Source organism: Sceloporus occidentalis, unplaced genomic scaffold (assembly GCF_023333645.1).
Source record: "Sceloporus occidentalis isolate IW3139 unplaced genomic scaffold, rSceOcc1.0.p SCAF_23, whole genome shotgun sequence".
NCBI lineage: Eukaryota > Metazoa > Chordata > Lepidosauria > Squamata > Phrynosomatidae > Sceloporus > Sceloporus occidentalis.
Window position 1 is genome coordinate 10,796,971 of NW_028317003.1, and position 144,179 is coordinate 10,941,149.

Here is a 144,179-nt window from a genome sequence, read left to right on the forward strand (position 1 = left end):
AATACTTCTACTAAAATCTAGATAAAAAATATCTCCATATTTAAAACCAAGTATTTCACTATTGTTCTGATTCTAACAGGTATATTTTTTTGTGCACAACTAACTTTACAATCTGCATTCTGCACACCGTCCTTCATGTTCTGTATGTTCACGCAGCTTAGCAGACCTATGCTGGAGCTTCTCCACAAATGTGCTAAAAGCAAATCACACCCAAAACAGCTTTTTCTTCCTTCTTTAAGTGGAAGTGGAGAACTTGTGCAGTTACGTTGGTCCTAGATCTATATATCAATAGCCCAAATATATGGTCTGTCGGTGAATTCAGTCTCCAGTTTCATCCCCTGCTTTTTCTGGGATGGCCTCCAAGCTACGTCTTGGTTTGGTTACATCTTGATTTCCAGTGCCTGATTTGCTGAGTCCACAAGAAAGGGCAGCATAATGAATCTGCTTTAGGTTGTCCAAGGTCTCCGTTTTAGCGTATTTCAGTAGATCAGCCTGTCCCTGAGGGGGGAAAAAAATAAAAATACAATTTAGATTTGGTGCCTAAAATGATGCTTCGAGGACAACACAAAATATTTGATAATGACTACATCATAAACCGCTCCTTCCTGTGTGTGCCAGCTCCACATTACGGGGTTTATTCACTAAAGGAAGAGTTGGCAGGAGAGTTATGGTTTAAAAGACCAGATATTCATTATGAACACCCAACACTGGCATGTTGTTCCAGTAAGATGGGCTGAGCTGGCTGTGTATGATGGTTCAATGCGTACGGAGACTTCGAAAAGCCAGCCAAGCTCTTCCTGCAGTAGAAGCTCCTTGAGATCGGCTCTTCATAATGTATAGTGACGTCAAGGACCTGAAAAACTCTCCTGCAAACTCTTGTTTTAGTGAATAAACATGATTATCTGATTAATATACATTAAATATGTGAAACTCTAGTTAAGGCAGAGATGGTTTTAAATGATTGCTCACCCTAGAATTCATCATAGATAACGCAATATGTTATATCCTTTATTTTTGCCCAACTGGTGGCCTCAGTCAGTATGGAAATTTTTAAAAAGTCCAAAGTAGAAAAAATGCAAATTAGCTCTAAAAATGTATTTTAAAAAAATGACCTCCTAACTGTAAAATGGCAAGATAATATAAAAATATTATGAAAAAAAAAACCACAAAACTACAACCCTCCAACATGTTACACAAGTAAACCTTTACATGTCTGACATTCTATTACTTCCTCTTAAGATTAATAGCATAAAAAACAGGATAATTAAGCATTCCCTAGAAACATTCTGAATAAGACATTTTTACATGATTAAAGAATCATTTCTAGAAAGGGTTTGGCACTCAGCAGCGTTAGGAATGAGGTTTCTAGTGCTGCATTTAATTATCAAAGTGTTGAATTGAGTAGAAATGGGACGACACCTAACAGTACTCAGAGGAAGATCAATCATACTTTACAATCAATACCGAACTCCCCAACTTCTACCCCCAGCAAATATTCCATTAATGTTTCGATTCCATGTTGACCAACATCTGACGGCAGTTGGGCAATCTCGGTGTGGCATGAGCTGAGCTGGATCACCATATCTGCACGTCAGCCAAGACAGGCCGACCACATTCCATATATTCAACACCCCACAGCCCCTGGCTTGCACTCTTCCAATCCCAATGAACTGGGACAGGCATTGTGATGGAGTCTAGATCTGCTCCCTCCTAACCCCTACCAATAAAACACACCGGATTCCCTTTCAGAGCTACAGTTCTCAAGACACCACTGCGAATAACAATTTCGACACGTTTCAAAGCCGTAAAAAGTATCATATATATATATATATATATATATATATATATATATATATACACACACACAAACAAATACACACATACATATACACACACACAATTAAAACGGGCAATGAACCCGCTCAGGATTGCCACCCACATCTAGTAATGCTGCTGCAGGCTGCCTTTTTCCCCACTAATGACTATATTCATTCTGCGATCTGAGCAAAAGTAGTAAGGTGGAATTATGTGTCATTATTATTGTGTATTCATACAGATCTCAAATAACATGATGCCTCTTTAAAATAGTACTGAGAAGTGACTAAAGATAGTTCTTGGATTATACAAACCCTGCATGATTCCATTTTGCATAAAAGAAACCCAAACAGCAGATTCTCGTCTTCCTTTAGGAAATTATTACACTGACATATGTGTATTATTATTATCCCTGAGTTTGCTTATTTAAGTAAGACTGGCAGTCGTGGCTGCAGGCGGTGGTGATTCAGTTCTAGGATATCTCTGGAATGCTATGGAGCAAGGTGTAACAATGTACAATGCCTTGGATCTCGCAATATGTTTACAGGGTTAACAATCTCACACAGTATAACAGATGTATTACATTTTCCATACAGAGCATTCCTGATGCCTTTTAATAGCACAAACAGGGTTCTGCCACAAACTATTACCTATAATGGAAACGAGGAAAGCATAACATACAGTTGCCATTTATATTTGAAGCATATTTTGACCATAACGTATTTATGGAGTCTGTTTCTTGGATTCTTAATTCAAAAAAACATGTAATTAGGTTTGAGGCACGTTTTAAAAATCATAAGCTTTAACATGTCGAAACGCACACAGTAAATAAGAAAACTAACCATTAATGTAGAATTTGTGGCATCATTTGCAAATGTTTTAAGTGCGATTTGTTGAGATTTGGACACACAGAACACTTCATGCTGCTATACTATAATGTGTATAGTATCTAAAATAAATAGGTACCCCATTTATTTCCAAAAATACTTTGGGGTGGCACCCATTGCAGCACAAGCCCAGCAAGAATGCCACATTGTTAATTACTCTCCCAATAACAAACCTAGAACACAAAATCATTGTACTCTGGCTCATCCTATCCAAAGTGCACAATGATTCAGGGGTATAAAAAGGTATCCAACCTCTAGAACAGGCTATTTTAGAATACTCCGGTGGGATCCTGATGGTGCCAGGGGCAGTTCTTCATGCAGAACACAGCAGAGGGCAGACACCGGGCTTGTTGAAACAGTCATCACACTGCTCTGTTTAACATTTTGACACTTTCTTGTTGAGACAAGTCGTTGAGACTGTGTTACACACGTGATGGTTACCACTGTTTCTGTCCTTGAACTGTTTTTAATCCAAATATCCCATGATACATAGCCAAGATTGACATGACAAGCGCAAATACACTAACCTCATTTAGCGTTTGTATACCTTTTTAGCACACAACACAAAGACATTAGGCGCTCAAAACTAAAACACAAAGATGTTTTTGGAACCAATATGTCTAAGTAAGTACTTAATATCTTCCCAAACTAGCTTACTATTGAAGCCATTTTAATTACTGTATATAAGTAGGGAGTGGATTCTAAAAGACAAGACATAACTCGCTCTTTTATTAACAGAGCATTCTTAGTGGTTATGCCTATAGGCACAAATATTTTACCTTTATGCAATAATGTTAACAATCTGCATAGCATATGTTAAGTTATCACGCATACACAGGGCAAAGTCAGGTGCTGGTTTGTTGGCTTGCACCTTTTCTACGTTGTATTTATAAGAGACAAACACAAGAAACGTGTGTATGGATAATGACGTAGTTTCATCCAAATTAGCCACTGGTTTCAGCTGTCATAGGGTGACAGATTCAAATGTTGTGGCTTTGTCACAGAGGTTGAGTCCTAAAGAAATAGAGCTACGTGAAGTGCTTGGGTGCCGGGGGGGGATTGTAAAATGATGAAATTAAAATTATGCACCCCCCATGGTGATGGACACCCATGGTGAAGTGCACATGGGGGCAACAAGATGCAGGGATTTGTTAACTGAAACTGTGGACTATTAAATCATAACTAATTCTGATCTAATCCACTGCAGAGTTTCAATGAGTATATTTACATTTAACACACGTAAGCAGCTTTTACTAAGTACTGTGCACAATAATAAAAGAAAGATAAAAGACATAATAATAATAGAAAAATTGTTGTGTTTCCCAATATTTCCCACAGCCGTGTGAATCCCTATCATCTAATAGTATTATGTAAATCATGCTTTGAGATACGGGAGCCGAGTATACACTGCAGGAAACAAAAACACTGGTGCCGAAGGAGGCAGACACCACGCGTGACGGCTGATATCAGCACATGGATCAGTATGCCGTGAGACCGGCCTCTGCTGTATCCAGTTGGTCGGGGGTTATGTGTGCTGTAAAAGGCTGAAAGGATTGGACATTAGGAAGAAAGAGTGAAAGCCGTAGGGAAAACAACCGTGGATTATCAGTAAACAAAATTTGTAGGGGTCACTTTTGAACCAGTCCAGTTGCCAACTTTTAAATTTGAGAAAAGGGAGTGTCTGATACCTCTGCATTATGTTTAGTTTTACTATATATAGGAGTAGCAGTATTCTGACCTCAATGATATCATATTGAACTAGATCACTATTTTGTTTGCCTACTTTTTAAACAGTATTCATAATTTCTCTGCAAATAATGAAAAACAATATTAAAGAACAAAAATGTGCAGTTCATTATAAAATCTAGTGATGTGGGAAAGCCATAATTAAGACAAAAAGCAGACTGAAAAGAGACTTTGTATAACTACAAAATAAACAAAAGTTGTTTTAAAAGCCAAATATGAAATTTCAACAGTTAGTATTTCTAGAAATCAAGACTGCAATGACATTCATAGGCCCTTGCACAATTAAGGATGGGAAATTAATATACCTGTGTGTATACATATATATAAATATATATATATATAAAATATATTGACCTGCCCTTCTATTTCTTTTGACACTGTCAAAAGTTGGACATTGCATATAAAATAATACTTGTGGACAGTGTATAGAATAAAGGTATTTGTACTAATATCATTCAACACAAAAAACAAATTCATTTGTAGCAAATGAACTAATAGGAAATATGTTTTCCACTATATATTTTAATTTATGTTTAATAAAATATATTATACCACCTAAAAAAACATATTAACAGTGTACCCCAGCACAATAAGCAGATTTATATCCATTGTTCCTTCAAACTAAAACTAATTAAACTTATGTTAACAAAACAGGAACTTCAAACACAAAAGTCCTGACAACAAAGAATTCCAACCTATCAGTACCCTGCATTGTGTTACATAATTGCAGGCTACATATTTGTAGTCCTGGAGAAAAATATGAATGGGACAAGAATTCATTAGTTACAGCGTCATGTTCAGCATAATTCTACTGACCACTGCTATTTTTGCATAAAAAGGAATATAACATAATCGGAGAGTTATTTCAGAATATTTAAAGAATAAATTACAAGGCTTGTATTTTTGTGTTCCTAAAGTGACGTTCTTCTATTTCAGCCTAGGATACTGTTGGCTTTTTTTTTCATTATACGATAGGGATGAGACGGACCAGGAGGAAACGGAACACAGCAGTAATTTGATGATGAACAGTTCGAGGACATATGGTTGGCTTGTGATGAAATGAGCAGAGAACACAAAAAAAAGGGAAAAAACGATAACTGCTAATGGTAAAACACTGGCTAAAATCTACCTTTAGAATTGTTATGTTCCATGTGAAGCTCTCCACGGCTTTGATCATCTTCCTTTCCTTTAAACCTTCTTTAGCCCCGATGGAGTTCAAATTCTCATGGAATTCCATAGCTGGAAGAGAGACAATATACATGTTGGTATTTTCAGGATTTCCTGATAGGATGTCTGTTTCTATAATCTTGTGTTTTTTGTTTTTTTTCATTGAGCGGCTTTGCCTAATCTTAACATTATTAAGAAAGAGATAAGATTCTAAGCATTAAGAACTTCAAAAGCAGATTGGCATGCAAAAAAACCCCATCCAAACAAGATTTGAGATTGGGTTGAAACATTTGCGGTTTGATAAAATGGTCTTTAAAGCTGCTGTTCCACATAGACAAAATATTAAAGTAACAGTCTAACCAACGCGTTTTACTGAAAAGCAGCCAAGAACATTCATGCCAGCCAACAATTAATGTTCATAGATCACAAGAGCAGGGCTCTTAATTTGTGTTAATCTTATTTTCAAATGTTGTATTGGCAATTGCTATTGTAATAGGGCTATGGAATCTGTATAAATGTGATGTATTTATAGATAGCATACATGTACATGGTTGTTGCTGTTCTTATTGACTAGAATAGCAGTTCTACACTATTAAAATTCTTCTGGGGAGGGTTTGGTTATTCTATAGTACTAAGAATGATGTTTCAAATGTCACAGATAGCTACCCAAGTGTTAAATTCAGAGTCGATGCAACAGCACATTTAATATAATTTCTCTACATTAAATTTTTATAAGTTTTTCATAATAGGCAGTTAAATGGATATTATAATTTAACATGTTAAGCCTTGCAGACTGAAGGATGAAGAACATCAACACACTATCCATGTATCCCTTGAATGTTGTGACAGTCCATGAGAGGGACCTAAGACACATCCTATGTAGTTGTACCTCCAGTGTCCTATTTCCTTTGGACCCCCCCCCCCAAAAAAAACGGTAATGCATTTGACACTCACTGAAGGAGATATACCGTACTTGGTGATGCTATACCGGAGCTGAAAGGTTCACAAATGAACGTCAACAAGTATGAAAACACAACTTAAAAGGAACTATCTACATGGACCAGGACTACTTCAAGACCAGCCAATGATAAAGGAAGCTGTATTTCCACTATAAGTGAAGAGCTAACGGTCAAATGTGAAAACTACCAATTGTTCAGGTAAAGTAGAGCTGTAGCTCACAAAAAAAGTATTTTATTTACAGGGCAATATCTGCCCTTACCTTTTTTTTTTTTTTTTAAACTTCTTTTGTTCTGGAACTTTTAGAAAGTTCTAACTTTTTTTTTTTTTTATAAATAAAAATACACTAAACATAAAGTTGCTCAAAATCCTGCTACAGTATGCCTACCGTTAGTGAATAGTTTCTGCTCATGGAGGATCATGTTGTGAGTAAATATTGTGAAGCTTTTTTTTTTTTACAATTATAGGTGATTTGGCTTTAGAGAATGCCTCTGAGAAAGGCTCACAGCGGAAACACTCTGTGTATCCACCAACTTTGTCTGAACCACTTTCCTGTACCCTATGCATTCGTCATTCTATGTAACACGTCTTTTGTACACATCATGGCATATTTAACTTATTCTATATTCTTCAGAAGAAAAAGGCCCGCTGTGAAAGCTTTTTATGACAAAATTACAAAAACAGGAGTACCAGCCATAATCTGATAGAACTGCAGCAAAAACACAAAGACCCTTTACTGTTCTGTTCAGATATGTAGTCCTACGGCAGGCCTGACCCTTTTACAATGCAAGTAATACTCCTGAACGCGGCTGCTGGCGATCAAATAAGAGCCTGCTGTGAGGTTACCTACTGGGTGTACAAGTGCATAAGAGAGGTCATTCTAATTTATTTCACACCTGTTACTCTGGAGGCTAATAATATATATAGTGTGTTTTATACCAGGTGTGCTTCTGGCCAACGCTAGTCATTAACCAAGGTTACAGATAACAAGAAATCACTGTGGCAGTGAGAAGAATTGGACAATCCCTTTTCATTATTATCATTTATTATATGTGGCTTTCAGAAAGAAAAAAGATAATTCTGGAAGAGAAAATAAACCATTCAGGAAAATAATTTACAATATAAAAAAAAAACAAATGAGGTTGTCTAGAAGTGTTGCTCTATTTATCATTGTGGAAAAGATGAGTTATGCGGACTTGGGTATGGTTGTCATTCTTTTATGTCTATTATACACTGGCACAGCATTCTCTTGTCTGCCAGAATGTGCCAGTGACATAATTTGGGCAAATCCCTGGCATCATGATGGCTTTAACTATACTTAGTAGTATTTGTTGAATGAAGAACACAAAATAGAATCTTGAATTCCCTATATCTACTTAGAATTGACACATATACAACATGACTGGAATGTAATCATATATATACCAGGTACAAGAACAGTAGCGTTACACTAGTACTTTCAATCTGGAAAATATTTTTATTTCTATTTGATGCAATTTTATTTAAGATTTTTAACATTGAGTTTGGCATCTCAGATCAATGTAGTTGGTAATTAAAGTTCAGAATACTCTGTACTTGCCCAATTAGCACTTAACATGAAGCTGTAAATCTAGGTTTCATTTATCAGCTGAGATTTCTTCCATCTACCATTTATGTGGCTGTAGCTCTAGCAACTACAATATTCAATATCGGTAATTGTTTAAAAGAAAAAAAAAAGTTTTGTCATATGATTTAGATCTGAAGATCTTTCTCAAGGCTAGCACCACTTCCCTCCATTCAAGATGCCAAAAAACCTTCTGACGTGGACCAGTGGCAAATTGAATGAATGATGATATTGGATGGTTTCCCCTACAATTTGGCCATACAATAATGGAAATGAAGATAAAGATTCCACGAGGAACCACTGCTTTTCTATAAGTATGCTACATCTCTTCCGGTTTCATAATGTCTTGTTGATTTCATCTCCAATTCCTGCATCATTTATGTGAAATCATTATTATGCTTCATCAATCACAGTTACTTCAATTATTCTCAAAGTGCATTTCAATGTACGGTAATATTATGGTTCCCAAAAGGCATTTTCATTTCAGCTCTAATCACCCTTATTCCTCACCAGGTTCAAGTCTAAAGGTAAACCCCAGCGTTCAGATAAACATTAAACTATAGATAGGCTAGGTTTCCACTTGGGTTTTTGTCCTGCGTTTTTTTTCTTGATGAAAAACGCCAAGAAAACTGCCACTGCATTTTCCTGCGTTTTGGCGTTTTTTCTGGAGTTTTTTCTGGCGTTTTAGCCTTTCTGTGGAAATTGCTTTTATTGACCTTAGGCAGTTTTTCCAGCCTTTACAAGTTAGAAGTTTCACCCAGCTAAAAGGGATTAGGATAAATGGCAAGTATCTGCCCCCTCCTGATGTCATTTACTTGGTAGAGTTCTACTTAAACGCCCCGGCGGACCCTTTTGTCTCTTTTCTGTGGTTTGTAAGGCATGCTTTATTCTGAATGTCTGCTCCTCTAGGAAGATTGGCCCCAAATGATGGTGCAAATTGTTTGCTGTTGCTTTTGGCACGCAGGATCCAGTTGATGCGTTGCGTATGTTTGTTTGTAATGGCATGTTTGTTCCAAATGGTGTAAAATTCAATATGAACTTTGTTTTGTGTGAAACTGTTTGTTTCCAGCCTATTTCTCTTAGGACACACAGATACTGGGTCCATCCTCTGCATTGTAACTGTGGAAAAAAAGCCATAAAAAACGCCAAGGCAATAAACCCACATGGCTTTTTCATGGCGTTTTTTCTCTCCCATAGACTTCTATTGGAGAAAAACGCCAAGATTTCCTTGCAAAAAACGCCAGAGTGTCAACATGCTGCGATTTTTGAACAAAAAAACGCCAAACAAAAAAACGCCAAACAAAAAAACGCCAAGTGGATATGGCATTCTGCGATTTCCTATTGAAGAACAGCTAACATCTGGCCAGGTGGCGCTATTGGCGTTTTTAGCAAAAAAAACCCAAGTGGAAACCTAGCCATATAGGGGCTGAGGAAATCATCTCAAATTGACTGAAAACATAATGTAGAGTATACAATGTCTATTTCCACTGACATGAAGAATTAATAAATGTAAAAAAATGAACACCAAAATATATTTCTCAATAATATAAGTTATGCTCATTAATATGTATAATGTCTAATATACTTTACAAATCACTGAGCTCTGTATTTTACTTCTTCTATTGTTGTCTCATTAGGTGGCAAAGACTCCATATTATTGAGTTTCTATTCTGCATGAGCCATGCGCATATTTATAATAGATTGGCAGAAAGAGTATTTAGCAGCTGTAAGTGTATATCCAAATGCGTTTTTTTGTGTTGTATATCTGTGATACCCTACCATCCTGTAATAAACCAATCAGATTATAATTTCTTCTGGTTATAATTTCTTCAGTTATACTGAAACCATATATAAAGATTCTAGCCATGGATTTAAAGGGCTAGAGGTAAAATCAAACGTTGCACTGGGTTAGATGGTGCTTGTGTGCCGTTACCCGTTACATCAAAATCTCAACTATCAAGATTTCAAGTTTACAGAGTGGCCAACACCTCTAAATGCCAGCGTGACCCATATATATATATATAGCTCCAAACTCCTCTCCCTAACATCCTCCTCTGGTCTCTCTCAATGGACTAATTCCCCTACGCACACCGAGGGACACTCACTTGACCTGGTTTTCTCCAGATCATGCTCCCTTTCAGACTTCTCCATCTACCCGTTTCCTCTGTCTGACCACCACCTTCTATCCTTTTCTCCAGTGCTAACCCCTAACAAGACATACTTACAGCGCTCAGCTCATACTTGTAGGCCATTACCAGACAATACCATGACCCAACTGTCAGCCTCACTTGAACCTCTCTTACCTTCCATGTTAACCCTTTCCTGCCCAGACACAGCAGCCTCTTTTTATAACAACACACTTGCTTCATCCCTCGACACCATAGCTCCAATTACTACAAGTTACCCCCGACAAGTTAAACGCCAACCATGGCATACCAAAACCACACGGTTTCTTCAGAAGTGCTGCCGCACGGCTGAGCGTTACTTCAGAAAATCCAAATCCAGCGAAGACTTTAATCACTATAAATTCATGCTCCACACCTACAACTCTGTCCTCTCTCTCACCAAACAGCTCTACTTCTCCACTCTCATATCCTCTCTGTCTTCCAACCCACGACGCCTTTTTTCTACTTTCAACTCCCTTCTCTGTCCCTCCACACCCACACCACAAACCTCTCTCACTGCCCAAGATCTTGCTACCCCCTTCAAAGAGAAGATCGAGACTATTAGAAAAGACCTCTCTTCCTTACAACTCCCTCCTACACCACTCAACACCACTCTCTCCACTCCTACTATACTAACTGCCTTTTCCCCTACAACCGAAGAAGAGATAGCCACTCTTCTTTCTTCCTCTCACCCAACAACCTGTCCCCTCGACCCCATCCCTTCACACCTCACAAAGTCTCTATATCCATCCCTTGGTACATCACTTACCCACCTATTTAATCTTTCTCTATCATCTGGAACTGTACCATCTGCCTTCAAGCATGCGCTAATCACACCAATTCTAAAGAATCCTTCCTCAGATCCCGTCTGTTTGACTAACTACCGCCCTATCTCTCTGCTTCCTTTTATCTCTAAGCTGCTTGAACGGATTGTGTACAACCGCCTCATTAACTTCCTCTCCTCTAATTCCCTCCTTGACCCTCTACAGTCTGGTTTCAAACCCCTTCACTCTACTGAAACAGCTCTAACAAAAGTCTCCAATGACTTGCTCTCTGCCAAAGCAAAAGGTCACTTCTCTATTCTAATTCTACTGGATCTCTCTGCTGCTTTCGATACTGTTGATCACCACCTTCTTCTACACTCACTTGCTTCTATAGGCATTCGAGATACACCTCTCTCCTGGATCTCCTCATATCTGTCTAACCGTTCCTTCTCTGTCAACTTCTCTGGCAAGACATCATCACCCCTTCCACTTTCGGTTGGTGTCCCCCAAGGTTCAGTCCTTGGCCCTCTGCTGTTCTCTCTTTATACTTCCTCTCTTGGCACACTAATCAACTCATTTGGCCTCCAGTATCACCTATATGCAGATGATACCCAAATCTACCTGTCTTCTCCTGATCTCTCTCCATCTCTCCTGTCCCGTATTACCAATTGCTTGTCTGCTATTTCTTCATGGATGTCACAACACTACCTGAAACTTAATCTTTCTAAAACTGAACTCATTATCTTCCCTCCCTCCATCTCCACTCCACTACCTGAATTCTCTATCACCATTAACAACACGACTATCTCTCCTACTAACCAGGCCCGATGCCTTGGGGTCATCCTTGACTCAAACCTCTCCTTCATCCCTCACATTCAGTCCCTCGCCAAATCCTGCCGCTTGCACCTAAAAAACATCTCTCGTATCCGCCCATTCCTCACCCAAGAATCCACAAAAACACTCGTTCATTCCCTTATCATTTCCCGTCTTGACTACTGCAACACTCTTCTGGTTGGCACTCCACTGTCTCGACTCTCTCCTTTACAGTCTATCCTAAATGCCGCTGCTAGGCTCATCTTCCTTGCACGTCGCTCCTCTTCTGCTTCCCCCCTCTGTGAAACCCTCCACTGGCTCCCAATTACCTTTAGAATTAAATTTAAGATCCTGGTACTGACATATAAGGCCATCCATAATACTGCTCCTCCGTACATTTCTGACCTCATTAGCAAATACTCTCCTACTCGATCCCTACGTTCCTCCCATGGGCTAAGGCTCTCCTCCTCACTCATCACCTCTTCCTTTTCCCGTCTACAAGATTTCACTCGAGCTGCCCCATATCTCTGGAATCTACTCCCAAGGAACCTTCAGCATTCTCCCTCCCTCCCAACTTTCAAGAAACATCTAAAAACCCACTTCTTCAGAGAAGCATACCATCTTAGCTGCTAGAACTTCCTTGTCATCGATACAACCCCCACAATACCTCTCACCCTTTCTCTATGCCTTATGTTTGTCACCCCATTTCCCTCTAGATTGTAAGCTTGCGAGCAGGGCTCTCTCCACCAAATGTATCGGTTTGTCTTAGTCTGTCAATTCTTGTCTTGTCATATCCCTTGAATTTATGTATTGTATTAAGCGCTGCGTAAACTGTTGGCGCTATATAAATAAAGGATAATAATAATATATATATATATTTTTTTTTTTATTTATTTTTTTTTTTAAAGGGGATTTTTTGTAAATGGTTAGAGCTTCGTAGGAAGGCTTGGCTTCACGATCTAGTGATAGTTATTTAAGGAAAGAATAGATATCGTTCAATACAAGCATTTCGTCAAAACACTGGGGGATATTTGACCTGGTTTATCCTTCATCCTACTCAATTAATTTGCTAGCATATATTATCAGGCTCATATAGCCTACAGGCTTGGTTTTCCTTGACATTTAGATTTGTATGCCTCTCAATATAGCTATTTTGGGGTTTTCTATGACCATGACTTTACTTAGAAGTATAAAGCCCTTCATTTGTACAAGCTAATAGACCAAACGTCTGTCATTGAAATATGGGTCCCAATGAGGAACTGTTCCTTCTAAAGCAGACCCTTCCCCAACATGAAGAGGAGGGAGAAGAATTGACGGGACACCTGTAGAAGGCATCCCAGAAAAGTGTTATGTAGGTCTTTTGTGAAATGCTCTATAGCACTTAATTTTACTCCATTCTGAATGCATGCAAGGGGTTTGTTCACTAAAGTGAGAGTTATAATTTCAACTCTGAATGAATTATGCAATATAAAAGACCATCCCGGCACCTATTATACAATGTTGCAGAATATGACGGCACTATATAATAATAATAATAATGTCTCTACAAGAATGGCTGAGATGGGATACATAATGCATACGAGTGAAAACAGTGAAGTATAACTGCGGGAAATAAACTCCCAAGTCACTTACATCAGCTTCCATTTTATCACTATTTAGTCTCTTCGCTGGGGACAGAGGTTGATGACAAGGATGAAGTATATTTATATTAATATATTAGTATGAAGGCATTTCTGCCAAGAACGGATGTGTACAATGAATAGTGCTAACAGAACATTATGTGAATTATCAGTGCATTTCATTTAGATCTATGGGTTCCACACATTAATGTTTAAAGGCAAATTAGCACCTTATAATTACTTTTTTAAATGTAATTAAATGAGACATAAAAAGAACCAATACAGCATGGCTATATCGCAACTGGATATATTGGCTTTGGATGTGCGATAATTTGCACCACAACATAATTATAAAGGTAAACAGAAGGGCAACCGCCTTCACAAATGATATACTAAATATATATATATATATATATATATATATATATATATATATATTTGCATTGACTAAATGTGCTTCAAATTGGTGCGTATGAAAACCATACAGTCACGCAGAACCTCTGAAGTCATCAGAACATTTTATTCAACGCAGCATGGTCATTAAAAAAGGCTTAAGCAGTAGTGATGTTTAATACATACAGTGATGCATGCTGTATTTCTTTTTTAAGGAGATACTCAGATAAAACTAATGATGGCTGTATTCAGAATGCGCATGCATTTAAAGCTAAACAGGTTTTATTTGTATGTCATGAATACGAATAAACTAAAGCAGAAGAAGAATAAATACAGGAAATCGAAATAGAACACAATCAACATTATATTAATGCATTTCTACATCCCAAGAAGAACGGTTAAACTAATCTAATTTTTTTATTTTATTTATAGATTCCTGTTATTTTTATACAAAGTATTATTAGGGTTGCACCACTGGATTTCATTCCGTGCATTAGTGTATATATCTTAAAATGTATTTTGGTAGGCTAGAAAGTTAATTGCCATCTTTGTCCATCATACCTTCAACAGAAAAAAATCATACTCCAAGAGGGAGATAGGCAAGCCAACAAAATAACGGCAGAAAGTGAACCAGACACCACCGCCAGAGAGAGGTCCCTGCCGGGAGGGCACAGCATGAATAGTGAGTTGATGAAGAGAGGTTGTGCCTATGGTCAGTTCCAGTTTTGTTTCTGTATAGGTCCAGTCATAAATACACACTAACTACCACAGTCACACTATACACACACCTATTCCTCATCCCGCAAACACTCTGTAAGCGTGCATGCAGGGCTGTAATGGCAAGTTGTATAATGGTGTCTATGCTTGTCTATCTATAATGAAAGCTTTTCTTTGGAAATGTTTACTCTTGGGACACTGTTTCTGAGGGTGCATTTATTTTACAGGATGCCTATAGCAAAGCAAGCAGTCCAGAAAAACTAAAGAAAAAACAGAAGGATAGGGGGAAAAGGAAAAAATAAAATAAAAATAAAAAAAGGAGTAGGACAGGGAGTATGGGAAGAGTAATGGCTTGACACAGATGAAGCCAATCCCCAAAAACTGCCATGGATCTACTAATCTCATCCACACGTCCGTTTTGCAATCAAACGCCTCAAATTGAAGACAGAGCGTTAAGCAGGGAGGAGCAATGCACGTTTTCACTTACCAGTCTTTTGACATTGCACTATCTTCTCGTAAACGCAATCAGCATTCTCGATTAAAGCCTTACTGCTCTGGATTATCTGCGGATTAAGTGTTACAGAATGTCAAAAAATGTTTAGAAACTGCATGCACGCCACGCACAGGTTTGGCTCTATTACATTATTTTCGTATTATGAGAGATGTCTCCTATAAAACATGTTCCTTTATTATCATTTATTATTTCACAGCTCTTTTTTAAATACCAAAATATAGCTGCCCAGTATAGTTATACTAACGCTACTAAAGAATAAATCAAACTTCTTCCGTTTCAAATGTCCACTGGCTCCTAAAATGAAGCCTCAACATTAACAGCTTCCAAGAGAATGTCCAACGATATCTGTTCCATTGTCAGGGATATTATAGTATAGCCAGGGAGATGGATAATTATCATCCACACATACAGTGTGTACATATATATAAAATAATTATTTTTAGTTTAGAAATAAGAAATCATCTATGCAGCAGCTGGATAAAACACAACTTGTAGAGATAGTGTACAGTAATATTATGGAAGAAACTAAGCCAACAGACATCCACTGGAGCGGCCACATTTCTCACTTACAGCCACCCGATCCCAGTTAATCAGAGAAATGTTTCAGAGAGAAGGCGGCCATTTTTTAGTTACAATACAACAGAACACACAGTGGAGAAGGCGTGCATCACGTATGGATCAAAAATCAGAATGGACACCATTCACCTTACAGCCGAAGGTACAAATATGTTACATTGTGGCAACCCAGAAGGCAACTGCCCCCCCCCCACAAGTTCTTCATTGTTGCTGAGCATGATCAGAAAGCATTTTGATACTGAATCTTAAATCATTTGGAGAAGGAAGTGTTAGGCAAGTCACTCAAAGAGAGCCAATAGAACCAAAACCTAGCCTTTAGATTTTAAATACACATTGTTTCATGGTTAATAATAGGTTTTAAATTACAGAACATCCACAAGGTCAAATTACTATGCCACCCTGAAGACAACGACCGCCAAATTCTGTATGTTACAATGATTAAGGATCAATTAATTAAAGGGACTCAAGTAAAGACAACAGTTTTCCTCATACGTTTTTTCACTTATATGTTGATATTTTTTATGCATAAGTATCTGGGGCCACAATAGGGATCCTAGAAAAAAATATATATTTTACACCAACTTTTTAAACCACGTATAAAATGTAGCAAGTAAAATATACGGAATTATATTGGAATTATTTTTAAGCAAATATAATAAAAATACATAATAATAAAAATTTTGAACTGCTAAAACACTGTATAAATAGAAAACAATTTCCTTGTACGATTATGCTTTGAAAGGCATATCAATGTTTCTTTAATTACACATTCTCAGTTATATACTGTAATGTGAAGAAGGGGGTACTTAGTGGTTATTAGATTTAAAGTATAACTATTTGAATATAAAGATTACGATAGACATTGGGGGGAAAAAGGTTTAACTGAAAACACGCATTCTGCCAAACCACTAGGAAGGGTAATCATATTTGTTATTTGAGATACCAGCACCTTCTTTATTTCCTATATACACACATAACATATATAATAAATATCATATGCTAAACATTAGTGAGACATTTTAGTTGGTTTTCAGATCCTAAAGACTGTACATCTTTAAGAGGGACACTTGGGAGGTACATATATGTCACGTCAAATGCCTACATTTCAGGGTCCTGCATGAATAAGACAAAATGTTATCTGCAAACCTGTCCAGAAACCATCATAAAACCAGTGGAAGACCAAGAGCACCCAAGCAGGACATACGATGCCAGATGACCAATGCGTCTTAAGGCGTCTTTATTCACAGAAAACGATGGGGATGTGATGCTTTATTCCAATATTATATATTATATATATATATATATATATATAAAAGCCAAATAAATAGGCTAAATTGCCAGCTATTTCCCTTTTCAATATATACAATTTGCAATCCTTATGTGAACAGGACAATTGATAAAATTTGTGCGGGATTTGAGCATCATTAAGGAAAGTAGCAGAGACCTAATTTATTTATACATTTAGTGGTAAAAGTATAATTTTTTAGCAAAACAAAATTACAAATAATTGTTCATTGGCTTAAACAGATTTGTAAAGTGCTGCCCATCCCCTGGCATGTAAAGGGTTTAAAGTAAGCTATTAGCAGCAAGCTATTCTTGTATACTTATACAACACCCAACAGCTCTGTTTCCAATTGAACTTATTTTACAAGAGCAGGGAGGTCAATTACACTTCATTAGAAATTGACTGTGCCAGTCTAGGCTAAACCTCAGCCAATCTGTAATGAGGTTATTATCGATCTCTGCCTTGTTAGTAGATTCTTTTATCAGTGCTCTCCAGACATCATGACATCAAAGCGCCTCCTTTTATCAAGGAATTTTGCCAAATACTGCAGCTGTTGGGGGAAAAAATAATGTTTGAAACGAACCGTGTTTCATCTAACCTCCCACTGCCCTTACTAAAAGCAAAGTTAAAAAAAAAAGATAAATACATTTTTTTTCGATCAAAATTAAATTGGTTGGTAATAAAATCTTGAGGTTATCCTTCATTTTTTTTTTCAATTACACATCAGAAGAAAATGTGGAAGATTATTCCGGATATGGCCAGATGATGCTTCACAACATGTCCCGACCAAGTCCAGGGTATACAGTTATTGACCTAGAAAAATAGACTAAGATAGGGAGTCCGGGAGGCTATTCCACATGTGAGGAGCTGTGAAGGAGAATCCACCTAGACCCTTTCTGAAGCGAGAACAGCTAGTAGGCGCCTGTGCTGGATCTGAGATTGTAGGGCGTGCGGGGAGTAAGGGTGAGCGTGCTTGCTACTAAGGTAGCGAAGAGCCTTCCTGTAAAATGGTTTATGCACTAAGCAATCTAGGTGGAGAGTGCACTGGAGTCAGGCGTCAGCCGGTTTAGCTATTTTAACATTTTGCAGTGATGCCTGTTATAATCACACTGTAGGGCAAATGGCACAGAGTGTCAAGTTTACTGAGATGTATACCACGGGGGCAGCCATCTTGAATTCTTAATGTTAAGGTTTGGATGATTATTATTTCTCCCATGTTGTTACTCTTCCTCCATCAATGACTTATCTTGGCTGGGCACAGCCCTAGGCCTGACCCAGGACAGTGCTTCAGCCACCCCTATCTTCAGGCTGCCATATAACGTGTCAACATTCTCACGCAAGGTCTCTATGGAGGTTGTATCAGGTAGTCAAACACCCTGTTATGCGGCAGAGGAGCTGCCACAATTGGACAAAAATCTTAGTTCGTAAAATGCACACATGGTGCTGGTTTTGTATCCACAGGTTTTGGGGAAATTTCCAAAAAAATAAAAGAAAGGAAGGTTTGTCAAATATTTATTTTGTAAGGAATGTGATTGTCTATTTCCAGCAATCCCATGGGTTCCAGCTAGAGTGACCTCATTTACATGTTGTTGACCAGCACTATGTGACCACTCGATCATCAACACTACGTATAATATATAAACTCGCAGAACGGGATTGATTTCTGTTCTGCATTCCATGCATGAGGCAGCACTTTACATGTGCTGGTCAGTTACATGTTAATTAAACATGTGTGCTTTACAAAGTGCAGAGTTGCTGTAAAACGAAAATGTTCATCTCTTCTCATTAATGGGACAGTATGTAAACCCTGGTGAAAGGGGAATATTTTTTCCATAGGATTTATGCGTTCCATTTTTTAACCCCTTAATGAAAATGCATTGTTTTCGATGGGTTTTGGGACCGCCCATTGCCCTTAAGGGGTTATAGAGACGCTCCAGCCATTGTATAGACTTGAGTGGTGTTTTTCATGAGTTGCCCCATGCAAATTAATAGAGGTATTCTGCAACATTACTTTTATCTCTTTCCCTTCCCCCAAACCCCCTGTGTGAATCTGTAGAAACAGCTCCCATTAATTGCAATGGGCACAATTTAATGTCATTGATTGGCTCCTTTAACTAACCAATCAGTAGAGCAAAAATGGGACCACAAAGGGGGGAGTTGTACTGTATTTGTGCAGCTTCTACCTAAAGTAGAGTAATTTAATTTGTTCTTTCTTTAGTATATTAATATACAGTACTTATACATTAGCATTCTGTGTTGATGAGGCTACCTTGGACTCTGGAGTCTCCCTTCCACAAAACCAACTACATGGCTGAATCATGCCATGGTAAGAAGCATGAACGTACGAAACACGCAGCAATGTAGGAATCTAGCAGCCCTTTGACACTGGACAAAGCTGAGCAGACCTTGGCACTGTATCAATAAATATGAGTAAAACTTACACTGCACAGTTTACATACCACTGTTTTAATATGTAAGAGCTGGTGACTTTATGGCTGATTTGTTTTAGTTTAAATATCAGTAAGAATGTCTTGTTAATCCCTTGGAAATACTTAGAGAAATGTTGGATGTGCATGAAAAAGTCTGCTATGTAACCTGAACAAGGATAATTATTTTCTATTCTGTCATTACTATCAGTTTGCTATATTTCTAAAGATGAAATCACATGTGGGAAGGAAATGTATTTTAGCTTTTGAGAGTAGATTTCAAGAACACTTCAAGACCATTTGTAGAATGATACATACTTTCCGACAGCCAGAGAGGGGCACTTATTTTAGAGAATGTGGTTAGAGGCGTCACTAAAGGGCTTTACAAAGACTAATGATAGCTATTTGAAGAAGAATAATACATTTTATGGACACAATTTAATCTATAGTCACATTTTTTGTTGTTTATATACACATTATTGTGAAAAAGTGGACAGTAGAACACTTCAATAAACTTATACCCACCAAACATTTTAAGCTCCAAGAAAACAAGGGCGTACGGGGAGGAAGAAGAAGGAGAATACAAATTTAACGATCAAATTAACGCAGGCAAAATACAAATTTAACAATAACATGAGTTAAGAAAGGAGGAGACCGGGAGAATGAACACATCAGAATATTAATAATGTTCCTAGTTGGAACAGCTAAGAAAACCTCTTGAATTAACTAAGATGACAGAATCACAGGTGTCAAAAACAATTGCAGTAATAACCTATGTGGTTGTTATATTCAATCAGTTCTAAAATTGGCAATTGTGGATTATGCCTTTTTTTTTTATCTAATAGCTACACAAGATATTGGACTAATTTCCATTTCCATCAAAATTAGTCACTTGGCTTGTTCATGAAAGCCAACCATGTGTATTTTGTTGATTCAGATAAAGAAAAACTACAATTAGTTTTGAGTGACCCATAAAATGTAGTGGTTGATGTGGATTTACCATTTGGTGATCCAAAGTTATCATTTCCAGATAAAGCCCTGTTTGAAAATGGTTATCTCTAAACCTGTTGTACTGAGGAGGTCAAAGAGGTTTATGACAAATGACTTCGTAGTTCACATTGTGAGGGTCCATTAATAGGTGAAGACATTGTTCAAGTAACATGTAAAGAAAACACTCACCAAGTCATATGCTATTAAAATCCTTTTCATGACCTCAGGAACTGTTCCTTGCAGTTCCATCGTCGGATATTGATCACTGAGGTCCATAACAACAACTGGTGAGTTATCCGGTCCAGCCAAACGAGTTGATAACGCCAAAATGCATTGCATGAGATTAGCCACGGGAGACAGTCCACAGAGCTCTTTAAAGGAAACTACCGCATTCTGTAAAAAGAAAATATAATCATTACCTCTTTTACATGATTGGAATTTTTATTATTAGTTCTGCTGAATATCTTACTAAAGTTGAGAAACCCAAAGTTACTCCTTTGTTATTATGGAGATAAGACACGTCAAACTTTCTTCTAGATTAAGGTTTAAAATATATCACCCAAAATGTCAGATATGTAAGACTTATATGGGGTTTATACACTAAAATGGGATTTACAAATAGGTTTGAAGGAGATTTCCAGTTTTAGTTCGCCAATTTCACTACGCACTGTTCATTAGGGTTTGATGGTCATTCAGGATTTCCTGAAATTCTCTTAACCAATTTCAATAAAAGATATGATCTAGCAATAACAGCTCAGATAAGTGAGCAAGAAAGAAAATACATGAAAAATATTCATATAACTACCAGTACATGGAATATTGGTGCTCTACTACCCAAAAGAGTATTGATGATCCCTCATTAAAGAAGTCTGCCAGTGACTGATGCTCTTTCAAGTGAATTGAAGATTTGTGATCAACAAGGTAAATCATTTAGTTTTAAGTCACGACTTTACAAAAAAGGCATATTTCATCCATTGGATACTGTAAAATCTTGGGTTCAATAAACACCCATTTAAAATACCCGCACTAAATTTACAGCTGAAGCTTCACATACATATGACATAATTTAGTACCTGTGCATAATAAGCACTGACATTTTATTTATTCCTTTATATATCATCATCATATTCCACAGCGCTGCATAATAGATAAACAAGACTTCCAACAACAAGTAGATTATAACTTAAAAATTTGACTTACAGAAACAACAGGTGAGGGGTAATGCATCAGTCATGTTTAAGGGATTCAGCTTAACTGGAACACTGGGATATAACATTATCTCCTGATATCCCAATATGAGCACAGCAGGCAGGTGAGGGCTAATACCTTCTGGCCCAGATAGGAGGTAAAGTGCCCCCATCTGCTTCCCTTCAAGTTAAAATAGGGCTCGACAAATCCCAGGCGCCAGGTCGCCATGGCGACAGAGAATTTTGTCCTGGCATCTAGGTTTTGTCAGCCTCTTACATCCAGAAAAAATTGTGGATGTAAGAGGCTGAGTCACCACACGGGGGCGCTGCTGCTGCTGTCTGCCCAGGAGTCTGGGCAGACAGCACAGCCACTCCGAGCCCGCCCCCGAGCCTGAGACCACTCCCACGGAGTGATTCTGTAGGCTGAAAACGCGGTTGCTGCAAAACCAGCAATCGTGTTTTTAGCTGCCATAGGCAGCTTCAGGGAAGGGGGTTGTGTGTTGATTGGGTCCCCACACAAGTGTGGGGACCTGACCCAACACCCCCCCTGCTGCCTGATCGCTCCATGAGAGCGACAGTGCAGCGTTAACCCCTTCAATGACGCGATTGCGGCATTTAGGGGTTAATTCACGTTTTGTACGGGGCTCTGCTGCTGGTGGTCTGCCTGGAAGCCCAGGCAAGCCAGCAACAGCTAAAACGAGCCCCCACAAGCCCTGTGATGATTCCTGTAGGCATGGAAGCCTACAGCAGTCATCAGAGACTCCCCCCTGCAATGGCTGGTCTATAGACCAGTAATTGTGTCCCAGCTGCCAGAGGCAGCTTCAGGGACAGGGGAGAGGGTTCTGTGGTCTCCACATGAGTGTGGAGAGCAGCCCCAACCCTCCCCTGCTGCCTGATCGCTCCCTGAGAGCGACAGTGCAGTGTTAACCCCTTCAATGCCACAATTGTGTATGACACATTCGTGGCATTGCAGGGGTTAACATTTGTCCCCACAAGCTTGTGGGGACTAAATATCAGTCAATGCTGTGCTCCAATGGAACATCAGCATTGAAAGTGTTAAAAATAAAATAAAATGTATAAACCCCCCCCAGCACTGACCTGAAAGTCCAGGGTGCTTCCAGGTCAAACGCTGTGAGTTTAGTAAGTGGACTGATGATGATCAGATCACTTCTAACCAACTGTTAGTTTAAAAAAATCCTGGCTCCTAACTTTTTTACCTGGCGCCTAGATTCACAACAAATTTGTCAAGCTCTGAGTTAAAATATGCACAGTCATGCATATTTACACACTCTCACACTTACACAAACTTACACTAACACACACTTACACATACTTACTCTCACACTAACAAACACATTCTAACACATACACTCAGTTACCCACTTACCTTGCCTGGAGCTTTCTTTTAAGCTGCTCACTTTTACAGCTGGGTCACGTAACATCGCATTACATGACCCCACCATGTTCCAACCTTTGGAAGGGGGCTGCTCCAGATTGGGCTAGCCCCTTTTGAATTATTTTGAACCAGTCCAGGGGATGACAAATTACCCCTGCCTCCCAGACCAGCTCGACCCTGACATTGCAATTGGCCAGGCCTAGTGCAGCCTCCAAGGTACACACACACCACTTACCACTACAATTCTGATGCATAGATTCAGCAGCTTATAACTAGTTTCTGCTTTCTATGTGCTATTTAACTCTTTAAGTACCTTACAGGAAAGAGGATATTGTTATTTATTAATTCATATTTATTTCAAAGTTAATCAAATCACTGATCCATTTCTAAAGGTAGTGCGTCAATAAATTGGGCATACTTGACAGTAATGGACAAGAGGATTACAGACTGGCATATGTGGAGTGATGGCATCCTATTACACCTAATAAAAGCAGAGAACCCCCCCCCCATTATTTTTGATGGGAGCGCATTCCTACCATTCCCTGGCTGCACACATATGCTAGACGAAGAGAAAAGCGCACAACCCTTCATTATTTCAGAAATCCATAACATTTATGTGGAGAAGATCCAGTGCTGTTGAATAACAGGTGACAGCCAGCAGCCGCTAAGTTACTGAACAAACTGCATTTCCCATTGAAATGCTGTCCAGATATCGCAGAAACAGAAATCCATAAAGTAAACTAAATTTTGCGTCACTAATCAATGAAGAAAAGCCACTAGTGTGACTACCCCTTTAAAAGGTGCAGCGCAAAACGTGCTGAATTTAACGATTTTGTACAGCTTTAGAAACATCATTTCTAGTGCCTCCGATTGCCCAAATATTTCCCATACACAGTTCTTTAACCCTTTAGTGACAAAGCCCGCACATGTACAGGCTCAAAATGCATTGTTTTCAATGACCGCCCATTGTCCTTAAGGGGTTAGTTTTTATGCCTCATTCATATTTTATGCCAGGAGCACTTGAAAATGAAAATGCTTCTGTTTTTTTGTTTTATTTTAACCTGATTTTACTACAACGCTAAAGTAAGTGGTAATGGAAATTTACACAACAGAAAAGTAGTTATTCTAGAACTAGACCGCGCTAAGAGCCTCAATCGTTAGGGCAAATTGCACAATGACAAAATACGGGCAAAACAGCCCTATCCATTAATTTGCTGATCGTAGATTCTCCTTATCTCAGTAACCACAAGACAATGTCTCATTTACAGCCAAAATAACCGGTTTGTAAAAACCTTTTAGATTCTTGCACTTTTTTTTTTTTTTTTTTACAAGAGTTTGGTTTATGTTGGCAACTCTTAAGATGTTATCTTTTTTACATACGCTATAGTCCAGAGCCAAGAGCACTGCATTATTTCTCTGTGATAGAAGATCTAGACGTAACTAAACTATTAGCTAATCCGAGTTAAACTATGATGAACTATACTTTACATTATCAGTTAAAACAAAGGCCTTTTTTTTTTTTTTCTTTTTTTTGAGTCCATATACCGTAATAAAAAGATCAAACATTCAAACAATTAACACAGGTCTATCTGTGCCTCTATAAATAAAGGCTATTTAAATGCATTACAAAGGTATGGCACAGAGCCTCTCTACATTTTATTGTTGGAAGAAAGTCGGAAGAAAGGATCATTGAGATGGAGCGAGATGCAAAAGAGAGTAATATCAGTGGAAGATAAAACCGAGTGCAGGGTGGAAAAAGTATGCTAATGACTTCTCCAAAAGATTATTAAAGTCAGGAGTCCGCTAATCAGGAGCCTAATCAATGAGACGAGATTGTTTGAGTTGTTTGTCAGAATTACCCTTCCCACTAAAAAAAAGTCACAACGTTTGAGTTTGCCGTTCACAAAAAGCATTGCCTGATGTGATCAATGCCTCAAACAAAAAGGTAGCAGTACATGTTCACAGCAATCTGAATTGCTTAAATGCGTTAGTTTGTAAATAACGGCAACATCCCTCTCCCTGAATAAAATTACAGATGTAACCTAGCATTTTCTGGGTCTGAGAAAGGAATACTTTGAGTAAGCTATGTGCCTTTTATAATTTATAACAAAACCATATACGATTAACAAAATGTAACTGGTGTTTATAGTACATACAGGTTGAGTACCCTTATCCGTAATGCTTGGGATCAGAAGTATTTCGGATGAGGGATCTGTCTTCTCTCCGCTGCCTGCTCTGTTGTTCAGGATTCTTCCCCGGGTCCCAGAGCGCTTCCAGCTCGTTGTTCAGGCTTCCTCGGGGCATTTCTGGATTGCAAAACAGAGCGGAAGCTCTCTGGGCCCGCGGGAAAAAGCCTGAACAACGGAGCGGACAGCATTGAGAAGCCGAAAAGGAGGCAGGGTAAGGATCTACTGACCAGAGGAGAGGTCAGACACGTCCTTTCCTGTTTACACGCACATAATTACACATGAATCCATCTACTGCATGAAATCTCAAAATTTTGTGTGAGTTATCCTTTAAAACAAGAGGGCTTTAGATGATCCCATTGGCATGCGAAAAATATAGGTCCCAACAACAGAGACCACATTGAAGTTAAAGACTGGTGATGTTGCCTGTATCACAGTGAAGACGAGCGTCAAAAGGCTGTATCATGGACGTGGTTTTATCAGTAACACAGGAGATATATGAACTTTCACATATATCTAGGGCTAAAACAACTAATCGACTAAACCGATAATTCAAATCGTTACCAAGTTGGTCGTTCGTTTAGTTGCTCCGGGTACGGCACGCACTATTGTTTTAAAGTTTAAATTAAACTTGCTTCACGCAGATTCTACTTCGGAGATGAGCGGTGAAGACTTGCCAAACTGCTGTATGTATTATGTAAGGTATGTATTAACTGCCTCCTCTTCGATCTGATCCCCAGGGCCTCTCTCATCCCATCATTAACTGCCCCATTCCCCTCATTAACTCCCTTCCATCTTACTGCCTGTAAATTAAATAAACTCCCTCACGCACTTCGGTCTGAATCATTAACTTCACCTGTCCCTTCATTAAAATTATTTTAAATAAATGAAAAAAATGGCATATTGTTTTTATTCAATTAATCAGAAAAAAAAAAATCAGGCAACAAATTGATTATGAAAATAAAAGTTAGTTGCAGCCCTACGTAATCTCTTCACAAACCAATAATGGCTCACCCAACTATAAAAGACTTCCCTTGTATTCTAAGCAATTTTTAGCAAAATAAAAATAATACTTAAAATACAAACTTGTTTAAAATTATTTGATTATCCTTTAGATTTTAAATAAAAAGGGCTGCCCAAGTGAACAAGTCTGGGGCAGGACATATAACTTTTTTGGCTTTATATTCCACCAACACTGAAACAGCCCTGCATCAGATCGCTGGTTCTCTCATCACCATAATGAGATAAAAGAGACCGGTACTGATCTAGTGAACAGTTTCTCAAATGAAGGGTAATCTAGATTTCTTGCCATTGCAGAGGCTAAAGCAGGTTTCATAAACTATAGCAATGTGTACCACTTCCTCAACGGACGGACGGACCATACAGCTGCCGAGACCGCTAAAATTCAGATAACAAAGATAAATCATCACACTGGCAGCATCTTCATTTCCAGATGACTCCAGTTTTAAATTAGTAGTCAGTTTTGCATCTTTTAACATTTGCAAAAATGTAATTTTAACAAAGCTTACAACTTAAAACCAGGGAGTTCTAGACAATTTTTATCTCAATTTTCAATAAATATTGATTGTCCTTCTTATAGCCGTCATAAACAGAAGACTGGTGCTCTTAAACTGAATACTGCACGTATATTTTGTGCTTCATGTTCTCAGAAGTACTATTTTAGAGCATAGTGCAGACATGACAAATAACATAATGGCTGGAGTTCAGAAAAGTTAATGTATTTCAAATAATGGGAAGAAGTGTACTGATTGACTTTTGATTCAAGAGTTTATTGCTATACAAAATAAATGTTAATGGTAACAATTTGAGCGCAACATATAGAAACAGTTAGAGCTTCTTTGGACATGGTGACATGCCACCACGGCATTGTTATTCCTTCTGTGCCCTGCACCTACACCAAGTCTACTGGCGCTATATAAAGAAACGTAATGATGTTCAACCATTAGTGTAGTGTAGGTCACCACAATCTCAGTCTATATCTACAGTTCCCATATTCAGCCAGCAATATAGCTGCTGAAAATTATTGTAGATGAAGTCAATAAGAAATATTGTTTGTACTGAAGAGTTATTGCAGCAACCCCCAATCCCAATCTACAGTTACCAGCTACTATTCCTACCATTGCTGGCTCAACATCAAGGGAGTCCAAGTCAAAAAAAAAAGTTAATGGTGTGTTGTATAGTGTAGCATTCTGAGATTTTACAAAAAGAGGTAGCTAAAAAGGGGACATAAAGGCTTGGTGACAAAATAGGACACTTGGTAGTTTTCCTGCAGTTGTGGTAACATTTAACACGCAGTTATTAGATTTGTCATGATGTTCAGCCAACTAAAGGGATGGCTGAGAATGCAGCGCCAATCCAAAATGATATAACTAACCTTTCAAACTCACTTTCCCATGAAGTTTTACATACCAGACTGGCTGAGAGTCATGGGAGCTGTAGTATTAACAAACCCTAGCTGCAATACATGTTTGAAGTAAAACTACTTTGTGTCTGCAGCTTGCAAACTGTATCTCTGCCTAGGTGGGTACTCTGTGCCTATGAAGAAGCAGCTGCCAGCTTGAAGGGAAGGAGACCAGCTAGAGGGAGAGGAAGAGAGTACATATTTTTATGTCTAGTCAACCAACTTTAAACAGCCTACTGTTTCTCCCCCCCTTTTGCTGCTCCGGGGGCCATCTAATTTACCAGGAGGGAACAAGTGCCCCCTCCTGCCCCCCCCCTCTGGATGCCCATGACTGGTTGCCTATTACTGGAACTCCTCTCCATACTGGACTCCCTCTGACAACACCAAACCACTCTGTGGCTCCTGACACACAAACAAAAACAAGAAATAAATATATTGAAACTAATTACTAAGGAATTTCCTCATAAAGGTATCAATGTTGACTTTACACCAATAGTACAATACAATATTACATCACTGACATGCAATGGTTATTATGACTTAAAAATATTTAAAGATCTCTCACCTGCATATTTTCTCTTAGGTCTGTAGCATCCCTTATTGGTTGAATAGCGTTCTTGAATACTTCATCGATTGACTTAATCCATAAGGTTCTCATTGATGCATAGTCCCTTGATTTCTTGGCTTTTCTTACAGAAAGGCCTCGTTTATGGGGCTTTCCACCACCCCTACGATTTGTAATAGCCACATGAACAAATAATGAAGCATGAGCCAAGATGTCTCCAGTTAAAGACTGCAAAGTGATATGTCTGTAGCCAGGTTGTAGACATTCAAATGGAATAGTGTATTGGCCAATAAATTCATCTCCAATGTAATCATCGTCAAGCACCACAAAACGCACCATTGTTAGCTCAGGGAGATTAACTTGGAATTCAAAACTTTCGTCAAAAATTGGATTGTCTCCATTTTGATGCACCGTTTTTGTTCTCTGCTCAGCACAATCTGCTGGTATGCCATGAATTTCAACATATACATAAGGATCCACAACATCCCCTTTGGCTCCTGATCCTTTGGGTTTTGGAAAATTCTGTCCACTGATTATTTTAATATGAAGAAGCTGCGGAGAAACTCCAGGCACAGAATCTTTTGTGTTTGCACTAAAGAACGATACCTCTTCACGCATGATGGCAGGACGCAGGACGTACCCGCAGTTTCCGTTCTGACGGAACCAGCCAATATTAAGATCCATCATTAATCCAGGAGTCTGAAAATTCATAGCTACTATTTGGCAACCACATTTCCAAAAATCCTGAGGATTCATGTTGCTAGAGTCTATCCTCATTGGACTGGGGAAAATCCGAGACAGGTATCTTTTATTATAATTAACAAAATCTCCAGGGTTTTCATTTGCATATTTATTAGCTGCGACTTCATTAAAAGAGCATACTTCCCAATACTTTTGATTCTGAAATGAAACTTGGAAATCTGTGAACTGAACCGATTTACATACGCTTACCAGATCTGAAAGGTCTTTAGAAAGCTGAATTCTCTTCACAGTGACAACGTTCTGCTGTTCTTCACCTTCTTTCCCAACTCTTTGTGACATCTCTGCACCTTCGTCTTCATCTGTCACATCCCCTTCAAGCCCAGAGCAATCTGGGGGGAGTTTTTTACTCTTTATTAGTATTTTTCCATTTAAAGCATCAGGAGATGGAAGATAGGATTCTTCTACATTGGGGGAGGTTGTGTAAAGTTTTTCTCCTAAAATTTTCTTCATATGCTGAACCATAACTTTCTGTTGCTTGACAGAGCAGTGGTTTTCCAGACATAAAATCAATGGGAACTCTGATGCATGGAAGGCATATTTGTTAATAATATCAATGACGCTACGGAAGACTATCTGTGATGTCATTGTATGGCCTGTATAAATTACAGGCTCATTGTCTGGCCCATCCCACACATCTAATTCAACGCTTCGGCATCCCATTTTGAGAGCTCGAATGTAACCTGTGATATCAGAAGGACCTCTAAACTGGTCTTCTATTAAATACGTATTATGGGAAGCATTTATGTAATAGTGAGACAAAGGTTGTGTCATATCCTGGCACACTTTTTTGTGTTCTGGATCAAAAATGGAACAATCTGGAGACATCAGGTAGTTTGTGAAGCCGTCCAGAGAAAGACAACCGTTCTCCTTACCTTTTGAAGGTTCATATTGTTTTATTATTTCAATGCTAATGTCCTCTGTAACGTGAGCTACACCCTGTTCTGCTTCGAGAAACATCATAAGGTCCTTGGTATCCAGATATTCTTTATTGCTTGAAAACTGAACTAACAAGAAGTAAATTTCAGGCCTGGTACACAACTCATGGAAAACTTCAATGAACTCATCTTTTGTAACATCCGTACTAATTTTATTTTTTGATTTCTGTAACTCTTTGAATTTTAATTCAATTTTTGTGTTTTTAAGACCAGGGTTTAACTGTTTGATAAACTGTACTGCCTTACAAAGGGGAACTTGCCCCACGTTTGCTTCATCCACATCCCTGAATATGTCCGAAAGCCAAGACGCCCGCATGTTATCATGAAAACTTTCAATCATGTCCAGTGTATGTTTTCCATATGAAATTAAGTATCGCAATCCGGTTACCCAGATGTTTGCAACATCAGCGGAGTTTGCAACAAGGTCTAAAGATTCATAATTGTCACCATATATGATTGAGAAAGCACAGTCTTCAGATATCTGGTCATAAATGCCATTGCTACGGAAAATATCAGTATTTTTTCCCGTTCTAACTTCCTTTACAGACCTAATGTCAATTTTGGCTTTTTCTGAATCCTTCTTGGAGGGCTCCCATCGCAGAGACTGCATGTCGGCATCCAAGAGAAAGTATCTGTGATAGATTCTGGAGTTTGACCTTACTTTTTTTAATTCAGACCCCTCGACCATCGCATTGATACAGTCACTTGCACTGCTGATCTTTTTCTCGGTCGGCATACTGCTAAATGATACCGTTTTCTTTCTCTCTTTTTTTTGCTTTGTACCATCCTGCAAAAAAGACAAAAAAAAAAAAAACAATTAGCAGTTATTCATACATGAGCACAAAAAAAAAAAACCAACAACCTTCACAGCCTTAATATAAAACAATTACATGAAATAAACATTTTTAAATATGTTAATTTTATTTTGATGGAAGAAGCTTTGTCTGAAAAAAGTTATATAAATGCCAAATGTGAAATGACATTTAAAAATATACTATTCTCTACTATCGACTTCAAATACCTGGAAAGACACACTTTGTTTTTAAAGGCTGTGGTCAGAAGCGTGACCTTGTGGCTTATTGACAGCTATATCATTTAGAAGAACTTGGTATACCACCGATTGATATTGGTTTGTCTACCGTCCTGCCTCTTTTGCTTCACTAGCATACATTGTCAGTTCATACTGCCTGTAGCATTACATCTGCTTGGTGTTTGAATGACTGGTTTGCTTTTAAGTCAGTATTCTGATGTATTTTGTGTTTTTCTTTACTTTGTGATTTTAATATAGATTTGCATTTGTTTTCGTTATTGCTCATGCAGAAGGATTACTCTCTTTCATGCACTGGTGATCTTTGGCAAAAACGGTGATTTAAGAACCTCCAATATTTATTAACACTTTGGAGTCTTAGTATACAATATTGTCAATTCAAGAGGAAGGTCCCATGGAAACATTCTCTGAGAATAAGATATAGTAATGTAGGTATAAGCATTGCTAAAAACCTGGTTTTATCTAATGTTGTTCCAACTTCCTTTATCTGCAGACCTGGCGTTTGCTATTGTTCTCATATTTTGGGTGACTTTCACTGCTCAGACACACACACCGAGCTGATCATTTATGGCTACTGAACTCCATTCCTCTATAGACTTCCATTAGTCAGAGTGTCTGGCTGGGTGATCTGAGAAGACCGAGCCATTCAACCATCACATGCAGAAATCAGGGTATTTGCCGAGTAGACTGGGCTACAATAGCAGAGCTAGATCACTTACAAATAGTTCATAGGCAGCAGGCTATAACAAAAATATATCATGCAAAAACTAAAACTGAATTATTAAATAAAATATTTAAGAATGCATTTAGGAACATATTAATTTGATAGTAGTAATAACAAAAATAACAGTAGGCGTTAATCTTTAAAGAGATTTAGACATATGCTTTCCATACGCAAGTTACATAGGGGTCTGGCGCCCAAACTGTAAGTAACAAGTGATTACAAATAACATTATCAGTAAATCTCAGTGAAACACTGCTGTTTTTAACTAAAGGATGCTGTCTGCAAATTTACTGGAGCACCCAGCTGACAAATTAATTTCGCCGGCCAGCTGTAAATGCCTGTAAAGGCTTTGATGTGTCTCTCCTTATCACGGTCTTTTTTTTTCCTTTGTTTATTAATTTTTGCTTATCTGTGTCCGCCATCCTCCCCCCAGTCTCTTCTATGTTTCTCAAACTGTTATAACAGCTCATTTTAAAAAAAAAAACCCTGGAAAAAAAAAAATGTATTTAGGTCATCAAAATGTAAGTACGGCCAGAGAGTCCCCATCACAAATAATACAAATATCTATTTTAAGGCGCAGGCAAAAGTATACTTGTTTTAATTTCAAAAGACAAAATTTTGATTTAAACATTATGGTTTACAGTCCTAAAGAAGCTATTATAATAGTACTGCAGGCATCCAAAAACCCCGTTAAACTGATATATTAAACTAGTATATTTTTGGTAATTGCTTGAGCGTAATTAAAAATATCTGTTCTTGGTTTGATAGCAATCGCTTCCTCGATGTTTGCAAGTTGTTGGAAATCAACCATCACACCCCAAGCAATAGCTTTCTTTCCAGTAATGCTTTGCCTTACGCTCCTAGAATGTTAAGTCATTCCACAAGACACTAGGCAAGTATTGGTACACTCAATTAGCAAATACAGCGCAGAAAGTGTACTACATGGTTAGTTTAAGAATTCCAGTTTGACCATTTAGATTTATTTACGGTTCCAGATACATGAAAAAGACTTCTCTGAAGTCCCTCCTTCTGAAGACTGTAGACATTAAGACGACCACAACAAAGTCACGCTGCCAACTTAAACTATGGCATGCAATATTTTAGGCTACTTTGAAAAAGTACATGGAGACTGCAGCTGTCGACCTAGGCAAGAGCCAAGAGATTTAGTATTAACATACCGTCCTATGCCTAAGCTACATGAACCACAGTTCCTCCAGCAAGAAAGTTAAATTTAACCTCCGGTGGGTGCTGTATGCAAATACGTATTGTAGTCTGTCAAATACCACAAGGGCTTTTCCCAGCTTGCTCCATAGAAGGGAGTAATAGCTATTACAAAAGATTGAAACTCGGAGATACATGCTCAACATACAATGCCCAAGGTCTTTATATCATGTAACTTTGTTATAGGAAGTTCTTGTTTACTGCCATTTGGTAACAGTCTACATTTTATTTTCTATGAAGTTAGCAGTGCACAGAGGAGCCAGCTTTCTGCCTGATTCTATGTCCCGGTCAGTCGTCTCACGGCTCAGCGAGGAACTGCCAGTAGGTGAGTCACAGTAAACACCAGGCAGGGTTTGCTGTTCCGTTTAGTTGCGTACTTGCAACATTACACAAGTGTGAATTGCTGTGTGCTTCAATTCTACTTTTAGAGTTCAGTTTGGCACATTGATTAGAAACTAGAGACATCCACAAGCCATCACTCCTTTACATGGCAGTGTCATCCTCAGACATATTAATATAACAATCTGCTCCAGACTATTAGAGTTTTTCAATAATAAAAAGTCAATGGTCTATATATGCAAATATATGTAGATACATAATATACTCATCTCATTTTGAAATGCGTCAGTACATTTGCCAACACATACCAGAAGAGATTAAATAAAAACAGTAAGAAGAAAGAGGGAAAAAGTGCACTATAAAAGTAATACCCACTAATGGCTAAGATACAGCTATATATTTAAGTGGGGCAATCAAATCCACACTAGGAAGTTTTTAACAGTGCTGTCTTAATATGTTTGAAAATTCTTGTTTGAATTTGCGAAACCCCCCCCTAAGTACTCTTCCAATATTTACAAAAACATTCCTCGTAGGAGCCAGATTACAAAATTTTCTCATTTTTTACTTCATTTCGCGCACATAGGGGCTAAAATGCTTTGAGATTCATTTCTCAGTGTTTTGGCTTGTGAATTCTCTGAAACAATGAAATTAGCCTGATCCTAGTGAAAAAAAGACAAAGTAAAACAAATTCATATATTTTCTGGGAAAAGCTGCAAACACACCTCTTTTCTTAACCATTAAAATTCTTCGCAAAACAGTAAAATAAAAAGCTAATATACATAATTGGAAGCAAATGCGGAAAGGGTACCCGATTGCCTGTGAGTTTTTATCAATGTAACATCAGCAAACAATAAGTCCGTGACACTTTACATTATTTGTAGGTATTTTAATTACAATCCAAGGTGAGTCTCCCTTACTACAGGTAGTAGTACACCAATTTAGTTACTTCTCAGCATGTGGACAAATACCCTCATCAACAGTATCAGAATGTTTTGGTTTTCTTTCTAGTAATAAATACACACAGTAATTACAGTGATCGCTTTGTGCTGCCTACAGCAAACAACAATTTGTGCATAATACTTAGTGTGTGGTCCCTGTGCTAAGTTTCAAGGAATACAAAAATAGTTTGGAATGACTTGGTATATTACTTCCAATTTACCAAATCACGTGTTAGAGAAGTGGCACAGAAAACGTTATATATCTGATGGGTGGCTTCTTCAAACATCTGGACTACACATGTTCTATCAACCCAAGCAGGCACTTTACACTACAAGTGCTGGGTTTATTGGGTGTTACTACTCTTATTCAGTCCAAAGATGTTTGTGATACCTTTCACTGGACTAACTAAAGCTGTAGAGCCAAAGAGCATTTTAGGACTCCAGCGGCTGCTTTTTCAGATGTGAGACAGAGGATATTTTTGTGATAAATTCATTCTGCTGACCATATAACTATGGAACCTGTAGCCAGACAGCCTGAGTAAGGGTAGACAAGGTGAAGGGGGGATAACTTTAAGCCAGGACAATGATTGTCACAGAGTTAGTCTTCATTGAGGAAAAATAGCCCATTACCTCTCAACTCAATATCTCCAAAAGATTTAAGCCAACGGTAAAACAAAAATGGCACAATATATAAACTACCAAATGTCCTTCTGCAGCCATAAACCTCACATATATGTAGATACAATAAAAAATGTGTTCACATGTTATGCATACATATAAAAAGGTTTAAGAACAACTCAAGAGGGATACCAACCGGACTCAACTGATGAGGCCCTTGAAGGTTGAGACTTACATCTAGGGTAGTTGGTTCTCTTGTAGAGAGGAAATTTGCTCTACATTTGGGTTCTGGACTGCCCTTGTGGCAGGATCAGGATCAAATATGTTGATGGAGATTTTCTCCTCTGTAATAGCACAAGTCAGCTAAAACTAGAAACGCCGCCAACGGGTGCATGGACAACTTAGCTGATACTGGGGAGAAGCGGACGAAGAAAGAAGACAAGAATAACACGAAGAGGCAAGAAAAGAAGGGGAGGTGCGGAAAAGGAGACAGGGACACGAAAGCTGTCAGTAGGGAAGGTAGCGAGACATTGACAGAGAGTGAGCGTGTAATAGCAACGAAGGCAAAAACAGTAGTTTGACTGTTTTCCAATAGGGTCAGCTTATATTCAGATCTTTTATTTTTTTTCTTTCATTAAGATCTAAAATTTGGAGCTCATCTTATAATCAAGGACATATGGTACTAAAATGCAGTGCTTATGGCTTTTACTGTCACTGTAGATATTTAATAAGGGACTGTAATTCTTTTGGTAAATTACCGTTGTTTCCCACTAATCTATTATGTAAATCCCAGTTCTGTTGTCTATTTTTTTGTGTTGACTAGGAGTCAATGAATTAACATTTCCAGCATCCTACAGGGGAAGAAAAATTGCAGATACAATCAGCAGCAGTGTCTACTACTTTATAGAGCAATTGCCTAGAAAGTAATTTAATATGCATTCTTCTTTGGTTATATGTGACATTAAATTATCAATTTAAACATTTGAAGAAATACATGAAGCTGATAGCTCTGGACGAATTGGTTACTTTTTTGTTATTACAGATTTAAGGGCACAACCTATTCATCCCTATTTCCAAGGGGTACATCAGTCTTCCTCATTTCATACACCTTGGAATGGAAACATTTTCTCTATAGTTGCATATTTCATGGCAGATAAAGGTCAAACGTAGGAAGTTTTGATATACAGCCATCTGAGAGCTTTGGAGACTTCTTAAATCTAGCACTAGACTAGACAAAACACCTTACCTCAATGTCTTACTACAAAGATAAACAGACAAGGAAAAACACTCCCATGACATCGTAAACTGCTTCAAGACATCTGGAAAACCACAATTTACAACTACCATTTGGACTTTACCACCATAACTTTTGTTATTAACCAATTAATGACAAAGCCCGTACATGTACGGGCTCAAAATGAATTGTTTTCAATGGGTTTAGGGACCACCCATTGTCCTTAAGGGGTTAATAAATACTATATGAGCCTTAAAAAACTACAAGTGTCACACTTCAAGGAGGCACCCAAGCCCAGATTCACAGGGCATACAAAGCTACAAAGCTTACCAAAAGACCCTTGAACCTGGATGAGGCATTTGTTGACTATAACGCACATTTTCTATATTTTGCATCAAATTTCTTAAATATTTTTTAATACATTTTTGTAAGAAATTCTAAATCTGGATTCAAAAATAGAAAACCGTGTAAAGAGAATGTCTTTAGAAACATTCTTAATGATGACTAGGGATTAAAGTTGGCACATCTTCATAGGAAGGCTTAGTTTAGATTCATTGGTTAAACTAAAAAACAAGAAACATATTAAACTGAAAATGGGATCAATTTGCTGTAAATGGAAACCATTTAAATTGTGTTAATTAAGAGTTACTTTTTTAACCTGATCTGCTTTCAAAATGTCAGCATCTCCAATTGGTAAATAAATCAGGTTGTTATACAAGACCTCGTGTAAGACAGGTCCTTGACTGCTTTCCATCAAATGTATTTTAAAGCTGAAAATATGAATTATATGCCAATAAAAAGAAATAAGTGCCTCAATCTAGCTAATGGGTGACATCGATTTAAATTGTGGGGTTTGGAAATAAAAGTAAACAAAACTGTGATAGCAAAATTATTATGCGTTGGTTTAAATGAAAACATATTTTCTTAAATTCATTTAGTAATTATAACATGACACAATCACAGTCATATTCAACACACTGTAAAATGACAATAGTTATACATACCTCAAAAGGCATTGTATATTACTGTTCATATACATATTGCACCTATATACTGTGCAGTGCTGTATGATGATCTTCTACACACCATGCGATTTATCAAACAGATGGTGTGGAAAGCCTTTCTTTCTAAAGATTACTCTCCCACTTTATCATATCTGTATATGTTAATGCTTGTTATTTTTATTACACCTATACACGCCTATCACAAGATCACTTTACTGTGGCCTAATGATCGCCCATCTTATAGTCTCTACGCTGATGAGAAAGAAGGCATTTTTTTATTTGATTGAAGGTTTGGTATACCTCCACCTTGAAAACATTGCATTCTTCCCAAGTGTCCCAGTTTGCAGGCACTGTCCCACTTTGGGGGATCATGGGCCGCTTGGGGAGATCCTCTGAACAGCACAGGGGAGCTAAAAACAAAAATCACTGTTTTGAACACCTGAAATGTTAGGTGGTATGACATCGAAGGTGTGTTGGAAACGCTTTAAACCCTTTGTCACGTGGAACCTCTCTACCTTGTCACCATATACCAACTGCCACAAACCACATACGGAATTTGCATGCTGACCATACTTGAAGATTTACACTCTCTCTATCCAGGAGAGGTTAATTGTGAAATTCCCTCTTTCCGAATGGTTACGACGGTTTGTATACACATAGCAATTTATAATGCACAAGTGACAATGCCTCCCTCCTCTTGTCACATTCCTTTCACTACACAAAGAAGAAACATTGAAGCATACACAAGTCTTCAAAGAAACATGGTGGATTTGGAATACAGATATTAAACATTTTGTGATAATTCTTCTAGTGTGCTGTCCCTAGTTTATCATCTCTAAAATGGAATCGGCTTCTCACAGTTCCAATTCTACGTCCAATAAGAAGAGTCTAAAAATGTAGAAATGGTTTACTTTTGCAATGCTTTTCAAACACAATTTCTTGACCTTATAATATGCCTAATTCTTATTAAAGCACATTATCTTCAGATGTTATACAAGAAAGAATATAAAAGGAGAATTTATTTGGCCAGCCCAACACTGTCAGTGTGCGGCAAAAATCATTCCCTAATTTTTCTTCATCCTATAAACCTTTTACATGGAAAAGCTATACAGGTAATCTCAGAAGACAGCTGCATATTTAACTTTCTCAACAGATTGAGAGGATAAAGGGTTTATCTCTTGATCATTCCAAAAACATTCAGGTTTAATGTTACTGCTTCACAGAAAACCACTTAATGCAGGAGGGTAGGGATGGTTTTCATCTGGGTTTCTCTTGTTAGAGAATTTGGACCACTACCAGAATCTTTATTTCTGTTTTGTACGTGGCAATTGCAATTACCTATATGGACAGCATACATATTTGATATTAAGCGGGCATGATGTAAGGACTGACATCTGCCAATCCTCTGCTTCTAGAACATCTGGATCAGTTCAGGAATATTACCATAGGTACAAACGGTATAGATTATTTTTCTCCGCAGGTATGTTCGCTTCAATGGAGGAATAAAAAAAAAAAAAAAAAAAAAAAAAAAAAAAGTATTTTCTATTAATAGTTAACTACATATGAGACGATGGAATGTTCTAAGTTGACTGATAATTTAGAATATTCGATTACAATTCTTATGTGTACATTATACCAGAATTGGTTTATCACTTTACTGTGAACAATTGTACACACTGGTAAAGAAATGAAATAATGAAAACAACCATAATATCCCCAATACTTGTGCTGAAGCATTAGACTAACTGCTAGGAATAACATGAATATATTAATTTTGTTTAGTAGTAGCTTTTGAGCTAATAGTAGCTCTCTGGATACATCTAAGTAACTTAGGGCAACCAGCACTCTTCATTTCTGGAGGAGAGCGGTGGTGTATGTATCTGCTCCAAAACAAATAAGCCGTAGCAAGAAATATAATTTAAAAAGCCTAGAAACATCTGTAAAATGTCTTTCACTCATTAATTATAAATAGCTCTAATTAAACGGAAGGCTGGAAACCTCTGATTAAAATGAACCCTAACATCTGCCAATAATAAAAATAGTGTGAGCTTATTGAATATACGCTCTCCAAGAGAACCAAAGACAATGGATAACCTGCAGAGGTACAGTAGAATTCTGAAGGCTCTATCAAATCACCAGCTTCCTTGCCTTCTGTGATGACATTAAAGTAATTGTCCTTGCAGCGTGCTTGCTCCCCAGGACCTTTCAAAGGGTAGTCCTCTATACAATCAACGAAGCGAGATTAAAAAGGATTTTTCTTCTTACAGGAAATGTCCCTGCAAAGGATTGGAAGTGGAAGCAGGAGGAAATAATTATGTCTATGTAATGGGTTTATGTTAGCAGTTTGTGTCCCTCAAGGGAAGCGGTGATTCTATAAAATTATTTTCCCCAAGAATAAAGCTATGAAATGATGCTTACAAATGTTTGTTCAGCAACAGTGGCTAATTGGACCATTTACGTTAGATCCCTGCCACAGTTCCATTATTCTGGTTCATTATTTAATACACTCTAAATCAAATTAATTAATTTACCATATAAAAAAAGTATTTTTATTTTTTTTGCATTTTTTAGAATGTATAGACGACACGATCAGAGTGTATAAAAATGTTTGCGGCCTGCGTTAGACTTACATGGCTTCATTAGGACAAACTCGCTGTATTGCGAAACTATTGAGAGAAGTGATGATTAAGACTCGGATGGTTTGCCTCCGATGGTAAGTAATACAAAAAACAGTAAAGATATATTTCTCAGTGCTGGGGTAAACACAATGAATTATTTGCCAGTCCATTGTATCATGTGTATAACTGTAAGCGCCGATCTCATGGAATCAACATTTTCCTATTGTACATAAAGGTAAAGAATCTGGCAGTTGTGTTCATCGTAACACACAGAGCAGTGTTTACCGAGCATATCTGAAACAGCCGTTGCCTTTACATAACATGGAGGAAGAAGAAAAAACGTAAACGATGCTTCCTGTGGTTTGATGTTGAAAACGAAAGAAGTCTTTACGTAGCAAAATGCAGCTTCCATTGAAAAGATGTTTTTTCCCCCCATTCTATTACATTGTATTATGAAACTGCATTCATTTCCACGGGGGCCGAAGTCAGGTGTACTGCCTGCGGGAGTCGAGGTATTTTGAGAGGGGGGTATATATGTTGGGGAGGATAGATCCCTTACTCACTCATAGAGCAGCATTGCAAGCTCCCAGATACTCGATTGATAAAGTAATATAGAAATATCCTATGATTTTGACAGTCACCCCATGTGAAAAAATAACACTGCAATAATAATTAATCCTCCATGAGTAATGATTTAAGTATAGTGAACGTATCAGAGGCAGATAAATTATTTTCCCGTAAAAGTGGTAACAATATACTTAAATAAGTGGTTTCGTTATGTAAACGTATATTTAGAATAGGGCTGCAATTAACGATTATTTTCATAATCGATTAGTTGGCCGATTATTTTTTCCATTAATCGGATAAAAAAAATAAAATTTTTCATTTATTTTAAATTATTTAATAAAGTAACATAGGATGTTAAAAACAAACGGCAGAATACATTTTTTTTCTTGTTTTTATTTCCCTAACCTGCCCCCCAGTTATGCATATTTGAGCCCAGGCTTGCCACACTGCCCTCCCCGACATGCCACACTGCCCTCCTCACATATGCCTTATATACCCTATATGCCTTATACCCCCAGATATGTCACTCCGTCCTCCTCAGGTATGCCGTATACCCCCCTGATATGCCATAGTGCCCTCATAGGATTTGCAGACTCGTTCACAGACACAATACTTGTATAAATAAATACAGGATTAATCTTCACTGCCCCAGGATTTAGATTCCCCTCAGTTTGCCCCCCTTTACCTCTAATTGCACCTTAAGTTAACCTTATTAAATTAATTAAATTAACCCTCAGACCTCAGCATTAAATTAATCCTGGAGAAGACCCCATTAACCACAACTGCACCTAAATTAAGCCATCAACCACAACTGCCCCTAAATTAACCCTTAACCCTAACTTTCAGCAGCCCAAATATTAATTTTATACTCAGTTAGATGAGTGTCACAGCCATGGCGATGCTAAGGAAATGGGTGGAGCCAATCTGCCATTTGGCTCCGCCCCTTTCTTCCTCCCTGTCCCTCCCTGCAGGGAGGAACTGTAAGTAGCAACTGCTGCTGTGACTCCTGTGAGTCACACTAAACGGATTATAACGCGAGGGGTATTTTTCAGAGCATTTTCTCTGAAAAAACCCTCATTTTATAATCGATAAAAATCGATTCAACTAATCGATAATGAAATTCGTTGCCAACGAATTTCATTATCGATTATCATCAATTTTATCGATTAGTTGTTGCAGCCCTAATTTAGAATGCTCATCACAAAGCCAATGCAAGATGAACATCTATTTTAAACCATTCCGGTTGTTAGGAAAATGTGATTGTAAAACACTGAACTTTAATACATTGCAAGTCGCATTATTACACTGAAAAAACGACACTACAAGACAACATGTGCTCTGTGCTATCCTGTCTCCACCGCTGAAGAAATATAGATATCAGTTAAAACATAACTAGGGGAATATGCATACATGAACTCTACAGATGAAACTGGCAAACCCTTGACTTTGGAATCTTAAAGCGGGATTGGAACAGTCAACTTCCACTCATACATGCTAACATTTTAGGTATCCGAATCAGGACACTTGTGTTGGGTGGGGGGGGGGTATGGCAAAAGGCAAAAGGGCTCGAGCCTCTGCCAGAAGCCCACTGTAACCGAACAGCAACCACAGCTTCAGAGCGTCAGGAGAAGACCGTGTAGGAGCTGCAATGGAGGTCTGTGCTGTATTAGAGGATCTTCTCATCTGAACCATGATTCCTACTAGAAGCAAAAGCGAGATAACGGGACAGCTACCCAGGACAAAAACTGTCTTCCTATTGGGGGGCATGCTAACATTTTCTTTGTTTCCTCAGTTATACTAAGCATTTTTTGTCCACACTTGACATCTTTTAGAGCTTAAAAGATCTCTCCTACAGGCTCTTATATCTGAAATAAAACAAGTGGCCTCGATGGCCACTCTACATTCGTGTTTGAAAGCCCAACAAGAAATTCATGTAATAGTATAGGGTAATAACATGTACTATTAAATGCCGCACATTCAATATAAAACTAAAGCAAAGGTCTTCATTTAGTGATCTTCCTCTGCACCTCTTCTCAGTGCCAGAAACCAATCTCTTATAAATCTATTTCTGTTCATGACACCTTTAAACAAGCCTATAGCAGTCTATATACTCATCTTGTCATTTTCAATTGTTAAGCAACTTTAAAATTCAGTGAGAATGTGTAAAAAGACAGTGATACAACTCTGTATTTATAGCAACAAATGATAAAATAGGAGATGCTGCCATAGCTGTTTTATATCTTCATAAATACCACTATGGCAGTAGTACAAAAAACATTAGCAGTACCAAAGAAGATGATACCAACAATATAAAAAATAGAATTAACCATTAGAGATCTCTTCTTCAGACAGAATGGAAAAATTGGACAAAAGCTTATGTACCTGTGTCTTTCTATGCTGGCCCAACAAAAGTTATCAAATTTCCTCTTGGGCTAATCAGGCTATAGCCATTTTTCATATAAATAGATTTTTGCCAATGCTTATAGAAGAATTTTCACCTGAAGAGCTTTTTACTAGGATTAACATCATGTATTAAAACTTCCTATACTATGCTTTGAGTTTAACCAACATGAGTATGACCAACATATAACAAATCAGGCCCAAAATTTCTTCTGGCACCATGTGTAATGCTGGCGCATATATTAACCTCAAAGACTAAAAGCTAAAATTTTTTAAATTTTTCTATATAACATTTTACCAAACAATGATTGATTCTGAGCTTCAGTTTTTCCAAATAAAGTATCATACAGAATAAAATGTCAATGATCATTTGTAATTCAGTAATATGAGAGAATTGCCATAAAACAAAACCACATCTCAAAAAAAAAATAAAAATCAATATTTCAAAGAGTAATTACATTGGTTCTTACATGTCTTAATTAGCCAGATACAATCAAGCCTGGGTATTATGCTACATCACGCAATTAATACTTATTAATTGTTCTGTGTAATTCCTGTTCTTTTAAAATGTCTTTGGGGACGAAATGTGAATCCAGAGAAGCAGATTAAGAGGCTGTGCCATGGGGTTTGAAGAGCTGAAAATGAATCCATTCCTCAAACTTTTTATTTAACTTACTTAGACTGCAATTAGTGTTGCTTAACAGAGTACGGCTTGAGAAGATTCCAGGACGTTTATATAAAAATGTATATTGTCATACACACATAATACATACACACAGTATACATATCGAAAACCTATGAATGTACTAGGGACAAAAACTGGTTGGCTCCTAAATTTGTCTACTTGCCTAAATGCAATCATTTAATTGAAACAACATTTACAGAAAATGCCCAACTATCCAGCCAACAAACCAATTCTTCTGCATTCCCACCAGAATAAGCAGCTGTGCGAGGATAAACCTAATCATAAATATAAAAACATAAACATATTTGGCTTCTGGTAAAATCATTTATTAAACATTTATAGCATATCAAAAAAAGAAGGGACAAGAGATTAGCTCTGTATCCACACAGCTGTAACGTGCCTAATGAAAAATTACTTAATGACCAAACAGAAAGATAAAGTGTGCCCTGCACCAAGGGGGAGAGGAGTATTTTATGGGCCCTGTAAATTATTCACAAAATAACTTAACATGTATTTAACATCTTCAAGTTTTACCTTATTTTTTTTTTCTTAAAGCAAACTTTTTATTATTTAAAAATAAATCTCTCTTTGAGCATCCCTATTCCTAGAAGAACAGTTTTATAAGACATAGGTCGACAAATTTGGTCGGGATTCAGGAGACAAACAAAAATGTATAGTTAATTAGTATACTAACATATGAACATATTCACTAACACACACAGTAACATACTTTCATACACATTCACATGACACATTAACATGCCTACTTTCATACACATACTAATACACACACATATACATACTCAGTAACATATTAACAAACACGGTAACATACACTATATTGACTAAAGTATCAGAACAACAGACCATTATACCAACAGGGGCTTTTATGACATCATATTCTAAATGCATATTAATATGAAGTTGCCCCCCCCCCCTTGCAGCTATAACAGCTTTCACTCTCCTGGGAAGGCTTTTAACAAGATTTTGGGATGTTTCTGTGGGAATGTTTCCCCATTCATCCAGTAGAGCATTTATGAGGTCAAACTGATGTTTGTCAAGAAAGCCGGCAAAATGTTTTTGGGTATGAGTGTATTAGTATTCTTGCAGCCCTAAATGTCATCATAATATGTACAGAAAGAGCAGGAAATGGGTTTATAAATAAAATACACTCTTTTATTCCCTTAATGCCTCACTCAGTTACACAGCTATGGATACGTCATAAACCACAAACTATTGGTAAAGACCCACCAACAGCCATGGCCATAAAATATTTAAAACGTTGAAAAAAGTGCCCAACTGCCCTGAGATTTCAGATTTTACAAAAAAAGGTGGGAAATAAACTTAAAGGAAGAATGTCATGAAAACCTCACTGTCGTACATTAGTTTCCTTCTGCAATTTTATCTTGTAGACCTTATCTGCAATACAATCGCATAAACCTTATGCAGACCAATAAAATGATATAGCTGTAAAGAACGTCTTATTTTGTAAGACTGTAAGGAAATAAAAGTATAATGAATCTCAGAACAGTAAAGTTGCAGAGAAAAGGGAGGGGGTGCAGCAAATAAATGGCATCTGACTCATGGGGGATATGCAAGTCATTTGAATAGAAAACAAATGAGGAATAGTAACTGAAGAATCGCAGTTAGGAACTTCCACCAACACAGGTCTAAGTATGGAGATAACCTAGACCGGATATCTGATTGGGACTTTTAGACAACCGAAACAAAATTAACCGTCAGAAAACAACAGCAACTTGAAGCAATAATAAGGGATTCCAGGCATGAGTTTGGCCTAGAGAACATGGAAATTCTTAAATTGCAAAAGTACAGGGAAAAAAATAATACCCAGAAGGGACCACAAAGAATGCAACTGAAAGATCCTTAACAAGTAATAAGGAATGTTCCAGGATACTCAGATTGTGAAGCTCCCGTACAACCATCAGGTCTTCACGTATAGCTGGTACCCAGTGATTGTGAAAGGCTAATTTAGTCCAACAATCAATTTAACACAAGTTTAAATTATCTTTGAAGAGGCAACATTAGTAATGTGTTCTATGCAGCCTCGGCATGTCCTACACCAAGTTCAGCGGGTTTTGTCTCTGTAGAATGAGGTATATCTTGGTTATATTTTAGGTACAATCTCTGATCACCGTAAGGGCTACTAACAGATCTCAGCACATTTGCAGGCTAGTAGTCTTTGCTGTTGACTACTAGCCTGCAAACTAGGGTTCGATCAGGCGTTAAGATGCTAAAAACCTGTCTTGCAGTATATGATTGATGAGTTGATTAAGTCAATAAAAGGACTTGGTCATCTTGCAGGAGAACTGTTGGGCTAATGTCCGAGTATTCCTACACCCTTTTGTTGCTTTGGCAAAAGGTCCACAATTTGAGCCTATGAAGAGGCCGGTGAGATGATTTTGATTAATACTTCCTGGCGTTACCCAGCTTTTCATTAGAGAGGGCCATTCTATGCAGTTCAATACTATATAAATGCAACAGAATATAAAACTACTGGTTTCTCAGACATGGAGTCATATTTTAACAGCACTGATTGTAGGGGGAAGCCGGGGTCAACTGCGAGATCCCTGGCTGCCCCCGTCTCATGGTGTGAGCTGGCTACAGGTGGTAGCTACTCCAGGTCTCGGAGTAAATATGCTTCTCTGGGGGAAAAAAAGTCTTACCACCAGTAAGGACAAACCAGTCAGCAAGCAGATGAACGAGTAGCCTTGTTTGATGGAAAACAAAGGGTTTGTAAGGACACGGGCGATTCTGGGTAAACGTATAGGACACAAAACCGTTCACTCGTTATCTCCACGCGATGGGGCGATCACTCAGAGTGACCAATAGATCTGTACTTGGGCAAGGTGAGACTCAGGGACCAACAAGAAAGGTGCCTACGATTTGAATTGATAAACGTGCAAGAGGTCACTTAGGCATCAGATAGACTCGCTATGAATAACAATGTATTAACAGCAACAAAGTACAGCAATAGCAGACATATATCAAGAGGGACAATTCATTAACAGGACCAGGTCCTCTTACACTGATCTATAATCCTCTTATGGGAAACATTGCCCAGAGCTGGCTTTATCCCTGTAACGAGCACTCCAAATAACGCTTGTCTGCCCTGCATCTCTGCTATGATATATCGCATATAAAGTGTAACAAACGGAAAAAGAGGATCAGCACAAATCATGTTGCTGAAGGGAATTTTATTAAAAATAGCATTATCAAAAGCTGTATTTTTAGCACACGTATATAATGTGTACACACTGCACACGCCGACACAGCACCCAATACATGGATAGTTTGAAAGTTCATAGTGGTGAATTGTAATGGGATTGTATGTCATTGTATGATTCATTCCCAACAGACCATAATGATTATGTGCAAGGGATCATAATGGATTCAGCAGGAGCGGCTTCCTTTCTGTATTTCATTCATATTAGTACAATAAGAAAATACATCACTTCCTACTGTGTGGCAGAAATGCATACATCAGACACTAAACACTTCTGTCCTGTGCTGGATGTCGGAGCAGTCTTCTAACAATATGCCGTCCAATGCCCAGAAACAGATAAAGCTGAAAATACCGCAAGCTGGAATTGTATTTAACAGAAAAAGAGCCCCAAAGTAATTACTATTTAAAATACATTCCACTTCCCTTCAGTATCTAACTTCCCAGACCTTACGTGACAATCGCTTCAGCCGCAGGGCATTGAGAGGTGGCCATGTAGGAAGTGCAGGAGGGCTGTGCTGCAACAAAACTGCTGCTACCTAGGACGGTAAATGAAAATTAGAACTGACCCATGAAAACTGGGACTGTTGGGAGGAATGGTATATTCCGTGATGATAATGCATGCTCTAGCTAGGACATTCACAGTATATGTATAGGTATAAATGCACTTTTACTATAGTGCCTAAATTAAATTAGGGTAAATGTGTGTGATCACACGGGCATGGCTATGTATGGTCCCGGGAAATTCTGGACTGTTGGCAGGTATGTGATAGCCGTAATCTGGAAGAACGCATATTAAAGTTCTCTGTCAGTAACTACACAACTGATTATGTGGTTCTGCAATACTTACCCCAAGGGCCACAATTAAAAGGCTGTAATAATGCAATAATAACTGAACAAGAACTGCAAACTGCAGCTTAAGTAGCACAAGGCAAAAGCCTCAACACAGCCTGGTAATTTACCGAAAACCACAAGGATCATACGGCTTTATTTGTCATACAATATATTATGATCACATGAGGTACATTTTGTGAGCATTCAAAGTCCTTGAAGCATTGGTTCTGGGAAGAAAACTCCTTGGATTTGTGCATCTTGGCTTGCTTTACCATATCATCAGGCGCATTAACCAAAGCCAAGGCACATCATATGACCGGTTCAAGTTAAGACTCTGTGAATAGAGGAGTATTCAATAGCACTACATGGCGTGTAAGCAAGTTCATCGTCAGTAAAATTCTTTGTTAAATCAGGTTTTTTGTTTATTTTCTAACACTTAATGATATAATCATGGCGACCTATACCTTTATCACCCATCATTATACTTCCTTCTGCTAATACATACACGATTGTTGTAAGGCAAAACAGGGCAATTTTATAGACCATATTTATTAAATCATTCTTTAGAAAGGGTATATTGTTCCCTAAAACCTGCCACTTTTTGTGTAAATGTATCATGTGTACATGGTTGTACATACGTACAGGTTGCTTGCACAATATTGCAAGGTAGGCACACATATGATAGGGTAAAATACCATAAATATATTTTAGGGGAAAGTATGTATATCCACAAAAAGACTTTTTGTATTATATATATATGTGTTGTACTGGGGGGGGGGGGGAGTTGGGTATGCAGTGGGTTTGCTAAAAATATATTTTTTATTTTAAAATGTCTTTTAATGCCCAGTTAATTAACATAAAACTGTTTTAAAGTGATATTACTTGTTACCCCCATTTAAGTAGAGATTTCATTGCAATAACCCGCCCCCCCAAAACAAAAAAAAAAACAGAAAAAAAACAAAACCACTTATACAGTGGGGAATCTTTTTTTAAATACTTTGGAAACCAATAATAAAGAAATAATAAAAACTAGAAATTACAAGCAGAGCTGTAAAAAAAAAAAAAAAAAGCCTCCAAATGTTTTTGGGTATTTAACACTTTCAGAAACACGCAATGAATTTGTTAAAATGTGTCACTGGCAATGGAAAATGTACAATGTTTCCTCCATGAAAGCGCTTATATTGGTTTCTTAGAAATTCCCAGCCGTTTCCTATGAAACCACTTTTCTTTTTGATTATGATTTTCTATTTTTGGGTAAAGAAAGCAGCTTTGTACTTAAAAGTATCGTGCCTTCACAGCGCTTCTCTTCATGGAAATATATTGCGGTATAACCACTTTCAACGCAAACCACTGCTAAGAGAGTGAATAAGGAGCCCTGTCTTTCACAAGTGACAAAACTCCTAACAAATCTCATCCATATCATAGTAAAACGTGCCGCTCCACTTAGACAAAACATTAATTATAATCTCTAATATGCCTAGATGTTACTTTACTACGTCTAATCACATAAAACAATACAGAAAAGCTTTATGAAGGCTTTTCAGGTTTACGCAACAACCTATCAGTGCCTGCTTTTCTGTCATGTGACGATTAAGTGTACCCAGCATAAATTATGAATTAGGCATGATTTAAAAAAATTCTGAGATTGTGGAATTGTAAAGCTTGTACTGAGGACGATGGTTATTTGGTAATAATGGCTGACTGTACCGGATTGGCAATGACAGCAGGTCACATGGTCAATGGAGAACTACAAAAGCCTACCTCAAGGTCGGTAGGGGGCATTTCCATAGCACCTCCCATACGGCCAGGCGTTATCCGATTCCTGGTTAAGACCAGTATACTCAGTGAGCCAATAAAAAGGGTAGAATTAGCCAGGACTAGTGAGATTTTAGTCATGGGTTGAACATTCAACTGCAATGAGGCCGTGTGACACAAAAAGATCTAGAAGCCCTGCAGATGACCAGGACCAAGATGGCCACGGAGCCTCCTAGGACCAGAAGGCGTATATCTGGTAATTCTATGTTTGTTAAGGTTGTAAGTAGCTTTTTTTTTCTAATGTAACTAAATGTATATTTTAGTTTTCACCATGTAAACAAAGTTGTAATTACCCTTTTACATATACTGCTTTAATGTTAAGATGTTTAAAGTATATCACTGTGTATTTTATTATCCATATATTCATCCACTATACCTTTAAAAATAATATCGTAGTGGGGTGATTAGTTTTGCTGCAATAAAAAAATATGGCGTAGGCGGCAGGATTAGTTGTCTGCGATTCACAACACAACCAGGGGCGTGCGAAGGTGAGTCCACGGCACACTCGATAACCGAGGTGTCCAGTGGGGTCATGTGATACCCGTTAACTGACCCCATAGAGACAGGGCGGAGAGTGTGAGCTGCATGAAACACAGGTCTCCACGAGGCAAGGACAGCAGTGTGAGCTTCACGGATGAAGTCTGTATATGTATTGTGTTAGAGTCAGTCTGTGTGTTATGGTGTGTGTGTGTGTGTGTGTGTGTGTGTGTGTGTGTGTGTATATGGGTGTGTATGGGTGTGTGTAGGGCTGAATAAATATTACACCCAGGTGCCACTAACAGGGGGTTAGTGGCACCTGGGTGTAATATTTATTCAGCCCTACACACACAGTACTAGGAATAATGTCTCCTAATACTGAATTTAACTGAAAGGGTTACATTTAACAGAATAGCTGGTACAGCACCTTTAATAGTAGGGGATACAGAAATAAACTATCGCTTCCAGCTGCTTCCAAGGGAACTTCTTTGGATGACAAACTACTGAAAGGACTACAATGCACATGAGGCTTAGTTGGTGCTAAAACAAATTCATTGGCAGAGATGCTATTTTTATTTCACTACGCAAAAAAACAAAAACAAAATTAACAGCAAAAAATTATAATATTCCATTCACAACAACTTCCTGCATATCCTGAAATCTTAATTATCAAGTTACAAACAACCTCTTTACAATGATATATTTTGTTTTTGTTAATGGGAACACATGGCGCGACAAAATTGTGTCTCACAGCAACTTCTCATCTGCCAACAAAACAGAGCTGGGTGAAATACAGTAAGCTTAATGGGGACGTCAGCTGCATTTTAAATTTATTATTAATAATATCTTTTATATAGAGCCAAAATTGTATGCAGTATCCACTTCCAGTACACATATTCAAAGGGTAGAAGCAACAAGAATAAAACAAATCAATACAGTATGCAATAACAAATAAAAAAATAAAAAAAATGTTTAATTTCAGCTAGAAATAAGAAGTCTTTATCTTACTGTATTGTGGTAAGCACAAAAATAGATTACTGTCTTTAAGGTAAGGCCAATAGGTCCAGCTGCCTAGGCATTTTATAGGGCCACAACACCAACGGGGGCACAACATACTCCTAATTTTTAAGTAAAATGCATACTGGACTCCAAAGAACGTCGGGAGGAATGTGTCCAAAAGAGAAAAATGAGATTGAAGACGCACTTTTTAACTTCAAGCAAGCTTCATCAATTTCCATGCTGTAAAATCCATGCAAAATGTATGTAGGACTTTCTTTAAAGGGAAAGTCCCACGGAAAATATATATATTTCTGCTTGAGCATTAAATACACTCTTGTATACAGTAATTTAGTTACAAAAAAGAGACATATTTTTATCTAATTTTGTTCCAATAAAAATCCAATCTGCAGACCAGAGTCTGCCATTGTTGTCAAGCCATGTGATATTTTGAGTGCCTTTCCTCTAACACCACATTGAGCCGATTCTTTAGGGCAATGGTAATAGTCTCTTTGTATATGCAAAACTTTTTCCTTCGAGTGTCTGGCTGGGTGATTAAGACTGAGTCATTCGATTGTTTAACACATGACAGGGACGATAAAGAGTCTGGGTGTTTGTCTAGAAGATTTGGCCAAGATTACAGAGAAAGAAGCCATAGACATTTTTCACAGGCAGCTTTGTGATGGTGTTATGTCATTGAAAAAATATATCTTAAAAAAAAAGCACTTTACTTTTCAATCTGAAGGATTTGCCTTGTGAGTATCGTCTGGGACTCTCAATGTCTGACAACAAAAGAGTGTAACGTTGACTACATTAATCACTTCATCACCTTGTCAGCATTAACACAGCTGCTGACATTGTTTACCCCATAAAGGGATGTTGGATAGGGAGGCGAGATAGGGTCTAATGAGGTAAAAATCATATGCCAGTTTCAAAAAGCCTGTAGAAATAAAATTGGCAAGGAGTTATCTCCCTGCACGTTTCAATATCAAAACTTACTAACCTAAAGGGTACGTCTTTACTTTGGATTGAAAAATTAGCCTCTACTCCACTGCAAGGTTGTTTAAACACGGAAACCATTGAAAAGCATAATGTTTAAAAGTGAAAAAGAGAGGATTATATCAATAATAAAGCTTACGGATATGCTTGAAGCAAACTATAAATACAAGCTTTACAGAGTCTCCATGGTACAGTGAAGCTGTAGCTGAAATGCGCAGTCTCTTTCTTTCTCCTGATCAAGTCTTTCTGTAGGATTTCTTCAAAGGGCCAGAGCCTCCACACACACACACCCTCTTACGCACTTTTGACGAAGTGCTTGGTGAGGCATTGGTCAGCAGAGCTGGTACTGAGAAGAAGAGGACAGAAGACGCAAGAGAAGAAGTGGAGCTAAAGGAAAGGATGCAGGGACACTGAAGCTGTCGGCAGAAAGGGTAGGGAGCCATTGAGAGAGAGAGAGAGTAAGAGCGTGTGAATGAGTATGTGAGCGCACGAAAGAGTGTGAGTGAGTATATGAGAACATGAAAGACCATGAATAAGAGTGAGAGGGCGAGAGTGAGCAAGAAAGTAAGAGAGTGTGAGTGATGATGAGAGGGCCTGAGATAGAATGAGAGAGTGAATAAGAGTGAGTTATGCTGTAACACTGCCATTGTCTGCACTGTATCACATATTTGTCTGGCTAATTGTATATACTGATGAGGGTTATGCTATAACACATGCACATGCATAAAAGGGATTGTTGTATACAACCTGTAAAGTGCCAAAGGTTATTTTATTGCCCCATTGTGCTTTCTGTCCCATTAAGCTATGCAAAACACTTGCTAAGGCCCAGACCAGTGCAAAATGAATAAATCACCGAGTTTTAGGAAATGTATTACTATTTTTTTATTTATTTTTTTTATTATCTGCAGCTCCAATATCAGTAATTTCCTTGTAATCTACTTCCCCCAAAACAACCTCTGTAAAGATAATAAAATCCACCTGCCTCTTATAGATACTGTGCTGCAAAACTATCCATACCAGGGATGTATGGAAGTGTTGGTGGAAACCTGGTTGTATAATCTGCACCAGAACAACTGGGAGGAGCTACATTATGCTAATAGTGTAGGCTGGTTAAAGCGGGTGGGGCTTTGAAGAAGTGGGTGTAATAATCTTTCAAGTGCTTTATTCATAGCTGGGCTGGAAAGTGTCCTTCCTAGTAGATATGTGGATATGTATATTGAATATTTAGCTATACTGTTACATGAATAACTTCACTTATGTTTTGCAGTTTTCTTTTTATTGTTCTATCCATATTTTACTTCTCTCCAATATTTTGGATAGGGGTTGTCAATTAGATACACACCTAATCTCAGTAATTTAGAAACGGATTATGTTTTTTATGAGCCTAAATTTAATTGCCACAAATATACCTGAATAGACATCGTAAGCAAGAAACAACAGCACTTAATCTTAATAAAGTTTAAAATTCACAAATCAAAATGGTCTACCCAGATCAAAACAGGAACCTGATCAAATTTCAAATCAGTTTAAATTGCTTTATAAACAGTCTTTCATACAGGCATCTCAGTACCCAGAAATAGACTGCAGTTGTAAGAATAGCTTTTCAAACTTTATTTCTGGCTTCATTTCAATTCCTTATTCATGTAAAATGTTTACCTGGTTTATAAATTGGCCAGGAAAGCTTAAATGTCATGTGACACAAGTGGGCACGGTCGTTGCGATAGAAAAGCTTCTTAAATGTTTGAAGTGTGAAACTTTCCGAGGAAAGAATAGAAGGGCAGATCTACTAAGGATTATTTACTTAACTTCATAGAGAGCACGATTCATGTTTTGTCTGAGTGGAACAGCTCCTTTAACCCCTTAAGGACCGGGCTCATTTTTCGTTTTGTACCCTGTGGGACCGAGGCTGTTTTGACACTTTTGTGGTGCTTGTGTTCAGCTGTAATTTTCTCCTCACCCATTTAGTGTACCCACATAAGTTATATATTGTTTTTTTCAGGACAAGATGGGCTTTCTTCAGATACCATTATTTTGATCGTATCATCTTATTTACTATAAAAAAAATTAAAAAAACATGGTGAAAAATTGAAAAAAAACACATTTTATGACTTTTATTTGAAAAATCTTTTACTCACCTAAAAAAGCAAGTAAAAAAACTAGCTAAATAGATTCTACTACTTGTCCTGAGTTTAGAAATACCCAATGTTTTTATGTTTTTTTGCTGTTTTTTGTAAGTTATAGGGCAATAAGTACAAGCAGCGTTTTATGATTTCCAAATCTTTTTTAACAAATCTGCTCAGTCTGCCTCCATCTCCTCTTTGGAACATCTTTGAAGCCGGTTAACTCAATTTAACCCCCTCAAACCATATATTTTTGAAAACTAGACACCCCAGGGTATTCCAAATGCTGTTATTTTAACCCTTTCCATGCACCAATTATACAACTACACTTTGTCAAACTTTGTAATAGTAAATTTTTTTATTTTTTTTTCCACACAAATTGTATTTTAGTTATAGATATACAGGTTCTGGTATATGTCACTGTCAAACAACACCCCAATGTGTGTTCAGGAACATCTCCTGAGTACAGCGATACCCCACATGCATGGGTTTGTCAGATTGTTTGGCTGGTAAAAGGCTACTTTTGGGGCATGCGTAATTCAGGTGGTCATTTGGTCATTGTGCCTCCCTCTCCTCTTTGGAATATCTTTGAAGCCGGTTAACTCAATTTAACCCATTCAAACCATATATTTTTGAAAACTAGACACCCCAGGGTATTCCAAATGCTGTTATTTTAACCCTTTCCATGCACCAATTATAGAACTACACTTTGTCAAACTTTGTAATAGTAATTTTTTTATTTTTTTTTTCACACAAATTGTACTTTAGGTATAGATATACAGGTTCTGGTATATGCCACTGTCAAACACCCCCCCAATGTGTGTTCAGGAACATCTCCTGAGTGCAGTGATACCCGACATGCATGAGTTTGTCGGGTTGTTTCAGATTTAAAATGCCACATTTGGGAAGTGCGCTTTTTTTCTCCATTTTGGTCAGTCTGTACCTATGCCCTATCTTTGAGCTAGGCCACTCCAATTTACCCCATCAGCCATTTTTTTTATATATTAGACACCCCTTGGGTATTTGAAGTGCTTTTATTTTAACTCTTTGTTGAGATTTTTGAGAAATTTTAGCACTTGCTCAAAATAATAAACTTTATTTTTTAATTTTATTTTATTTTTTTAATACTTTTTTTATATTTTTTTTTTACACATTTTGCTGGTACTGGATGGTTCATCTAGTGACATCACTGCATAATTATTTTTAAATGTTAGCACATTTTTTTTTATTTTTTTTTTCCATATTTTTTTTTTTTTTGAATATTTTACTAATCACATAGTGATTAGAAAGCTGGGCTCCATTGACTTGCATGGTTGAATGCAGTACCTGTATTCAACCAGCAAGTGGAGCCAGTTCTCTAGAGGGTCTGGAGACCCTCTAGCGAACTTTTTCGTCTCTATTGTTTTATTTCCCGGGCCGCCGCCATCTTGCTTGATGGCGAAGATCACCGGCAGCGGCGGCTGTGACCGCTCTCCGGAGCGGTCACAGCCCACCTAGAGGTAAGTGTTTGGTGTCGCTGGATGCCTCCTGATCGAGGCATTCCAGCGACACCATTTAAGTTTAGGAGGCGATCGTTGATCGCCTCCTAAACGCTTTTAAAACGGGCGTCCGCCGCCATACAATGTATGGCGGCTGTTGACGCCCCGGGGAGGGGCCAGACATGGCCCCCGATGCCGATCTCGGCCTTGCTGAATGCCTCGACATCGAGGCATTGCAGCAAGGCCGTTTAAGCGAAGAAAGTGATCCTTGATCACTTTCTAAGCTTATTTAATTTTTTGACGGTTCAGGACCGTCAAAGGTCATTTAGTGACCTTCTTGTTATGACGGTCCTGAACCGGCAAAGGTCGCGAAGGGGTTAAAGCTCTGAATATAGAGGCAGCATTTCAGAAAGGAAAGCTTTAGGACGATGCTGCAGACTAACACACCTTTTATTGTGGGTGCTGCAAAACAGACGAGATTATGCGTTAAACCTAAATGTCCCACACAAGTCCCCATGATAATTAAGATATTAATATTCAGTAGATAAAGTGAATGCGTAATATTTATACCCACGGTGTTTGTGATATAAATCTCCCCATGTATTCAATAATTATATTTCCCCAAGCCATCCAACTTTATATGTGTGAACACGTATACCTAAAACTATAAAAATAACAAAAAAAAATTTATTCCTAGGAATTTCAATACAAATATTGCACTCAGATTAGAAATAATAAATGATAATAATAAAATAAACAATTTAATTTATTCCAAACACCACACCTTTAGTGGAAATTGTAAGAAAACAATATTTCTGAAGGAAAAGAAAAAACTAAATGGAGCAGAAGCATATAATGCTAAATAATATTTTTTTTAATTACTAAAGTACCGAAAAAGTATTTCACATTGAAAATGAAAACACTAAAAAAATGAAAAGGCAACCAAGCATATTGTGCTTCGTGGATTTCTGGTGAAAAGAAGAAATATTTAGGAGCAGTGTGTGCCCTTTTTAGGTGTTGTGAAGTTCTTGGGACTGTGGAAGAGTTATATTGTCAGATTAAAATACAAATTGTAACGATTGTAAAAGTACAAATGTTTCACGCCATACTTTGTGTCTTTCAGGAAAAAACTATTCAGCCCACTAAAAACCCTTGACGTAGTAGCTGCAAAGTAAAATATACCTTCCAACAGCTCAAATATACCTTCCAACAGCTCAAATATACCTTCCAACAGCTCAGTTGGAAGTTAACATCAGAGTTAACAACAGTTTGTGTTAACATCAGAGTTTGTGTGTCATTGTTAAATGCAAAATGAGCTTCAGTGCGGAGTACACTTGTTGCCCGGAGTCAGAAAAGTGCCTTCCGCCACAAAGGTGTGAAGTGACGCTTAACAACAGGGAGACATCTCTCACAAAAATGGCATGTGGATACCACCTATGGTTATGGTTACTGTGTTTTATGAGCTGAAGAATGCTAAACGCTTTGGAAAGGTTTAGGTCATGTTCCGTTTTAATGTGCTGGCTTATTTATCATGGGTCAGGCTTCATAGTCATACTAGAGTCATTATTATACTTAATGTAATCCCAGTCGGCAGGATCGGAATGATTACTTCCCATGTAAACGACACCCCAGTGTCCCCCGAATAAATAATAATAGATATTTTCCTATGCATTTTTTTAAAACCTGGAAAAATGAATTTACCTTAGGGAGAAGCTGCAGATCCTGCAGCTGTTACTTGAGAGATCAACCAGTGTTGGCTCTTCCTAATAAACAGTAAAGTCAAGAGGCTGAAACCATAACTCTGCGGCAAACTGTCACTTTAGTGAATAAACCCCAAAATCTCAGCGTCTGGACACCTCTGCTAGGAACATGGCTAGTGCAATACTTAGATACAAAAAATATTAAAGGGCATTTGGCAACTTTTCCATGATCTGCATGACGTTCGAGGTGTGTATTCTTTTTTACTGTGGATTTTAACTCCCATTGCGATTTAAACTGGGATGCATGGGAGGAAGAATATCAAAGTTTTAAAATGTCAGTAAAAAATAGGACTTCCTTTATTTATAGCAACATGGAGAGAAACATGCTGTGCCGGGCAGTACGGGTCTGGGCTCACAGGACGCAAGGTTTTTGAGGACAGAGAAAAGAGCTCTGACATATCGCCCAGCTGTTACCAATTGCACCAATAACAATAAAACAATACTATAAACCAGGCCTTGTCTTTCTGCCAATATTTTGTTTTCCACAACGAGGTAGAAATAACCAGAGACATTAAAGCCAGAAACCGTTCATATTAAATTACTTCCCTTTTAGAGCTTAAGGGCAGAAACTATTTCCATTCATCAAAAATATATATATAACACCAGTAGGCAAATTGAATGACTTATCCTCGAATCACCTTAGAAAACATCTTATTTTTGTACTTCCAGTGAAGAAATTACTGCAAACATAGCAGTCGGTGCCAGGCATAGCTGCTATTCTCAAAAACCAGTACTGACCAGTGTGGGCCAGGTAGGTTTATAAACATAGTCCCCGTACAAAAAGGGTCAATGCTTTGCAATAATATAGCGTCCATTCGGACTGAAATAAATCAACCAGTAACGACTAAATAAAAAGGAAGTAAAGTACAGGGAGGTCTTCGGGAAACAAAGGATCTGGCCAACATGGAGGAATGTAACACACACACACACACACACACTGACACCAGAAGAGGCCTTTCTTTTATAACAGGAACACATTGGTCTACCAATGTAGGTAAAGGCAAGCAAATTCAGAAGCAAGCATATTGTTTTAAAAGCCAGGAAAGGGGGGATTAGATAATATATAATATATAATAACAGTCTGTTGCCAGCGTGTTCATTTTTGCTTATGTATAAAGTGACCTTAGTCTTATCACCATAGACACCAATGAATTGTTCCTGTTGATTGGACCATTCCACCGGCTGCTATGGCAATAAGACCACCTTTCTGTACCCCAGAACTAGCTGGTAAACATAACCTACCCACCATACGGGACTGGCCAGTAAACATATTGTCACAGTGAGATTTTAAGCCAGGTAGGCCCTGTAATAAAGTTACTGCTTCTTTAAAACGTGAGAAATCCTTCCCGGTGAGGAAACACCTGTTATAATAACAGTATAAATGACTCTCTTAAATAACGCTGGTGTAGCAGCTGCTATGAAAAACACATTACTCCATGAAAATAGGAAATTATTTGCTGTCAGGTTGTCGTTTTATCCAATGCCTCCCTCAGCTCTGTGATTGCTCACATTGCATATAATCCAACGTACGTCAGTGGACTTGGTCATCGATGGTCTGAGGGACAGGCACACCTCTTGTATGTGTGTCTCTCCCTGTCCCTGTATCTTTCTTGCTGTCTCGTTTCCCTGTGTGGCCAAGTCATCGAGTATTGTGGAAAACAACACATGAACCAAAATGCATAAGCCTTAGGGCTATAAAGGCAACAAAGACTTGCAGCATACACGTTGAACTGATGAAAAACTCAAAATCCAAAGAGGTTGCTTACAAAAAAATTATTTGTCATAAATTTTGCAAGGATAAAAAAACAGCAGGAATCACTTGACATGTTTGGCGCTTAATCCTAATCTATCTGGCAGTGCCCTAGGTGTACAATGATCTATGTTCTTCCCACAACCAACCAATCAATATAATAAATGACGCCATCTTGTAGACATCAAACATGACATCAGATTAGCCTCCCACAAATGAGACGTAGTTAAAGGGTTTGGTTTTAATGCAGTGAACCATCATACTTGGCAACCTCAGCTTCCATCAAGGCAGCCTACATAAGCCTTGTCCCATTATAAAACATGGCCTTTAACACAGGTGTTCTGCTATGGACACCTAGACTGAGGGAAAGCTTTGGGAAAATGTCAAACTCCAAGTGAAGGGAGTATTTCTGAATACTCTCATCTAACTAAACACACTTGAGAAGACTACTTAAGACTTGTTTAGGTTTGTTTGAGTAAAATCTACACAATTTACACACACAAAACAAATTAGGATACTGTCTGCTTCAAAATGATGTACATAGTAGAGAAACATGTTCAGATACTTTTTTTTTTTTTAAATCTTGTATACCTGTAACAAGAATATCAATTTTTAATTCAACTTTACAAGAAAAAACAAACAAAAAAATGTGTTAAGAGTCATCAAATACATTTTATTGAAGGTTACCCTTGCTAAATATATCTTTTCAAATTATTTTTTTAAAATTCATTTTAAAAAAAGTGACACAGCCTTCAAAGGTTATGGTAATTTTTTATGCATACACTTAAAAACCCAAAGGGTATGCAGACTAGAATTCTAACGACACATTATCTAGGCATTGCCGATGTTTTAAGAAAAAGCTGCCATTACTAATATGATTTTAATTATGATGTCATTAATGCTATTTCTAGCCATTTACCATTAGACAAGCCATTTTATTTTACTAAATTATATATTAAAAATAGCAAGAAAATTAATATCTGCTATTTTACCACTGCTTCCATGCACACACTCGCTGTCCTGATTGACTCCTCTCTTTTGCGGAAGTGCCCTAAGAACCCCCAATATTGCAGGCAGAGTCACAGAGAAAGAGATACGCTTCTGCATTTCTCTTTCTCTGCAACTCTGTCTGCAATGTTGGGGCTTCTTAGGGCACTTCTGCAAAAGAGCGGAGTCATGGGGACAGCCTCTCCCCCGTTCCTCCAATGTAAGGAGACACTAAGAGTGAGAGAGACCGTGAGCGAGTCAGAAAATACTGTTAATTTTTTTTTTATTATTATTATTATCAAAATTTAGGGGTGCGGCCTATATTCCGGATACTAAGGTGTAACAAGGAGCTTGCTGTTGACACAGCGAATAGATTGGGCAGTGCCATTTTTATATGTCAATCCTTATTTATCCGTCAGATTATCGTACCTGTCAGCTGGGACAGAAAATCATTTATCAAACAAATAATTCATTCTATTCATTTATTGCAAGCAATAAAGGAAATAAGTCCGGCTGCGTCTTCCTTCCCTGTTATAAATGACTGTACATTTTGCTGGTTCAAGCTCCTTGTCTCGTTCAGCTTCTTGGTGATACGGCTAATCAGTAGGAATAGGCCTAAGAAGGCCCAAAAAGTCAGCCAAAAAACTAGGGGTAGAAATCACGCTCTTGGTGCACCTCACCAGGCCAGTTATGAGGCGACCTCTGATCTCCCCAACCGGCCCATTTACACTATGGATGTTACACTGAGTTTTGGTTGGAGAAAGAAAATACGCAGAGGATTGTGAAAATGTTAGTTACTTGACAACAACTTTTGCTTACACAAATAAAATAAAAGTTACTAAAATGTTACTAAAATGTGCGATTCTTTAGATTTACTGTCTACGTGCTGAGAAATTGGTAAAAGGGGAAGTGCTATTCACTTTTTTATATATACATATAGGAGAGATTTAAGATAATTTGGCAATGTTGGTCTTAAAACAATAATCCAAACAAGGCTTGTGTTTTTTTTTTACAATTGCATAATAGCGGTGTGTATGAGGTAACGTGCTTATGGGTTGTAGGACTAGATACTAAAATGCCATCACAATCTTAAATAATGAGCACAGGTTCTACAGCTCAGTAAAAATGAAAATAAAATAAAAACAAAATCTCTGTGCCTGCCTTGCCTCTGAGACAGAGAGACTGAGTTTTAGGAATCATGGAAAAATCCAATCTCTCCAAAACCAAACTTCATATCTTCCCTTCCTCCAATGCTATATTCCTTCAATGTCAATGGTGCGGTCATCTCCCCGTCCCCACACGCTCGCTGCCTTGGTCTCACCCATGACTCTGACATCTTGACCATTGTAACTCTGTCTTAGTTGGCCTCCTTCATAGCAGAGGCAGGTTGGCATATAGGGGGTATAAGGCATATCTGGGGGGCAGGTTGGCATATAGAGGGATTAGGGCATATCTGGGGGGCAGAGTAGCAAGCGTGGGGTAGATGTGCATAACTGGGGGCAGGTTGGCAAATAAAAGGAAATAAAACAAAAAATGCATGTTTCTCAATCATATTTTTTTTATTAAATATGAAAAAAAATAGTTTACATGCGAATATATACTAATAAAACTTCTTTCTTATAGGGTAGTCTTTAATTCAGGCTTTTTCTTTTGTTCCTAAAATTAATATTCAAATTATAGGGGGGGGGTCATCTTATAATCGAGCAAATACGGTAACACCCTTGGCTCCGTGAGTTTATTTGCTTTTTCGTCTTACATGTTATGATTACACTATTAAACCTAATATTCCTATTTCATTTTATCCAAGTGTTAAACCAGAGCATTAAGATTTCTATTACCCCATCTCCCAGTGTTTGTTCTGTTATCTAAAGTTCCTATTATTGTATTGACTTTACACTCCTATACAAACAGTCTGTGCATGAAATCCCCTCTATTCATTTGCTCTCTCCCCGCGCGTCCAAGCTATTTGCATTGCAAGAGAATCATTCAATCAAATGACTCTCCTGTGCAGTCGCGCATGCATGTATATTCATATAAACATTTATATACACACACACATATATTATATTATATATCATGTAAAAGGGTGAAGCCGTATTAGTCCAGTAGACACAATGTCTAATACGTAAATAATAGGTCTGGAGGTGAGAAATGCAGAGAGGTAAAGACATAACCCAGGGACAGAACAAATAAACTTAGGGAAACCAATAACCTCGAGACCTATTATTTACGACACCCCACTCAACCCCCCCCTTCTCTTATACCATCACTTGTTTTAAGTTGTAACCTCTATCATGTTGATTAGTATTGCTTCGGACCTGATGAAGAGAGGATAACTCTCCAAAGCTTGTCTTTTAAATATTATGTTAGTCCAATAAAAAAGGTATCATCGCATACTCTGCAATCTATTTTTTGACACACATATTATATATATATATATATATATATATATATATATATATATATATATTCGTCAAAAACTGCTTAGGCTAGAGTTCAAGGGGCTCTCATTTATTTCTAGGGCCAGTAGGAAAGATACTGTTATCACTTCTTTTTAAAGTTGTTATTCCGTATTATTACTGAATACAAATCAAATTGGCAAATACAAAACATTACTTAACAGGAAATGTGCGCAATGGGTGCCACAAATACCAACGGTTCCCTATAACTGTCTAGTATTGGGAAGTAATGCCTTTTATTTTTTTTATAATGATATTAATTCTATTTTGTGTGATTAGAGATTTGGTAATAAAGTAGTCACATATTCATTACAGGGGTTGGCAAATTCGATTTATATACTAATATACTTAACATACTTAAATACACACACACACACACACAAATCTACTTACACACACACACACACACACACTAACACACAATAATATACTTACACACACACAGTAATGTATACACACTTACACACAGTAACTGTAACTGAAATTGTACTTTGTGGTTAAAGCAGCTGAAGTCTGATGTCCAGCTCAGCAACGCACGTTCATCCACAACAGCAGTCAACCATAAACCTCATCAATCAGCTGGACTCAGCAAATGTATTAAAGTGCTCCTCATCCGCATGCCTTCAACAATAAAAACCGGGGCTGGTAAATACTTAAACAGCTGATATTGCTGGAACCTACAAACAATACATAGAGTGAATAAATGTTACAACAAAGGAAGTTATGTCGGTCCCATTAAGCTGCCCTAAGAATAATAATTGCCGCCCAGGCAATTGTTAACAGCGAATACAAGCGAGCACTTTATCAGTGGTTTTGGAGATACAGAATCAGACAGATTTGTTGCGGTCTACTAGATTTTCGAAAAACACAACAAAAAGATGGAGTATCTTTTTCGGAAAGTGATAAGTGAAAGCAATCAAGCTACATGAGATGTGCGGCTTTCTCATTGCCTAGACATCAATGGCCCTTGGGACTCTTGCACACGGTAATACTAAGGAGAGAGGACAATGACAATTAATTTTGTGCATGCAATGCATAAGTAATAATGCTGCAACGCCAGGAAATAACAAAAGACCTCAATCCCAGCTCGCAAGAAGAATTACACGCATGAAAAAAGCATTCTGAAAATTTGATGCATGTACCAAGTCAACCATATGGGCAAATAAATGAGACCCCCCAGCTAAATCAAAACTCAGTATTTCCCATTTTACGTCTCCATTGAGTGAGTTTGATGATCCAGAAAGCAGTCCTATTATTTTCTCCAGCCTCAACCATAACAAAGCCATGTGTAACCAGTCACAAAATTGTGACAAGCCCTATTGATCATTCACAGCTAGTGGCAATGGCTTCCCAAGTTAGATATTCAAAGGCGTCTATGAAAGTGCTTATCAAAGTGACACACAACTACCTGCAGGCATGTGGACATTTAATGATTGAAAGGATAAATTCTAACTGGAATTGTTGTGCTGAGAAAAACAAGAATAAAAAAAACTGACAATGAAATCACATAAACCATACCTATTATTTTAAGTAATAGCCCAGAGAGTTATTATACATTTTAATGAAGGCTAAAGACCAGTAACTGGTCACTTACAATGGGAATGGGAGGTCTCAGGTGCCTTTTGGTAGATCTCAGTAATTCGGCCTACCTTGTTTTCCCTTCTGCTGCATCACAAAGGTGTATGAAGCGACTGATAAGTTCCTACTAGTGATGTCATACAGTGATGACATAAAAGGACAAGACATTTAGAATTATTCTGTTGCCAAAGCACATAGTGTTGAAAGCGACTGATGAATGGTTTTAAGAGTTCTCGTTTCAGTAATGTCACACTGTAATGTAAAAGAAGGACACTGCAACCAGAATAGCTAAAATGGTTTCAGCTGCAATGGCATACAAAATATCACAGAAAGCATTACTATTATAAAAGAAATTGCCTACTCATCCACTGACTTTCCACTTGTATTGATGAAGCACACATTCTCCACTTCATTTAGGATACCTCACTTCTGTTGCAGATGAAGACTGGGCGATGGGCATGCAATGAGGTATCCTCAATGAACATCAGTTAATCAAGATATATTAGTCTCTGGACAGTGTCACATAAAAACTACTGTCCCTCAGTAATGTATGATAGATTAGGACATGTTCTTGATGGACAGCTATGCTGCTAAGCCTATTTTAAATGTCTATGCCGATGACAAAAGGTCAACCACCTTCCAAACGCATCCTTTGACAATAAAGGAATACATGGTTGCAGAGAACGTATAGCAATGTTCTGTGGAAGATGAATGGTATGCCTTCCAAATGTGACATTTACAGAGACAGCTCATCTCCAATAAAACTGTGATTCCTCGGCCAGGATGACAGCACCACGTTGAATAATAAGGGTAGCCATCATTACCGATCTAGAAGATGCAGTCTAACTGGGAACGCCTTGCAAGAAAGCAAACTAATTACAATTACTCTTATCTAGGCCTATTTAAGGACACTTTCTCCAAATATATTAAGCAATACAGGGACACCTTTTTTGAACAAAATACTTTTGACCGGGTCTTTCCTTTACGAATAACAAATATAAATAAATTAATTTGGTTAGTAATGTTGAACACTTGAAGAAGTTACTTACTGAATTTGCACCTTTATACATGAACGCCAGAGCATAAGACATTGAAACCAGATTTATTTTCCATCTGATATTTAAATTGTTGATTCGTGGGTAAAACGTTATTGGTGTGGACAGATAAGAATGAAAGACACCACATACCAAACTAGGCAGAGTTATATACCGCCCCACATGGATCAGGCCATAATAGGAAACATTTCATGTAAAGAAAAGAAAGGCATTTAAAACCGTTACCCATCGACTGCTCGTAACTACTTACTATATCAACATTATTTAATAACGTGCAGGAGAGATACATTTTACTGCCTCAGACAGGGGGCCTAGCGGCTTGTATTCTGTTCTTACACGTCAAACAAGACACTGGAATGTAAATGGAGGGAAAATGGCAAAATAAAATAAAGGAACCGAAGCTAAAACATACGGAGGTAAATAGACAAAATGACCCTTTTTAAAAAGTAATGGTTAACCCTTCAAATCCTTTTTTCAAGGATTTCAAAGGCTTATTGTCCATGCGTAGGGGACTGCAGTCCCAATAGGGTTGCCTCTGGGCTCCGAATTGCTGTGATTCGCTAGCCCAGTGATTGCTTTACTCACACAGCGATCCCAATGTTTGAAGCCGAAGTTACACAGAAAGAAAAGAAAACAAAAAACAGCATAAAATATGGTAAAATAAAAAATATGGTGGGTTAAGTCAAGGATCAATCATTCTTATGCACGCTACTGTTCAAATGTTTGTGGTCACTTTAGAAATGTTCATGTTTTTGAAAGAAACATTTGTTCATTAACATTACATGAAATGGATCAGGAATACAGCGCACACGGGGTTAATATTGTAAATAACTATTGTAGCTGGAAACGGCTGATTTATAATGGTACAGAGGACCTTTACTCCCATCACTCCTGTGTTCCAATGGCACGCTGTGAGCGCTGATCCAAGTTTAAAAGCCTACTTGCAATTATGTTACACGGCTAGAAATGTCCTTGTTTGCTAGCTTTTTGGACGGTAGTGTACATTGAAAATGTTGTCTCTGTTCTGTTCTCACGTAACTTTTGCAGGCCCTTTCTGGCTGGTGTGATCATTGCGACACCGGGAAACACCTGCTTGACACTACTGATGTAGATGTTGCCCTATTGGACCTGTTTACATCTAACTCCAGGCCTGGAGGGCTGTAAACAAGCCAGGCTATTTGGATGTTCCAGCCTGACCACACACAACTCAATAAGAAACGACCGTGATTAAAGACAAAGGCCATCTTACATATTTTTATAGTTAATGTGCAAGTACTTCTGCCATGTTTTTGTTCAATCATAATTCCTGTTTTTCACATATAAGTGTACCCATACAAGTTATCTGTAGTCCACTCTCCAGAACAAGTAGGGCTTGTGAAAGCATTATATTTGAACTGATAATCTCTTGACAGTATTCACTAGGGTCCCTTTCAATACGTACATGTATTTTAAAATGTGTACTATTATTTTTGAAGACGGATAATCTTTCCATCTCCTTGGTTGATCTCCCTGCCTGCTGATCACATCGTGATCAGAATAAGGGCTCTGTAAGTGATCAGCTACAGGCAGCCTCCATAGAGATGTCCCTGCTGCTGCAAAATAGCGATGGGCATCATAGTACATCCTCGGGTCACTATTCAACGGATCCGCTAGGATGTACTAATATATCCTATGTCATGAAGGGGTTAAATGACTTGTGATTAAGCCAGGATATGCTGAAACACAGGTCTGTTTGCAGCCGTGAGGCTTGATCTTAGTCAAGACGACGCATGACCTGTACACGAGATTCATTATATAAAGTGTATTTAAAAGCTTTCCAACTTCCAGATTTCACTAAGCAACCTTTAATTACACTCATTCAGCCAAAAATCAATCACAGTACACTTATAGTAAGGTTCCTTTTAAGGGCTAAAAGCAAGTGTAAAAAAGCATGCGTTAATTAGTAGCAAAGGGCCTTCATGGCACAACTCCAAATTAAACAGAAAACTAGAATAGAATCTCTAAAGATGTAAGGTCCAAAGGAACAAGAAAACAAGCACAAAGGGAACTAATAATCATATTTTATGCTTTAATTTGACATCAATGCCTGGGAAAGATTTACTCCTAAAAGATAAAGGACAAATGCGTGTCAACACGTGTCCGCTACTGACCTAGTTTGCTCCTTATAGTAAACATATGTTTTCTTGTCTTTCGCTCTAACAGCGAATAACTCAAACAGAACAATTAAAGAATAGTCCTCGTAGCACAAAATGTACGTACAACTAAATTACAGAGAGTATTAGAGGTGAAGCCTGTAACTGCACTTTGACAGAAGCTGCACCGATAAGCAAATAAGCCTTAAAAGATCTGCCATTTTTTTCCTCTAAAGGTTTAAAAATACATAAAAAAACAAGACTTTTAAAATGCTTGTATAGCTTCTATGGCAACAACCTATCAGCACCTGTTTCCATTGTCACATGACAATTAAGGTTAGTGGCAACAAAAATGAATACTGAATTATTTTTGGGAAACATTTGGGCATTTAATGGAAGCTGGAATTATGTCTCTAATAATGCAATTAGCTACAAAAAGTACTGCAATGAAACTGCACCTCTCACAATCGATCCATGCGTATTTTTGAGGGATCAGTGAAGCACAATCCAAGCAACACATCGGTGGTTGATTCATTACTTATAAAGTAGTCAATATGGACATGAAAGGCTATTCTTCAATCAATTACTGGTAGCGCATTATCAAGTCTTTGAAGAACAAGTTACATTTGTATCTACGAACCTATTCTTGAAATTCCGAGGTATTCTTATCTCTCTGTGTGCAAGTTATAGATATATTATAAGGTACATTCCAGCCCCAATATGCACTATGATGGCTGTCACCATGAAATACATTTTTTTTTTGGGGGGGGTTAAAGAATAAAAATCCATAGAAGGATTCAAATATACTTGCTCTATGCATATGTTGTGTTTCTCTGCCTTCAGGTTTTTGCCAGTCAGTATTCACTTAGTGGATTATTTTTAGACAGTCATAAATGCCTATTAAAGAACTTTCTAAATAAGTTAATACGCATTAATTTAATTTTATTGAGGCTGTTTAGTGCAGTACACTGTTGACAGTAGCGTACCTAGCGGGGGGCGGGGGGGGGCGGTCCGCACCGGGTGCCGCTCATCAGGGGGGTGCCAACTTGCCGGCACCCCTCCAGAGACGGACAGTAATGTCCGCCGCTGGAGGAGAAGGCTCGGAAGGGAGCGGTATCGGAGGTCTTTAAAAGACCTCCGGCTCCCTTGAGTGATTTTAAGCTGGTTCCCTTGAACCGGCTTAAAATCACTCAAGGGAGCCGGAGGTCTGTTAAAGACCTCCGATACCGCTCCCTCGCGATCCACGCGACAACTGCTGCTGTGCGCCGGGGTTTGTGGTCAGATCCCGGCGCACAACACTGAAGCCGCGCCCTCTGACCCGGAAGAAGACAGAAGAAGAGGAGCGAAGAGGAAGAAAAGGAGCTTACTGCTGTAAGAAGAAAAGAGGAAAGGTAAGAAATCATTCAGTGAGAGTGGATTGGTATGTGTGGAATCTGTGGATTGGTATGTGTGGATTGGTATGTGTGGAATATGTGGATTGGTAAGTGTGGATTGGTATGTGTGAAATCTGTGGATTGGTATGTGTGGAATCTGTGGAATCTGTGGATTGGTATGTGTGGAATCCGTGGATTGGTATGTGTGGATTGGTATGTGTGGAATCTGTGGATTGGTATGTGTGGAATCTGTGGATTGGTATGTATGGATTGGTATGTGTGGAATCTGTGGATTGGTATGTGTGGATTGGTATGTGTGGAATCTGTGGATTGGTATGCGTGGAATCTGTGGATTGGTATGTGTGGATTGGTAAATGTGGAATCTGTGGATTGGTATGTGTGGAATCTGGATTGGTATGCGTGGAATCTGTGGATTGGTAAGTGTGGAATCTGTGGATTGGTAAGTGTGGAATCTGTGGATTGGTAAGTGTGGAATGTGTGGATTGGTATGTGTGGATTCTGTGGATTGGTAAGTGTGGATTGGTAAATGTGTGAGAGTGATGGGTGTTATGCTGTACCATTTCCAATGTCTTTTTCATTATATAATTATGCTCTAAAGTACATCATAACTCCCATCACTCTATACTGTTCCATACATGCAAAGATGGCACGTCTTATGTGTGTGTAATTTGGGTGCTGGTCAGGTTCTATGTGGGCAATGTGGACGCTGTTTTTTTGGAGGGTTATTAAAGAAAGCACTATTATATGTTCAGTAAATGTTATTTAAACGTATTTATTTTACTTATAAGTTATTAATTTATTTTTTTCAGATTTCTTGTTGTTTACAGTTGAAATACAGTTTACAAATTGGTGCAATAAATATTCTTAACATAATTTTGTAGATGTCTTTACATTTGGTGTGGGGGGCTGCCACTTACAGGATCCGCCCCGGGTGCCAAATACTCTAGGTACGCCCCTGACTGTTGATAATAGCCAGAATTTCAATAACCTGCCCATAAACGTAGACAACATGGCAGTTGAGTAAAAGAACTTTCGTTGGGCTTTAAAAGTTGTAATTAATTAATCCGGGTGCCGCTCATCAGGGGGGTGCCAACTTGCCGGCACCCCTCCAGAGACGGACAGTAATGTCCGCCGCTGGAGGAGAAGGCTCGGAAGGGAGCGGTATCGGAGGTCTTTAAAAGACCTCCGGCTCCCTTGAGTGATTTTAAGCTGGTTCCCTTGAACCGGCTTAAAATCACTCAAGGGAGCCGGAGGTCTGTTAAAGACCTCCGATACCGCTCCCTCGCGATCCACGCGACAACTGCTGCTGTGCGCCGGGGTTTGTGGTCAGATCCCGGCGCACAACACTGAAGCCGCGCCCTCTGACCCGGAAGAAGACAGAAGAAGAGGAGCGAAGAGGAAGAAAAGGAGCTTACTGCTGTAAGAAGAAAAGAGGAAAGGTAAGAAATCATTCAGTGAGAGTGGATTGGTATGTGTGGAATCTGTGGATTGGTATGTGTGGATTGGTATGTGTGGAATATGTGGATTGGTAAGTGTGGATTGGTATGTGTGAAATCTGTGGATTGGTATGTGTGGAATCTGTGGAATCTGTGGATTGGTATGTGTGGAATCCGTGGATTGGTATGTGTGGATTGGTATGTGTGGAATCTGTGGATTGGTATGTGTGGAATCTGTGGATTGGTATGTATGGATTGGTATGTGTGGAATCTGTGGATTGGTATGTGTGGATTGGTATGTGTGGAATCTGTGGATTGGTATGCGTGGAATCTGTGGATTGGTATGTGTGGATTGGTAAATGTGGAATCTGTGGATTGGTATGTGTGGAATCTGGATTGGTATGCGTGGAATCTGTGGATTGGTAAGTGTGGAATCTGTGGATTGGTAAGTGTGGAATCTGTGGATTGGTAAGTGTGGAATGTGTGGATTGGTAAGTGTGGATTCTGTGGATTGGTAAGTGTGGATTGGTAAATGTGTGAGAGTGATGGGTGTTATGCTGTACCATTTCCAATGTCTTTTTCATTATATAATTATGCTCTAAAGTACATCATAACTCCCATCACTCTATACTGTTCCATACATGCAAAGATGGCACGTCTTATGTGTGTGTAATTTGGGTGCTGGTCAGGTTCTATGTGGGCAATGTGGACGCTGTTTTTTTGGAGGGTTATTAAAGAAAGCACTATTATATGTTCAGTAAATGTTATTTAAACGTATTTATTTTACTTATAAGTTATTAATTTATTTTTTTCAGATTTCTTGTTGTTTACAGTTGAAATACAGTTTACAAATTGGTGCAATAAATATTCTTAACATAATTTTGTAGATGTCTTTACATTTGGTGTGGGGGGCTGCCACTTACAGGATCCGCCCCGGGTGCCAAATACTCTAGGTACGCCCCTGACTGTTGATAATAGCCAGAATTTCAATAACCTGCCCATAAACGTAGACAACATGGCAGTTGAGTAAAAGAACTTTCGTTGGGCTTTAAAAGTTGTAATTAATTAATCCAAAATATACCCACTTGACTCCCACGACTGGCATTTAAATCCGACAGCTGAAACTAAGGTACACCAAACCATGCCGCATATGAACCGATGCTCGCTGTGCGATACAGCCAAAGCAGGAAAATGAAATCTTTAGAAAGTGCCACACATTACGTTATATTTGCTTTCATACCTATCTGCTAAGAAACAAAATCGAGATGCCACATCCTGTGAAAATTCCACCATAAATAAAAATATTTATTTATATGGCGTAAACAGATTCCAAGGCTCTGTTTAAAATATGGGACACTAAAAATATTTAACAATGACATTAGATTTGACGATACACAGATCAGAAAATAAAATTAACACTCAGAAGGAGAATTAAAGGGGCCCTGAATTAAAGGGACCGTTGGCTCTTGGTTTTTGGATACCGTAAGCAAAAAAATGTATTTGTTTATTTCGTTTATTTAAGTTTATGATTATATCTTGAGAGCAGGGCCCTGTTTAGAATAAAATTAACTGATACATTAGATAGTTTGCCAAACCCTTTGAATGTATTTACTGTAAGAATACCAATAATAATAATATTATATAATATAGGTTTACATTTTAAATGCAATACTATCCACAAAGTGCTCATTTATATATTTTGTTATAGAGGGACCATCTATATTTTTGTTAGCACAAAATGGATCGGGTTGTTATTTTATAAAACAGTTTCCTCAATTTGGCCGTTGGGAGTTCTGGTCTAATTTGCACATCCACATTATTCACAATCATAAAGAAGCCCTAGTTGGATCTTCAGTTACTATATGGGGAGATCTACCCGAGTTTCCCATTACATGGTTGGTAAGAGTTAATAAGTTTAAAAGCCATCAGCAGACTGGGTGATGACAGTGTAAAAGTTATCATGATATGAAATATCATCCTACTGGCAGAACCCAAAGGGAAAGGCATGGGTTATTTTACAAGATACGCACCAGGGGTATTCTTCCAGACCCAGTAAGAAAATCCTGGTAGAACTTTTTGACATGTTGACCTTTATCTTGGGAATAATAATATAACAAGCAGGCATGCTCGCACTGATCTGGAGAAGACGGTGTTGCTGCCTGGATGTCAAATGCTGCAATTATCGAAATTACCCATTCGGAAAAGAAAAATCCTGCAAAAGCCAAATTGTGCCTGGGTATTCATAAAAAATAATCCTGCATTAAGCAGACAACCTAGAAAATTTGAATTGCTTATGAACAGAAGAAGAAATACAGCAAACACTTGAAATCCATCCAATATTTGCCACTAAATTGGCCACAAGTCAGTATAGACGATACACAAATAGAAGACCCAAATATACAAGCAACTTAAAGACCCCTGTGACCTTTGGCATCCATATAAAAGATGAAGGGGGGGGTTGCAATATGGTCCTGATTTACACACAGTGATGATATACATTCCTTACCTTGTGTTTCATTCAATCAGCATGTCCTGGGGACTTACTCTTAAAAGCTTAAAACTGCCTCTGAGGTCACAGACGACATCTTAATGATTACATCTTCATTTTATTTATAAAGCCCCAGCAGATTCCGTAGCATTATTACAATAGGGGGACAGTCCAAATGAATCATAACATAAAATTTGACAATAAGATTAACACAAGTTAAGGCATAACAGTACAAAAGCAGAAGGAGGACCTGGTTTGGCGACCTTAAAATCTAATCTTAACCAGTAAAATTAGTTTTTCTCCCAGCAAAGTCAGTATTCCATGTACCTGGATCACCTTCTAAGCCCTGTATAAACAGTACAGTTTCCAGCCGAGGCATGTCTGGTACCATCCAGTCTTGTTCTCCAAGCCACCAATTACCAATAACCTGCCTCCAAACCCTATAAACCCGCTAATTTTTACAAACAAACCGTTCTGCATTTTAGGGCTGTAGAACATTGTGATATAATAACGCTCACCAGGAGCTCCTAGGAACGAGGGACATAAAGAGGCACTCCCTAGAGATATTTTTGAGGGGGTAATGCCCGAGTCCATGAAATGCAGGACTACTAGAGATCAGAAGGTTGGCAATTTAGTACGATTATTAATCCAACCAGTGGTAGCCCTACCGTGTAGTTAAGAAAGAAAAAAAAAAGCGCCATCTGATAGGAGACACCTAGCAGATTAGACTCAGTGAGGACACATCGAAAGAAAGGGCAAGGAACCGGCATGCAGCTCTGTAGGCAGGAAGGTTAATTTGCCTTGACCACACTACTTTCCAGGTCTTCTATTAATTCTTAATTTTGGATTCTATGTTTTAAATAGAAACGTAAGATGTATATGATGTATACAACATTCGCCTTGACATCTCTGAAAGTGTAACTTTTCATACATAACATAATTTTATGTGAAAGAGTTTTGTGCGCCATGTAACAGTGCAGTTAATTGCTCCATCCCAACAGTCGCTCCAATTTTGTCTTTCACCGGTCAAATAGAGCGGATTTGTGCGGTGTTCCATTGGGCTGCTATCATTTGTCTGGGGGCTAAAGGTATTCTGGCTATTAGATTGTTTTCATGTCTCATACAAGCGTCAAGTGGCCATGAGAGTAGGAAAGTCCAGGGGTCTAGTGGGATCAGTTTGTTTATTTGGTGGGTTATCAAGACTTGGATCTGTGCCCAGAGAAGTTAAAGTTTGGCGCACGTCCACCAGACATGCAGATACATAGGTAGGTACTGGTTATCACAAGCATTCTTGATGACAATCAAGCCCAGACTGGCAATCGGGTAAATACAATATATTTTAAATAAAATAAAATTTAAAAAAAACTAATTTTACTAGTACAAAAAATGGTGGAAGTTCCTTTTTTTACCTAGTCATTTTGCAAAAAGTATCATGTTCTACTCTAAAGTTCAGACCTACTTTTTGAAGCTCACCGGTAGTGGCACTACATAAAGAATCAATGCTGAGAGTGGCAATGCTTAAAGATTAAACCAACAATATGCATATGCCGAGACTACTAACAGAAATGGTCTAAAACAGGGGCGTCCAACATGCGGCCCTCGAGGTGCGGCCCGCGTGAGATCGGCAGCCAGGATCACAAGAGCTCTCCTGCTTACTTGTGGGAGGGTCCATTCTCTGCTCCAGTCCTGCCTCCTCTGTGGGGAGAACGAGGGAGGCCGCGCCCCCTGCTGAAGTCTGTGAGCGGCATCGAGAGCTGTAGAGCAGGTAAGGGGGTGGGGTAGGTTGTGTGAATGAGTATGTCTGATTGAGGGAATTAATCTGTGAATGAATGAATTTGTGTGTGTGATAGCATGGATGTGTAAGTGCTGGAACCTAGGCATGATGGGACTGTGATTGCTGTTAGCAATCACACTCCTATCATGCCAAGTCAGCCAGTACATGCTGAAACCTGGCTAGCTGCCCCCCTTGTGTATTGATGCTGCCAGCAGTATGGGGTCTGCACTTACAGCCACCCTGTACCAGCATGTACTGGCTGACTTGGGATGATAGGAGTGTGATTGCTAACAGCAATCACAGTCCCATCATGCCTAGGTTCCAGCATTCACTGGTTGCCTGGGTATAAAAAGAGTGTGTTTGCTGTTAGCAATCACACTCCTATCATGCCAAGTCATATTGTTGATTTTATTTGTCCAATTGTGGTGTGTTACTTTTAATAAGAGTGTGGTTACACACTAAAATTGGAAAAAAAATACAATGCCCAGCCAACCAGTACATGCTTGAATCTGGGTATGCCTGAGATTGCTGTTAACAATCATAATATATAAATTTTTTGTACAATTTTGGTGTGTACCTTACTTTTATTAAAAGTGTGTGGGGGGGGGCACTTTCAGTTTCGGCTAAGTGAACCCTGAATTTTCGGTTTTGGTCCAGAATTTTCATTTTAGTGCATCCCTAAAATAAATAGAACTATTTTATTTTTACTTATCCAGAATCCTGAATTTGTAGGCCCAGAAATTGGTGAGAGAAAAAGTAAAGGTTTTGTGTCATTTACTTTATTTTAATCTGCATATCTTATTAAAGGCCATATTTTCTCTCAGTGAAAAATGAGTGCGGCCCTCGCACGTATACATTTCTGATGAAGTGGCCCACTGCAGAAAAAACTTGGACACCCCTGGTCTAAAACAATCATCAGAATTTTGCACCTCACTCCTTAATGTAACAGAAGTTGTCCACAGTTATACCTGCTTCCATAAAACAGACTTAATGATGAGGTTAGGATTAGATTTCTGCTATCAATAATACAGAAATAAAACAGGCTGGAATGGACATTTTTTTTTGTCATGGAACACAATGTACCAGAATTAACTGGAGATTCGATTGACATTAATAATATTGTGTGAAATGAAACACACTTTGACCACATGCCTCAGTAGAGAAGTCACACAGCCCAGTAAATTCTACATGTCCGTGATCATATTTATAAACACATTGGTGTTACCCAGTGCTTATAATGTCATGAGTTAACCTTCACACATCTTGGATACATCACTGTGTGATTTTATACCCAAAATGTGTTTGTCTCGAGCAGGGCCGGCCCAAGGCAAAATGCCTCCTGGGGCGAATTTTAAAATGCCGCCCCCCCCTTATCTACCCTTCCTCTCCCTCCATCCCTGCCACCCCCCCCTTGTCTACCCTTCCTCTCCCTCCGTCCCTGCCGCCCCCCCTTGTCTACCCTTCCTCCGTCCCTGCCCCCCCCTTGTACTTACCTTTCAGCAGTCCTGCGGCGAGTCTCCCTGTTCGGTCTCGGTGCCGGCTTGTAATGCTGAGCGCCGGAAATCTTCCGAACAGGAAGACTCGCCGCAGAGGAGAGAGGGGCGCCGAGTGGGTACTGACCCCTTGGTAACCGAAAACCACTTGGCGCCCCTTCAAAAATGCTGCCTGGAGCGCTTGCCCCACTCGGCTCCATTGTCGGGCCGGCCCTGGTCTCCAGAAATAAAAGACATAATGGAGAGGTTTTGCTGCTAAGGAACCAGAGGAACTTCCTGCTTCAGATGCACAGTTATTTAACTATAAACGTTAATTATACAACAAAGTTTCCCACTGTTCCAAGTTGCAAAATGTCTTATACTTACACATTTTAGACAGTTTTGCAATACCAAATACTTTGTTGGCTAAGACACTTGTATGCTGCTTGTACCTGTGATGTCCATCTTCATTCCTCAGCAGTTATAGCCCCTGCAGGTTTTCTGGGTAATCTTTAACACATGGATCATCTATGCAAAAATGTTATATGCTAATTGTAGGAATTTGTCCCTTGGGGACCTCAGTTGGCCAGCATTAATCTATACATTGATCTATACCATGGGAAGGTGGAGAGAAATGGTGGCACTAAAAGTTACCATCACGCATGTTTCAAGTTACTTATGGAATGCGTAATACCGTATTGGCTCGAATATAGGCCGCACTGGGGGGGAGGACAGTGGCAGCATATCTCGGGGTGGGGAGACAGAGTGGCAGCATGTTTTTTTTGGTGCTTTTTTAAAGAAAAAAACTTTTTCTTTAAAAAAGCACCAAACTTTTAGGGGGCGGCCTATATACGGGGGCGGCCTATATCCGAGCCAATACGGTACATTGAATATGTTTTACACTGAGAATATCTGTTCACGATGTTCTTCAGAAGATATGGAAAAGTAGTTGCTTTGGTGCCAACTGGAAAGTCACGTAAGCTTTTATAAGTATTGTGACTTCAAGTTATTCTAAAATTATCTAAAACTCTGGGGATGGATTTAACTGGTAGATAGATGCTGTTCAAGTAAAAATTATATTATGCACATGATCAGTAAAACTGAATAGAGGAAAAAAAAAGTCCCAACAGTGAGGTAGTTATCACAAGAGGACAACTATGATGTTGACCCTACAATTGTAATATCGCTCCTGGCATTACAAGCAAACAGTTATTTGCTCCGGTACAAAACACACAGTGTTTATAGGGACAGCGTGACCTGTTTTAATTGTGCAAACACCACTGTAGACCAAAAAAGTGCCACTATGCTACTTTCTTAAGTAACAAACAGTCATATCGCCCTACAGGTCCTTGATTGTAAATTAACTAACTAACACATCAACTTAAATAACATTTAAAAAAAGGCAACAATCTACATGTTTACAGTTTGTAAACTATTCTTCCCAAACAAGTATATATAGAACAAAAAAGGTCCACACAGGCAATATTGTTCCTAGCGTGAAGTTTGAAGAGATCTGAAGAATTTAATTTTATGCAAACTGCCATGTTGAGGCATAGTTGACATTGCAGCTTCTTCAAGGTGCTGTTCCACACACACACACTGTTGAATGTGATGCCATTGTAGTTAGATACAGTGTTAGACACATAACACCAAGTGCTCCTGAATGAGGACACCCTTCGCGGAAATAATTCATAATCATCTGAAATGTTGTCTCATTCATAATTGTTGCTGGGAACATTTAATTGTCATGTGACATAAAGCATGCTGAAGTCTCTGTGGTGTTTTCATGTGATTGAACCTTAGAGGAATGAATATCATTATTATTAAGCGCAACAGCACCTTTAATGTCTTCAAGCACTTTCTATAGAACATGTGTTCCAGAATCAGAACATAAGTGGTTCCTTGATGTATGCAGGCAATAGCCCCAATACCAAGGTAACAGAGCCGACATCTCACTTACAAATATATACAAGAGAAAATATTGGCCATGGAACAATTACAACAAGTTGAGTATTACGACCTGCAGCATTCGTCGAAAGTGCCAATAAATCTTTGTTTATATGCATGGCCATGTAGCTATTAAGGCACAAGGAGCTTTTGTTTTAAAAACGCTCAAAGTTATTTATTAACAGAAAAATGAAAATTGCTGCACTAATGAGAACCCTAGCAAATACTACATTCATTTTTAATTGTCACATTAACAGCTGGTCAACCAGCATCCACCCATTGACCACCCTAACCTCTCCTCCCTAATTGTATTTCCTTAAATGCTTTCCTTTTGGTTTATGTTTGATCTTTCATTCTTTAAATGTAACCAATTAAAGGAAACTCACACGTCTTACTACTATTACCTCATTAAATGTTTACATAAATAAATATATTTCAGGCGGCCATTTATTTGTCACCTGTATGAGCCGTAACTCTGTAAGCCCAATCTGCCAGGAAAACAGCCTGACCCCATTGCCATAAAGAATGTGCTCAGTGTAGTGTTTGAGCAGGGAAAGTCATCTAAAATATCATATGACTGACAACAATGGCCACCTCCAGGTCTGCAGATAAAGGAAGTTTATCGGGACAAAATAAAACCCTCTTTTTTTCAATCCTAAATCACATATGATGGTGCTAAATAAAACAATAATACTGTATAGAGTACTGTATATAATGACAAAATATTTTATTTTCAGTTGGGCTTCCCCTTACATTATTCTTTAAGTCCCCTCTCACTGTATTGTGTGTATGCAGACAGACATTCTGTATTCACTGTATTAAATGTATAGGTGTTGCTTTTTTTTTTACTTTTTTATATAAGTTTAAAATAAATAAATAAAAAAAATGTATAGGTGTTACAGTGCTCCTAACCACACTGCACATCTAACCACCCAGCCACGCCCCCTGACGAAGCTCATTGCAGTGAAACGTACGTTGGGGTAGGTACGTTTGGACTTGGCACCATTCATCACCAGGCTTTTTGCTGTTTTCAGCCTTGTTTCTAGGTTTGGTTAGTAACTTTTGAGCACCGATGTACCATTGCTGTATGTTATTTCATTTGTTCCTTCGCTGTGGTCATCCTTGTGTTTCTTATTTGTGCCTTCATATACATACGTATTTCCATCCTAGTTCCTGTAGTCCTGTGCCCTTGTTCATATGTACCTTCCTATATGTGCTTTGGTGCCGAGATGCTTTTATATATATTTTTTATATGTATTTAAATCATATTGTTTAATAAAGATTTACTTTGTATATACCTTTTTTCCTTACGTGCTCTCCTTGCAATAGGTTTTGTTGTTTATATATGTACAGTGCACGTATCTCTACCATTATTGGTAGTTTGTTCGTTTTTTGGTGATTACACTGCACATTTTGTTGCTTTTCTTTGCTAGACCCTCTAAACAAGCCTAAATAAAATCTATTTAACTTAACTGAAAACCTATTAATACTGACCATTCATTTAGATGGGTTGGGAACAAAAATGCAACCAGTATGCAATAGTGAATAATTAATTTAAAAAGGAGAAACATATAAATAAACTGGAAAAATACATGCATTAATCGCACTGCCTAATTGTAAAGCTTATTATATATTTACAACCGATATAGATGTACATTAAGATGCAGCTTATAAGGACACTCCAGAAATCACATGCACTTAAAAAAGGCTCATCACCCCCACTACAGAATAATGCATATTAATGAACTCTGAGTACTCTGACTTGCATTGCTCCAAAACCTAAATAAAAATAAAGCTCGAACCTGACCTGGAAGGTGCAGTCCTGCTGCTGCCTTCCTCCTCTACGGTCCGACGTTCTTGCCATTGGCTGAGTGCTTGAAGCAGTCAATCAGCGACAGGAAAGCGCTTCCACTGAAATCAATGGGAGTGCTTTCTGAACAGATCCCTGTCCGCAGCCTTCCCCGAGCCAGCACTGGAGGAGAGTATATTATATGAAGGGAGTCGAGTTCCACATCTCCTATAGGACATTAAGCTAAGGGTGTGGAAAGCTTATGGATTCTGAACTCACCACCACGCATTTGTTACAGACAACATGAAAGTTCAAATATTATACGTTTATAAGTGGATGCTCGTTTAACAAAGAAAATGGCACCGAGCAAAAGCTCTTTACACATCAGGCTTATACCAGTATTTTTGGCAACAAAAATAGTATTTTTTTTCCTCAAGAGTGTATTTAATGTAATGTGAAACGTATCAGGGAGCAATATAAAATATCCAAATTGGGAAACTCAATTTGCCTGTAAATTCACTAACCCCTGTGTCACGCTAAATGGCACAGAGAGCTACGAGATACAGCAGTAATTATTTGGATATATCTTCTGTGACCGTGTAAATGTCATAATTTATTAATGGATAATGAAAAACTCATCACAGAAAACCATTGCAAGGTATGTCGGCTACTTGAAATCAGGATATGCGCGTCTTCACGTTCCCTTTTCTAACTGCAATACAGTACAGAATTTTCTGTTGAAATATCTTCATCTAAACGTTAACGCACACGACAGCGGAGTCTCCTCTTTACATTATTAATGTGTACATGCAAACTCCTAGACGGATCAATAAGAAAGGCAGAGCATCCCTCCAGTACTTTGGTCCTCACATGTGTCAGTACATAGAGGACATTTATCATGTAGCAGTCACATCTGGCTTTACGTGACTTGACTATCCAAGCCTACCTTCAGTCTAAAGAGACTGCATCCTACTAAGGTGTTGAGACAATGCACACAGGCGTCAGTGACCGGTCTACATTGTGGTGGCCATATTTGTCTGTCTTCCTCAGACAGAGACGGTCCAAAATCCACATTTCCTGATCTTCTTTACCAGGGGAATGTACAGCGAACTAAAAAGCCTCTTAACCTTTTACAATATTTATGGTTGACTTGTTGCTGGGTGAGACACCATCATCGTTTCCATAGAGAGATGCTCCACATACACAATTGGAATCACCTACAGCTGTACAATAAACCAAATAAACGTGCTTATTTCTCACGATAATGGTTGTTAGTTATTTGGTTTGGTGTAAAACAGTGTAGCATGCAATTATGCTATAAACAGGGGACTTCAACATATCCATTTAAGCCCACCCCAACTCTGTAGTATTTATAGGTCTGGAGTTCGAAAGGTTAACATACCAATCAATTTTGGTGTTAGAGTGTAATTGTATCCATATTCCCAGACAAAGGTTTACTTTGAAGAGCATTAGCCTCTGCCTGTCTAAAATAATTAAATACACCCGGGATTGAACATTCATTTCAACAATCTTATTCAATTATTTTCCCCAGAGACACTTAACAGGCATCCACAGGTGCATCGTCCAAGCAAAGGCCGCTGGTTAGTTATATCGCGGTAGCGTTCTCCTACCCGTTTATGTGAATCCAAACTAGAGGCAACAATGTAACACGAGGCATAATTCTGGCGTTCCCAATTCCAACACAACCACAGTGCTTGACATTGTAACCTGCTTCACTACAATTCACTCTATCCCCCTATGAAACAATAAATAACTTCCCAAATATCTAGACACTCTCTATAAAATACTCAAGGTGATAAGTGTCAACCCAAAGGCTAAAACGAATCTTCTAAAAATTGTCTCTTATGTCCTTGAAATAAATTTGGATGTGGTGTACCTGATCTAGAGACACATCTTAATCTACTCAATGAAAAAGATATTTCCAGATTGTTTAGTTTTCATATTAAACCCACTAAAAACATACTAGATAGCCAAAGTATGAAACTCCAGGCCACACTGGCTACAAGGAAAAGAAAAAATGTCGGTGCGCCAAGCTAGTCTCAGGCTCAAATAATACAAATGTATAATATTTACCAAACAGTGTGAGCATGCTGCAAATACAAACACATTGGCTACAATCAGACCAAGATTTTCAATATCTGCATTGAAAAGCCCCATTCCAAATGCCGAAACTGATTAAATCACTTCCGTCCAAGGACCTTGGCCATGTAGCAATGCAACTAAAAGCCAAACACAAGCACCGTACGCTTGCAGAAGCCAGCAAGCCTACCTTTTCAATTCTAATCTACTTCATAAAAAAGGAAAAAGACAAAAAATATCACAAATATAACATTACATTTTTTTTTTTCAATTTATAGTAAACCGCGCAACAGACAGTAGTGGCACTTGACCTGCGTTTAGCCTGTTCTAGAATGAAGAATGTCTGTAGAGCTGGCCACGTTAATTTACAACTAAAGGCCAGCAGACCATTCTTCCCAAAACTTCCATGCCGTGAGGAAGATGCGGAGATACAGAAAGTTTTGGAATATAGTGAAATAAAGTCAAGATTTACCTTGTTCTTCAACAGCATTTCTGTAATCAAATACTTAGTCATGTACCTGGTATTACTGAAGTGGACTCCAGAGGCATTACTAGAAGTGGGATAAGGGGGCTGACATTCTAAGTCTTTTAGAGAAAACCCCAAAACTTAATAACAACGGGTTCTTATAGAATATTATGAACTCGATTTCTGATACACAAGCTAATAGAGCACATAGAGAGGGACCGATCAAAATGCACAGCGGGTGTCCATGGGACATCTTTTTTTTGTTGCGTGAAGAACGTTGGTGTCTAGTATGTGCAGTTAGTAAATGGAGCGAGTAGTAAAGACTTCGGTCATACCGTATGCTGAAGCTTGGATCCTGTATGAGCCTCATGATGTCCCATTTAACACACACCTCTAATTAATCCATCAAAGGTCCTTTCCATATCTTTGGATCTGAAGCCCCTGGCTATACGGCCCCAGAATGTAAGCGTGAACGTGGAGCTTAGACCTCCGACTATAACTTGCACCTTCGTTAAAAAAACACTATTGACTGGGAAGAGTTTAATTTCTGTTTGGCAGAGGATCCCAGTGCTTAGCCTGTGTAAACAGTTTGTACTCAATGTGTATCCTCTAGAAGCTAAAAGAATAAAGTCATTAATTATATTAGTGTCTCGCGTTTGGTTTCAGCCATTAGACATGCTTTATTTTTCCCCTCTCTTTCTTCAAAATCTCATTTTTTTGGAAAGGTTTACAGCATTATGGTTTTATGTTATCACAGTAACAGGTTTGTCTTTTAAGGGCAAACATCCCCCAACATCAGGAGTGCAATGCGCACGGGATATATAGTCATATTGAAAAATAAATATTTTTCTATTAATTACCTTGGTATGAGTTGGGCCGACTAAACAGAAAAACGAATGCTAAAATTAATAAATTATCCTCTGTGGATTGTTTAGAATATTATAAATATAACCCTCAAATGATAAAAACTAACACTGGTTCGCCTTGCTTTTATGGACACTTTTCCAGTAATAAACGTTTTGGTTCATTTTTCTGAGAACCTTTGGTATTGATTCTTCACGTATTGCTAAGACTATCTTAGATTGCAAGCTGTTCAGTCAATAAATCAAGTGTTGCTTCCATCTGTGAACAAAATATTTCATAATCAAAACCATTTGTTATGGCTGATTTTACTGACCGCAGTATTTTAGTTTGAAAAAGTATGTTTGTTAGAAGAAAAAAAAACAAAATCGGTATTCCTCCAAGACATATTTTTCACATTAGTGTTTTTGACTCGTGTTAAGCGTGCGTTCCTATGACAGATTTCAGAGAGTTAAGACACTGCTGCGTGAGGCTTCCCCGTGGAAATTGAATATGTGACAGGGATGGCGCATTTATAAATGTCATCAAGCTGGAACATGTTCAACTTCTGGCTCAGAAACTTGATCTAAACATCTAAATTTATGGCATTTGGACCTTTTAATAAATTGGAAGACAAGATATTGAGCCGCGAACGTTGTGCAACTTAAATACAGAATCCGGTGAATGTCTGTTCCTGAGAAATAGCAGAAATGGTTTGACACATGGGAAAAAAAAAACAAAGAGCGTACGAGTGTCAGACAAGATTAACAAACTTACAACAGTGATTTTATACAAAATGGTATGCTTTACCGAGAGAAACAGAGAATCATCCGGCCCATCCAGTCTACCCATCTTTCCTGATGTAGAGACTCCAACCTTAATCAGTCCTTTGTCTGAGATTCAGGATAGCTTTAAGTCTATCCCATGCTATTTATATTCTATCACTATATCAGCCTCTACAACCTCTGATTGGAGACGGTTCCATTTATCTACCACCCTCTCAGTAAAGTAAAACTTCCTACATTGAATGTAAGCCTTTGATCCTGCAGTTTTAGATTATGACTTCTTGTTCTAACGTTTCTCCTCCTTTGTACTCTGTTAAATCCCTTTAAAGTATTTAAATATTTCACATCACCCACTCTCTCTCTCTCAACCATATCGATGGCCACTACCATTAAACATTTTGTGGGACTAACCCAAAGATCTGGTTATCAAGAGTGGAAGAACAAGCAAAAAAAAAAAAAAGAATCTTTGCAGTGGGTGAATTCACCCCATTTCTAAAGTCATGTATCCCAGCGTACCGTATGTGCTAAAACCCCTTCAGCACGGCACAGAAACTAGTGAACATCTGGCAGAACTTTTCGCACCTTCAGCCGTGTCCCAAGAGGTCGTCCTTAACTACACCAGCTTGCAAATGCTTATAAGACAAGCTATACTGTGGATCACCTTGTGGTGGTCAATAGAAGCCACCTTCTGCATTCTACTAGGTATGAGAACCAGGAGATGCAGGCAAACAAAAGCATCTCCTGCAAGCAGCGCTGGGTTAATTGAGTCGTGAGCCTTCAGCCGTAAATTGTGCGACAGCAAGCAATTCCCTCATATTCTTGTTTTGGTTTTTTTGATGTCACAATAACACAAGACAGGTGGGCATTATATAAAGAAAGAAGGTGGGTGATGGGTGTATCAAAGTGACCCGGAGCTTTAACTCCATCAGCCCCATGTTAATTCATTCATCGCTGTCGACAAGCCAAGGAGCTGGGGGTGGGGATCTGATAATTCCCTCCATGCTATTGCAAAGGAAAGCAAATAAAACATTGATTTAAACAGCACACTTAGTTATCATACACACAGATGAGTGGAGATGGCGTAAAATCGCATGTAAAGGTTATTTCTATTTATAAAATACAAAGATTCCAAATCAACGTAACATCTGCATGATTTAATAGGATGTGTTAGAATTAGCGTCTCTAAAGACACAGCGCTGCACAGTTATGTTCCCCTTCCTACCTATGATGAAGAATAACTATAAATGTAATACAAAAGTAATGACAGGTATAGCCTACAAAAGAGGGGGGGGGGTATTCATTGGATAAAGACATTATTACAGAGATAAGATTTAAAAGGGACAGTAATACTTATAGAAAAAATATAAATCATTACCAAGGGGTTAATTTCATAGCAAGCTGCACATGAAAGTTTATAAATTGATAAAAAGAAATTCAAACATTTCACTGAATAGTAATCTTAGGTTTAGAAAGTCAAAAATAATGGAAAGTAAACCAAAATGTTCATTTTCTTAAAGTCTCAGGAAAACAATAGTATAAATTGTTTCTTTATCCTTTATTTGAAAGGGATCTATGTTATTCGCAAAGTGCAATACACGGAAATCCACCAACAATTTACTCTGTAATAAATACAATAAATAAATTAAATATAAACACAATAGTAATGTCCAGTAGCTGATCATTTGATTGGAATTTTTGGCTAATCCTTAGCTCCTGTCTGCAATGCACCCTTTGTTTGCTGTGTTTGGGGGCATTTCTAAACTTATACATAGTTACTCACATTAATATATATATGTCTAATCCGAACCACAAAAGAACACAATAGAATAACACATTTCACAATTTAGGTCAGTACTTTAAAAAGGTTAAAAGGGTTAATTCTGATGAGCAAACCTAATTCCTTCATTAAGGGACGTGGCGTAATCTCACACATTTCTTTTGTTCCTCCCTTGTGTCCATATGAACTCCAACGTGATTTTGCCGACTGCCGGATCGAATATATTTCGTTTATTGAGCACAGTGTAATACTCTATATTTGAGTTCCCCAAACTGAAATTGTGTCCTTTCACATCTAGTAAGTCACAAGAGGACATGTCAGCTCAAGACGACAATCTTTCAAGTTCACAGAAAGAATGGAGAAAAGCTGGCATATGATGGACTAAGGGTATATTTTAACCCTTGTTTATTCATTGTACTCGGGCATGGAGATACAAATCGGAGATACAAATCCTACACTTTACACAGTGGTGAGATTTCTTTAAAGGGGAAATCTTACTTTTTTGTTTTGTTTTGTTATTACCGGTACTAGTAATTTACTAAAATTTACCATATCTTAAGGATGCTAAAGTTCACCAGATCCTACACATTTCTGACATAATTCATATGCAAAACACGTATTGTTCTACACACTATATAGAACCCAAACCCAATACACAACCCTCCTCCTCCCAACATTTCTTGTGTCCCAATTGGAACAACCATGTTGTGCAGTATGGTGCGACGCAGATAGGTGCTTGGCCAGTGGGGCTTCTTGCCCAAGGAGCCTCCTAGAGACACTCAACTTCGGAGCATGGTAGGAGACCACATGGAAGCAGCAATGGAGCCCTGCATTGACTTTACAGATACCTGGGCTGGTCAGGGGAGATCAGAGGATCCCCCATCTGGTCCATGATCACCACGCCATGGCCTGCAAAAGCTGGCTCAAAAATATTTGGAAACCACAAGCATTGGCAAATATCTTAACAATATTTGTCACATTCCCTTCCCTTGGAAACCTAAAACGAGTAAACTGTTTTCTTAAAGTAGAAATTATGCATGTTAGCCCCTAATTTTATTCTGGAGTGTGTGTGTATATTACTGTATATACATCACACACGCACACACATATATCGCACCCATAGTAAAAAGAAAATAAAATCCATCTGTCAATTAAGTGACTTATTTCCAGGATTGGATTTGCCATTTTTCTGGAAGATTACCAAGCACAACATTGCTTCCATATGGTTATTGCTGGTCCAAAGTTAATTTTTTACCAGCCTGCCATTAAAATACCAGCTAGGTAGCATCCACAGAGCAGCACTATAGATAGCGTTGTAATTAGTGGCAATACATTTCTATATACAAAATAATACCACGGCATCAACATCACAGTGTAAGGACCACACTAGTGTCAATCAAAATCTGTCTGCTCGAATATTTACCCAAGCCACATCGGTAGAAGGTCATCAGACAACCCATTTAAGAGTTAAAACATACACAACGTTAGATTTGCATAGACTGCAACAAATATCCGTTTTGCTTTAACTTAAAGAACCAATTTAGTAAGTACTAGGAAGGTTTTAAAAGGACAGTTTTCTGTCCCTGACTGCCCCTGTAAGGAAGAATGTATATTAAAGTACATGCGTATATTTACATGCCGTACCTTTATTACGGAATACATGGAACATGAGCGCAACGTACAGTAATACGCAGGAACACAACATGCCGTACAGACCAAGATTTTCAAGGACATCCAAAAGATCTCATGCTTAATATGGAAGAGACATTGGAATTAGACAGAGAATTTGTTTTAAAAAGACTTAAAGGGACAGCTTATTGCCCCTACTATAGAAGTACTACTACACCCCTACTATAGAAGAATCTATATTAAAGTACACACAAAATAATAAAGAAAACCACTTAACCGACTACAGAATCCCCTCATTCTTTTGCAAAATGGACCAAGCGGAAATTTAAAGGGGCCGCATAGCTCTCATATATATTAAAGTGCATATGATGCCTGGAGACCCTTTAATCCGTTTCTGGCCTTCAAACAAGTAACCTACGGCACCACCTTTAGAACGACGGCCACCAATACCCGGATCACCCCAGGATATTCTGCACAGAAAAATCTGACTTTTGCAAGAAGCATTCTTCCCACAAATCTGCGTTAACCCCCAGCCTAAAGCAGCTGTTCCATCTACTCTGTTGAATATAACAGTTTTGTAACTAAATACAGCCTTAGAAACGTAATTCCTAGTGGCGTTAATTTTCCTTCCTAGAAATATTTCTTTAATCATGTAAAAATTTTGCCTCATTCATATTTTTCCCGGGAGCACTTAATTGTCACGTAAAAGCAGGCACCAGTAGGATGCTGCCATAGAAACTGAAGAAGCTTCTTAAAAATGTCAGTGGTTTTTTTTTTTTTTTATGTGATTAAACCTTTAAAAAGGAAATAATGAAACCACTGAGGTTCATTAGCTTGACATAACAGAACGCAAGAGAAGGTTCATAAATATATTTTTATTGATATTATGTAGTGTTAGATTAGTTCAAATAATCTTAGAGTTAAACGTAAAATATTTAGTTCCTTCAAACTACAGCCTGAATATATTATTCATTATTATCTTTTATTTAGATCGCGCCAACAGTTTATGGCAGCGATTCTCACATAGATTCAAGGGGTATAAGAAACTGGAACTGACAGACTAAGACAACCAGATAGGTTCGCTAAAGAGCGCAAGCTTACAATCTAGAGGTCCTATATATCACATTCTATAGGGGATCAAAACACAAGGCGTATAAACACATACACGTAACTATGCCAAAGGACTACTAAACGTAACATACATTGTAGGCAGAAACCAAAAGATGCATCCATAAAGCTATATATAAAAAAAAAAATATATGTATGTCCCTGGAGAACCCCGATGAAGCCCTAGTTCTTTTCCCATGCATTATTGTGTGTAATTTCAAAATATTCTCCCTGGCCCGTTATTGGTGAGAAGTCGTTTGTTATTGGAAGTCGATCATTGCTCGTAAACTACGCGTTAGGTGAAGAGCGTACAGATTTTATGTGCAGTTCTTCACTACTAGTCAGAGCCAGAAAAAGGTTAGAAGATCTGCCTACAGCACGTAGTCTGTGGAAACACTAGCCTCAAAGACTCAGTTCCTCTCGTGAGATCCGGTGCACTGCGAGTTCACACCCATCCTATATGTAGTAATGACAAATACCACATTCAGTCAACGCAACTTTCACAAACAACAGAAGAATGGAGGGGAGGGACAGAAGGAACCATGACATGAGCTGCAGCTCCAATGTTATACTCAAAAAGCCACCTTGACAAACTGCTGTAGTGTGATCCAGAGGAATACTGCACCAGAGGGCACAACGGGCTGATACTTAATGTCTCTCCAGCTTGGCTCCACCAAAGCAAATTAAAAAGCAGTGAATGTCATTGCTGGATGAAGAGAACTTGCTGCCAGAGTCATCTACATTTAGCATACTATCACAATTCAGGAAAAATGGCCTATGAAGTATGCATTTAACCCATGTTATCACACCACCCGGGGTAACAGTATGGGGAAGCATAAGTCAAGATGAGAGGATTAAGTCAAGGATAAGCAGGCTCTCCAAGACGAACATAGCTTTGCCTGCCAGGGCATGATAGGAGTTGAAGTCCACTGGAGCTAGAAAGAAAAGGTTGGCTATCACTGATATGGAACATTACCAGTGATTATTATGTACATCTGTGTAATATATATATATATATACACATACATACATATATACATACATACACACACATCTTTTCATTCTCCCTAACGCTCATAAAAGAGACGCAAAAAAGCAAGGTTTGTTGTTGGACTCAATGGACTGTAATACATGGTTAAAGGATCAGGATTAAGCCAGCTGGCCTCACCTTGATAATGCTGCTTCTGCGGGGAAGACCTGGTTTGCCTCCTTTGTCAATGCTTGGACTTTCAGGCTGAGCAGTCCCACCGTCCTCTTTGGCCTCTACGTTGACACAGTCTCCATTGGACACACCATTTGCACTCGTACTGCCCTTGTTGTACTTGTCTCCATTGCTATCTTCTCTCTCGTCAGTCGTCTTCAAAGCCATTTTGTCATGAGTAGAATCCAATGGCGAGGATATACTACCACTTCCCTCACCAACACTTCCACCTCCCCCTCCTGGCTCTGCCATGGGGCTGACAGCAGAAGTCTTCACAGCAAGTGGCTTTACGTCTGCCCTTTCCTCCGCACAGCCTCCAATGCCAAGATCAGGACACACACCAATATGACAGCAGCCTGCGCCGTCTCATATGCTGGCAACAGAAAGAGACACCTGCAGTAAGAGGAAAATAGAATTGACTTACACAATGCTTTTACAAAAGAGCCAATACGCTGATAAGACTGCGTTAGGGTTTACGTGCACTATGATCGAGACACAGTATATATTTTTTTGCACAGGTGCAAAATCAACGCGAGAACATGCAGGTTAAAAGAACGGGCAACAATGCATGACTTTTCTACAATGCTTTGCACATGGCAGACAAAAGAGTTAAAGAATAATCTGACACATACACACACAGCGTACCGTGTCAGCTGAGCAGGGAGGCTGTGTGAGAATGTGTGTGCTGTGTCCAGCTGTTCCTGCAGTGTGCCTCCTCTTATCACCTCATCCTTCTCTTTAGTGGATCCCAGCTGTCTCTGCGCCTGCACACACACACACATGCAGAAGCACATGCACACTAAGCTCTCCTGAGAAGGAGGACACAGCAGCCAAACACAGAAGCCCCAGGGCTCATCCTCTACTACCCAGCCTGGGAACACACGCACACGTACATACACACATACATACATACATACATACACACATACATACACACTCTACACAAAGCCTCTGTGTGCTGCTCACCTCTCTCCACTTGATAAGCTGCACATACACAGCCAGGCGACTCCCCTCCGCTGTCACTCACTTTCCTGTGACAGCTGTGTCTTTGTGTGTTGCTATAATGTAAAGCAGCCATCCGCTGGTTAAAGCAGCCTAGGTGTCACTTTGTAACTGAACCCACTGTCCCTGCATACATGTATTTATTCAGTACACACAGCAAGCACATATATGTAATGTTTGTCACAGCGGTCCTGCACTAGATGTCATACAGAGGGACACATCGTGTGTGTATGTGCGGGATCTGTCATGTTCTTAATGGAGAGGAAGCAAAGCGTGTGAATCCCCAGCCCTGTGTATCTGTACAAACACACAGCACAGATGTGATGAGAAAGCACAGGCAGCTTTGTGCATGCGTGAAATATGTGTGTAAGGGTGTGTGCATGCTATTTCCGTCCTGGCACACTGCATGTACCGATAAGCCCCGCATCATGTGCAGTTGTATGTCTGCTCTGAGACATGCAGTGGTGTGTCTGGAGATAAATCTATCAATCTGTGCTCTTAGTATGTGCAGTTACATAGTTGTGCTGCGTGGTCTGTACACGCGAGCGTACATCCCAAACTGTCATACATGTGTCCTACCCTTGCCAGCGCTGAGCAGAGTAACACTTACCCCCCGATCTCCCAGCACTCCGGAGCGGAGAAGCAGCAGCCGCCGCTGACACCGGCACCCAAGCAGCTTCTGCACTGCCGGGGGGGGAAACCACAACACCCGTGAGGGGTGGGGTTTTCCCTGCCAATCAAGTTCCAAACCCGCGGCTTATTGGCCTCTCAGCCAACCCGTGAGCGAGCTTCCCAGCGATAGGCCACGCCCACCTGTCAGCAGTACTACACGCCCACCTGCGGCCCCGGGGTTCTGGCGGAGATGCTGAGAGCGCCTTCCTGGAAGCGCGAGCTCGCGTGCCATGTATTGGCTGTCGGTCACATCTGTCAGGATCACACCGCCGGCTGCTGCCCCCTCACAGCTCGGGCAAACCAGGGGAAGCCCCTAGAAAATTCCCAGCTCGCGTTAATACTCCCTGAAGGGCTGTGTGTCATCGGCGCCTCAGCCTTAGCTGTCTCCCTCAATAGAGACCTTAAATGATAATGCGCACAAGCCAGTCGTTTCCACAGAAGATTCCTTATCCATAGATAGATAGATTTGTCCACAACTCCTGGCATCTCTATGATGGCAACTCCACAGTGGCGACTCTAGAAACAATATATAGGGGGGGCACACAAGATACCACAGTCAAACTGGGGGGCATTCATAATTTCCAAAAGTAATGTGCTATGGAATTATACTTTTGTTATTGGGCTAAAATAATACTTGATCATTCAACATGGGAAGCCTGAAGCCACAATTGAGTGCGACTAATCCTTGAAATAAATATTATAACACAATAAATAACTTTTCCACTAAATGATTTCAGGGCCTTGAACATTTTGTCCCCTGAAGTCACTACAACTTCAGGAGGGCATTTTATCTCTGGATAAATATAAATTAAATAATTCCTACTGTAAGTTAAGTGCCAGTAAACAGATGACCAAACACACACACCGACACAGGCTCTGTCACACCAACACCCAGACACACACACCATGACAGGCTCTGCCACACCGACAACCAAACACACACACACACACACCAGGATAGGCTCTGCCACAAAGACACCCACATCCAAACACACACACCAGGACAGGCTCTGACACCCAAACACACACCCTAGGACAGGTTCTGCCACACTGACAACTGAACACACACACACTAGGACAGGCTCTGCCACACCAACACCCAAACACACACCAGGACAGGCTCTTCCACACCAACACCTATACACACACACCCGAGGACAGGCTCTGCTACACTGATAACCAAAAACACACAAACAGCAGGACACAATCTACGTCACAGACGTCTACATCAGGATGGATTTTTCACACTGCATTGTCGTTTATACCCCCCTTAGTGTTTTTGCCCCTTGTGTATTGATGCCCCTGCTGCCCATATATATTAATATTAGCCCCAGTTGCCGATAGCAGGTATAGATCAACACATTAACACACAAACCAAGCTTTTCATGTATAGATCAACTGAAATTCACTTGTGATCTCAGCACTGAAGGTATATATCAAATAAACAGAATCAGACATACAAATCCCGTATTTGCAGGTATACAATAGTATATGAAACGTAGCATTGCAGGTATAGATCGAATAAATACATGGAAACAGCATTGCAGGTATTAATCAACTGAATAAGACATACAAACACTGTATTTGCAGGTATACATCAATAATGTATGGAAATATATAGATATGGATCTACAGAATAACGCAAAAACCCAGCTTTGCAGGTATAGACCAATTGGAATTCACATAAAAACACGTCATTAAAAGGTTGCACACCCCAAAGCCAGCCCTGGCGTCCACACTGCCCACACAGCAATCACACTCCTATCATACCCAGGCAACCAGTAAATGCTGGTACCTAGGCATGATGGGACCGTGCTTGCTGTTAGCAATCACACTCCTATCATGCCAGGTCAGCCAGTACATGCTGGTACAGGGTGGCTGTAAGTGATGTGTAGACCCCATACTGCTGGCAGCATCAAAACACAAGGGGGGCAGCTAGCTAGGTTTCAGCATGTACTGGCTGACTTGGCATGATAGGAGTATGATTGCTAACAGCAATCACAGTCCCATCATGCCTAGGTTCCAGCACTTACACATCCAACCAGTAAATGTTGGAACCTAGGCATGATGGACTGTGATTGCTGTTAGCAATCACAGTCTTATCATGCCAAGTCAGCCAGTACATGCTGGTACAGGGTGGCTGTAAGTGATTTGCAGACCCCATACTGCTGGCAGCATCAATAGACAAGGGGGGCAGCTAGCTAGGTTTCAGCATGTACTGGCTGACTTGGCATGATAGGAGTGTGATTGCTAACAGCAATCACAGTCCCATCATGCCTAGGTTCCAGCACTTCCAACACATCCATGCTATCACACACACACTCATTCATTCATATACTCATTCATTCACAGATTAATTCCCTCAATCACGCATACTCATTCAAACACCCTCCCCACCCCCTTACCTGCACTGCAGCTCCTCGATGCCGCTAACAGACTTCAGCAGAGGGCGCGGCCTCCCTCTGCGTTCTCTGGTACTGCACAGAGGAAGCAGGACTGGAGCAGAGTCATGTGATGTCACGTGAACTCTGCTAGGTTCCGCTTCCTCTATGCAGTACAGAAGACCCTCCCACAGGTAAGTAGCAGGGCTCGAGATGCGGCCCACGTAAGATTGGTTGCCCTGGCTGCCAATCTTACGCGGGCCGCACCCTCTCTCTCCTCCGCATGAAAAAAAAAGTAATAAAAAAAAAGACGGGATTTAAAGTCGCATTGCGACTTCATTCCAAATTCCGCAGGGGGGCAACAGGGGGGGGCAAGGATTAACCTAGGGGGGCAATTTCCCCCCCTTGCCCCCCTGTAGTGACGCCACTGCAACTCCACCATCCAACCAACTGCCTTGGTGTCACACATGATTCTGCTCTCTCCTCCATCCCTCACATCCAGTCCCTCACCAAATCTTGCCGCTGTCACCTGAAACACATCTGAATCCGACCATTCCTCACATCAGAAACAACCAAAATACTAAACGACTCCCTTGTGATATCCCACCTGGATCATTGCAACTCCCTAACTGATCTCCCCCTCTCACATCTTCCACGCTGCAATCCATCCTCCACACTGCAGCTAGATTCATCTTTCCCTGTCACTGCTCCTCATCTGCCGCTCCGCTGTGCCACTCGCTCCATTGGCTCCCCATACCCTCCAGAATAAAATTCCAACTCCTGACCTACAGAGCACTTAACAACTCTTCACCCCCTATATGTCCACCCTCCTATCCAAGCCGCCCAGCCTGCAGCCGCGAACCACCGGCCGCGGTCAGAGTTGGACTGGCCCACCAGGATACCGGGAAATTTCCCGGTGGGCCGGGCGACCAACAGACCGACATTCAAAACAGCCGCTGAGCGGCAACGAGCGGGATTGAAAGCCGCCTCCTTCAGCCGCAGGTGACTAATGAAATTAAAGGGGCTGGCGTGCACGCACCGCGCCGCCAAATGGCCGTTCCTCAGCACTTCGTCCCAAGAGCTGAGGCACAGCCATTGCTCACCGCGGTGCGTGCACGCCGGCCGCTTTAATTTCATGAATGCCTCCACCCGCTGCCCTCACCAGTCAGAAGCAGTGGTATGTCGGGGGGGGGAGTGTTTTATGGGGGGCATAAGGCTTTTCTGGAGGCAGAGTGCCACATGATATGCCTTTTAACCCCCTTTATGCCACTCTGACTCCAGAAATGCCTTTTAACCCCCTATATGCCACTCTGCCTCTAGAAATGCCTTTTAACCCCCTATATGCCACTCTGCCTCCAGAAAGGCCTTATACCCCCCTATATGCCACCCTGTCCCATGATATGCCTTTTAACCCCCTATATGCCAGAGTGGCATATATGGGTATAAGGCATTTTCGGAGGCAGAGTGGCATATAGGGGGGCATAAGGCATTTCTTGCAAGACGCGGCCAGGCCTGCCCACTAACATCAGTGGGTGGTCCTGTGATGTCAGAGGGGGACCACTCGCTGATGCTTGTTTTGCCAACCCAAAGCTGTATTAGATGCTCCATCATGATCCTGTTAAGTATCACTGGTTGTTAGAAGGTTAAAACCAAGGCCTAACCATATTGAGTTAACTATAAGTGTTGCCGGTTACCGAAGATTCTTTGTGTTGTGTGTCTTTGTATACGTTTTGCCGCCGCCATGTTTAGAGAATAAGCTCATGTGCCTTCTCTGTGCGCCTGTTTAAGGACACATTTTTTTCTTTTCAACTGGTTTATCACCTGCACCCTGATCTAAATGCCCCCCCCCCATATTTATCACAGCGACAGACATGCAACACCACCATATGTTTTCTCAGTTCCTTTTTTTTAAAATAAAAAAATCAGAAAGAGTTACTTTAAGTATGCAACATTTCTGGAGGATAAAGGTTAGAGTGGAACAAGCCAAAAGGAAGTTGTTATGGTGATTGCACCACATTTTTCATGGCGCACAGTAATACTTATTTATACATAACTCCCATAGTGTTTGATATAGGCAGTTATAATTGGTACCAATAAATTTACTTAAACAAAACATTGAGAAATACTGGTAAACAACAAACAAACAAGTTATCAAAAATCTAAAGCACATTAACAACATAATCAGAGCTGTGGTTCCAGGATCACTTACGTCAGGCGAATCCTAGGATAACACTTATAAATCAGTGCATTGGCCAAGTTATCCATGAGATCATTTTTCCATACCTCATAAAAATAGGTGGTAGGAAAATGCATTTATATATCTTATTCACGGCTCAGGTCGAGGTCCAATTATGGCTCCTAGGATTAAATTTAATATGACAGTATGTTAAAGCAGAATACAGTAATAAAAATAGTATGCGATAAATCTAAACCATAGACAGCTAACAGTGCTTGTATTGCCAACTCAAAGGTGTACGAGATGCTCCATGGTGATCCTGTTTGTTAGAAGGTTAAAACCATGGCCTAACCATATTGAGTTAACGATAGGTGTTGCAGGTTACTGAAGGGTTAAAGCCATGCAACCAGGGTGATGATAATTCCTCCTCTGCTAGCAGTTAATCTGTTAATTGTCAGGCTAAAGAAGATGATTTTTTGTTGTTATAATTTTTACAATTTTCTTTCTGGTTGAGCAAACCTGGTGTCTAATCTCCTTCTCTGCCGAGATGGTGGCACAAGTCAAGCTGACGGATAATATTATCATTGAAAGAAGGGACAAGGAGTTTGGGGTCCTCCCCACATATGGGGGGCCTAGCAATTAGCTGTGATAGTGAGCTAACTTACTTGTCTTAAAATGGGCATTCGATTCCTTTAAGGATTATTACATTCCTGCTTGAATGATTTGCGTACCTAGAAATTTCCCAGCCCTGGACCCTAGAGCTCCTCCTGCTCCCCACAGGAGGCTGTGGCCTTATTAAGAGACAGGGTTGCCCCCAATAAACTTAAAATTGGTTCTGGGCATGGAGTGGGTATGGTCAGCCACCCACTGTACCTGGAAATTTAGAAGCGATCTGACTACCCAGTAAACACCACTGAATTCTCGAGCCTCCAGGTAAAATCTGGAGACTTCCCAAGTATGATAATATAGTTCTTTGGAGGACTCTGCATTGGCTTCAGCATTGCATTGTTCTTGATCTGTTCCACATGACTGCGCCAAGCTGAAGCTTTTTTCCTAGTTGAAAAATGATCATACCTCGAACAAACTGACATTTTAAAAGGTAACACTTTCATTTGGAGGTGGGGTTAGACATTGGCTATGGTCATGTCTTTATAATAAATAATACACTTAGCTTCTTTTGCAATGCACATCTTTACAGCTCACACAACCTATGTGGTCTAATTACGCTCATTGTTAAGATATGATGTCATATCCTGGTTGTCCATTACCTTGAAAACCTTCAAACTACAGAAAAACTGCAGTGTCTTTTAAAACAGAGGTAAGCTTATTCAGCACATACAAGATGGCAAAATAAGCATTTCAGTCGCGTTGTTTGTAGAAGAAAAAATAGGTGGATCAGCACCTTTAAGATCTTACAGCTATTTCTGCATTATTTTTGTAATACGGGTTTAGTGTTAGGTTAGTAGGTAGATTTGACACCTGTAGGGTGTTTTGGGGAGTTTAGTGTTAAGGCGAAAAATTATATTTTATGCTAAGTGATTTACATAGGTTTAAAAAGAAGCCCTGACTGTATAGTTTGTGTGGGTACACTAAAATGAAACTTGAGAAAATGAATGCCAGGAAAGATCAGGTCTTTGGTGTTTGTGGCTGCTATATACTTGTCCATTGAGGGATTAATGGACAGAATATACCAGCTGCTCCAACAAGTGCACCACCAAATCCCCATGAACTGAATCTTCTTATGAGCCTTTTGTTACCAGTTCAATACACATTTCATCTTAATTATTACTGCGGCACACCCTGCTAAACCAATTTTCCCCCAATTTCCCAAATAGCAAAGGCACATGACACGTGTTTTATTGATGAATAGTACTGTAATTTGGGGTAGCCGTATTAGTCCAGTGTATAAGAATGCAAAAAAACAGAATGTTGCAGAATCTTTTAATACCTTTTTTATTGGACTAACAGTATTTAAAATAATAGACGAGCTTTCGGGAGTCCTCCCTTTATCAAGTCAAAAGCATTTTTGAATAGGTAATTATATAGTAGAAAAAAAGCAAAAAAATAATATAATGGCAATTCCACACATGGCCACAAGGGGCATAAGAAATGCAGTCCTGTCATACCTTCATTAACCCTGCCTGGGTCCATTTTATGTTTCTAGTAAATTTTTTCTATGCAGCCTATTTTACTCGTGTGTGTTGAACAAAAATGGCTAATTTTTTTCTTTCACTGAAAATTTTTATGAGCTTCCTCTCTCTTTTTTTTCTTTCTGTATTAAAGAGAAAAAAATAGATACATTGGAACTTAATGTTGCTTCCATATTTTTTCACAAAGTGATTTCAGTCAGTACAGTTTAAATAGATACAGATAACGGTAAAATAATTGGGAAGGATATCCTGTTAACACATACAGGAAACAGGTCAGAGATCAGTGTGGAATGCAAACAATGTCATGGTATACAGTAGAAAATATATACAAGGGAGTATTGTGTGTTATATAAACAATTCACATTGACATAGGAACGGCACAGGAAATAAAAGCTTGTGGTCAGGGGCTGCATTTAGCATTTTGAAGTAGCATGCAAGGTAAAGTGGGGAATAATTATGTTCATAAAAATGTACATTTAAAAGGGACGGTTTAATGTCCCTGACGCCCCTACTATAGAAGAATGCATATTAAAGAGCATTATGATGATGTCTGGAGTGTCCCTTTACATTTTGCAGCATTCTATTTGCCATTGTCTCCAATTTTGATTTGGTTATTTATAATGATATAGAAATGGATATAAAAATAACAAGGAGAGATATTCTGGTTCATGCTGTTCCTGTTCTCACCAAGTGAACTGTGATATGAAGCGAAATATGTTTCTTTTTGTCGTCTATTTTTTCTCTCCCTCTTCGTCTTTTTTTTTTTCTCCTTCTTCGTCTTTTCTTTTTTTTCTCCCTCTTCATCTGTTTTTCTCCCTGGTTCTTGAAGGTCAAATACCTCAATCATTTTCATGTATCATTTACTTTAATGTTCCAGTGTTCACTTCAGTGAGAAAGCTCATTGTTTAATGAGCTGGCAGTGGGTGATCAGGGGCTATAACCATGAACTTTATGGCTGGATACAGAGGGAGAAGGGATAGTATTTTTCAAAAACAACAAATACTTATAAACATATTTACTGCAGTTTATACGCAAATAATTCTGCATTTTATTGCTGTGTAGTTCTGTTGTCCGGTTATAAAGGCATATCTATTATAAAGCCAACTATATATTTTTTTGTCCATTCTGTCCAGTACTTTTGCATATTGTGGTGTAGAAACTCTAACACTAAACAATATTTCTAATTAAGCCCAGAACTGATCTTCTAGAACAAAAAGGCACCAGGCCACTGAATAAAGGTTGACATACAGCCTCGTCAGCTTACGTTCTCTGCTGTTTCTCTGATGTCCTATGGCGATGACGTCAGATGCATGTCTTGTCAGGATGTCACCGTGTTTACTGTTTCTTTATTATATGTGTATATGGATTTGTTTCTTATAACAGTAAACATTACTCATCCTCGTGAATACTGGGATGCTCTGATGACCTGTAACAACATGCACAATACGTAAAAGACATAAGACGGGAAGGAGATTTTACATGGTCAAGCTCAGGGGCAGGCAGGGATGATGAAGCGCTCTGGGACTTTACCAGGTATGTTGGCAACAAATCTTCATGTTAAAGGAACAGTCCCATACCCCCCCCCAGCACAGTCCCATATTTTGAGGCACTTTCCTGCTTTTGTGCACAGTGGGGATCATGGGCTTGTTGGGGAAATCACAGGACCCCCCTGAGTGGCCCACCAAGATGCTTTTGCAACACAGACCTCAATCACAGCTCCAATATGTCCTCCTTCCAATGTACTAAAGCAGAGAGACAATATATGATGATATACTGTATATATAAAGTTTGTCTGTAATAGATGGCTGGGCAGGTAAATTATGTGAATAGTCCTGCCCTGTCTCTTTCCATGACCCTGCTCCCACAAAAGGGCACCAAAAATGTTGGGGGGGTATAATGTTTTGACTGCTCCAAACGTAGTAAAATTGAACCTTCCTATCTTCCCTGTGTCCTCTATGCTTTACATCTAATCTCCTTTAGGAGAACATCTTATAGTTGACATGGTGTCATAAGTTACAAGGCTGATAACAGTTGTTCCTCAACAAGACAGCATTTAACCCTCTCCTTATCTGTAGGAATTTGCTTACCGAGTCAGTACTGTGCTCGCTCTTATATCTGTGCCCCAATGCTGTCTTGACTTGCTTGTAAACAACAGACAGAATTAGCTTCGTGTTTATATAAAAACATGCTGCCTTACAAGCTGTGAGAATTAAAACACCAGTTTTGGAATAGATCATTAAATAACTTATGTTGCAGGAAAAACGTAAATATATATATATAGTATGTTTGGGGTTTTGGGGGATTTATATAGTGATATTCAAGAACAGTGCAGCATAGTTACCAAAGAAACAGCAGTCTGAATATTTTGTGTTGCTGGGTTTCCCAGAAAGATGTTACGTGTCCAAAGAACCCCACGTCCTTATCAGCTATTCCCTTGGTAGATAATAACTAAGATAAATAGATAATAAATAAGGAATATTTACTCCTGCTGACAATTGTTAACTTGAAAACTTGAAGATATTTATTTGAAAATGACATAAATCCACAAAACTAAAGCAAGATAAGATTACCAAGATTTAGACATACCTCCCAACATTTTAGGTGTCCAAATTGGGACACCTTCATTGGGGCACATATTTAAAAGGCATGATGTGGTTGGCAATGGGGAAGGAGCGGGGACAATGCATACACATTGAGCCACCTTGCAGCACTCAGGAAACGTACCATGAGGGAGCTTTGAATAATGTTTCTGCTGCAAAACCACAGGCCTCAATTAATGTCACAGCTTGCTGGGTCACTCAAGGGAAAACGGAGGATCTCTCCTGCTGGTACATGATCTCAACTTTCCACAAAACCGGACAGTGGGGTTTTGGCAGGGCAGTGCTGAAAATCGGGACTGTACAGCAAAACAACAAGATGGTTGGGATGTATACTTTAGTGTCAGGATGCAAACATTGAATGTACATTTAGATGTATGTGTTGCTCAGAATATACACCAGCACTATAAAGTATATAGTAACTTATTCTATAAAGAGTTTCTGTACCTGTCAAGGTGTGTGCAGGTATAATAAACAGCAAGTAGTCATTCATTCAGAAGGCTTTTGACATCATTGGAGTGAGAGAGGAGACGGCAGAAAATGGATTATCCAAAATGTAGCTGGCGCCTAGACGATTCTAGAAGACGTGAACTCGCAGGCCACGGCAAGGCAGTAGCCCCCCTAAACCAACTTTACTTGACAGATGCAGATCCTTGTCTTCATCCAAAAGGACGCCATGAGCCAAAAGGAGAGGTCAAAGCCACATTAACGAGCTTGTGGCTCTTTAGTATGTAAAAAATGAGCCCTCTTTCTAACTATTTTCCAAAAATAGTATAAAACAAGAACAGTTTTTGCAGATTCCTCTACATTGCTTCCTGATGTCACATCCTATTCATATTGAACGACATCACATTATGTCCAACTTAGTCTAAGGCCTGGCCACCGAACATGTGCAAACCATGTGTCCCTCTAAAAAAGGGACTGTGCAGCTAATGAAACGTCACGCTGGTGTGACATAGGACAGGACGGTTAGGCAACGGCAGATAAATCCTGGTCAACACTGCCCCATTTAATTGGTAAAAAATATAACATAGGACACATGGAAAAAATGGGTACTTTAACTGACCTAAAGTTGTCATCAGACACTGCGCTTCAAGATGCTTTGTTATTGCGTGGGGGCTGCAGTCCTCTCACCAGCAGGGTACAAGGTCCTCCAAAACAAAACAAAATACAGAAAGGGGAGCACGCCCTAAAGAGCATAAAAGGCATACACATTCAGATTCCTGGGCTGCTGCCGCTGCTACAATAATAACCATTATGTACCCAAAACAAAGCAAACATTCAGTGCATATCCAGCAGATACCATTCAAAAAACACCTTTTCAAAGCATAAATATAAGGGATTCCCTCACACTATATGGCCATATATTGCTAAGCCTGCCGCTACACCAATTTCATATAATTTTACAGACCCACACACATAAGCAGACACACTAACATACACAGACACGCAACTACCGCAAGGTCGCATAACATGATGCTACATGTCACTGTCTGAAAGGACATGCCTTGGGGGGGGGGGCAAATTGTCGCCAAAGGGGAGGCTCAGAACTAAAGTCATAATTAGATATATATCGTATGTAATGTTTTTTTTTTATATATATACATAACCACCAGTGTCTTTTAAAAGAATGGGTATTATGAACTATTCATGTCCAAGAAAGCCCAATAAGCTTTTGAATCCAAGCTTCTTGATCCAAGGAGAGATCGGACTGCCATTCTGGGGTCAAGAAGGAATTTTTTTACCTAGCTTGTGCAAAATTGGAAAGAGCTCAACTGGGGTTTTTTTGCCTTCTTTTGGATCAAGAGCAAGAAATACAGATTTGGGAAAGGCCGAACTTGATGTACGCATGTCTTTTTTCAGCCTAACTAACTATGTAACTATGATGTGGCTCTGTGTTACTCTGTTACGCAAGATGTAATGCATGGCCAAGGAGTTGCTAATGATGCAATAGTGACTTGGAGCCACTTAGACGTAACTTCTTGTGAACCATTCTGTGCTGACGAGCCAGCGCTGGAGATGACTGAAGGTAAGTATATCACATGCCGAACATATCTCCTGCACAGAAAATAGCTTGCAAATGCTATACAATCCCCCCCATCCATGTCAAGGAGGAACACCACCATTAGCATGTAGATGATGGCTGGAGTGTCCCTTTAGAGATATTTGGTATTTTTTAGCAGAAATCAATCATACTTTGAATATATCAATGTGGTGTTTGTAATGCAGGATTCTTTAGTATTCAATTTTAAGTCTTACAAATGTATTCGAAATGCTTTTCTGGAGGTTTGTATGCAATTAGATAATCTGTTCCTTTCATATTATGCTGTAGACACGATACAATTGGCTGTATATGGATTGAAAAGTAATTGGCTACCATTTATTCAGACAGAAATAATGTGATTTTTTTTTTTTCTTCAGTGCTTTAAAATGGATAAATCAGCAGATACTTGCTGAGCTGTACAATATGGTATAAATTATAGCATTCGGCATCTTTGATATTCTTTTACAGGGACAGATTTACATTCCAGGCACAAACATTAAAACGGATTTGTAGGGGGGGTGCATGGGGTTAAGCATAACATATGAGGGGCAAAAGGCACACAGTGATGCTTGGACTGGGAGTTGTGGCTAGAATGGGATCATGTCACTCTCAGCATATGCTTAGTCTTTTGAATTTTAAATAGTTTATCTAGTCTCCAGGGTGTCTTGTGGAGCTGACATTCTCTCTCCGCAGACACTCATTAATGTTTTTACTTTTTGTACCCTTCATGACAATGGCCGTTTTAACATTTCTGCGATGCTCGTGTTTAGCTGTAATTTTCTTCTTTCCCGTTTACTGAACCCACACAGAGTAGATATTGTTTTTTTCAGGACAAGAAGGGCTTTCTTTAGATGACATTGTTTTGATTGTATCATATTATTTACTATTAAAAAAAGTATAAAATATGGTGAAACATTTAGAAAAAAATGACTGTTTCTAACTTTTAGTTGAAAAATCTTTTACTCATCTATAAAAGGTAATAAAAAAACCTGCTAAATAGATTCTACTATTTGTCCTGAGTTTAGAAATACCCAATGTTTTTATGTTTTTTTGCTTTTTTCTGCACGTTATGGAGCAATAAGTACAGGTAGCGTTTTGCTATTTCAAAGCCATTTTTTCCAGATCTGGTAATTCTTCCCCCCATGTGCCATTTCGGGTATCTTTGAAGCCGGCCAATGCAATTTACCCCATCAAGTCATATATTTTTGAAAACTAGAAAGCTAGCATTTTAACCCTTTCCAAGCACTTATTCTACCATCAGCCTTTGTCAAACTTTATGGTAGTAATTTTTTTGCATTTGTTTTTTCACACACATTTTACTTCAGGTATGAATAAACAGGTTCTGGTATATGTCACTATCACAAAACACCCCAATATGTGTTCAGCAACATCTCCTGAGCGCAGTGATACCCCACATGAATGATTTTGGGGGCAAAAAGGCCACATTTGGGGCATGCACATTTTTCAATGTTGAACTTTGGCATTTGGGGATCCACTGCCCATGCCCTATTTGGTACATCTTTGAGCCGGGCCATTTCAGTGTGCCCAACAAAACCATATATTTTTGAAAACTAGAAACCACAGGGTATTTTTAAATGCTGGTATTTTAACTCTTTGCATGCACACATTTTACCACCAGCATTTTTTCAAAGTTTGCAGTAGTATTTTTGTGTGTGTATTTTTCCCACACACACCTACTTTATGTATGAATTTACAGCTCCTGGTATATGCCGCTGTCACACGACACCCCAATATGTGTTCAGCAACATCTCCTGAGTACAGTGATACCCCACATGCATGTTTGTCATTTTTTGGGGGAACTAAAAGGCCACATTTGGTACGTGTGCATTTTTCTAATTGGAAATTAGATGTGTGGCCATCCTTCCCCCCGTGTTAATTGGGACCTTGTTGAACCCGGCCCGTTCAATTTACCCCATCAAATCATACATTTTTTAAAAGTAGACACCCCATGGGCATTTAATACGCCAGTATTTTAACTCTTTCCATGCGAGAATTGTTTTAAGCTAATATGCTAATTTTAGGACTTGCCCACAAAAATATAATTTTTATATATATATATTTATTTATTTTTGCCTTTTTAAAAAAAAAAAATTCAACATTTTTTTTCAACTTGAAGGTTCCCCTGATTTCCCCTGAAATTATTTTTACATTTTACTGTTTTTTTACTATTTTTTTCTAATTATTATTAATTTTATTTTAGTTTTAATTTATTTTTACTAATCACACTGTGATTAGAAAGCTGAGCTCCATTAACTTGCATGGTTGAATGCAGTACCTGTATTCAACCTGCAAGTGGAGCCAGAGTTCTCTAGAGGGTCTGGAGACCGTCTAGCGAACATTTTCGTCTTTATTGTTTTTTTTCCCGGGCCGCCGCCATCTTGCTGATGGCGAAGATCACCGGCAGCTGCGGCTGTGACCGCTCTCCGGAGCGGTCACAGTCCATCCCAAGGTAAGTGTTTGGTGTGCCTGGATGCCTCCTGATCGAGGCATTCCAGCGACACCATTTAAGTTTAACGCTTTTAAAACGGGCGTCCGCCATCATACAAAGTATGGAGGATGTTGACACCCCTGGGAGGGGCCAGAGATGGCCCCTTTGTGCCGATCATGGTGTTGCTGAATGCCTCGAGGTTGAGGCATTACAGCAACGCCGTTTCGGTGCAGAAAGCGAAAATAGATCGCTTTCTGCACCCGTTTAAAGACGTGCCGGTCCTGGCACGTCAATTGTCGTTAACGACTTGAATTTCGGTGACGTGCCCGGCCCGGCAATTGTCATCAAGGGGTTAAGCAGGGGCGTAACTAGAAACCAAGGGCTCTGGGCCCCCAACAGGTGGTCTGTGCCTTCTTTGCCCCTTGCACCCCCCAACATACACTCTGGCACACATATGTAAACACACTTTACACACACTTACTCATACTCAGTAACACACATGCACACATTTATTCTAACACACACACACTCCATCTCACCCCACTTACACATCCATGCTCACTCACAAACACAATTACACATCCATGCTCACACACAATTACACTTGCATACTCACATTCATTCATTCATACATACAAACATTAAAAACCCCGCCCCGCGTACCTCTTCCCACTCCTGCAGCTTTCCCTCTAGCTGCTCGAGCACACCGTGTGAGCAGCCTTGGTTTCACCATGGGGTCATGTGCCATAACGTGACCTCGATACACTCCTGTCTCCCTGTACCTGTTCCAAATAGTTTACAAAGGGCCCTTCAGACCTGGATCGGTGCGGTCCTGGTCGGAAGGGCCCTTTCTAAACTATTTTGAATCGGTTTGAGGAGACAGGAACAAGGGGTCGCAAGGATCGCACCTGGCCCCCTAGAGGCACGGGCCCCTGTAGTTACGCCAGTGTGTTAAAGAGGGAAGTCCCACATTAAGCAGCTCCCTGCAGACTCTCCCACCACCCAACATTTCAAGTGTCCAAAGAAGACCACACCAAATAGATTTTTCCTATGTAAATTATAAAAAGCTCATAGAAACTTGACGTAAAAGACCACAAGAAAGTCTATTTTTCAAAAATAATAACCTTTCAGTGCCAGAGCATTTAAGTATTGCAGATACACATTGAATAACAAGGTGCTTTGCTCACCATTGCCTTTGTTCACATGTGCATGCTGTAAATTAGTTTTTTTTCCATACACAAGCTTATATAGCGATGGTAGGGTTCACACACTTGTGACGTCATGCTGTGGTTTCCAGGTGTGGGAGATATGGCTGCTGTGTGATTAATGAATGTTTAGGCCAGTAGTTGCTAGGCAATTCTCAATACGCTGTATTACTGCCTCCATTATAACCTGTTTCCCTTGTCCGCTCGGAAAAAAGTCATGAAATATATAAATATGCATGTTCTTGAAAGACAGGTACCATGCAGCCCTCATCTCTGGATGGAAGAGCACTCTAAATGTTAAGCTGTTATTCAGTGGCTGTACACAATACACCAGGGTGATAAATAACAGGCTAAAAATAAATCAACTTAAAAAAATAGTGTTGTGTGTGTATATATATATATATATATATATATTATATATTATACTATCAGTTTTATGATATATTAAACTTGAAAATATATATCTGGGTAATCTTAATTTGCAAAGAATTTACAAAGAAAAGAACAATTATCGTGTAGTATTGCAAAAGTATAATTCTTTAGATGGAGTGTTCCATCTAAAGAATTATACTTTTCCAATATTACATCATATTCTTTTTTTTCTTTTTTTCTTCTTTTATGGTTTATGTCCTTATGTCGGATACCTGAGACAATAGTACAATATATAATTGGGTACATTGCATTTTTTAAGGGCACTTAAAGGGCACTCTTTGTCGTTATGTTATAATATATAATATATATGTGATTGAGGGAAGCACCTATATTGGTGCTGCTGTTCTATTTCAAGTTTTTGATCTTAATTTACCCCATTGTATTTGTCTAGTTCTTGTCTTTGTTCCATTGTGCTAGATACTGCTTAGAAACTATTGTCCACCATGTATTTAGTTGTATGTCAAAATTTGTCATGTAGCATTGTAATGCTGTAAAATTCTCAGTATATGTTGCACTGGACTAGCAAGTGTGTTAATCTGGTGTGTGCCATGTTATATTGGAATGGTCAGTGTGCTAAACTAGTGCATATGTATTGTATTAGCAGGGGCAAGCAGGCCCAAGGGGCAATTACCCCTGCCCTATGCTCGAGGAGACGGAGCTCAGTGGGGTCATCCAGTGGTAGTAGCCATGTGCAAGCTGCCCTGTGAGTGATTGTGTGTGTCTGTGTGTTACAGTGAATGTGTTAGAGTGTGCATAAATGTGTCCGTGTTTTGTGTTGTTTATGGTGGTGGGGTAGACATTTCGCTTTACATGTCTGTCCCCAGGTTAGAAGATGACAGCCGTCCCTTGGGAGGCTGGTTTTACACTAAATAGTATCTTTCATTTAGAGTATGCTATTAAACAAATTGATCGCTTGCCCTAAATTGCTCTGCTTGGAAGCATCCTCTCTAAATTGACCTACCCTGTTTTCCCAGCTCCAGATCGTCCTGTTGTGAATAGTCCAGTGCAACAGGTTTTTATCTTTCGACCATTGACTGTCACTGAAGTACATGTACTTATATACATCTCAAAAATCCATGTATGTGCAAAGAAAATATGATAGGTAATGCCAATTATTGGATTTATAATCCAAGGATACTTACACATAATAATGATCATTCTGGATGAAACTCATTCCTGTATTTAGTGAATATTTAATACACCTAAATAATGTGCCCTTCCATTTAAAAACAAAAAAGTAACAATAATATAAATTATATATATATAATATAGTGCCCAGGCTAACCTGTAGGAGGTCTCGCTCAGTTTCTTAGTAAAACTATACTTTCTGTGATATAAGCACAGCAGGGTTTTGATGATTCATTCCTTTTAATGTAGAAGGTAGCCTCTGTTAGGTAATATCACTGGGGACGTGGCTTGTGCTAGTTGTGTAGGTAAAAGTAATCCTATCAGTGGAAGTCACATGTTCCCCTGGGGCCATCAAACAGCCTCATTAATTGGAAATGAAGAACCCTATGAGTCTTTTGATCACCTGCTCATACATACATATCTAGGTAAGAGCATATACAGTACCTGACACATGGTTAAAAAAAAATCATCAGGTAGGGTAAAATCTTTTATTTCAGATTTCTTTAGAAACTGGCTCTCATTGGCGAGTATTTATGCTATATTGATTAATGACAATTTTATGTATGGTGACAGCTTTACAAAATACTGTAAATGTGCTGAAAGTTTTATCCTTTTTCCCCCTAATGAATAGGCAGTATAATTAGCACCCTGCAAAGCCCCATCAACAGATTATATGTAATCACTGTGCTAGGAAATTCAAGTATCCTTTTTATGTTATTTTAATTTGACTTAATTTCCTATAAATAATGTTTTCTGAATATGACAAAGTATTGTACGATTGTCCGTGCGATTTTAAATACACTAAGACTCCATTAAAAAGGCAAACATTTCAGTGCAAAAGAATGACTGTAATGACGAGGCTTACTGTGGTTGTGAATTGAGAAAAAAGCTGCAGAGAGGACTGCAAAATGAACTACTATTGTAGAGATATGTTAGTATTATTATCGAAAATAGCTCAAATTCTAAAGGGCACAATATAGCATAAGAATATATGTGCTTTATCATGGCCCAAGTTCTCTATGTTGTACCCATGCTAGATCCGGACTAGAATATCAAGGGTGCACCTCCTGAGTAAAGTAAATCAAATGGGGGCTTCATTTCCCGCTCAGTGGATGGGGCTAGCCACACATTGTTGAGGATTTTAAAGGAAGCTTCTATTTTATTCTAAATGTGACAATAGTTCTGTTAATATCTTTGTGTGTGTAGGAGGGAGGATACATTAAAAAATATATTTATTGCAAATATATATATACAAATGGGCTGACCAGTATTGGACAGGTGTTTATACCCTTCTAATACATATGCCTCTGGCAGCTTATATCACATTTCTTTATATAGTGCCAGGAGATTCTGTAGCACTGTTAGACTAGAATATTTTAAAATCGCAACCGATAACAAACTGGTACAAAAGGAGAAGAGGGTCCTGCTTTTGTGAGCTTATAACCAGTGATTGAGGGCGGAGTGAAACAGTATGAGAGGACTGCTTGGATGGGAATGAGTTGATAGGGTTTGGATGATCTATAGAGCTTGTTGGTCCTTCCGATGGCTTGATTACGATGTTGGCTTAGTGTTAGGAAGAAAAGTTGAAAGTCCCGTACGAGAGGAAGGGAATTCCAGAGGAGGGGTACAGCACGGGTGAAATACATGCTAGAGTAGGAAGAGGTAATGATGGTAGAAGAGAGAAGCAGGTCATTAGAGGAACGAAGGGGGCAGTTAGGGGTGTATTTGGATAAGAGGTTAGAGATATAGGAGGGTGCGGAGTTGTTGAGGGCTCTGTAGGTCAGAGGTTTGAATTTGATTCTGAAGGGTATGGGGAGCCAATGGAGAGGAAGATTAATCTAGCTGCAGTGTTGAGAATGGATTGGTGTGATGAAAGACATGAGACGGGCAGATCAGTTTGTAGGGAGTTGCAATAATCCAGATGGGTTATCTCAAGGCAATGGTTTAGTATTTTGGTTGTTTCTTGTGTGAGGAATGGCCAAATTCGAGAGATGGTTTTCAAGTGAAGACTGCAGGATTTGGTGAGAGACTGGATGTGAGGGATGGAGGAGAGGGCAGAGTCAAGTGTAACACCAAGGTAGCGAAGTTGGTTGGATGGTGGAGTTGTCATCAATCATAGAGATGTCAGGAATTGTGGAAGGAGGGGATGGCGGGATTACTATAAACTAAGTGTTGGAGAGATTGCACCATCCATGATGCAATTCCAGAAATATAGTTGGTGAGGCGGGTTAAAAGAGAGGTTGAAATGTTGAGAGAGGGTGTCACCCACATATATGTTGTATTGGAAACCGAAGGGAAAAGTGCATATGGAGAATAGCTTGGTTCAGGATTAAATCCAATGTATTGATCAAACAGGTTGGGAATGGGCAGCAGCACATAGTGTTACACAGTAGGGCAAAGTATGTCTTTGACCCATATTCAACATGCCTGCTCTCCTCCCCGTAGGTCTGTTTTCAGGAGAATCCTAGTTGTTTACTGAAAATGTTTGTGGAGTATGTCAGTATGACAGTATTACAGTAATATGCATTACTGTATGCAGCACAGTGTGTTAATAGGTAACGCTATTACAATGCGTTATCCTCCTAAATGTCCTAGAAAATTACATTAATAGCTATCCATAGGAACCATAAAAATGTCACATAAAAAGGAGGAAGTGGTATTTTTTTATTATTATTATTCACAAAAAATCAACATGACTATTCATAATGCATGAAATGTTATTGTGTAACTGAAAATGTTCCTGCAAAACAGGGGGAGGCTTCCCTACAAACAATATCTGCACACCATCAAATTTTAGATAGAACAGGCTATGGGATGATGAGTACATTTGATGAAGTACATTTGAGAGGTCACACCTTCGGGACACCTTCGTTGGGTGGTGTGGCCAGATGCCGGGAGGGCCAAGACTGCGTGCCTACCTTACCTGAAAAGCTTCAGACCTATTGATATTACAGATTCCTAGGCTGGTTACTGGAGATCAGAGGATCTCTCCAACTGGCCCATAATCCCCACTACCCACAGTGGGGCACCTCAGTGGGACAGTGTCAAACAATCAAGATTGTCCCTTGAAACATGCTGCCTAACCATTTGAAAAAGAGACTACAAAAAGGGTAGATGTTTATGAATAATGGTAGCGCTCGTCCGACTAAATTACTTCCCATCGGCATAACATATTATGCATACAAACTCCAAACCACGGTTTGCTTTTTACAGACTAATGCACTGAAAGCCACACACAGCAAGGAAGATCATCTTATTTCTGGAGTTTAGTTTTGAAATCCAGTAGAATTAGAAATCCAATCCCTTATTGTGATTGAGAACTTCACCTTTGCATGCTTTTTTGCTTCTAGACATAACGGAAAGCTTCTTGTTTTCTTCTTATAGTTAATTTGGAGAGCGCAGGTCAGTTGTCATCCTTTAAACTTAACCCATAACTTCCCAAATGGGAATTTAATCATTTTTATACAGTACATAGTATAAATCACAAGTAGATTTAAAGGTCTTTCTAGCCAACCAGGACCAGATGTAGGTATCTAGCAGTTTGAGGCAACATGTCAACCCATACATAAAGGTGCTGTTCCGCTTAGACAAGACATTAATTGCACTCTATGCTAGGTTAAGCAAATAACTTTTTTGAATTTCAGTGTCACATAACTGTTTAGTTTTCCAGGGAAAAAACTTGAATTAGGCAAAATCTGACATGGCTAAGTAGTTATTTCTAGTAGTGTATGAGCATTTAGCATTTATCAATGCTGTATTTAGTTACACAATTTAGCAGAGCAAGTGCAGCAGAACTGTTAAGCTTACCTGCCTTAGGCTAGCTTTCATATGATGCAGCACCCTGTTTATAAGGGCATCATAGAAGAACTGCCCTGGGTTGTGGCCCTTCTGGCTGTAGTAAGACGCATTCAACAGGAGAGAAAAGATGGACATAAAATAGTTCTATCCATATCCAGAGCCTTACCCAACTGTGCTAAAGAATAAGGTACGCAAAATGACAGTACAAAGGCAATGGTGTTTGTGACAAGGACTGGTGAAATCCTTGGTGCTTATGGGCCATTTACAGCTTATACAGTAATGCCACCCATTGTTCACTTAGAGTGAATATCTTCTTAAATCTTTTATATATATATATATATATATATATATGTCTTTACATAGTCTGTGTCCTGTGACTGATCCCTCACTATATAAAAATAACTTCTTGGAAATGCCAAACTCTTTTACAGTTACATATTAAGTTTCTGACAATACTGTAGACAAAATAACATTATTTAAGGCTTTCTTAGTCCCGCGTATGCAGACCTCACTAGCTGTTCCAAGTATATTAGTTATAGAAGCCTGGACATACAGGCAGGTCTTTCCTTACACATCATTGCACATTCTGCCAGCTAATAATCTCCAGCATCCCAAAATTGCTGCCATGTTTTGATGATGATGATAATATCCTAGATACATAGTGGACAGCTATTTGTTTTACTGATGTGAATACTAAATAACCTTTTAAAGCATGGGGAGATGTGGACATGGATAGAAAAAAGGAATTTTTCTTGTCACAGCACATACAAAAAGGTATTTTGTATATTTCTTACAGGTCCGTAACAGTTGAATATTTTTTTTTTCAGAGAAACAAATTAGTGACCCTGAGATATGCCGCAGCAGTGCTTCACTCTGAGACTCCACACACACATATATTTATATATATATATATATATATATATACACATACACACACACACACATACACGCACACACCGATCAGCCGATGGCCATTGACAGGTGAAGTGATTAACACTGGGTGCGATATATTAGGCAGCAAATGAACATTTTGTCCTAAAGTTGATGTGTCAGAAGCAGGAAAATGGGCAACCGTAAGGATCTGAGTGACTTTGACCAGGGCCAAATTGTGAGCTACTGTTGTTCAAGTTGTGGAAAAAAGTTAATGCTGGTTCTGATAGAAAGGTGTCAGAACACACAGTGCATCGCAGGTTGTTGCATGCTACCCCCTGTCCTTCTGCTGGAAGCACTGCAGGGTCTGATGTATCACGTTTTCTTTTACGTGGCCTGGTGCGTGTGCGTCCCTTACCTAGAGAACACATGGCACCTGGATGCATCCATGGAGCCTCCACCTCGCAACTTACAGGACTTAAAGGATCTGCTGCTAACGTCTTGGTGCCAGATACCATAGCACACTTTCAGAGGTCTAGAAGAAAAAGGGGACCTACACAACATTAGGCACACACTCATTGGCCACTTTATTAGGTACACGTTGCTAGTACTGGGTTGGATCCCCCTTTGCCTTCAGAACTGCCTTCATTCATCGTGGCATACTTTCTACAAGGTGCTCGAAACATTCTTCATAGATTTTGGTCCATATGGACATGATAGCATCACGCAGTTGCTGCAGATTTGTCGGCTGCACATCCATGATGCAAATCTTCTGTTCCACCACATTCCAAAGGTGCTCTGTTGAATTGAGATCTGGTGACTGTGGAGGCCATTGGAGTGCAGTGAACACACTGTCATGTTTAAGAAACCGGTTTGAGATTATGTGAGCTTTGTGACATAGTGCATTACCCTGCTGGAAGTAGCCATCAGAAAGGAATGGACGTGGTCGGCAACAATACTCAGGTAGGCAGTCACATTTAAATAATGCTCAATTGGTACTTAAGGGCCCAAAGTGTGACAAGAAAATGTCCCCCACACCATTACATTACCACCACCACCAGCCTGAACCATTGATACAAGGCAGGATGGATCCATGCTTACATGTTGCTTACACCAAATTCTGACCCTGCCATCTGAATGTTGCAGCTGAAATAGAGACTCTTCAGAGCAGGCAACAGTCCAGTCTTCCATTGTCCAATTTTCATGAGCCTGTGTAAATTGTAGTCTCAGTTTCCTGTTCTTAGCTGAAAGGAGTGGCACCCGGTGTGGTCTTCTGCTGCTGTAGCCCATCTGCTAGGTTCGACGTGTTATGCGGTCAGAGATGATATTCTGCATACCTTGGTTGTAACGAGTGGTTATTTGAGTTACTGTTGCTTTTCTGTCATCTCGAACCAGTCTGTCCATTCTCCTCTGACATCAACAAGGCATTTTTATCCACACAACTTCCACTAACTGGATATTTTCTCTTTTTCGGGCCATTCTCAGTAAACCCTAGTGATGGTTGTGTTATAATCCCAGTAGATCAGCAGTTTCTGAAATATTCAGACCAGCCCGTCTGGCGCCAACAACCATGCCACATTCAAAGTCACTTAAATCCCTTTTCTTCCCCATTTTGAAACTCGGTTTGAACTTTGGCAAGTTGTCTTGAACACTTCTACATGCCTAAATGCATTGAGTTGCTGCCATGTGATTGGCTATTTGTGTTAACAAGCAATTAAACAGGTGTACCTAACAAAGTGGCCAGTTAGTGTATATATACATACATACACTATATTGGCAAAAGTATTGGAACATCTGACCATTACACCAACAGGGACTTTAATGATTGAATTGCATTCTAAATACATAGACATTAAAATGTAGTTGGTCCCCTTTGCAGCTTCCACTCTTCTGGGAAGGCTTTCCACAAGATTTTGGAGTGTTTCTATGGGATTTTTTGCCAATTCATTCACTACAGCATTTGTGAGGTCATGCACAGTGTGGGACAGTCAAGTTCTTCCACACCAAACTCATCCAACCATGTCTTTATGGGCCTTGCTTTGTGCACCACTATATGGAAAATCTTAATGCTTCATCATACCAAGACATTTTGGACAATACTATGCTTCCAACTATTAGTATTACTACAACTACATATTAATGTCTATGTATTTAGAATGTGATGTCATAAAAATCGCTGTTGTAATGGTCAGGTGTGCCAAAACCTTCGTCCATATAGTGTGTGTGCGTGTATATATAAACATATAATAACAGTTTGCAACGTGTTCACAATCCATGGTTAATACTAATAATTTAACTGATGATTTTGTATGCTTATGCTGCATTTAATTTTGCTTCCAATAATTTAAACCATTATCAAACTGCAGTATGAAAGCCACAGTGCCTTATAAAGAAAAATGTTTAAACAGAGAGCCTACAAAGATTTAGATCTAATGTTAAGGACTAAACAAAGTACTGAGATGTGCTGTTATTTCATAATGTTCAGGAACAGCTGAATGAGCTAATCCGATTTGCCAGTGTGTATAACACTCACTAAATACTAGCAGAATAGTTTACACTGTGCTCACATTCTATGACGTGTGACACAATATCACAACACTTATCTAGAAAAGAAATAGCTGAAAGATATACTAGTACTTGATTACAAATTGATGGGAAATTATAATAACCATTTCATCTGCAAATTTAAAAAACTTCATAACAACAGTCAGGCGTAGTGGTGGCAGCATCATGGTTGGAGTGGCTTTACTGCAGCAAGCAACATCATTTAAGGAGCCATAAATTCTCCAAATTCTACAGGAGGATCATGTATTTTCTTTGGGTTTTAACCTCCAAACTTTGATTTTTTTCAAAGAGGAGGCTGTCTACGGCAGTGAGCTGGTAGCGGGTGTCACTTTAAAGAAGCAAGCGCATGTGGAAGGGGGACACTGGCAACACAGTGCCTAGATCTTTACAAAAGCTAGAAATCCCAGGGATGTTCCTTACAGTGCTTGTTGCATAGCAATCGCCATGCAATTAACCCCATAATGTCACACATGATTTCTGAACTCTAATCTTGTCTGCTCCTAGTCTCTGTAGCATATGATTAAGTTTACCCTACTCATAAAACATGTTAGTGTACAGGTGCTAATATGCAGTGGTTCTACAGGATTCTTTATTCTTTATACACAGTGTGACCTCCAAAGCATATTTGCCACAGTGGATGTCTTCATTACACCTACTATTTACACTTTATAAGAGGACTTCAATCTTTTTTGTTTTTCAGAATTACTAAGAAAATGAAGAACTGTCCTCTGCAAACATAACTAAATTCAATAATACAGCACTGACGGTGTGAATAGCCAAATTCAAGATAAAATTGTTATTATTATAACTTTCTCGGTATGTAAAACAATAGGGTTTTGTGATTTTTTTCATAAGACTATAATGTTCCCAGGGATGATAAGAAGTATAAAGTGGTTTTCAATTTGCTGGTTGCTCCAGTTCAACTATTCTTTTGTATATGGAGAGTTCCTTTGTAACCGAAGTTCTGTCTAGCTTGTATATGTATGTGGTGTATTCTGGTCTATGCTAACTAGGATCAGGGTGCAGTAGCACCTGTACCGTTTTAGCAGGGGCGTCGAATTCAATGGACAGGTTGAGAAGACTTTGTAAAGATATCTACGCTTACACCACACAAACCTCTGTGTTATCTCTTCCCCCATTTCGCATGTCCTTGTGAGACGGAGTGCAGAAATCAAGAGTATCTGGATATGACTAGGGGTGCTGCAGTCAGTCAGGCCTACAGCGGCAGCCTGCATCCTACATTTCAACTTTTAATGATATTGAAATATGCTTGTTCTTCCAAGTAGTTCAGATTTACATGATGACTACATCATGGTACATTACATCTGTCAGCGAGGAGACAGCGATTGTAGCTCCTGCTGACAGAGGGAAGACCTGTCAGACAACCTGCTCTATGTGATCGAGGCACACAAGTGCAGTCTTTCAAGGCAACAGGCGGCTATGTGAGTCTCTTATAGACTCTGGGGCAAGTTTCAGCGCAAGGAAATCTGTATTTGTTTATTTTAGGTAAACCCAATGTCATTGGGATAGTTTCCTAGGTAAAGTTACATTAGAAGATGCAGACAAATAATGGAAATCTTCAAATCCTGTAACACAAAAGCCCCTGGCAGTGATGGGACTACTACTGTGGCAGGTAAAATAAACCGGGACCCTCTGACCATATGGAAAGCGTTAGAATTAGGTGTAAAAGTCACACAGTAGGGGGCAAAACAATGTTCTTGTGCCCTAGTGATTCAATGTATGCTGTGTCTTTTATATACCACTCATTTGTACATCCATCGTCTGTTAAACATCTTCTCTACTAAATACCACAATGTTTAATTAACCCATTATTTTATGCGTGTACTTGTTTTCATACAACAGAACCAAATACATGAAAAATTACTGTTTGTAGATGGACTCCAAGTTTCCTCTGAAAAATGTCTAAAAACAGTATAACGTCTGGATCTCTGGCTCCACAGCGTGTAGTAGCTGAAACTCCGACTCAAATATTATTGTTACCGTGTCATAGCAAAATAGATTTATTTGCTATAACTTGCATAAATGTTCACTATAGGTACTCCTGGAACTTGCGTTTTATGACTCCTTCTGCCTACATGATGTTTTATGGCTTTGAAATAAAGAATCAGCCTTACTTCAGGTAGTGAATGAATTCATTATTTGGAGAGACTGTGCTAAAAGCTTGTCTTTTCAACATGGACTTTCTGTGAAAGCTAATGATTTAAATGCTACATCCCCATAAATGTGTCGTAAAGGTTTAGAAAATGAAATTGTTTCCTTATGAGAGAAAAAAATCCACAGTAATTTATGTGACAGAAGATAAAACAATAATCCAATAAATGCTACTACTAGAAGTGAAAATATTCCTTGTGTTTTATAATATTAGATATTTTTGGCAATATCTGTTCTAACCTCATTGTCCTTGTTAGGTACACCTTGTGAATTATATCACAGTAGAGGTTGTTGAGTCATTCCGCTGGACGGATGATAACTTTCAGAGGAAAAGCTGAGCCAAAAGAGATATAGCAGCCCAAAGCATACTTGCAGATATCAAGAGAGGGTCTATGAGAGGGGCAGGGATCAATTGTCCCCTGGACTGCTCAGATTAAAAAAAAAAAAAAGATTGGGCAACTACCTTAAACTTTTTTCTTGTAATTCCACATACAGCCACTAAGCTGTTTATTGTAACAAGGACTTTAAACAGCATTTCTTTAATGGCTGGATCCTTTCTTTTTTATGGGTGGATGTATTCCTGTTGTGTAAATGTGTTTTGGACAAGACTTGATGGTGCACATTGTTCTCTGCCAAATGTTGCCTGTTGCTGGCCGTGCACCACCCACCCCCAGGATGAATGGTGTCAGTCATCCCCTGTACAATATGCTCTCTCCTGTCCTGTCCAGCACACATTTAGCCAAAATAGGTGGGCAAAAATAGTATGTAAAAGAAGTATCAATTCTGCCTCTGTGTCATACCTGGAACCTCGTCAAGGCCAACAAAGAGCAGCACCCTGGTTTGGTTTTCACACTCGGAGCGTGAGAGGGGTGTTTGGTTGCACCCACACAGGTTATACCCACTCGCACCCATTAGTAGCAAAAAGAGAGAGGTGGTTCTGAGAAGGATGTGATAAAAACATTAAAATACATAAAGGGATTTGATAAAGTGCAGGAGGGAAGTTTATTTCAAAGGATGAGAAATGTTAGTACAAGAGGTCATAATCTAAAACTAGAAAGTCAGAGACATAATGGAAGGAAATTTTACTTTACTGAGAAGGTGGTAGATAAATGAAACAGCCTCCCATACACAGGATAGACATATGGCTATCCTGAACCTAAGACAAGACAAAGGACTGGAAAAATTGCCAGATGGGCCAAATAGCTCTTTTTTGCCATCAAATTCTATATGTCTACATTCTAACTAGGGCTAGCCCTTCCCTTATACGTGGTTAGACCTGCTCCTGATGGCAGCTACACTCCAAGGAGAGAGGGAGCCAACGCTAGGAAGTTCCCAGGTACCCATTCTATACACTGTGATGGCTATATGTGGAAGTGCTGACTTATCACTCAGCCCTTTCCTGCTGCTTAGTTTTATTTGTAGATTTCATTTTAATTGGTGGCTAGGGCAAGAAGTTTACATTGGGGTAGATCAAGTGGGATATATAAGAGTGTTTATTTAGTGCGTGATAAAATTCTGCTCTTTTTCATGTCTGGACACTTCATTATAGCAATTGCATAATTTCACATTATTGTACTTTTGTCCAACTTTATAACAAGGAACGATTGTGTAACCCTATTAAATCAATGTTGTAATTGAGTAGAACCAGCATTTCTCTCTCTCTCTCTCTTGTAGCACATTAGGGCTGCACTAGAAATTTGAAAGGGACTCATCTGACCTCCTGTTGGACAATAACAAATTTCTCCAATATTTGCTAAAAATATATTTGTCATTACTAGTAGTATTATATCACTCACATACCAGAAATCATTGTATTAAATAATGCATTGTGACTATAACTACGCAATAATGAATAGTTTTACCCAATACTGGTACCCTTAATAAAAACTGCGGCATTAACTAATGGAGTTGAAGTTGATGCCACATCACAGTACTCGTAAAATCCATGTATAATCCACTTGCAAATCTAACAATTTGGTAAGAAAAGGAAGCACACCCTAAGGCATACAAGTTCACTCTAAATAGTTGCTAGGTAGGACATTTGAGGTTTGGGTATATCACCTACAACAGCCCCGTTTTCCCCATTGATGGATCCACTGCACAGTCAATTGTTGCCAGGGCTATGCTGCCAATCATTGAGGAGGTTAATAGACTGAAGCTGTAGAGACGTAAAGGCCGATGGTCCTGGAACAGGCTGCAGGAGCCCTGTGTAATACTCAAGTAAACAATATAGCCAAAGGGTCTAGAGATCAGCAAGCAAACACATGAACTACAAACGCATCAAGCTAAGGGAGGAAACACAGTTATACAACATGGGGAGGCTTGACTGAGCTCCAAGCAATCCGAGTTAGGCCCTATTGGGTAACTGGCCTTCCTAGTACACCATAGCTCTCAATGGACTAGTTGGGAAGATCGAAGATATCCATTGAAACTGGTTTATTTCTATCTTCTACTAATGCATAAAGAGTATTGGCAGCAGGCCTGCTGGGTTGGAGGCACTGCCATGGGTCAGGCTTAGCTAGGGGAGTGCTGGCACCTTCTGGCCTGGGTTGGCAGGTAAAGCCAAGTGGCCCCACAGGCCCATTGCCCCCCTCACTGGTAACTAACACATTCAATGGCACATGAACACACATACTCTCACAATGATACACACATGCTAACACACACACATACTCTTACACTGACACACTTACATGCTCATACTCCATCTAACACTCATGCTAACACACACATTTACACACTAACACTCATGCTAACATACATTCCATCTCACACACACATATATACTAACTTTAACAGACACACACATGCATACATACATACATACAGTGCTGTGAAAAAGCATTTGCCAAATTCTCCGTTTGCATATTTGTCACACTTAAGCATTTCGGATCATGATGTTAGACAAAGATAACCCAAGAAAACACAAAATTTTAAATGATGATTTTTATGTATAGATGAGGGAGAAAAAGCTATTGAACCCTACTTGCCCCTTTGTGAAAAAGTGCCCACCGTTACTAAATCAACAAATTAACCGAAGTGAATTAATAATTGGGTTCAGTTTCACTAGATACACCCAGACATAATTACTGCCAGTCCTGTTGACTCAACTAAATAAAAAATACTGCAAAGTGAAGTAGGCTAAAAGTTCTCAAAGAAGCACATAATGCGACAAAATAAGGAAATTCAAGGAAGGGTTGCAAAGCCATTTCTAAGGTTCTGGGACTCCAGCAAACCACGATGAGAGCCATTATATACACATGGAGAAAACAGTGGTAAACCTTTTTCAGTAGTGGCAGGCCTACCAAAATTCATCTTTACAGTGAACTATATATTCCTGGCTGGATATTAAGATGTTAACAACTGAAACATTTCATGCACCTCACCATCTGCGTGTAGGTATTTAAATGCCAAACATAGTGGTTGGTTAGAGTCATGGGCCTCTAAAATGCATTTGTTCCCCCTGGCCAAAAGGTGCCAGCAGATGATGGGTGGAAATACTGTACAAGTGACTATGTAGTACAGAATGTAGTTTGTACAGGTTCCTGCCCATCTTAGTTCTTCGGTGTTGGATGTGGTTGGGATATCAATACATTTGTTTGTTACAACAGAGACTGGTGTATTCTGATTTGGTTCCCCTTTTCAGTAAGTTCTTTTACTTGGCATAACTTAAACCACATGCCCTTATTTCTATATTTAACATGTCTGTATAAATGTTTTCTGTGCACAGCTGTTAACTGCAGCCTAAAATAACAAAATGAGTGCTTGTATGTTATATTGCTTTTTCTTCCTGTCCAAATTGGTGCATTTGCCAGTAATTTGGGCACCATTCTTATGCATATAACATTACAAAAGGGAACAAAATACTAGTAGTGATTATTTTTAAATGCTGGTGATCGAATATATTGGTATTGTACCCTGGTATGATTACATAACAAATACTCCATAATACTTGTTTATAAGCAAACTCCTTTGCCCTGAATTATTCATACAGAACATCCTGATAAAAATAACTCAAAAAAGCTCCATACCAAGATAATTCTTAAATAACAAGTTAAAATTTATAAAGACATTTTGCCACTGGGTCACAATAAAATAATGCTACTAGTGTATAAAATAATGGTATCATTTTGCAAAGGTAGCAATACATAGATGGTCATTGTCCTTTTCCTTCATTCTCTATCCTTAACCTGTTCCTTCATTGTTACTTGTGATGAAATAGTCGTAGAAGGGGTTTGGAACTGTGACTGGTTCCCTATTTCTTTTGGCCCTTTCACAATGCACCCCTTCATTAAGGGGATTTGACGTAATAGGTTGTGAGCATTGTTGTTAGTTACATATATGTTCTCCTGCTCTCTATGCATTATCAGGGATACATGAAGCCTCTCAATATGATGTCCGGGAGTATGCAGGGGCAGAAGCAAGATCTAGAAATGTCCCAAAGGAAGAGGAAATTGACTCACTCAGGTGAGGTCCGAGTCTGACATCTGAAACTTGTAGAACACTGAGTTCCTTATGGGATGTCTAAACCTGGAGAGAAGATAATCACACAACTCGATAATATAGAAACATGACTTGTATTGCTATATTACCAACTTTGTGCTGTGCTTGTAACTTATCAAAGAGCAATGATACATAATTCAGCCACCTCTATGTCTGGTACATTCTCGCCAAGGCCAACTATGCTTAAGTTGGTAGTTCCATTTGGGCAGTAGCCCCTTTTGCTGCATATCCAGGGGCCTGATTACAGAGATCTTCCTTGTAATCAGGTCAAATACCCAGCCTTAAAATTCTGAGAGGGAATGTAATATGCAACTGGAATAAGGAGAGAAATATACTTTGCCTGACATGGGTGACAATATAGGATCAGAAATATTGCCCCTCCCAACAGGTGATGCCATTCCTCCAAGGCTGACTTGAAGGTCACCAACATTGCAAATTAGTTTAGCAGGTATCATCGGTTATGAAAAATAGGTCACTGTAAAAGGGTCTGAGATGATGGGATGAAGATGGATGCGGAAGTGAACCTATCTTCCAAGAGGTCAATGACATTCTGTGCATCAGTGGTAAAGTGAACACTCTACCAGAAAATGCAGGCTAAAGTTACAATAGAAATCAGCAAATCCAATAAAACTCTGTACCTGTTAGACGGGAGGAGGGACAGGTGAACCTATATTATTATATATATATATACATATATATATATATACATATAGATTCAGGAAAGTCCCGATGAAAGTCTGAAAATAAAAGACTGAAAACGTTGACTTGTAACACAGAGCTTTGAGAGATTTATTGAAACCAAGTCCCAGGAGTGCCGGTAACTATTTTTGGAATCTATATGCATTACTGCTTCAGTTACCAGGAACCGGGCAGAGTAATTAAGGTTGGTGTGCAATTGTGCACTTTGGACTTATATATATATATATATATATATATATATATACATATATACATACATACATACATATCAGGGGTGTCCATCCTGCAGCCCTCCAGCTGCTGCAGGACTTCATCTCCCATACTCCTCAGCCTGCCCCTTAGCTGAAAGAGCATTATGGGAGATGTAGTCCTGCATCTATGTCTATATATATATATATATATATATATATATATAAACATGAGTACTTATAAGCTGCACTGATTATGTGAGAGAGACTATATATATATATATGTGTATGCATGTATTAGTAAGTGAATGGTGTTAGTGAATGTGTTTCACTGTATGGCGTTAGAGTGCATCATCGTTCAGCTCTGGCATGAATGACTTTTAGTAAAGTTTAATGTATCTATTTTCACAAAACAATTACTATAGGTAATGTATTTCTATGGTTATACTGAACAAAATGATGTATAACTTGTGCGGGTTCATCAGATATGGAAAAAAACCATGGTAAAAATGATGACTACTTTCATGTTATAAACATAAGGTGGGCATCTAGTAGCTATATATTGCTTACTTTAAACTGTAAACATCATTACACCATTATGGAACTATAACATGCAAGATTTGGGAAAACATACCTATTTGCTTGAAATAGCGATCATATCTCAACAAGATTATTATACAAAACAGACACTTAGCAAAACAGCTGCGTTGTGTTTCTGACTACATGATGCTGTTTTAACAATTTCAACAACAAAAAGCAAGAGATACGTTTAAAATGTGTTTATCACAAAGAGCTTTTAAATACCAAGGCCGTGTGAGATTTGTTTTCCAGAAGTGAATCAATCTAACATCTCAGCAAGCATTATTTCTATTGAAACAAGATTTTCAAAATTTCCCAGCAAGAACTGTTGGCATGTTATGTTTGTTTTAATCCAGTATAATACTGCATCATTGATCAAAGTCCATTTAGAAAGAGTTTTTCTTGAACGCGCTGTACCATGAAACAGTATGAAATGCTTGTTTGCACCAATTTGTAATGCTGTTTTGCATTAAAAAACTAAAGGGAGGTGACATGTAGAAAGCTGTTCTCATACGCCAGCTAACAAGCACGATGCATTATAATTACTGCAAATGACAGTGATAGTGTAGTCAAAGCCACAAGGTGCAAATCAGTTCTTATGCTAGGACAGCAAACGTCGGAAAGGCTTTAGGAGGGAGATCATATTGGTAACAAGATAACATTTCTAACAAAAATATTTTAAAGGTATATTTCTAATTATATAGTATCTTTTATTTACCGTATTTGCTCGATTATAAGACAAGTTTTTTTTCAGAGCAAATGCTCTGAAATCAGAGTTCCCCTCACCGGGGAATTCTCTCTGACAGCCGGGGAAGGTCTGTGCGATGGACGCAGACAACCCCCGCTGCTAACCACACCTCCTTCCTGCTGCAGCGGAAGTTGCCTACGCGAAACGCGTAGACGTCTACACTCTGCCCGGACTACGCACCGGGAGTCAGAAGCACCGATAAGTTTTTTTTGGGGGGGGGCGGGTTAAATTGGGGGCATAAGGCATTTCTGAATGCCACTCTGCCTCCAGAAATGCGTTTTAACCCTCTATACGCCACTCTGCCGCCTGAAATGCCTTATACCTCCCTATATGCCACTCTGCCCCATAATATGCCTTTTAACCCCCTAAATGCCAGAGTGGCATATAGGGGTATAAGGCATTTCTGGAGGCAGAGTGGCACATAGGGGGTCAAAAGGCATATCATGGGGCACAGTGGCATATAGAGGGTCAAAAGGCATATCATGGGGCACAGTGGCATTTAGAGAGTTAAAAGGCATATCATGGGGCACAGTGGCATATAGAGGGTTTAAGGCATTTATGGGGCAGAGTGACAAGCCTGGGGCAGATGTGTATAACGGGGGGGGGCAGGTTGGAAAATAAAAGGAATTAAAAACAAAATATTTTTCTCAATCATAGCTTTTATTAAAAAAACTTTTTACATAGTTTACATGAATTAACATTTACTGGTAAAACTTTTTTCCTATAGGGTCGTCATATGTTCAGGCTTTTTCTTTTTTTCCTAAATTAATATTCAGATTTTGGGGGGGTCATCTTATAATCAGGGCAATTAAGCAAATACGGTATATAGCGCCAACAGTTTACGCAGCGCTTAATACAACACATAAATTCAAGGGGTATGACAAGACGAGAATTGACAGACTAAGACAAACCGATACATTCGGTGGAGAGATCCCTGCTCGCAAGTTTACAATCTAGAGGGGGGGACATCAAGGAAAACGCTGTGTCTGACGCAAACCCAACACCTATCATCACCCCGAGAACACCATCCCCACAGAGAAGCATGGTGGTTGTAGCATTATGCTTTGGGGATGCTTTTTATCGACAGGGACTGGAAAACTGGTCAGGATTTAAGGGATGATGGACGGTGCTAAATATAGGGAAATTCTTGAGGGAAACCTGTTTCAGTCTTCCAGAGATTTCAGACTTGGATGGAGGGTCACCTTTCAGCTGGACAATGACCCTAAGCATACTTCTAAAGCAACACTAAGGGGAACGATTTAAATGTCTTAGAATGGCCTAGTCAAAGCCCAGACCTCAATCCAATTGGGAATCTGTGGTATGACTTTAGGTAGGATTGCTGTACACCAACGGAACCCATCAAACTAGAAGGAGCTGGGACAATTCTGCCTTGAAGAAGTGCAAAAATCCCAGTGGCTAGATGTACCAAGCTTATAGAGACGGACCTCAAGAGACTTGCAGCTGTATTTCCAGCAAAAGGTGGCTCTAGAAACTTGGGGGGGTTAATAGTTCTGAAAGCCCAAGTTTTCTTTTTTTTGTCTTATTTCTTGTTTGTTTCACAATAAAAAAATATTTTGCATCTTCAAAGTGAGAGGCATGTTGTGTAAAATGAAATGATACTAAAGCCAAGGGGTGAATACTTTTGCAAGGCTCTGTAACTGGCTGGATCACGTTCATCCTAAAGTATAATGGTTACATTTTATAATCTGCACCATATGCAACAAAGTCTATTTTGATATGTGCTATGCTTAAATATGAACATGATTATACATGACGTTTTTCCCCAAATACTCCCCTTAATGCTTTCTCTGTAGATCAAAGGAAATCAAGCACAGGGCATTATTTATATACGAACTAAACATGCCAGCACCAATATAGAAACTCCTGAACCAAATTGAAGAGTATCCTACTACTGTAACAATCTTCCAATGCTGGCATCGTTTGTGCTTTTTTTTTTTAACCAATCCTCAAAACAGTTTTATTGTGGTTTTAAGGGGTGGATTCTGGGTTAGATGATCAAAAATAAAGTGCTGATTTTTTAGGGAATCTGGGACACAGCTGGCCCTTATTTGGACACGTATCAAGATATGACTGATGCACAGTAATGCAAGTAGAACATTATTATTGTGAAAGTTCACTGACACAGACTATATGATATCACAGACAGAAGAGCAATCCATCTGGCACAAGATTTTCATTGTCAACTTTTGGGAAGATGAAGCCCAACAACCTGTACTATATTTTACATTAAAATATTAAATACTAAAGTAAATTCACAAATTACAATTCAAACTGGTTTAGAGACCCCAGCAAAAAAAGATTAAAGATTGCAGACATCAGAAGCCTTTGGGGTACTCCAAAATGTTACATTTGTACCAGAGTTTCATTTTTTTTTAAATAAAATTCAAAATAAATAAAAATTTGTATCTAGTGCTTTGAAAGAAACCCATAGTTACGTCAAGTTTTATAAATACTTATCATAGCTGATCTTGGGAAAATTTAGAAAATGAAAATAGAATTATGGGTAAACACATTCCAACAAATGTTTCTTACTGAGCAGGTCATCAAGTTTAGGAACCAAGACTCAATGGTCCTTTGCGATTGATGACGTACTAGCTACATCCCAGAAAATTGGTTCTATAGTACCAGTGACCTACCTTGTAAGTCATCACTTAGAATAAGTAAGGGAGAGTCTGACAGAATGAAGGGAATTCCAGAAAATAGGTACGGCATGGGCAAAATCCTGGAGATGTGAGTGAAAAGAAGTGCTACAACTTGGGGAGCGGTGGTGAAGAGGGTAGTTATGAGAGTATTTTGGAGATAACAGCAGGACTAGGGGACCTCAGTATGTAAGGGACAGGAGTTTAAACTTTATACAGAAGGATATAGTGTTGTGTGTCTTTTCTTTTAAAACTCAGTCATGTGATCCCTGACATTTTACATTTTGCTTTATAAGAGACCCCACCTTCTCCACACCAGTGATTATTGATTTGCTGTTTGGTGGTGCATCCTCTTTCCTATATAAACCTTGTAGGCCTTCCTCATTTTTGTTAGGCTTGTTCCTTCTTTTTCTTTTTTTTTTACTTGGATTTTGCCTAGGTGGAAACCTGGACTAGAAACATTTGCTTGTGATCTTGACCCTTTTCCTTGATTATTGGATTATGTACATTTGGCTGTGAGACTTTGAAACCACATTTAACTATGCATGATATCTTCTTTTTTGATGTGCTTGGGGAAACAGGCATTTGAACCCCAGAGCTCAAGGGGGGGAAGTTTAGTCATCTTCCACAGATACCTATTAAACAGTATTTCCAGAACCTGTGCTACAGGACCAAATGGAGGGATTCCACAGAGAGGCGGAAGATGAAAAGCGATGACATAAGATGATCAGTCTGGCAGAGGTGTTCAGGGTGGACGGAAGTAGTAAAAAAGCATGGTCAGTTAGTAGAGAGTTGCAATAAAATAGATGGGATATCACAAGGGAATAAGTATTCAGTAGTGTGTTGTCTGAGGAAAAGATTTTGGTGAGTGACTGAATATGAGGGGCCATCGAGAATGTGGAGTCAAGTATAACACCAAGACAACACACTTAGGTAGACTGTGAAATTCTCAACTAGAACCTCAGTCTTTCAGGGTGTGAGATGCCTTCCAGAGATGTGGTTTTAAGTAGACAATGAGAAAAGTAAAGAGAGTTGGTCTGAGATCAAGAGAGGAATGGCAGATTAGAGTACCACCAACTAGGTGATACTGGAATCCCAAAAAAGAGTTTACTAATAGAGCAGTTTGGGATAGAGAAGAGTAGAGGCCCAAGAACGGAGCCCTGAGGGATAACAGAGAGCCACAGATGGATATCCTAAGATATAGTAACAGACGTAGGATTTGAGCAAGGGGAGAACTGTGTCACAAATACCAAAGCAATGCAGGAGATAGGGGTTACCAGTGTCAAAAACTGCAGAGATCTCCAAGAGGATAGTAAAGAGAAGTGGCCATTTGAACTCTCTCTCTTTAGTGAATAAACCCTTCTATCTCCTTAGCTGTAAACATACTCTGAAAAGGCTACAGATAAAGACGTCCCTTCAGTCCAAATGAAGGTAATCCATCTTTGACTATATGTATTTACATTACATTTACATTTGTTGTAATACTTCAATGATAAAGGCTCAAATATCACACTTATAATGAATGCAATTTGCAACTATGAGATCTGATTTCCAGGAAAAAGAAATTATTGTAATGAGAGCGGCATAGTTAGAACTATACGTGATTACATGGAACAGCCATCTGGTCACACAGCATTACTCACTTTTGAAAAGTATGCCTTTCCATTAATGGATAATATGCACAGCATGTGTGTTTTCACATTTATTACATATTAGAGCACAATATGCTATTATGAGGTTCTATTAAAAAAAATATCTGAATAAATGACTGTTAAAAAGCTTACAGTAATTTCATAACACTGTAGTTTTAATGTAGTTAACTCTTCGCAAGCAGACAGATGAAGTTATACTGGACTATCTAAGAAATCCAACTGTGTTTATTAAATTTGCCATACACACATCATCTGGAATTTACGGTCATGCAATTAAGGTATGCTGAACTTTCTGTTACAACTCTTTAATCCACCATCTTTGTCTGCTGTAACACTGCTGCATTCTGAAACCCTTCTACCATGCATTAAAACCCCATGTTTGTCTTCTCTCCTGTCTGTCTCTATAACATGCTGATTTTGATGGGTAAACTCTCTGAGTCTTCTTGTCTAGACTGATTGTAGTTGTTAAAGGTTGCCTGTATCTAAGAACTTGCTTGGAGGGCAATATAGTTAACTCTTTCTAATATCACTCATCCCAAGCGAGATGCTGTTATACTGGAGTTTAACTGGAGGGAAGTGTAGGAAACTACCACCTTCCTTTGGGATCAAAGTGTAGTAAACCAACCCTTCTTAAAACATTCCCTACTCCCAAACCAAGGCAAAAGCAGTACATGCCCACACATTTCAATCTCTATTATTATTGCTCTTCGTTCTCCTCCAACTGTTCAGGTGACATCAGACCCAACCTTGGCCCGTTGATTAGCACATGCTCCCATCCTTGCACTATAGTTTTGCATATCTGACATAATAATAGGGCTGCAACTAACGATTATTTTCATAATTGATTAGTTGGCCGATTTTTTTTCGATTAATCGGATAAAAAAATAAATGCAAATTTGTCATTTATTTAAAATAATTTGTTAAAACAAACAGCAGAATAAAAAAAAAAAAACTGATAAAAATGCTTGTTTTTATATCCCAAACCTGCCCCCCAGTTATGCACATCTGAGCCCAGGTTTGCCACACTACATCCCAGATGCCACATACCCCCAGATATGCCACATGCCCCCAGATATGCCACACTGCCCTCCCCATATATGCCTTATACCCCAGTATGCATTATACCCCCAGATATGCCACTCCATCCTCCCCAGATATGCCTTATACCCCCCCCAGATATGCTATAGTGCTCTCATAGATTCACAGACTCGTTCGCAGCACACTGACATCATACTTTTATAAATAAATACAGGGTTAATCTTCACTGCCCCCAGTATTTAGACTCCCCTGAGTTTGCCCCCCTTTACCTCTAACTGCACCTTAAGTAAACCTTATTAAATTAATTAAATTAACTCTCAGTCCTCAGCATTAAATTAACCCTAAACTCCCCATTTACCACAACTGCCCTTAAATTAACCCTAAATACCCCATTAACCATAACTGCCCCTAAATTAAGCCAAAACAAACACCCCATCAACCACAACTGCCCCTAAATTAACCCTAAACACCCCATTAACCATAACTGCCCCTAAATTAACCCCCACCTCCTCTTCCCAAAAGTTAACTTTCAGCGGCCCAAATATTAATTTTTACTCACAGTTAGAGCCATGTGGATGCTATATGAAATGGGCGGGGCCAATCAGCAGTGTGATTGCATGGAGAGACTGGGAGGTAAAGGGGCGGGGCCAGTCATCAGAGTGATGGCAGCGAAGGGAATGTAAGTAGTAAATGCTACTGTGAGTCACAGTGAATGAAACGGATTATAAAACGAGGGGTACTTTTCTTAGCATTTGCTCTGAAAAAACCCTCATTTTATAAAATTTGATAAAAATCGATTCAACTTATTTGCAGCCAGAGGACCTGGGAATCTTGCAGTCATTGTGTCGACCATGAACTCCTCTCTACACCAAAGTATTCTAGAGTCAATAATGAGGCCATCTGTCTGACAGTTAAAGCTTTGATATGTAAAACCATGGAATTCAAAGATGGTGTACTTTTTCAAACGACTATAGATGCTTGTCCTGCTGCTGTAGACCACCCAGCATGCCGTTTATCACCCCTTACATCTAGCCACTCACCAAATGCTGCTGCCTTCACCTGCAAGGCCTCTCAAAGTCACCCCCTCCTTGTTATGTCCCATCAAGATTACTGCAACTCTCTATAAACTGTACACCTTTCCTATTCTTTCTGAACACCTCTGCTGGACTATTTTTTTTTTTTATGCCATTGTTCATCTTTTCTGTGATAGGTGCGCAGGAGTGTGCTCTGTGTGGTAAGTGTAGGGGATTGAGGTGTTTTATGTCATGGGAGCGATGTGTGAGGGGGTGAGTTCCTTTAAACTAGAAGGCCTTTGGTGATGTCATAAATGGACAGGCTAAGCACTGCGGACTGACAAGATTAATTGACCCCACTGAAATCAACTTATCAACAATAAAATACAGCAAAACAGTATGTTATTTTAAAAAAAAGGAATACATTTATTTAAGACGTATACCATAGTAGTACATAAATAGAAATAATCTAGGAAAGTTGTTGAAAAAACATCTTTATGGAACAGCACTTTAGCTACTTCTGTCCTATTGTTAAATTGCTTACTGTTGAGGATTTTGGCTATATTTGGAGTTGTACATAGAATGAGCAAGATGTATACTGAGGTGTTCTTCCTTTTAGTAGAGGCAGGAGTGGATAAAAAGCCTTGTATTCTATACCGATTAAGTAAAGAATACCTATACAAATCTGAAAGTAGATCATTAAAAATGAAAATAGAGGCTGAAGAGATTCTTTAATCAGCATGGAACTGAGTTGGAAACACAATAGTTTGCTTACTATTACTGTATTAAGTTAAAAAAAAGCTTTTTATTAATTTATACCTTCTTGTCGAAATTATTCCAAAGCTATTTTTTTCGGAGAAATTAACAGTATTGACCTTTTATGTACTCACGTCAGCTTATTTCAGTAGCTTGTTTCCATTGCTCCAATTCATTAGAGAAAAACACTTTGGCATGAATGACACTGGTATTGGAAAAACAAGCATTTATTTTCAGATGCTACTGAAATCTCTCTCAATGAACTCTATGTTTAGAAAGTACCCAACATGAAGTTTATAGAAAAAAGCCCACTCAACAGCTGCAGTGTCTGCATTAGCTTAAGAGCTCAAAGGCATGAGTGGAGGTGGGGGTGCCAATTGGGATCAGAAGTTGTAATTACTGGTAAGCTAATTTTGGGCACGGTCTGTGGAGAAGGATAATAGCAGACAAGCAATGCAAATAATAGGATACAGTGAACCTTTGAACTACTTGCAAAAACTCTTAACATGCTGGTTCTGCTGCTTTATTAAAGCTTTCAATTCTAGTCAATACTAAAAACATTTAATATGACTATCCCTCCTTTGGATTGAATGGTGTTTGTTGCTGTGTTTATTTAAACAAGACAATAAGGTTATTACTGCTCTTGTTGATAAACATATTAATGAGAGGCTTTGATAAAAAAAAGGTTTACAGAAAAAGACAGAAATATTATGGTTGCTGAATGGACGCTGCACATAGAGACAAATGCTTTGGTTGTGTTTTTATAATTTCTTTTGTTTTCCCCCATCATTTTCTTTTTAACTAGATGGCTAGTCATGTATATGTTTGTTCTCCAGTCACTTAAGTCACCAAATAGTTAAAGATTGATGCAACATTCTGTCACATAAATTAACAATAGATGAATAGACTATTAATCTGAAAAAATGTACAACTCTATTTCCATACCTTCATCACACCACCCTCCCAATCTAATGCTGCATTTTTATATAGCACCTGATTAATGTCCACAGAGCTCACATCCTTCTCTATTGGAAACACCATTCATTTACTTTGGGCTTCACAGTGGCTCTATATCATGGAAACTCAAAAAAGGTTAATCAAGAGTATGAAACATACCTGGGAGCTCTCCGGGTCTGACCCAGAGTCTCCTGGTGAAATGGTGCTTCCAGGACGTCAGCTTCCCGAACCACAATGCAGCCGATCACCCGAGTACCCGTGGATATTTACCTTCCCGTTGCCCAGTCACGGTCCTCCTCAGGGCTGTGCTTCGGAGTGCCAGCGTCCAGCGGGTACTCGTGGTATACTTCCCCCACTGCCTCCTCCCAATTTCTCTCCTACTCAAGACTGCCTAGGGTTAGTCCTGCCCCATAAGAGGCTAACGCCACCCCACACAAGGATAACACTGTTCACACTACCAGGTTGCCCTACCCCTGCATGACGCCACTACCTTAAGAAAGGGAGAGCACCAGATAGCCTGCCCTGAGAAGGTCCCAGGTATGGTGATGAATAATCAGCCAGACCACTAAACTACCATACTACTATTCTGAGGGAGTGGAAGTGCAGTTGGGGGCTTACTATATATAGGGACAGGGTTAGCCCTAATACTATTGGGCAGGAGTGGGGATGACAAACACTACCCCCCCCCAAGAGAAAGAGCAAGACCAAGCAGGGTTTGACACTGAGGCCGCGGTTTAAATCCAGAGAGTTCCCTGGTATGCTTACTACCCAATCCAGTGCTCCTGCCAATAACAGCACTGTTCATAGCATGGAAGCGAGACATATTGGTACTGGCATTAGTGACTTAACATACAGGATTTACCGAAAACAATAAATCCAACCCATCTCAAGTAATTTTAAATTTAGTATAAATGTAAAGTAAAAGGATTGGTTGAATAAAATAGTTTCAAAGTATTACTATGCATGTTTATTGCATGTGATAGCGGAGTTGTCCCTTAAATTGTCCCCCATGCAAATGGATGGAGGGATTCTGCAGAACACCCCATATAAATTTTTGCCCTTTCCCCGCCCCCAGTTTATAAGGCAAAGGAAACAAAACTTATATAAAAATATTGAAAATTATATCAATTTTTCTGGTGCACCTGCTTTTTAGGCACTTTTTTTTCATAGGTTACCATGGAGATAAGCAACTATATTAGACTGCCTAGCCAATAGGCCAATCTCTGGCTAAAGGAACCGCATTTTCATTTGACTTTATTTACACTGTTATTTATGCTGCTGTTTGGTCTGTGGCAGATAAGCAGAGTTTGATGTCAGAAGGAAGCCTGTGCGTTTAGCTGTACCGCACAAGTGAGACCTCCTGACTGCAAGTGAAGGAGGGATGCCACCACATATAGGACTATGTTTGCACCCTAGGTCTACTTGGCCATCTACCTGTCCCTTACATGGTTGGTACTGAAGGGTGAAACAAGAGACTTAGCCCTGAAGTTGATGGGATACTGACAAATTCTACTATAAAGTTGACAGTAGTTATTTGTAAAAGTGCATGTAACCACTAATTACGTGATCTAAAGTCTAATAATGCTTAAGAAGCATAAAACAGGGCTATTTTTTTCAGACTGCATCTTTTTTTTAAATTATTATTTCCGTCAGACAAGGATACTAAGGCTGGGCAAACTCTGCCACAGGTACAATCCTCCACATAATAATAATAATGGGTAAGGTTAAACACCATGAAAAATATGCTATGCCTGAAATACCCCACAGATGAATTGGCTTTTAACCGTGCATTACAAACAAACAAAAAATAGCACAATGGGCATTTTGGCCTTAACTAGCAGGGGGTGTCCCATGTCCTAGTTTTGAAGAGCTCCTGCTACTTACAGCCAAAATGCCCATTTGTGCGTAAATAATCCGCTTAAACCCTATCGTGCATGAGGTACAAAACTTTATAAAGTCCATCCTGGTACAATTAATTAACCATGAAATTAGAAAAAATTAGGTCCAAAACGTAGCTGTTATGAACCCAAGATTAGAGACATATTCTACATTCTAGATAGATATCAATGGTTTTCCCTGAACCTTATCACAAAACTATATCTGGAAATATTTACATTTTTATTGTTAGTTGCCATGAATGATAAGGAAAAGACTACTTTAATAAACAAGCTGAAAAACCTAGTAAAACATTGGCAAGCTTTTTTATATAGCACCTTTATTGCAGACGGATTAGAAAAGTAAATGCTCCTCTGTGTTAGGAAGCATCTGCCCTCTGGTGTTGGCTTATAATAGTGCGGGGATCAGAGTTATGTAGTCTCTACATAAACATCATACTTTTATAACTTTTTCAAAGTTAGCATGCTCGAATGATCTGCGCACAGTTGCTTGTACATCAATATTTAACTTTTTTTTTTTAATAAAAAAAACATTTTTATTTGAGTTGAGGGCACTGCACATTTTTAAATATGGAAAAGCTTATTTCTCTTCACAGATGTCCTATGATTTCAGGGAAACTGCAACACTTAACAGGTTGTCAAGTTGGACTGATCCTGCTGGGAACTGGTGGAGGATAAGGAGTTAATATACACGCATAAATTAAGATATTGTTTCTGTGGGTAAATTAGGTCATTCCCCATCTATTCCTACCTGAAGGTGGAAGATAAATGAAACAATAAAGAAAGAATCATTCAAGAGCTGCATCTGCGTTTACTTATGTTATCCTGTCTTAAAGATTAAAGTTAGTTGGATGACCCTGAAACTAAGACAAGATCAAGGACTGATTAAGACCCGAGTCTTACATCAGGAAAATGTGCAGACTAGATGCTAAACGTGTTTATTTGCAAACGAGTTAGAAAGTACAGTAGAGTTTCATTTGTATGTTCACTATATCTTACTTCCCTGATTCCGGTTATTTTTCAGGCACTTTAAGGTATTAAAGGTTATTTAGCTCTCAGCTCCCCGTTTCTCGGAATCACATTATATATTACATAGATAATAAAGTAGCACTAACCCAACACAAATAGTTTTGGGTGATGCTGAAATTACCAATGTGTGCCCACAACAAACTCTTCTCTGACTACTACTAGCAGTAGTACGAGAAATTACTGCATTGTGTGAGGTAACAAAAAATGGCTGTGATGTGGCTGTATGTCATAATCCAGTGACATATGACTGTATCTGTGTATCGCTAACTATGACATATTTGTTGCTCCCTCCAAAACATGCTCATTCAAATTGTTGGCTCTATATAAATAAAAGATAATAATATACTGTAGTGGAAGATGTATGTGAAGCCTAATTTCAAAGTATCATTCAAAATCCAGGCCTTACTGGTTATATCTGGGAAAGCGTCTGTTCTAAACAGTTAAGACTAACTGCTTTTACCTACAGTTACTCATCAAAAACGAATTCGGTCGTGCACAACAAATGCACTCACTTCAATGTAAGCCCCAGGAAACAGCATATTGAAGATGTATCCACTCTGAAACCCATGTGTCTGGTTGTATATATATATATATATATATATAATATATATATATATATAAGCAAATACAGCATCCACACACCCCAAAAAATTCCCAGTACATATTTGTGATGGAACCCTCCATCACCGGGGCCACTGGAGAGGTCTGACAGGATCTGCAACCAGGGAGTGACCGCCATTATTTCAGTTGAATGTTGTATAATTCTGCCCCCCCCCCCCCCCGTTCCACCACCACAGACATTTACCCCGGCCAATCCCTGGAACTGGTTTTGCCCAGTGATAGATAGTGGAGGTTGGGACCCTATTTTATGTGCTCCCTTAGCCTGGGACAACACACTCTTTCCCTGGTTTCCCAGTCATTAGCCGAGACTCAGTGTAGAGTATAACCAAAACGAAGACTACTTTATTTTAGACACACAGGGCTATATATATCCAGCAGAACACACATTAACATAAAAAAAAGATATTGGGATATAAACCGTCCATTTAATCTGCCTCCCAGAGACAACAGGGGCAGTAAAGGGATTAACAGTACAATATGGTTTTAACCTCCACTATGTATTATTGGGCGAAATCAATTCCAGGGATTGGCCAGGGTAAATGCCCGTAGCGGTGGAACTGGGGGGGGGACGGACACTGAATTATACAACATTAAACTGAAACGAGGGTCACTCCCTGGTTGCAGATCCAGGGATAATCCCCTCAGCATGTGACGAGATGATATTCTGCTGGGGGTAGCCACTAAAGTCTTTACAAAGTCAGGGCCCATAGTCAATAGGGATGAGGCTGGCTGGCAGGCCTCTCCAGTGGCCCCAGTGATGGGGGTTCCGTCACAAAATTCATAAGAAAAAACTGGATTTTCCACAATCAAATCCTCAACCAGAAATACACATTGAAAGCACAAAAAAATTTCCATAAAATCATCCACAAAGTTCTGTTTAAAAGAAATCTGTATAATCACCATCCCAAAAGCCTCAATTGTTAAGCAAAACTGAAATAAACCCAAATGTCCTCAATAAAGAAGACAGAAGCCAAGAGGACATCCACATATCATATCCTCAAACACCACATTATATTACAAACTGAGCTTTTATCTTCCCACCCAGACTTTTTACAATTTATTATAATTTAACACAAAATAATCTCCAGTTAGATTCTGCCAAAGGCCAAATCAAGCCTGTCCATGGTTTGGTTGTGTCCAAGCAAATTTCACCTTCGGGTAAACAAGGGACAAGTAAACTGCGGACTATCAGCAAGGCCACAATTGGAATAAAACCCCCTTAAAATACTAAAAAAACAGCCCTAAGTAGTGTCGTTATTGTGCGACACACAAATTATTATGTGGCCCTCATGGTCAGTCATAGAGCTTTGCGGGGAGCCAACGGTGTGGAGGAGACTTCCATGGGCAGCCTGCCTACCAGGAAACTTCCAGTATCCCAGTAAACCACTTCAGCCCTGACTACGAGATACTATTTTCTGGCTAGGAGGTGTGGAGGGCTCCTGTCAAGGCCCTAATATAAGTTTCCAAATGTGTACAACATGAGGGTACATCAGCAGAATAAACTAACCACATTTTTAAAATGAATCCTGAGGAAATTTAATATCTATCTACATATTATTCTAAAATTTTGCTAAGGAGCAGTATTTGGTACAGAAAAAGCCACATCACCATAATAAAGAATACATTCACAGACTATTTCATCTGAGACATAAACGCAATTTAAGTATTTTATTTCATTTTATTTACATTCAGTGTATTTGATATAATTTAAGTGTGTCTGCAAACTTCATCATGATTCATTTAAAAACCTCTTATGGCATTTAAAGCATGTTATTTTTTTCTAAAAGTAATTATTTTTAAAATAACCACTTTTTGGGGTGAAATAGCAAAAGGCACAGAAGCCTCCATCCTGGGACTGTCCTCTGAAAATGGAGACAGGTGGTGGTGGATTCATTTTCAGAGGGCTTCGATGGAAGTGACTTGGTGCGGAGAGGGTGCTTCAGGGCCTCTTATTTTCACTTTAATAAAAGTTAGCGGGTCGATTTTGTGTCAGCAAATAAATACAAACTGCCGGTAAAGGTAGAGAACGGACATATTAGATTTCTGATGTAACTCATGACGGTTTAGACGCCATTGGTATCTGAAGCTTAGCAGCACTGGCGAATTTAAATTACCACAAAATCAGCTCCTGCAAAAGAAATGAAAAATACTTTCCTTAGAACATTAAAGCGAGGACCACAATCACTACTTTTTTAAATGTGTAACAGAGAATTCCCGAGATGTGAATAATAAATAATTATAATAATAATACGCAATTATAACACAATCCGCATAGCACAGTCTCCGCTCGCGCCACTACCAATTTCCCGGGGATCTAAAATCCCGCTTCATATTGACGCTACCATTTACCGGCGCAGGCGAACCGGTATGTATATATCCACCACATAAGTACCAAAGTGTACACATATTTCGTCGTGTGATCGCTATTAAATGCAAGTACAAGCTGATTTTTTTTAGAAAAACTTTTCACCACAGTCAGTTAAAGACTTTTGAGTGTCTGGCTCCCCCTCTGGCTGCTTGGTTTTGAGCTGCTCCAGGGAGGGTATATATAGGACCCGCACCCGGCTCCGCCGTTTAGCAGACTACAGGGAAGAGCTATGGTTTTTAATTAGTTAAAGGGTTTTAGTGTTTGTTTCAGTTATCGGAGTTTTTTTTTTGTACTTTTCAAGTTTCCTCCAGCTTTTTTTTTTTTTACCGTACTTCGCAATGGTGAGTAGACAACTTTTAGAGCTTTACCAGTATATCAGTTTATTTACAAAATGTTAATACATCTTGGGCGGGCTGAACGTTTCTGTGGAGTATACAGTGGTGGCATGGAACGCGCGCCCTGAAATAATCCTATGGGTACTGTGGATCGGATTACGCGGCGGGTGATCACAGGTCCGCGAGCCTAGCAGACGGATCTGTTAGATGGCACGCTTTGATCTAGCCTTTCCTCCGCTAGTCTTTTTTTTTGATCTAGTGGATCGATCCGCTGGCCCCGGGTTGGGCCTGAGTTCTAAAAACCCCATTATGTCGGATCGGAGCCTTTTTTTGGCGCTGTTCCGTTTGTAGATGACTTTGTGTACTGGGTAGATGGTTGCCCCCATCGTTATTAATCTACCGGTACATGATTAAAGCACGTGTGCTATTTGCATTGGGTGACTCCCAGCAGGTAAATGAATGCTACCCCTTCCTTACTAGGGATGATCTAATGTTCCAGACCGTCTCATCACATATTAAAGCACTTTTGAGTATTTTAATATACATTACATATTACATATATAGTATTTTTAGCAGAAGTTGCAATGGGATGTAGTCCAATGTTTGGTACTGCGGCTTAACTGCTTGAAGTAGGAGAGCCCATTGAATATTTTTCTTCTTGAAAGCGGGATAAACGTTATTCCTCTCCCTACATTGATCCCATGGTGATCACGGCTCCATAGCCCTCCATTCCTGATGGCAGTGTGTTTGGTCAACTAGTAGAAGGGCGGATCAGAGATCCATGCAGGGTCTCCTGGCTCTCTGCTCTCCTCCTGAGTCCTTCCAGCAAATGTCATCAATGGCACCAGAAGCGAGAGGCCCTGTCAGACATTCAAACAGCGAAGGGGCACTGATCTCTGCGATCGGAAAGGCTTCTGCTGTCACTGGCAGGTCCATGCTGCCTAAAGACAGACCGATCTCTCATCCAGGAATAGGGAGATCTCCATTCCTCTGCAGTAAAGGATGGCAGTGCTATTGCATCCAAGGGCTTGTGGGTATAAGGCTTCCTTAGTTGTCATCTTAACCTTGCGTATTTTCATGGACACTGGATTAATTCAGGGTTTTATTCTCCAAACCATGATTAGTATTTAAACTAAGGTGAGATGAGAGCTTACCTCTCAGCCATGTACTATGCATTCTGTAGTGCTGATCTTGGTGGATTTCTTCTGTAGGAAAAGCCAGTAAACAATGTTTAATAGTTCTAAGAGGTGAGTTGGGATCTTAAATTCAAGTCTTAGTTCAAAAGTAACAGCGATCACTTAATTGAAATACATTTTTGGTTAATTCTACAGTAATATGCACAGAAGCTGTTAACGTATTTCTTGATTTCTAGTCTACGTCAGAGTCTCAAAACGCCGTTACTGGAGAAGAGGAGCCACAATCATCCGCTGTGACCAGTCATGGTTACGTGCTGCCAGAGGGAAAAATTATGCCAAATACAGTGTTTGTGGGAGGAATCGACATACGGGTAATGTTTCCCAGTGCTATACTAAATATAATTTTTTTTCCCTCTAGTTTTCCTAAAGGCGTTGTATTTTTCAGATGGATGAAATTGAAATACAAGATTTTTTTGCAAGATTTGGATCCGTTAAGGAAGTAAAAATAATCACAGACAGAACTGGGGTATCCAAAGGGTAAGTTTAGACATACCAGGAAGAAACTTTTTCACAAGGTCTTTTTTCTTTTCTTCCTCTATTAAAGCCTCCAAGCATGTTTATACAGCGTCTTAACATCATTTCTATAGCCCCAATGGGTTTTACAGAAACAAAAGGTAAGGAGGGACCTGCTCAAATGAGCTTTCAGTCTCCGTAGGCCTAAGAGTTAGAACCTTTTCATCAAACACTCTTGTAGATGCGAGACCTTTCCAAGACATGTAGTCTTTTCAGTAGCACTTCAGAGGAATAGTCAAACTGACCGGCGTCGGGGTGTTGGATGGATCGAGGTTCAGATGCCTCACTTCTGAAATAACTGAGCAGGGAATTTGCCTGTGTAGGAGGAGTGACTGGCTAGAAACTAGTAGAACAGTAAGGGGCTAGGAATCTTTCTGCCAAAACTTCAGAGAAGTGGCCAAAGCAACCAGCAGGATGTCAGACAGACTGAGGGCATGTCAAGTGCTTCATTGCCATGAAACGGTGGCAGAGCAAGGCCACAGAACACTAGCAAGGACAAAACAACACTCCTAACCAAGGTAGGTAACTGTTAAACTGGGCTCCATATGCCAAAAACCTACCTCCTACATAGTAGCTCAATTGAATGATCACTAAAAAATACTTTTCTGTAGCATAGTGGGGGTTCATTAAAAAAAATAAAATATATATATATATATGGAATTCGATTTTGTGTGCATACCCTTCATGACCTGTGTACAGTCATCTACAGAATAAGTTATGTTCTTCGTGTATATGTAGGTTAATAAATACTGAGTCATTTATCCCATGATATAATGGTACAATAACAAAAACTAAATTGTGCTAAAAATCTTCCACCTGTTGTTAAACGTATCCAATGAATGGGGCTGTGCATTCATGTAGGTTGCACATGAAGTCTGCATATAGTACATTAAATATCGGTATGGCATTATTTTTTTCATCCCTGGTTCACCTGCTTTTATGGGATCCAACTCCTTTTACCATCATTCGGGCTTGGGGGGGCGAGTCATCCATGGAAACCCTGCTTTGCTATAATAAACGTGTTATCTGGTTCTATGTGTGTTAAAAAATACTGCATGTTAACCCCTTAAGGACCGGGCTCATTTTTCGTTTTGTACCCTGTGGGACCGAGGCTGTTTTGACACTTTTGTGGTGCTTGTGTTCAGCTGTAATTTTCTCATCACCCATTTAGTGTACCCACATAAGTTATATATTGTTTTTTTTCAGGACAAGATGGGCTTTCTTCAGATACCATTATTTTGATCGTATCATCTTATTTACTATAAAAAAAAATAAAAAAAAAACATGGTGAAAAATTGAAAAAAAAACACATTTTATGACTTTTATTTGAAAAATCTTTTACTCACCTAAAAAAGCAAGTAAAAAAACTAGCTAAATAGATTTTACTACTTGTCCTGAGTTTAGAAATACCCAATGTTTTTATGTTTTTTTTGCTGTTTTTTGTAAGTTATAGGGCAATAAGTACAAGCAGCGTTTTATGATTTCCAAATCTTTTTTAACAAATCTGGTCAGTCTGCCTCCATCTCCTCTTTGGAACATCTTTGAAGCCGGTTAACTCAATTTAACCCTGTCAAACCATATATTTTTGAAAACTAGACACCCCAGGGTATTCCAAATGCTGTTATTTTAACCCTTTCCATGCACCAATTATAGAACTACACTTTGTCAAACTTTGTAATAGTAATTTTTTTTATTTTTTTTTTTTCACACAAATTGTACTTTAGTTATAGATATACAGGTTCTGGTATATGTCACTGTCAAACAACCCCCCAATGTGTGTTCAGGAACATCTCCTGAGTGCAGTGATACCCGACATGCATGGGTTTGTCGGGTTGTTTGAGATTTAAAATGCCACATTTCGGAAGTGCGCTTTTTTTTTTCTCCATTTTGTTCAGTCTGTACCTATGCCCTATCTTTGAGCTAGGCCACTCCAATTTACCCCATCAGCCATTTTTTTAATATATTAGACACCCCTTGGGTATTTGAAGTGCTTTTATTTTAACTCTTTGTTGAGATTTTTGAGAAATTTTAGCACTTGCTCAAAATAATAAACTTTATTTTTTTATTTTATTTTATTTTTTTAATACTTATATTTTTTTTACACATTTTGCTGGTACTGGATGGTTCATCAAGTGACATCACTGCATAATTATTTTTAAATGTTAGCACTTTTTTATTTTTTTCCATTTTTTTTTTTTATATTTTTTTTGAATATTTTACTAATCACATAGTGATTAGAAAGCTGGGTTCCATTGACTTGCTTGGTTGAATGCAGTACCTGTATTCAACCTGCAAGTGGAGCCAGAGTTCTCTAGAGGGTCAGGAGACCGTCTAGCGAACTCTTTGATCGTTGATCGCCTCCTAAACGCTTTTAAAACTGACGTCCGCCGCCCCGGGGAGGGGCCAGACATGGCCCCCGATGCCGATCTCGGCGTTACTGAATGCCTCGACATCGAGGCAATACAGTAACGCCGTTTAAGCGAAGAAAGTGATCGTTGATCACTTTCTAAGCTTATTTAATTTTTTGACGGTTCAGGACCGGCAAAGGTCATTTAGTGACCTTCCTGTCATGACGGTCCTGAACCGGCAAAGGTCGCGAAGGGGTTAAGGGATCAGACTTTTTTTCTATCTGTTTCTCACAACACAATAGTTGACTGCATGCTGACAGGTTTCCATTTTATTCCAGCAGTAGTCGCCATGGTAGTAAGCAGCCATATTGTCTTTCCTGTCCTTTCCTGAGGGCAACAGTTGTTTTTGTTTTGCATGTTTTACCGTTTTGAGAAGTTACAGATTGGTCTATGGAAGTTATGCGAGATGCGTGGCTGGCTTCTGGGTGAACTTTGGCAACTCTATTTGTGTTATAGGGAACGTGGGGCTAGTTACAGAAGTCCCAGTAACTGCAGGTTGATCACAACAGCTGCTGGAATCCTCCTTTTTTTAATTTTACACACAGTTAAAAACCTAAAAGCGAGATTCAGTTAAAACATTTAATCTCTCTGTATTATCTATGCTATGGAGGGTCTGCAAGAAGGGTTTGTTTCACCCTGCCTATGTATAGGTAAATCGATGATTTCACATATTCTGCCGCACTGCATTCTTACATAGAGATACAGTAACTAAAAGAATAACTCCTGTTTGAGAGCACAGGTAACCACAGTGACCCTAATCATTTGAACCAACACTGCATAAAGCTTTGGGTTTTTAACGGTCATCTCCAGCCCTGAGTAATGGATAGCTAAATGTGAGGCCAATGGAGCCCTTGTTGCTGTATAACCTATTCATAGTGATGTCACATTTAAAATGTCTGAAGTACATGTAGTAGATGCAAAAAAAAAATGACAAGATGTTTTTCTTTAAGGTATGGCTTTGTGTCGTTTTATGATGATGTGGACGTCCAGAAGATTGTTGACGTAAGTGTTTAAAATGTGTGATACGTGGTGTTTCATTTGCATGCTTTTTACCTGCATCATGTCATACAATACTGGCTGATTTGGCTATTAAAATGACAGGTGGTAAAATTATACATCAGTGTCGCTGGGAAGGGAGCAGTGAGATCCAGGTCTGCAGCTCACCGCAGCACCGATCTCTGCTGTGTGAGATGCTGTGATGTCACTGTGTGTGTGTGTGTGATGCTGTGATGTCACTGTGTGTGACGCTGTGATGTCACACTGTCACGTTGTGATGTCACACTGTCTGACGCTGTGATGTCACGCTGTGTGTGGCAAATAACAGCTTCTCAAGTGTCAGTAGCTTGTATTTCTGTCAATGCTTGGCAAAGTAAAAGCAAACAGATTTTATTTTTTTAGCCTCCCAAGTATTGAGTCATAGCAATTTATTTTGTTATTTTAAAAAGCCAGATGAAATGCATGGATGACTTCTGCATTGCCTCTGTGTTTATTGCTTTTGCCTCATCTTTTCTGGCATGTGGTTTTTCCTGCAAATGTTCACCACAAGAATTCCTCAGATTAAACATCTACTCTTGTGTAAAGTAAAAAAAATAAATAATAATCTTTGGCCAACAGATTCCGGTAAGAAGTTCGTGTAATAAGTGCCAATAGGGTTGTGCGATCCTAAACTTGCTTCATTCTATTTGTGTTAATCTTGAAACTCTGCAGAGCAAGGTGAGAATTCTAACGTAAATTTAAAAAATAATAAAAAAATGAAATTTTTTACTTCTTCAGTCTCAGATAAACTTTCATGGGAAAAGACTGAAATTAGGCCCGGCGATAAGGAAACAGCAAAATGTATGTAAGTGACACATTTCAATTTGTATTTTTTGGTTTACTTTTCATGTGTTATGCTTAGGCTATAATATATATTATACAGTATAGCAGGTGAAGTGCCTGAAACGCTCACATTTATAGGGGAGCTAGAAATATATCTTTCAGTTGAGGAGTCGTGTCTGAAAGTAGTACCATTTTAGGGACTGTTTAATGCTGGTTTGTGGTCACACGGCATGCATAGAGGGGACTTTGTTGCCATAGCAGCAGAGAGTTGTTTTTTTTTACCATTGTGTGTTTAGAGCTTTCCTCAAAGTAAGAAGTGACAGATCTGCTTTCATTTCTTTACTCCACATTCTAATTGAAGATACATAAGTGGACCTAATGGGGTCTTAT

General features: G+C 39.0%; 2 protein-coding genes across 2 annotated transcripts in view; one reads left to right on the forward strand and one right to left on the reverse strand.

The window, feature by feature from the left end:
* Positions 1-318: 318 nt before the first annotated feature.
* Positions 319-89,271, reverse strand: LOC149300784 (inactive phospholipase C-like protein 2). Its single transcript, XM_089484848.1, has 6 exons — positions 89,140-89,271; positions 28,194-30,677; positions 20,627-20,830; positions 15,134-15,209; positions 5,578-5,687; positions 319-498 (listed from the first exon to the last, which is right to left on the reverse strand). Exons 2-6 carry the CDS (start codon positions 30,624-30,626, stop codon positions 319-321), a joined length of 3,003 nt encoding a protein of 1,000 aa, XP_089340974.1. The 5' UTR covers positions 30,627-30,677; positions 89,140-89,271.
* A 49,967-nt stretch (positions 89,272-139,238) lies between these two features.
* LOC149300785 (deleted in azoospermia-like-A) overlaps positions 139,239-144,179 on the forward strand; it is a 13,602-nt gene continuing 8,661 nt past the window's right edge. Inside the window, exons 1-4 of the mRNA XM_089484800.1 lie at positions 139,239-139,361; positions 139,436-139,527; positions 142,922-142,973; positions 143,745-143,811. Of these exons, the coding sequence (XP_089340926.1) occupies positions 139,323-139,361; positions 139,436-139,527; positions 142,922-142,973; positions 143,745-143,811 (250 nt within the window). The 5' untranslated portion in view covers positions 139,239-139,322. The remainder of the gene's footprint in view (positions 139,362-139,435; positions 139,528-142,921; positions 142,974-143,744; positions 143,812-144,179) is intronic.

Bases quoted from the DNA above. Each gene is read 5' to 3' on its own strand.
- LOC149300784 (XM_089484848.1), bottom strand. From the start codon at position 30,626: ATGCCGACCGAGAAAAAGATCAGCAGTGCAAGTGACTGTATCAATGCG. The intron at 15,210-20,626 runs GTGAGTGTTTTC...CTTAATCCGCAG, and splicing joins TTTTAATAGCATATGACTTG to ATAATCCAGAGCAGTAAGGC. The intron at 499-5,577 runs GTAGATTTTAGC...TTCCCCCCTCAG, and splicing joins GGAACATAACAATTCTAAAG to GGACAGGCTGATCTACTGAA.